The 144179-nt window shown below is 41.2% G+C and overlaps 3 protein-coding genes, 1 long non-coding RNA gene and 1 other non-coding gene across 23 annotated transcripts; 3 read left to right on the forward strand and 2 right to left on the reverse strand.

Annotated features, from left to right (window-relative positions):
• Positions 1-15057: 15057 nt before the first annotated feature.
• LOC103696646 lies at positions 15058-15820 on the reverse strand. The gene is made up of 3 exons (XR_602441.3): positions 15679-15820; positions 15492-15588; positions 15058-15386 (listed from the first exon to the last, which is right to left on the reverse strand). It is a non-coding gene; the product is annotated as an uncharacterized LOC103696646 (long non-coding RNA).
• A 10543-nt stretch (positions 15821-26363) lies between these two features.
• Positions 26364-47058, reverse strand: LOC103695552 (protein FAM98B-like). 2 transcript variants are annotated; one of them, XM_008776918.4, is made up of 8 exons: positions 46798-47058; positions 37650-37730; positions 37448-37536; positions 36818-36892; positions 36565-36668; positions 36277-36483; positions 36006-36074; positions 26364-26793 (listed from the first exon to the last, which is right to left on the reverse strand). In XM_008776918.4, exons 1-8 carry the CDS (start codon positions 46918-46920, stop codon positions 26690-26692), a joined length of 852 nt encoding a protein of 283 aa, XP_008775140.1. In that variant the 5' UTR covers positions 46921-47058; the 3' UTR covers positions 26364-26689. The 2 variants fall into 2 exon arrangements, with proteins under 2 accessions (XP_008775140.1, XP_008775139.1); XM_008776917.4 differs by having other exon boundaries at positions 36550-36668; positions 46798-47055.
• Positions 47059-65012: 17954 nt separating this feature from the next.
• On the forward strand, positions 65013-65121 carry LOC120104812. Its single transcript, XR_005507176.1, has one exon. It is a non-coding gene; the product is annotated as a small nucleolar RNA R71 (small nucleolar RNA).
• Positions 65122-81532: 16411 nt separating this feature from the next.
• Positions 81533-96277, forward strand: LOC103723243. Of its 15 annotated transcripts, none has more exons than XR_005507166.1 (5): positions 81533-82752; positions 82976-83049; positions 83989-84036; positions 84098-84165; positions 96021-96277. XR_005507166.1 is itself a non-coding variant. In XM_026800019.2 (2 exons), exons 1-2 carry the CDS (start codon positions 81612-81614, stop codon positions 96074-96076), a joined length of 1197 nt encoding a protein of 398 aa, XP_026655820.2. In that variant the 5' UTR covers positions 81533-81611; the 3' UTR covers positions 96077-96277. The 15 variants fall into 15 exon arrangements, 1 of the variants encoding a protein (XP_026655820.2); XR_003382871.2 differs by having other exon boundaries at positions 84117-84165; XR_003382872.2 differs by having other exon boundaries at positions 82976-83038; positions 84117-84165.
• Positions 96278-99052: 2775 nt separating this feature from the next.
• LOC103723242 (probable prolyl 4-hydroxylase 6) lies at positions 99053-114934 on the forward strand. 4 transcript variants are annotated; one of them, XR_005507169.1, is made up of 8 exons: positions 99053-99603; positions 99706-99763; positions 99857-99961; positions 110596-110653; positions 110765-110940; positions 111013-111073; positions 112103-112361; positions 114434-114934. XR_005507169.1 is itself a non-coding variant. In XM_039116607.1 (8 exons), exons 1-7 carry the CDS (start codon positions 99446-99448, stop codon positions 113775-113777), a joined length of 642 nt encoding a protein of 213 aa, XP_038972535.1. In that variant the 5' UTR covers positions 99056-99445; the 3' UTR covers positions 113778-113807; positions 114434-114491. The 4 variants fall into 4 exon arrangements, 3 of the variants coding, with proteins under 3 accessions (XP_038972535.1, XP_038972534.1, XP_008812319.2); XM_039116607.1 differs by lacking the exon at positions 112103-112361 and adding an exon at positions 113752-113807 and having other exon boundaries at positions 99056-99603; positions 114434-114491; XM_039116606.1 differs by lacking the exon at positions 112103-112361 and having other exon boundaries at positions 99062-99603; positions 110765-110770; positions 110846-110940.
• The last annotated feature ends 29245 nt before the right edge of the window (positions 114935-144179 follow it).

The raw sequence follows: 144179 nt of genomic DNA on the forward strand, positions 1-144179 counted from the left end.
CGACCCAACGACGGGACCCCACTTTTAAAAAGGGGACCCGTGAGCTATTCTAGGACACTGTTTCATCTTGTCCTCTTCCTAAAACCCTATTTTCCACTCTCCAATCTCTTCCAATCATCTCCAAACAGTAGAAGATTGCTTCCCCAAGCCATTGGATCAAGACCTAAGGAAGCATTTGGTGAAAATGGGACCCAAGCGAGCCGTTGCTAAGAGATCCGGGAGAGTTTCACGGCCAACCCTCGTAGATAGACATGCTAGAGATTCTTCTACAGTGCCCCCACAAGGTGAGACACGTGTAGAGCCTCCTCCTCCTCCCTCCCCTTCAGTTCAACTTGCAAAATATGCGGGGAGACCGGTTACCACGGGGAGAAGGATCCACTCCGAATTTTTGGATCAAGAAGGGTTCCGTTTGGGGGATTGAATCCGAAGGCAAGGATGGAAGTATCTTTGCTCCCTAGATTTGGTGACCTACCCGGGCTTGGTTCGTGAGTTCTACGCCTTCCTAAAAGTTGGACCGGAAGGGCTTATGTCTGAAGTCCGAGGAGTAAGGGTTAGGGTCTCGGAAGAAAGTTTGAGTGAGTTGCTTCATCTCCCCTGCGAAGGTGCAACTCCAGAAAGACCGGAAAGCAAGTTGAGAGCTCTACAGTTGATTTTTGAGAGAAATGATTTTGACTACTCCGAAAATGTGATAGATAACTCTCTATCAGCTGAGATGAGGTTGTTGCACAACTTCATAGGTCGGATTTTATTTCCGAAAAGTGAAAGATTTGATCACATATCTGAGCGAGATTTGGTCATTATGAAGCACGTCATTCAGGGCATTCCCCTGAACCTCCCAGCTATGATGATCGGGCAGATGAGAGAGGCTATATGCAAATCGAGAGTTTCCCTGCCCTATGGTATGATACTCATCCTGGTCTTCCGACAGCATGACATATCTGTGGAGGGAGAGATCTCCAGGCATCTATTATTCACTGACACTTACACTGCACGGTCCCTAGTTCGCATGGGTTATGAGAAGATGAACGGACAGTAGGTGCGTGGAGGAGCGGGGATACATGCACCGGAGGGTGATGCACCAGAGGTTGGAGACCCCATCCCTGAGGCTGAGGTACCTGAGGATCATCCTACGGCACCTTCAGAGGCTAGACCGTCGTCATCCGTACCCACGGGGTGCACAGAGGAGTTTTGGAGTAGGATGACTAAGCTTGTGTTAGCTCAGGTTAGGACTCTCTCTGACGGATTGACGAGCAGGATGGACATTATAACTGCTGAGATTAGAGATCTCAGAGAGCAGGTGGGAGCATTACAGAGAGAGAGAGAGGCTCATGGTCCATCTGTGCCCCGAGCAGCTGAGTCAGAGGTTTCGGCACAGAGTCATCCAGCTCAGCGAGGTCCACGCCAGACTCAGTCCCATCAGGCTCGACCTCCCCTCGCCACTTATGCTAGGAGGATGAGGACTAGATCACAGCCCTTAAATACCCCCTAGGCTGATGTTAGCATTATGATTAGTGCCTAGGATTTATCTAGCTCTCATATGTATTTTGCTTTGTTGATGTACTTTGCACTTTGATTGAAGAACATTGTATTTTTGGCATTAATGTACTACAATGTTCCATTTTGATCAATGAAATTTGAATGTTTATTATTTACTGCCTCTACTTATCTATTGCCATACACTTGTTTGATGATAACAAAAAGGGGAAGAAGTAAGGAAAGAAAGAAGTTGCAATATAAAGGAACAAATAAGTTGACAAATAAGTTTGAAAATTATAATAGGAGATAATATTTACTTAAGGGGGAGCAAGATGTAACAATGAAAAATTTAAATTCTAAATTTTTAATCAAAATTTCAGAATTTGGCACATACCTCTCATGCCTCGATACATAACCTGAAACTCTTGCTTTATCTCAAATTTTTGAAGTTTCATCCTTAACCAAATTCAAAAGAAAGGGGGAGAAAATCAAAAGTTCTAATTGGTAAATTTGGATGAAAGAGGGGGAGACTTCACTTTCAAATTTGAAAAGCTAAATTTAGCAACTTGAGCTCTTCTAAAACAAATTTTCTAATTTTAAGATAAGTATCAATCTGCTCATACTCAATATTTTGTAATCATCAAAAAGGGAGAGATTGAGGATGATAGTGTTATTTTGATGATTAACACAACCATTGAGGAAATATCTAATTAAGGACTATAAGTTAACATGATACATCATTACTGAGTTCGACACTCTCGATATATTAGAAAAATAAGATCAAGATGTCTTTCAATGATTAATAATGAGATAAAATTTGTAATAGAAAAGGGATAGTGAATTCTAAATTCTAATTCAGCAAAGTTTCAAGTGAAACATACTCTTAAGGGCAAAATAGTAATTTTCATTGTTAAGAGTATGTAGCACTACCATGGCATACATTCAAAATTGCTTGAAATATATTTCATTGATTGTATGGATGAGTCTAACCTTAAAATGCAGCAAAGTGTGGAATGAGTCGACCCCAACATAGGTGGAGTCGACCCTGGCACATCATGCAACCATCAGGCACACCTCTGCGAAAATGGCACGGATGAACAGTAGTGGAGTCGACCCCAAGTATGCTTGAGTCGACCCCAGCTTCAAGCCTCAAGAAAACAAGTCTCCGGAATTTACTGAGAGGGCCGACCCCAACTTTTCTTGAGCCGACCCCAACTTTTTTGAGCCGACCCTAGATGGAGCCGACCCCAGGAATGCTTGAGTCGACCCCAATGGAGTCGACCCCAACTGAACATGAGTCAACCCCAAGGCTATATCGTTCAAAACTGTGTCTCTGTAATTCCAGAGAGGATCGACCCCAATGGAACTTGAGTCGACCCCACTGTAGCTTGAGTCGACCCCAAAAAGAGTTGAGTCGACCCCAGTGAAAAACAGCTGAAATATAAGGTTCTGTGATTCCTGAGAGGACCGACCCCGCTGTAGCAGGAGTCGACCCCAGTAAAAGTTGGGTCGACCCCAGTGGAAGTTGAGTCGACCCCAAGTATGATGAACAGTGGTTTGAGTCGATCCCAGAAAAGTTTGGGTCGACCCCAGCACGGGCAGAAGCATAACGGCTAGTTCTGCAGAAGTACTTTTTGACCTCCCAACGGCTAGTAACGGATAGTTTTTCAAATCTAACCAATGGGGAGTAGCCTAAACATGTGAAAAAGTATTTATAATGACACTATTCATCAGAACAAGTTATCTTTTTGCATGAAAATCAAAGTTCACTCAAGAAAGACAAAGCCCTAGTATTCTTCATCAAGGTGCTTCATTCAAGAGTCAAAAGGAAGTGGTTGAGCAGATCAAAAGAGGCATTAAGAGCTCCACCAATCCTTAAAGAGTGAAGCATTCCTTGACAAAGAAGAGAAGAGCCATATCAAAGCGATAACTATATTCTAACTCTTCTTTGTATCTTATAATTGTTATATCTACTCATCTAGGAGTTTCAACCTTCTTCTTCTTCTTAACAACCTTGTAAGGTTTGTTGGGGAGCCCGTAAAACCAACGGTGTAGGTTTGTTGGTGAACCCGTAAAACCAACAGTGAAGGTTTGTTGGTGAGCCCGTAAAACCAACATAGGTTTTTGGTGATCCCGGAAAACAAGTGTAAAGATTTTTGGATTGTGAGCCCGAAAAACAATCCAAGTGTAATCCGCAGGATTATAGTGAATTTCCAAGGGGTCGCTTGGGGAGTGGACGTAGGTGCATAGGAGAGCACCGAACCACTATACTTCTTATTGTTTGTATTGTGTATTGTTCTAACTTCACTATTTGCACTTAATCTATATTAACTAAATCACTCACTCATTAATTAACATAATTAAGGAATCGAAAATTAAGAAAAACCAATTCCCCCCCCCTCTTGGCTTGTCACCTTGGGCAACAGTGCGGCTTCAAGCGAACCTTCATCAAATACCACGATCATCAGTTTGTGGTGATCATCTACCCGCACAAGGTGAAGATCTTATCTTCTTAAAGATGTAAAAAGAATTTAATCCTAATCTATCTACGAACATCGGTTTTAAAATCAGTTCATGCGATGAACGGAATCTCGCGCATGCCTTCCGCTGCGTTCAGAATTTTTCTGAAGCGTACGAGGGATCCCAACAGATGCAGGTAGTCTACGACGCGAGTGAGGAGGGCGAGCAACTGGTTGAGCTGACTCACAAGGTGGAGTTGATCCCTGTGGCCCAAAGGCAAGTTGATTCGGGGGCCGCACCGGCCGGAGTTTGTCCATGAACCTCCTAGCATGGAATTGGAAGGGGCAGCCAAGCCTTCCCTTATGCATCCATTAGGAGATTGTGGTAGGTCAACAGTCCCGAGATTTGCGCCCTATATGAAACATGACTGTCAGGAGATGGTATCGCCGTGCACGACGACGCCTAGAGGCTAACTGGGCATCCTTTGCAGTGGAGTTCTAGGGGTTATCTAGGGATATTTTGGTCTTGTGAAAGCGAGGGGTGGCAACTGTGGATGTATTCTGTAATTGCACCCAGCAGATAATTATGGTTATTTCTAAACCTAGTGTAGGCCCTTGGGTGCTATGTGGTGTTTATGCAAGTATGGACTACAGAACTCGAAGAGTGTTATGGGGTGAGATTACAATTTTGGTCTCCCAGGGCATTCCTACAGCCATAGTGCGCAATTTCAATTGTATCCTTAGCCCTATAAAAAGAGAGGGGGGGGAGGGGCATGGCTTTCACTGATTCAGTGGATTGGATAGAGTTTTGGGACTTCGTATCACAAAATAGGCTAGTGGACCTAGGCTTTTTGGGGCCGCACTTCACAAGGTGTAATAACCAGATGGGTTGAGCTAGGATATGGGAGCGGATCGATAGGGCCAGTGCGACCTCGAATTGGGTTCTCCACTTCTCTACCTACTAGGTGAGACACTTACCTCCGATTGCTTCGGACCATTGTCCGTTGCTAATCTCTATAGCCTCGGGCTCTAGCCACCATTTTCCTTTCCGTTTTTAGAAGATTTGGTTATCCTACCCTCAATCATGGGACATCGTTAGGGCAGCTGGGGCCTGCAGGTATGTGGCGTTGCTATGTAGAGGGCCTCGCACAAATTGGAGCTCACTAAGAGGCGGCTTCGTAGATGGAATCAGGAGGATGTGGATAACATCTTTCCTAAGTTGGAGGAGGTGGAAGCCTCGATAGCTGATTTGCAAGGAAGAGAGGACTAGGGGTGAGCTCTCGGGGCCTGATATGGTTGGCCTACGGGAGCTTCTCGCCACACACCACTCACTATTGCGACAGCATGAGGTCTTCTGGAGACAAAAATCCAGAATTCAATAGGTCAGTGAGGGGGATCGGAATACCCAATTCTTCCACCGGTCGACGGTCATCAGGAGGCAGAGGAGCATGATTCGGTCGTTGCAAGACGAGACGGGTCAGGCGGTGGAGGGAGAGTTGGTAGTTAGTAGGGTGCTACTTGACTTCTTTAGATCCAGATGGACGGAGGAGGACTCTGAGGACATTGGCCAGCTCCCAAGACCGAAAGTTGGGATAGATGATGTGGACAATGAGGTGTTAGTTCGGCCTATATCGGCAAGGGAGGTCCAGGATGCGATTTGGGCCCCCACAGAAGATAAGGCCCCGGGTCCAGATGGATTTCCATCGTTTTTCTTTCGGAGATACTGGAGCATTATTCGGGATACAGTGGTGGATGCAATCTAGTGCTTTATCAATCGAGAGTGCTGGCGGAGGACTGGAAGGCCACCTATGTCACCCTGATTTCGAAATGCTAGGACGCAGAGTTGTCTAGCCACTTTAGACCCATCAGCCTATGCGTAACCCTGTACAAAGTCGTGGCAAGAATCTTAGTGGGAAGGGTGAAACCCATGTTGCCGGCCATCATCTGCCAAGAGCAAGAGGCTTTTGTGGGGGGCAGGAACATCTCAGATGATATCATGTTAACTCAGAAAATGATATGGGATCTTCAGTGGGCCTCGAAGCGGCAGAGTCTGATGGCAGTGAAGCTGGACATGGAGCGAACATACGACAGAATCCGGTAGAGCTTCCTTAGGCGTGCACTGGAGAGTTATGGCTTCCATAACACTTAGATTGATTGGGTGATGGGCTGTGTTTGGGGGCCGAGCTTCTTAATTTTGGTCAACGGCACACCAACACCCTTCTTCCGTTCCACTATGAGGTTGCGATAGGGATGTCCCTTATCTCTATTTTTGTTTATTATGTGCTCTGATATAGTGTCGCGTGCCTTGCGGGCTGAGTGCTCTACTCGGGCCATGGAAGCTTATGTTCTAGCCCCGAGGGCCTGACCTATTTCTCATTTACTTTTCACCAATGATTGTCTGCTTATGGCCAGGGCGCAAACGACGGATGCACAGGTCCCCAAAGGAGTGCTGATGGAGTACTGTGCAGGTTCGGAGCAGAGAGTGAACTTTCTAAAGTCATCCATCTTATTCAGCCCGAGCACTAGCACAGAGCCAAGCGGGAGATTAGGAGGATTCTGGAGATGCTGGAGCAGGAGGAAGCTTGGAGCTATATAGGGGTACCTGTCACTGGTAGGAGGTTGCAGGTATCGGAGTGCTCTGGCTTGGTGCAACGGATTCGGAGTAGGCTAGAGGGCTGGCAGGCTTCATCTCTCTCCATGATGGGCAGACTGACCTTGGTCAGGTCTGTGCTGAGTTTGATGCTCGTGTACCTTATGGCCAACATGGTAGTACCGAGACAGTGTCGAGCGAGATCGAGCGACTTCTTCGGAGCTTCCTTTGGGATTCATATGGAGGGGGTCGTGGGGTGCACCTAGTGGCCTAGGATAGTGTTTGCTGGCCTCTCCAAGAGGGTGGCCTCGGGATGCAGTCTCTACAAGTGAGGCGTGAGGCGATCATCGCCCGACATACGGTGCGGTTTATTCTTGAGCCACATGGGTTTTGGAGTCATGTTATGGCAGCCAAATATGGTCGAGTGGGGTCTACGGGGGCGACACGGCGCAGACGGTCAGTCTCTTTTATGTGGCGTGAGATTGGGAGTACCTATCAATGGCTCTGGCAAATACCAGATGGCTGATCAGTGATAGGAGGATTATTGAAGTGGTGGGGGATATGTGGGTGGATGCCCTACCTTTGAGGCTATGGCCGACCATGGTGAGCATAGAGGTGGATGATGGTCTGCAGGTGTGTGACCTTCTCATCTCGAGAAGGGGGAGTGGGACGGTGATAGGTAGCGGCAGTTGTTTGGAGAGCTTCTTACTAAGCGTGTGCGGCTTCTCCAGTTGTCAGGGTTTGTGGGACCGAACATCCGAGTTTAGCGGTTGTCTTGTAGGACCAGAGTCAAGGTGGGGGATGTTGCCTGGGTCCTTCTGCAGGAGCGTTAGGCAGGCCCCGATTGTGCCCGAGTCTGGCAGTTCAATCTACACCCAAGATAGGAATTATTTTTTTAGAAGGTGGTCTAGGATTGCCTACCGATGAGATTGGTGTTGAGCAGACGAGGGGTGGGGTTAGCCCCCCAGTGTGCGTCATGTGGGGTCGACGAGATGATAAATCACGTCCTGTTTCAGTGTGCATAGGCGCGGAGGACCTGGCTGCTTTCAGGGCTCCCACCGGACGCTTAGAATCGGAGGGACCAGTTTGTGCAGGTTATCTGGCGTTGGTTAGGTTGCCCCCAGCAACACCTAGTGGCGATCATAGCCACCTACATTGCCCTCCAGATTTGGTTGGCCAAGAACGCTCGGACCTTTGGTGAGCGTAGCATGTCTCTAAGGTTTGCGGTGGAGCATGCCCAGGTATAGGCAGCAGAGCTCGATCATGTTACCTCTACAGGTAGGCCTTTGACAGTTCGAGACATCTGGAACTCCTCTTTTGCTCAGGTAGTGCCACGTACGGTGTTCCTCACTTAGGAGCTCCCACCTTCGAGCTTCCTCAAGGTCAATTTCGATGGATCGCTACTACATGGAGGAAGGAGAAGAGGCGCATGTTTTGTTATCAGGTATTTGGGTTCGAGAGTGGTGGCGGCTGGTGGTTGTCAGCTATCCGATACCTTGGTTCCCAATGCTGAGTTGCGAGCTGTCTGGGCGGATCTTCACTATGCACGGTGTGCCCTGCAGACCAGCTCGATCATAGTGGAGGATGACTCAACCACAGTGATCGGATAGATCTAGGGTGGCCCGAGCGATACGAGGGGGACTACCCCTTGACTAGAGACATTAGAGCGATGGGCAGAGATGAGGTGGCTTTTCAAACCAAGCATGTATTTAGGGAGGCCAACGAAGCTACGGATTGGGTGGCTACTTATGTGGCCTGCCATTCTGGTGGCACCGTATGGACCCGAAAGGAGGAGCTGCCTAGAGCACTTCATGATATTTTGTTTGCTGATTTTATTGTATGTGTCCGTACCATATAGTATGACTTACCCACTGTAGCAAAAAAAAAAAAAAAAAGTCCCTATGACTAGACCCTCACATTATGCTTCAAGCTCGAATCTTTCAAACTATCCACAAATTCCACTGTCCTTGAAAAGTTTGACTATTTTAATGCTTGCTAGATATGAGTATGTGATGCAGTACAATGCAGAGAAGAGAGAGAGAGGAGGAAGAAGAGAAGAAGAGGGAAGAGGGAAGAGGGAAGAGAGGAGAAGAACCAGGCTTCTCACCTAGCTCTGGCCATGGCTTCACACCAAGGCTTTAAGAGAAAAAGAAGATCAATTTTATTCATGCAATCATTCATCAACCCTCAACATGAACATGGATCTATATATATAGGATCACAAAATAATAAATAGACTCCTACAAAAAAATAATCCCAAAAAGGTCCTACAATGACAATATACAAATAAGCCCAATCAAACGAAATAAAATAATATAAAATCAATCTAGCCATAGCGAAATTGATTGGACCATCTTCCTGCGATAACCATAGCCCCGCGTAACAGGCAGTTCGGTACTGATGTCTGCACCAACTCTCCCCAGGTGAGAAGCATGGTTCTTTCTCTCCCTCCTCTTCTCGTCTTCTTCTTCTTCCCCCTCCTCTTCTTCCCTCTTCCTGCAGTTGGGGGGGGGGGGGGGGGGGGGGGGGGGGGGGGGATTTGAGGAGGGGGTGACCAGAGAAGATGGAGGATGGGGGGATGCGGTGCTGGGGAAGGCGGAAGCGGCGCGGTGCGGCGGAGTGGGGGATGGGCGGGGTGCGGCGGAGGATTGGGCGGCGCGGTGGAGCCGAGGCGGAAGGAGGCGATTGCGGAGGCAGACGTCGGCGATGGCGGAAGCGGACGGCTTGGCGGCGGCTCTTCGGAGCGAGGAGGCGACCGTGGGAGCGGCAATGGTCTAGGCGGGTGGGGCGAAGGAGCGATGAGGGAGGCGGAGCTCGGTCGCGGGAGGTCGCGGACGAAGACGATGAACGGCAAGTATTTTTTCTCTTCTCCTTTTTTTTTCCTCTTTTTTTTTCTTTTTTTTTTCTCTCTACCTGACCGGTTTCGGGTTCCTCCCTTGGCTTTGAAGGGGGGAGGGTTACCTGCTGGCGGCTGAGGGCGGAGCCGTAGGCGACAGCGAAGCAGCCGCGGACGGGGTACGCGGAGCGGCGACGCTCGGCGATGCGGGTGGTGGGGCGCTCGGCTCTTCTCCTCCCTGCCTTAGCCGCGGACGATGACGGGAGATGCGGCGGAGCGTCCGTGAAGGTAGGCAGATACCTACAAAAGTGGGGGCTTTGGCAACAGAGGCATAAGCGGGCTTGCTGATTGATGCAGGTCAATGAAGAGAAGAGAGGGAGAAGGAAAAAGAAAAGGATAAGAAAGAACGAAGGAGAAGAATCAGGCTTCTCACATAGCTCTGATCATGGCTTCACACCAGAGCTTCAAGAAAAAAATGAGATTAATTTTATTCATGCATGAACATAGACCCATATATATATAGGATCATAAAATAACAAATAGGCCCCTATAAAAAAAAATAATCTCAAAAAGGTCCTACAATGACAATATACAAATAAGCCAATCAAACGAAATAAAATAATATAAAACCAATCTAGCCATAGAAAAACTAGCTGGACCATCCTCCTACGACGACCGTGGCTCCGCGTAACAGACGGTCCGGTACTGGTGTCCGCACCAGTATGCTTTAGTGCAAGTCACTATTCCCTGTAGGCTATACACGAGCTGACATTCACTGTTTTGGACTCAAAAGTCTTTCCTGCTTGCTGGCCATGCCTGATCCAATAACAAGCTTCTCAACCCCTCGAGGCCTTCCTACAACAAGTGACAAGCATTGTGCAGGTCTCGTTGTTGTTGTTCTTGGCTTTTACATGCCGGACATTGATGTCATCCACCTGTTTTCCTTCTTGGATTGCTAAGGGCTCGTTTGGTTCGCGGAAAACATTTTCCCTCCTAGGAATATGATTCCTGGAAAACAAATTCCTAAAAAGTGGATGCCTAGGAAAGTACTTTTGGCATGTTTGGTTGACTATGGGAAAGTGACAAATTTTCAAAGTGCTTATGTTTGGTTGGTCATCCACTTTTCTGAAAAAGTTATGTATAATTTCTTTTATGCCCTTAATAAAAATTAGGTCTTTAATGCCTCTTTAATGCTTTTTTAATACTGAAGGGCCGTTTTGGAAAAAAAATAAAAATGGAGTGATTCCCACCTCATGGGAAAGTAAATTTTCCATATTTCTAATGGGAAAGTAATTTTCCCATATTTCTAATGGGAAAGACTTTTCCATGAAATATGGGAATCATATTCCCATGGGAAGACAACTTTTTCGTCTCTCCTTTGAAAACTCCAACCAAACAAGAGGCATCTTATTACTTTCCCGTTGACCCCCCCCCCCCCCCATCTCTTCTCGCAAACCAAACGAGCCCTAAATGTATTGGCATTTAGCACCTCTATGCCATTCTTCTTGGAGCACCAATGCACAGAGTTAGAGGGTTACCAATGGCTCCTGTGCCAAGTTTTGAGTGTAGATTTGAACCAAAGGACTCGTTCAAACCAAGAAGAAACTACCAAAATTTTTCAACTTGCCATTTGTTTTGAAGTTCCTTGCAGGAGCCACATGTACACGGTGGTACCTTCAAATACGAGGGCACTTCATCCTAGATTTTGTTCATCGTGGTAAGACGGACAGCTGTAGAAGATTGTCCTTACTGCATTTTCGCAAGCTGCTTCTTAAATGAATATAAATCCTTCATCCACCACCTTGGGAAAATCTCTGCTCATGGTCTAGACAAAGTCCATGAGCTGTTGCAGCAAGTACAACACAATCTGTCCAAGTTTCTGTCAAGAATATTCAGCAACCATGACACAACCATGAGGTTGAAGTGTTCCCCGGCCTTGACATGTTGATGGGTGTTTTTCACCCCAAGTGCCATGGTCATGGCTCTCTTCAAGGTCCTGTAGTCATCTCCCGGAAGTGGTCAAGGAATCGAGAATGGTGCAGGTAGTAGGGGCGAGTTGAAATCAAACGACCTTGTGTCGTCTGCTAGAAATTTTAACAGAAATTAAATGAATATAATCACTAGCATGCAGTTATATAAACATAAAACTAAAGGATTAGAGAAAAATTAAAGCTGGCATGGGATCAAGGTGTCATTGCCCTAAAACCATTAAAGCAATCTCCTCCATGTGCAAGTGGTGAGCATAGTCAACACCTCATGTTCATAACATTCCTCCTCGATACACATGATCACAGGGAGGAGTTCATTGGTATAATGAGACCATGAAGGTAGAATCTATCTATGATATTTGATACCTTATATTCCTCATCAAACACTAATCCACCAGTTTCGATTCCCATAAGGAGTTCTTGAAACTCATGAATCTGTTCTCTAATGGGTTTGCCATCTACCATCATGTACCTGTTGCCTTAGGAAACTCTAAATCCATCTAGGCTGCATATATAATCTACGCCATGCTTAGACTCCAAGGCACTTCGAAGAACATTTTGATGAGCAATAAAGATCATGCAGATGATCTGACAGCATACTAGGAATTTGATTCTTGCAATGGAAATCTATTTCATTAGGGCTTAATGGGTTTATGATGTCGTGAACAGGTCCTTAGGTCAAAGGCCGAATGTTATGAGCCAATACTAGTAGGTCAGTTGGAACCCATATGAGACTTGCTTCTACGTACAGCGTCCAATATAGCTAAGACTCTCCCTAAGGTGGTGATCGTTTATAACATCTCATTCTCTAACATAGGGTTAATTTAACTTCTCGTTTTGACACCATTAAGGTCATCTAAAGATGCCATAGATTAATAAGAAAAGTTATCAACTTGTGTAAAACAAAATGTCTAGAAAAAGGACTAATCTAGTTTCAACCTAGATAAGTTCTATCAAACACTACCTGTTCTCTATACAGTGTCACTTTGTGTGTCAGAAAAAATGTTAGAGCTGAGTTTTTTCTGGCTAAAAGAATACCTCTAAATCAGATAATGAAAGGTTTGAAAAATTAGTTTTGGTTCGAGTGTTGTTTGAACAATACAGAATAAAGGTTCTTAAAATTGAAGTACAGGTCTAGTTTTAAGATAATTTGACTTTCAGTTTACAGGGTATAATGCAGCTAAAGTAGATCCATTTGAATACAAAATCATGCATTTTTTCAGTTCAGCATACATAGATAGTAGAGATTAGCACTCATATATAATTTCAGCATATCAAAATTTCCGCAGAAAATTCTAGCATATATAAGTTTCAGATTTAAATTTCAGCCCTAATGTTATGAGCTCTAGCAACTTCTGCTTTCAGCAAACAGGAAAACTAAAAGAGATTTCTCTTTTTTCACCAAAGAGCCTTTGGAAACAAAAGGACTTATTTCAGTTTTGAAATTCCAGGTTTTTTCAGGTTGGGGGACACAAGCTTAAATTCTAGCAAACACGGTTACAAATTCAGAAAAGTAAAATTAGACTTTCTCTTTTAGCAAATAGGTGTTTTAAGAAACAGCAAACTGAAACTTGTGCAACAACTTATTTTGGTCTCAGAAAACACAAGTATGAATTAGGTTCATACTTTCAGCGATGTAAATTCACTAATTTCCGATTTTCAAAAGCTTTGAAAAAACAGTAGAAATGATGTCCAGCTAGAGTTGGGCAACGGGCCGTGCCGGGCCGGCCCGGCCCAGGCCCACCGGGCCTAAGGACTAAACGGGCCGTGCCTGGCACGGCCCGTCCAGCACGGAACACCAGCCCGGCCCGGCCCCAGGCCCCTCTATTGGTGGGCCGGGCCGGGCACGGCACGCCACAGGCCGTGCCAGGCACGGCCCGCAACGGCTTCAAACGGGCCGTGCCTGGCACGGCCCGTCTGGAGAGGGGAGAGGAAAATAGCCGTTTTCAACGGCTATTTTCGTGAAAATGACCCTTTTACCCCTCCCAACAGTCCAATAACGGCTGAATTGAGGGGTATTTTGGGAAAAAAATTTTGGGCTTCTATAAATAGCCCATTCCTCCCTCATTCTCACCACACCAAACCTCTCATTCTTTCCTTCTCTACTGCTATTATTTCTCTCTTCTAAAGTGCTCTTCTAGCAATTTAATTTTTAGTTTGTTCAAGTGCTACACAAGAGGAGGTTCCTGTTGAGAAGAGAAGGTCGCTTCTGTTGAGAGCACAAGAGGAAGCTCGGAATCTCGGCTCTGCCTCTGCCCTCCGACCCTCTACTCAATTCCTCCTTGCGGTTAGTTTTTATTTTTTGAATTAATCATAGATATGTCATCTTTTGAGGAAAGTCAGTTTGGCATTCCTCCTGTTTCTGAGGGAGAAGAAACTAATCCCCAACCCTATGTTCCTAGTTCCTCTAGAACTGGTGAACCGAGTGAAGGTCAAACCTCTTCTCGTAAGAGGACTAGTGCTGTATGGAATGAATTTGATAGAGTTATGGTTGAGGGAGTCTGGAAAGCTAAATGTAAAAAATGTGCCAAACTTTATAGTTGTAGTAGTAGTGGGGGAACAGGGTATTTAAAAAGACATCACTACAAGAATAATGGTCATTAGCGACGCTTTTTTTCGCCTTTAACGACGCTTTTAAGCGTCGCTAAAAACCATCCCGACGCTTTTATAAGCGTCGGCAAAGCGTCGCCTATGCTACAGTGGAGAAAATGTATTCCGACGCTTTGAAAAGCGTCGAGATTTACCGACGCTTTTTAGCGTCGGCAAATGCAAAATTAGCGACGCTTTAAAGCGTCACTAGATGTAATTTCTCGTCGAAATTTTAGCGACTAATTGACTTCTGGTCGAAATTTTAGCGACGCTTTAAAGCGTCGCTAATTGACTTCTGATCGAAATTTTCGCGACGCTTTAAAGCGTCACTAATTAATTTATCGTCGAAATTTTAGCGACTAATTGACTTCTGGTCGAAATGTTAGCGACGCTTTAAAGCGTCGCTAATTGACTTCTGGTCGAAATTTTAGCGACGCTTTAAAGCGTCGCTAATTGATTTCTGGTCGAAATTTTCTGGTCAAAATTTTAGCGACGCTTTAAAGCGTCGTTAGAATATTATTTTTTTTTAAAATAATTTTTAAAATTTCATGGAATTCCTGTTTATGGGTTTGTTCTTCCTTTTGCAAAAAGTAGTTCTTGTCTTCTGGGATGATGCATTTTGACAACTCCCCTGGACAAAAAGGTTCCTGGCTCCTCCCGGCCTTGGTATCATAACTATTCATTAGCACAAGGATTACATGCTTATTACAGCATAAGCATGTTAATGATTTCCTGATCAGCTCATGCAAACGAAGTCTAATAATAAAGGTCAAATACAACAAACTAGCCCAACAGGAAGAGAGTCAATCCAGCTAGAATGAAACTCAACAGTTCAGTACACATTTGATCAAAAAATTGCATCACCATTTACAGAAGGAAGTTGTGAACCTGACAAAAAATAAAAACTACTAGAATGTGCTTCAAGGGTTTAACGACAATGATAGCTCTAGTCAGCAATATAGCTCTAGTCAACTAACATTCCTTAGCTCCAACCCTAGCCTCACAACATTCAATTCTCTCTCTCGTACAGCCAAGTCTCACAACTTCACAATCTAAATGCATTCCTTAGCTCCAACCCTAGCCTGGGAAAAGGGCATCTCAGCAAAAAGGGAGGCTCTTGCAGTTGGCTAAAATTCTAAAAAAAACCAGAGAGAAACACAACAAATGGGATATATATATATATATTATTCTAACGGCTAGCTATCCCTCACGCTAATTCATTGTGCCAAGGGGCTCGAGTACTCTGGCCCGCTCTCTGATGAGGATATATTCGAAGATGCATCAGATGTTGAATTATTATATACGCCATTCCTGAAGCTTTTTGAATCAACTTCCGTGTTCCTCCGGGTTTCTGGAGCTGCAGGTCTTTGGCCCTCATCCGCTAGCCTCTTTAGGATGTTCATTAACGTCGGGATGAACTTTGTGGACAAGGATAGGAGACCAGGGAGCTGGCACGATAATGCAGGCAAATACACAAAATCAGAACTAGAAAGGTCTTTTCAGCTCGGCCAAAAAAAAAAAGAGTGCAATTAGATTTTTATTCAAACACTCACAGCGCCATTTCGGAATTCGCCTCAGATATCTAGCTGGACCCAGACGGCCTTGCCCACTAGAAAGGCAACGAATATCACAGCAAGATAAAAAGGATTTCTGCATCAGCAAAACAACAGAGATTTAATTCAAGTCAGAAGAGTAAGAGTTTTGCAAGATATATTCAACTCATAAGTTCAAGTAAATTACCTTAGAAGTGTCATAAATTCATTGAATCCCAAGACAAGAATGGCAACTATCGCCCATGGGGGAGGTAACCAGTTGTTGTTGCGCTTATTGGCCTCCTGAAATAAAGCGTCAACAAACAAGTTCCATGTAAAGGTCTTGTCGCATGATGAGACTATATTGCTGACTAGAGCTATCATTGGCATCTTAAAATTACCACTGTTTTTATTTTCACAGAACTTGTACAATAAGAGCCGGTGCCTCCACCAAAATAATTCCAAGATCAAAGATCATTCATTACACATGAAAAACACTGAGTCATAATATTCATACGCTACTAGTAGAAAAGTCAGTATCGGTAACATAGAAACAGACTAGTAAATTTTTCTTACCATTACGAAACTATACTCTTTCATTGTCCATCAGTCGGCATAATATTAAAAGGCATACACTGAGTATAAGTCTCATTATCCTCCTCTTCCAACCCTTTTTCTATATCATACAAGTCCCTAGGTTTAGTCTTAATGACAACAGACCAATCTTTATCTTTTGAGTCTTGTACAAAAAACACTTGTCGAGCTTGAGATGAAAAAATGAATGGTTCATCTTTCAATAGCACACCGGTATGTATCAACTTTGAAAAATTTACAAGTGTGAAACCATTTATGTCTTGTCTCAAACCTCTAGATGAGTTTATATCCACCCAATCACATCGAAATAGTACTACCTTAAAGTTTCCATAATAATCCAGCTCATAAATATCCTTCAGTGCACCGTAATAAGTTTTTCCCTCCGCATCAACCATAACACCACTGTTTTGGGTTTTTCTAAATTTCTCACGTTCTTTAGTATGAAATTTAAAACCATTTATAATGAACCCATCATATCTATTAACAATATTGTTCGGACCTCGAGCAATGACTATTATTTCATCGGAACAATTTTCCTCCATCATCGTGGGCACCTAAAAAATTATAGAAGCAATGATTAATTATTCAATGACAATGTATTAAAAAATTGTGAAAATACCTAATGTATTAAATGTCTAACCTGTTTGAATAGCCATTCAGGACATAACTCAACCAACCATCTTTGCTCAATCCTTGGGGTAGGACGAATGTTATTGTTGATGCTTCGCTGAGTTACTAAAAATTCTCTGCACGATCATAAACTCTTTAGCTAAGCATTTATATCTGATATGACAGATAAGAAGATTACAATCATACTAACCTGCGATACTCGGATATTATATCACTGTGAAGTAACACATAGCGATGTGCTTGTGCTAATGATTTTTGGTCAAGAACAACACTTTTAACTATCCCCAAAACTCTTCCCGCAGATGAGAACTTGTAAATTCCTGCATTCTCTACAATATCAAAATTTCTTGGAGGTCGATTGAGAGCAGTTTCAACACCTTCGAGATATCTCGAGCAAAATGTCAAACACTCCTCAGCAATATATCCTTCAGCAATCGAGCCCTCGGGATAGGCTCGATTGCGTACATAATCCTTTAAGCGCATCAGAAACCTTCAAAGAGAAATTTTTAAGATCAATATCAACACCGATATGATTTATAAATATAGACATTAGAGTTTAGCAAAATCACCTCTCAATAGGATACATCCATCGGTATTGAACCGGTCCACCAAGTTTAGCTTCCGCCGCTAAGTGAATAAGTAGATGAACCATAATAGTAAAAAATCCAGGAGGAAAGATCTTTTCCATATGGCATAATGTAAGGGCAACATTAGACTCCAATTGATCAAGCACCCTAGGATCAAGAACTTTTGAACACAATGCTTTAAAAAATGATGACAACTGAGAAACAATTACAAGAACTTGATTCGGCGTTGACGATCTTAAAGCCAATGGAAGTATATCTTGCATCAAAATATGACAATCGTGACTTTTAAGATTTGAAAGTCTTCGCTCTTTAAGATTTACGCACCGTGAAATATTCGATGCATACCCATCAGGAACCTTCATATTTTTCAGAACCATTAGGAAAAGATCCTTATTTTGAGTAGACATTGTGTAACATGCAGGAGGTATAAAAAATTTATCATTATCAAGCTCTTTCGGATGAAGCTCTTGTCGTATGCCCATATCTTTCAAATCAAGACGCGCTTTCAAGTTGTCTTTGGTCTTTCCATCAAGATTTAACAATGTTCCAATCAAGTTATCACAAACATTCTTTTCTATGTGCATGACATCAAGATTATGTCGAAGAAGATTATACTCCCAATAAGGTAAATCAAAAAAAATACTCCTTTTTTTCCATAACTGTTTCTGTGTAGAAGCAACCAATGTGTCATCATCATTTTCCTGTCCATATGCATTGTCATCATTCTCAAAAAAGTTAGCATCCTCTAAAATCTCTGATATTAACCCTTCATTTAATGAGCTACCAACATCCTCCCTTCCCCTCTTCTTTAGACATTTGGAGACCTTACCAGGTATGTAATTTGTGCCATGCATTTGTCTAAGAACTTCGGTACCAGTTGGTGGAATAGGGGCAGAACGCAACTCTGTGGTACTATCAAACAGATCATCTGAAATCGAAATGGATGGTTTGGTTCTAACCATCGACGATGGCCCATATAACAGAACTTTCCTCCATTTTTTAACCAATATGAATGGGTTGAATCTCCACAAGAAGGACATGCAATACGCCCCTTAGTGCTCCAACCGGATAAATTAGCATATGCAGAAAAATCATTAATAGTCCATATAAGAGCTGCACGCAATTTGAATGTTTGACCAGTAAAAGCATCAAATGCATCAATACCCTCCCATAACTGTTTCAATTCCTCTATTAAAGGCTGCAAAAAACATCAATATCATTACCTGGGCCCTTATCACCTGGAATAACCATTGACAAAATGAGTGAAGACTGTTTCATACACATCCATGGTGGTAAATTATATGGAACCAAAACAACCGGCCAAGTGCTGTATGTAGAACTCAAGCTTCGAAAGGGATTAAACCCATCAGTAGCCAAACCCAGTCTGACACTGCGAGCATCAGAAGAAAATTCGTGATGCCTATCATCAAATGCTTTCCATGCTAAACTATCTGCTGGGTGTCGTAACATTCCATCTTTTGTACGGCCTTCGTCATGCCATCTCATAGAGGAAGCCGTCTTCGATGATGCATACATTCTTTTCAATCTAGGTATGAGAGAAAAATATCTCAACACTTTAGCCGGTCTTTTCTTAGTCTGTGCAGCATCCACTTCATCCAAAAAATCATGCTCATCTTTAGATTTCTCCCATCGTGAAGATCCACATATTTGGCACGACTCTTCGTTAATATTTCCACCACGGAATAAAATACAGTCATTCGGACAACTGTGTATCTTCTCGTATCCAAGATCCAATTCTTTTACTAATTTTTTGGCTTCATAAGAAGATGATGGCAAAGTAACGCCTTCCGGAAATGCATCATTTAATAATTGGAGAAGCATAGTAAAAGACTTGCTAGACCACCCATTCAAATACTTCAAATGGAATAAATGCACAAGAAAAGAAATCTTTGTAAAATTCTTACAACCCGGATATAGTTCTTCATCACAAGATTTCAGCAAGTTATGATACCGAGCTGTGTCATCATCAGAGTGTATATGTTCTTCAACATGCATAAAATCAGTTGCTGTACGCTCATCACCTATTTCAGTTGCTTCTTGTCCTCCACTAATATCTGTTAAATTTCTAATACTATGTCCAAGAGCATCTCTGAGTAAGCCCCTTATATCATCTTCTCCTACAGGATTTTTTCTGTATTACTGGATGCAAAACTAGAGGTGTCTTCTATATACGAGGGTTGGTTACATGGAGATGACAATATCAACTCTCCATGAAATACCCATTCAGTATAACCTCTTGTAAAACCATTCCACACTAAATGTTCTTCAACAGTTTTTGGAGCAAGAGAAGAAGCATTTACACATTTTCGACATGGACATAAAATCTTCCCATTCATATTAGATTTCTGAAAAGCAAATTTAATGAAATTCTGAACTCCATTCAAATATTCGTCACTGTATCTCGGCTTATTCATCCAACTTTTGTCCATTCTAAGAAAAAACAAGGTAAATGATACAGTCAAAAATATACATGCGTACACTGACTCAAGCAAAATTAAGTTAAACAAACAGCCCTTAATCAATTAATTCAATGATTGCATAGCCTACATTAACTGACATTGTCTGGAGATTAAAAAAGTGACAGAGGAAAACGAGTTCTCAAGTACCTGATAAGAGAGCAAGTCTTCCTTTGATAACTTTCCCAAATTTAAACAGTCAGAAGAAATACATGTCCTGCCAAGTTTAAAATGACCAATTTGACAGTTGCATAATGCACTAAGAAAGCTCAAGAAGGTAAAACTGTAAGATGCAACTGTGTCTATGCATCATTACTTATTGAGCAAAACAGATATGGTTATTCACCTACAGCAACTCCTAAGAAACTGAATTTGCATTTGCAGACATTTTGGCTAGAAGTATCATAAAACTGAACCCTCAGTTTGAAACTCAAATAAAACTACATGAACAGGTTCATAATAAATTCAAACACCATATGCTTTTTAAAGATGTAAAGAAGTGATTTGTGTATTCAAAATCCAAATGTAAGCCTTCAAGATGGTTGTGGTTCATCTCTATTATCAAGTAGTGGCTTCCACATATGGAACTTCAAAATGACAAACTTGGCTTCTATAAATCATGCAAACATCCTCAACAACAAATACACAACCAGATAAAGCAGATTGCATTGATCTTTAGGCCATAAGAAGCCACTCCGATTGCATTCATCTTTAGACCATAAAGCAGATTGCATCAGAGGTTGATCAGACACTAGTGCTGAAGCACTATGCTGCATCAGAGGTTGATCAGTGTATATTGAGCGATTCATTGAAACTAAAAGTTGCAAATATAGTAGCATCATCATGCTTCTATCCTCGGTAACCTGCGCCACATCTACCAAATATGTCTGGACTGATGAAAGATTCATCTGCATGACTGACAGGCAACTTGCAGTCAGACGTGTGGTGACAAATGATTATGCATTATAGGCATACTTGGAGGTGGTAGCAACAGCATATGTACAAATAAATATTTCCTGCCTAAGCCCTTTCCTGGCTCCATCGGTGTTCCCCATGAGTGTCAAATAATTGCATCATACAATTTAATTGCTCAAGAGGCAGGTGCCAGATAATTATGTCTCTCGCTGAAAACTGCACTGTAAGTTGTGACAGAAACCACAAGAGAGTTCTGGATAATGTTAATAGCAAAACCATGAATATAAACATTTCGAATGTGGACAAGAGGATTGGACTACTAAGAATGGTTTTTGACACAGCGATAATTCAGCTTAAATAAATTGAGGTACCAAAATCAAATGAAGAACTTCCTATGTTAAAGTTCTCCTGTTCATATGGAGTCAGCATTCTAAATCAAGGAGTGATCTACTAAAGTTTGAAGACATTTTATGTCAATCTCCCAACTTGGCATTACATTTTAAGACGGGTTACTCATAAGTGACACAGCTTAAGCTCATGCAACTGAGGATTTATTTACACCGATTTATCTTCTGCGCATGCAAGGAGCCTTAAAGAAGGAAAACAAACTTTTATATTGCAAACAGCATCTATTTTCACAGAAGGAATTAAAGCGAAAGAGACAAATCAGAACATCATCCCCAGAAACACAACAAGACCCAGTAGACCCAATAAAAATATTACATATCAGATGATAAATTCCAAGGCTAATCAAGCAATATGCATCTACAAAGCTCAGAATCAAAAAGAATGAAATAAAAATAATCTACCTTAAAGAAAGAAACTTTGAACGGTAAAAAAAAAGAAAACATGATTAACTTAAACAAATGCACCAAAGATTCAGAACCTACGGGATCAAGCAATCAAGATGGTTTCACATACCATTTGCATAGCATTTGCATTTGCATACCTCTTAGCATTTGCAGAGGCTATTGCGAAAACACTGTTTAGTTATTACAAATTCAAGATTCCTCCAAGTCATAATACGTTCCATATAAAAGTATATAATCAGCTTATACTACTACATTAACTATCACTTCAATAGGCCCAGAAACTTGATCCAATTCAAATTAGTCATGTCTCCAAAAATGAGGCCACAAAAAAAACAAAGAACAAAAGATATCAGGCCTAGTTACTTGGGCCCCCATTCATGTCTGGACTGGGCATAGATCTATTAATAACCTGCAATATGTGTGCACTAAGTGAGCCAAAAGAACTGGACCCAAATTGAATACTCATGGATCTTAGGGCGTCCTCTTGTTGATGTTCAAAAGAACAAGTGAAGAGCACTCCCCAAATCCGGCGTGCATATGGCAATTAACATAAGTATTAGAAAACTTCTCTAATCAAATGGAAAATCACAGCTATCCTGTCATTCTTTCACATGCATCAAACAAGCTCAATTCTAGTTACTGAAATTAAAATGTCAAAACCCAAAACCGAAGCTATATATAACGGTTAACTTGATGCTGGATAATCCTGATCACCATCATAAGATGAAAAAGAATCCAACTAAGAAAAAGAAATCCAGCCCTCTCAGATCCATCTCAAATCCAGCCCTCTCAGATCACGGGCACTATGTATGTTGGACGTAGGCCAAGCCACACAAGGAGGAAGGGTTTGATAACAGGTCTCAAAGCCACACAAGGAGGAAGGGTTTGATTTTGTACATGGAAGTGCATCTAGAATTTAAAGATCGAAGCAAGAGAAGAAGATCCCAAACCTGGCCTTGTCCCCGTCCTTGCCGGCTCCAAACTTCAAACGCCGCGTGAGTGCTCTGCGGCGGAGGAGGTGGAAGATGTCCACGGAGAGGAGGCCAACGGAGAGGGGGAAGAGGGGAAGGAGATGCGGCGGAGGAACGCGATTTGGGGTCGCTCGGCGGAGGGAATGGCTGAGATCGGTGAAAAGGGTTGAGGAGGGAGCTGGGAGTCGGTCGGCTACGAATTTAGGGCTGCGGAGGGAGAAGGTCGATTGGGTTTTGTTGTGGGAGGGGTAAACTCCGACGACGCTTATAAGCGTCGTCGTATTTTTCCGTTAAGCCGACGCTTATAAGCGTCGGTAGATGGTTTTTTGCCGACGCTTCTAAAAGCGTCGTCGTATTTTCCGTTAAGCCGGCGCTTATAAGCGTCGGTAGATGTTTTTCTGCCGACACTTCCTAGAAGCGTCGGCGGTTACTGTGGGGAGAAAAATTTTAGCCGACGCTTTTATCTAGCGTCGGCAATATAGAGTCGGCAAAAACAATTTTTGTTGTAGTGCATCAAGAGAGTCATAGGATGCATGATTCTCATGCTCAAACTCAAAGTACCCTTAATATACAAGGGGGATTACTTGTAGGTAATTTTGCATATAATCATGAAAATCAAAGAAAAGCACTTGTAAAATGGATAGTTAAGGATGAATTACCTTTTAGTTTATGTGAATCTTTTAATTTTGAAGAATATGTTCAATTAAACCTACAACCTGCTTACAAAAGAACTAGTAGGCGTACATTTAGAAGAGTAGCTATGACCAACTTTTTAGCAATGAAACAAAATTTAATTGAAACACTTTCTACTTTAAATGTAAAAATTTCATTAACTTCTGATATTTGGTCGGCATCTGTAGGTAGTAATTGTTTTATTGCCATTACTGCTCATTATATTGATAATGATTGGCAATTAAATAAACGTATTCTTGCTTTTCGTGCTTTTGATTTTCCACATTCTGGGCAACAAATTTCAAATATAATTTATCAAACTGCATGTTCATATAATATTAATGATAAAATTATGTCTATTACTTTTGATAATGCATTTAATAATAATTCTGCTGTTGCATTATTAAAAGACTCATTGCATCCCATATTAGATGGAAATTTACTGCATATTAGATGTGCATGTCATATCTTAAATCTTTCTGTTCAAGCTGGCATGGGCATGATTCAAGATGTGATTTCAAAAATTAGAAATGCAGTTTCTTTTATTCATGCTTCAAGATCAAGACTTCAAGAATTTAAGGAATTATGCGTAAATCATGGTAAACGTTTTAAAAAATTTAAACTTGATGTAATTACTCGTTGGAACTCCACATATAGCATGATACATGATGCATACCCATATAAGAACTTATTAAGTGCATATATTAATGATCGTGGATTAGGCTTTACATTGTCTGAAACTGATTGGAATAAAGGAAAAATTTTGGAAGATTTTTTGCTTAGTTTTTATAATGCTACCAATGTTCTTTCTTGTATTTATTACCCTACTTCATATTCATTTTTACAACAAGCATATATAATTAGTCAAAAATTTGCAGAACATAGATATGATGATGTTTTAATGCCTATTATTGACCTAATGGAATCTAAATGGAATGAGTATTGGGACAAGATATGTCCTATGCATAACTTAGCTGATGTATTTGATCCTAGAGTTAAATTAAATGGCGTGCTAATTTTACTTGATGCATACTCTGAAAATATGAATCAAGATTCTGAATCTGCTAAAAATGAGGTAAAACAACTTCTTTATGATATTTATGCTATATATGATGAAAAAATTCGTGGATCTAGAACACAAATACAAACCTCTATTTCTCCTTCTAGTAGTTCTCGTTCGTCATCTATTTTTTCATTCATTGCACAGAGAAGACACACACATGCTTCAAGTTCCTCTTCATCTTCTTCATCTTTAAGTAGTGAACTAGAATTTTATTTACGAAATGATCTTCAGTCTGCATATGATGAAAATCAAATAGAGAATTTAGATGTATTATCTTGGTGGAAGAGTGTTAGAAATCAATATCCTGTTATGTCTGCAATTGCACGCGATATTTTAGCTGTGCCGATGTCCACGGTAGCATCGGAATCCGCTTTTAGTGCAGGTCGGCGTGTTCTTGACGAAAAGAGAAGTAGGATGACGGGCGAAACGGTGGAGATACTTCTCTGCTTCAAGGATTGGCTGGATGTTGAGGCAAGACTTCAAGATAAAGGTGGACATAATACAACATCCTCTGATGATGATGATACAAACACTACTGAAGACTGAAGACTGAAGAGTGAATACTGATTCACTGAATCACTGATGATTAGTAAGATTTCTTAATTTTTTTATAATTGTACATTTTTATTGTATTCTGGAGGTCAGACTAAGGTCCAAACCTCGGCCCTTTCTTATTGTATTCTGGAGGTCAGACCAAGGTCCAAACCTCCCTTCATGTACCATTTTGATTTAAATTAATAAACTAGTAGGGGTCTATGCCAAACCCCCCACCATTAAGGTGGCTTTATATTCATAAATCCTTAGTGTTCAATATTTATTAATTTATTAAAAAAATTTATGAAGCATTAATTTTTATCGGGCCGAGCCGGGCCCAGGCCCGGACCGTGCCAGGCCCGCGTGCCAGGCCGGCCCTATCAAATGGGCCGTGCCAGGCACGGCACGGCACTGTAGCTGCCGGGCCGTGCCAGGCACGGCCCGCTTCGTGCCGTGTCGTGCCGGGCCGTGGGCGGCCCGGCCCAGTGCCCATCTCTGTGTCCAGCCATAAACAAATGCCAGTTAACATTTAAGTTTCATGACTGGCAAGAAATTCCAGGAAAAATTTTAATAGAACACAAGAATTTGAATCAAATAATTAAAGAGGACCATTAGAGCTTTGGGCGGAAAATTTAGCAAGACAGATCAAATAAGATCTGAAATAGATCGCTAAAGTTTTGAACTATTAGAAACATATACCAGAAATGAGACGAAGATATTCTCTACCATGGAATTACGAACATAAAACTAAAAATACAAAAAAAACACTGAATTAATTATTTAAATATTGACAGTTCACAATACCACCACACCAATATCCCCCACCTGCAAGTTGTTGGTTCCTCGAGATAGAATCAATGGATCCAACCATACAGATCAATCATGGCCAAGCAAGCACATTGAGCAAGAAAGGATGGGCCATTCCATATAGCCTAATGAGATACCACGTGAAAAGGAGCTTGGAAGAGAGTAATTTAGTTTCCCCATTAAGACGGATTGCAGTATACACAAACATATACAATCTCATGCCGAGATTAGTGTACAATTCCACGAACTTTAGGCTTAGCATACAACAGACCGAATCTTTTATAAAAATATATGATAAGAAAATCATGCATGAAAGACCCAATATGGAAGAAGACTGGGTTGCAGAAGGGAAAGAAAAAGAATGAAATTGATAATTTATCAAAAAAAGAATAAAATTGATCAGCAATAGTGTCATTACATTGCAGAACAAAGTAATTTCCAGCATAGTCTTGCTGCATTGGAAATAAGGCCTGCAGAAATCCTCTTTAAATTGCATACTTCCACCAATCACGTGCAACTTTATGGCATCTTTGCCTTGGCAAACAGAAAGCTCATTCTAAATAAAGAGGCACCGTCACAAATTCTCTTCAGCATCAGGAGAGCAAGCCATCCAAGAGCAGTCTCAGATTTCGTCATAATAACAAAACTAACTTCCCAAATGTCCACAATAAACTTCCATGAGGTAAGAACATATAGATTTTGGACCAGAATTTCTGCAAGCAAGTCAAGCAAATGAGCTTGAATTGCTCCGAGAAATGCTCTTGGACGCTCAAAATATCTGCTCATTTTTAAAAGAAAGCCAAGGTAGAATGCTCAAAAAATCTGTCCAAATTTAATTTTAAAAGAAAGCCAAGATAGAACTTAAGCTTCAAGAAATGCACTATGAAAAATGTTTTAAATACATGGGGGGAAACTGGTGAGTGAATTACAGCATGCTCTAAGCACCTCAGCAACCATAGGAAACAAAGGAACAAACTTGGCCTGCCAACATTCACATGTAATAGAGCAACCACAGAACCACTTCGCTTATCATTAAACCCTATGCCAGATAACCACAATGTCATATTTGATGGCTCTAAACAAGTCCCTTGATAGATTTTTCTTTGTCCCTAAAAACCAAGCATGCACAAGAACCATACAAGCCCATCACCACTAAATCAGGCCTGATTCCCCCTCCCACGGCCACCCATTCTTCCCCGTCCATAGCCGTAACCTCTACCTCCAGCACCCCCACCACCTCTGTCTCGTTCATATCCCGCTCCTGTCACATATGACATCGGACATAGTGAGATCACATGCATCCACAATGTGAAGCAAAAGGATGAGTATAATATTAACAGCAGATTTTTAATGGATCAAAATTTTACTGAAAACCAAGCTACTCAAGGATGAACGGAATGGAAAAAATGTGGAAAGGCGATATGTGTTTTGTTATATACGTACTTTTGGGAGTGACTACTACATCAAATATAATATTTTTCCTGGGTGTTTTAGCCGCACATCAAACAGATAGTTGACTTGGGGCCTGCTTGGTTGCCCATAATTGGACGTCAGCTCAGTTTGCGCCCGGGAGAGCCCACTTGGGATGTTTGCTTGGCCCGAAGTAGAGCTAAACTGCGTTCCCGCTATACCCAATTCAAGGAAGATAATACCCACTATGGCTTTAGTCCTGGGGGAGCCGAGGCCACTTCAGTAAGTGGGCTCCCGCGCTGCCCACTTGCATCAAACCAAGAAGACTTTGTCGGAGCTGGTTAAGGCATGTGGCTGGCATGTACATTGTAAGGCCCCCATCCTGTGATATGAGCTGGTGGACCTCACCCTGCTCGATATAATACTGCTATCTTTCTCCATTTGACCCATCTGTTTTCATAAAAAATATCTAAACTGGTCCATGTCTAATAAATTAATCAGGAATAAACCTGAACTTCTCCAGCACTATATCATCATGATAGTTTCCCCCTTTCTTCCTCTTTCACTGCCGTCTTTTGTATTTCCTCCACTCTCTAATTTCCAAGATCATCTCCAGCTCTTGTGTGCCTCCTCCATTGCCCAGGTACTTGAAGAATAGGATTAGAATTCTTTTCATTACCCTTCGGGGAAAGTGATCCCACAAACAAAGGAATTGTACAATACGAAATAACATAAAACAGACTAATTCTAAAAATGTGGACCTTCCGCTCAAATTGTCCCATTTTGTTTGGACAAGGAGAGATATGAAATATTTGAATCAGATTGGATTTCATTACAATTTCGTAGTATACCAATGAACGGAACTATTACTATTTCATCTAAGATTTCATCTAAGTTGAATAACCAAGGACTTTCTTTTACTACGGATTTTGATAACTCTAGAAGTTTTGATTTGGTTATGATCCAAAGAGGAAAAAGAATAATTATTCCATGATAAAATAGAGTAGAGTAGCCAAAATCTGTTACGGTTGTTCATTCCATTCAAAGAGTCTCCATTCCATAATGGTATGTGAGGTTTTCATCTCATATGGCTCCCCCCTTCTGTGCACTGTACTAAGGGGAATAATCCATGGAATCAAAATTTAACAATTCTCATTATGATCTGACAAGAGTTGGTATTTCTACAATAAATCCCTTGCCAGCCTTCTTGCAAGAGTTTTTTTTTAACACCAATCGTATTAGTGCTAGATGGAAATGGTAAATCCAACAATATATTTATCCTCCTTACTCTCTCATCCCCTGTTGCTCAAATCAGCTATCATGGATGATTTTGATGCAAGACTGCCCCGAGCCGATCGAAGTCGGGGTGTTGGAGCTGAGCTGCCCACTAGCGTTTCTTCCCTATTTTGATTGGGTAGGAAGAGGAGAAGATGTAGAGAAGGAGATAAAGGTTAAGTTCGAGGATAACCGGCCTCCAAGATAACAAGGGATAAACTTGCTAAAAGGATAAATATTATTATTTTCCGCCCTTCAATGGCAGCACAACCTACGAATTTATAGAAGATGTATTGAAGCATAACCTACGAATTTATAGAAGATGTACAATAGCTACTTCCACCTTTCTCAACCCACCTTAACAACTTAAGATGACTCGTTGAAAAACAACCCCAACCTAATACAACTCCTAAGACTAAGGAAAGTTAAGTTAACAAAACAAACTTGTTTGACTAATCCCACTGGTTATGCAACAACTATTCAAACTAAGCCCACCAATTATGCATGGCTTGTATGACTTGGTCCAGCTCCATACAATAGACACGTATCATTCTCCCCCTCTTAAAGCATTCCTTGTCCTCAAGGAAGAAAACCTGAAAATTGGTTTTGGATCTCTTGCACATCTTCCCACGTAACATCTGATGGTTCTAACCCCCTCCATTGAATGCGTACTTGGTCCTTGTTTTTGTGCCTCCTACGATTGAGAACAGTTTGAGGTTGAGGGTGTAGCTGATCATCTTCTCCTTGCAAAGGTAATTCCCTTTGAGCTTCAGTGTGATCTCCTAACTTGGCCTTGAGCAAAGAAACATGAAAGACGGTGTATTTTGGAATCCTTTAGCAGATCAAGCTTATATGCTACGGGGCCCATCTTCTGCAGTATTTCATATGGTCCATACAATTTGGGTGCCAATTTGACATCCCATGTAAGAGATAGAGATGTCTGCCTATAAGGTTGCAGTCGCACAAATACCGAGTCTCCGACTTGAAATTCTCGATCTAACCTCTTCTTATCAGCTAATGTCTTCATCCGATTTTGAGCCGATTTCAAATTATCCTTGAGCTGTTTAATAATTTCCTCTCTTTTTAAGGACTTGATCCACCGTGTCTACTTTGGATGAGCCTGGAATATGAGAGAAGTGTAGGGACTGGTCGACCATAAACCATCTCAAATGGAGTACCCTTAACAGCACTATGCCAGCTGGTGTTGTCATTGTATTCACACCACGGAAGCCATCGACTCCAATCTTTAGGCCTGTGAAAGAGCGCAAGTACATCTCAACTGTCTGATTCACAACTTCTGATTGGCCATCAATTTGGGGGTGACAGGCTGAACTAAATCGAAAATTCATTCCTTGTAGCCGAAATAACTCCTTCCAAAAGGTGCTTATAAAAACCTTGTCTATCACAAACAATAGAGATCGACATTCCATGCAGACGAAAAATTTCTTCAAAAAAAACTTTAGCAATTTTCACCACTGTAAGAGGATGAGCCAAAGCAATAAAATGACTATATTTAGACAAACGATCAACCACTACCAATATGGTAGATTTGTGATGAGATAAAGGAAGTCTTTCAATAAAATCCATTGAAATTTCTTCCCAAATCCGTTGAGGAATAGGCAGTGGTTGGAGAAGCCATGCCAGATGTGTGTGCAAAGCTTTCTGACGCTGACAAGTATCACAATGCTGAACCAACTCTCTCACCCATCATTTCATATCTTTCTAATAAAAAGATTCCCCCACTCTCTGGAGAGTCTTTTGGAACCCTTCATGCCCAAAATTATGGAACTGATCAATAATTGGTTTCTTGAGTGCTGACTTTTCTCCTAAATATATCCTCTCTTTAAAGAAGAGAACCCCATCTTTATAGCTGAATGGGCCCACCACGTCATCAGATTGGCCTAAACCCACCAACCTATTCATATCTGGATGACTACGAACTTTCTCCTTGACAGAATCCAACCAACTTGGAATAACTTTAGATATTGCAAATAATTCCAAATCTTAACGTCGAGAAAGTGCGTCGGCCGCCTTGATTTTCCCTTCCATGTTTGTATTCAATAATAAAGTCATATCCTAGCAACTTAGATAACCAATTTTGTTGAGTCGGTGTAATAATCTGCTACTCCCAAAAATATTTAAGGCTCTTCTGGTCGGATCGTATGATGAAGTTAGATCCCAAAAGATATGGTCTCCATTTTTGAATGGTCAACAACAATGCCAATTCTTTATCATATGCAGACATGCAATTTGGTCCCCTTAAGAGCCTAAGAGAAATAAGCAATGGGTCGTCCCTCCTACATGAGCACGGCCCCTATACCATGATGGGATGCATCGCACTCCACCGTAAATTGTTTATTGAAGTTAGGTAAGACAAGAACTGGGGCCTTGGTTATTACTTCTTTAAGAAGTTCAAATGAATTTTCTGCCATTGGGCTCCACTTGAAGGCATCTTTCTTGAGCATATCTGTAAGTGGGCTTGCTATCTTCCCATAATTTCTGATGAATTTGCGATAATATCCCGTAAGCCCCAAAAAACCTCTTAATTCTTTTAAGGACTTTGGTTTGGGCCATTCCAAGATTGCAGCAATTTTTTCTTGGTCCACTGCCACCCCTTGCTCTCTAACAACGTGGCCAAGGTAACAGATTTGTTGCAGGCCAAATTGACACTTCTCCCATTTTGCATACAACCGATTTTCTCTTAATAGTAGCAATGTTGCCCGCATGTGCTTTAGGTGTGCTTCCCAAGTTGGACTGAACACTAAAATATCGTCAAAAAATACAAGCAGGAATTCTCAAATGCTTCTTAAAGACCGTGTTCATGAGAGCTTGGAAGGTAGAAGGAGCATTAGTTAGCTCGAAGGGCATAACTAGAAATTCATAGTGACCTTCGTGTGTTCGAAATGCCGTTTTATGTATATCGGAAGGATAAACAAGCATCTGATGATAACCAGAACGAAGATCCAATTTAGAAAATTACCGTGCTCCATGCAACTAGTCCAGAAGCTCATCAATGACAAGGATTGAAAACTTGTCTTTGATGGTGATTTGGTTGAGCGTTCGGTAATCCACACACATTCACCATGATCCGTTATGCTTCTTCACCTGTATAACAAGAGAAGAAAATGAACTTGTACTTGGCCGAATCACACCGGACTTGAGCAGGTTCGATACAATTTTCTCGATCTCAACTTTTTGGAAATGGGGATACCTGTATGGTCTGACAGAAACCGGTCCACTTCCAAGCTTAAGATCAATATGGTGGTCATGGTCTTTTGGGGGTGGCAACCCTTCTGGCTCTTTGAATATATCTGAGAACTCGAGCAAAAGATCTCTTATAGACTTCTTAGGGATATGTTCAATTTTTTTGAAGTTGTCTTGTGGATCTCCCAAGGAACATAAGGTGAGTAGCATACCCCTTTCTCCTTGTTTTAGTGCTCGACAAACACCATCTTTGTCTACGAGCTTATGTGTCTCCTTGAGCCCGCGAACATATACCTTTTAGTTCCCAACTTTGAAGGTCATCTGAAGTTGTTGGAAGTCCATCAAGATGGGACCCAACATTTCAAGCCACTGAGCCCCTAGAATTGCATCAATGCCTTCCAGATGGAGATAAAAATCCACTTGGATAGAAACTCCTTGAATTACCAAGGGCAAGCCTGAACATTTTCCTTTACTGGATAACTTTTCTCCATTGGCTACCATGACTTCAAGGTTGCCATTAGGAATGCCAGAGAGACCAGCCTTGCTAGCGACTTTTTCATTAAGAAATTTGTAGGTGCTGCTTGAATCTATCAAAACTATGATAGAAACCTTCCCAAATAGCCTTGGACCCGCAACATCTGAGTAGTAGATGTTCCAGATATAGCATGGAGATAAATAGCTCGTGTTACCTCGTCTTCTTCATCGACCAAATCCATGTCTTCTTCCGTCTAGGCTTCATCTTCCAGTGTCCATTATGTCTCGATCAAGAATAAATGCTTAAATTGATGATTTGGTCCATACTTGCCATTGCAGTGGAAGCAAAGACCCTTCTCCCTCTGCTCTTTCATCTGTTCCAGCATCATTCTTTTGGTAGTAGGAATAGGACTTGGTCTTATAGAAGACGACCGGTTAGAACGAACTAGGTTGGGACGTGGATTGTTGGGAGGTCAGCTTAGCTTCATAAAGTCTTGCTAAACCGACAGCCTCCGAAAGAGAAGTTGGCCTCATAGCTAGCACGTCCAACCAAATAGCCTCCTTCAACCCACTAGTGAAGCAACTCACTTGTTGGTTTGAGACATCCTCTTTGAACGGCTGAGATGCTCAAATTGTGTTTGATATTCACAAACAGTACCAGATTGCCTCAGTTTGGTTAGGTCGCCAAACGTCGGTCTGTAACGTGAGTGCAATCCCGCCATCAAGGTCTCCCACGTCACCTCCTGTTCTTGATATTTTAGCAACTGAAACCATAGTTGTGCATCCCCTTCAAGGTGATATGCAACTAATGGTACTTGTTCAACCATTGGAGTATGTTGAAAATGAAAAAATTGCTCCACCCGGCAAATCCAACTAGTTGGATCATCACTGCCATTATACTGGGGAAAGTCCAGCTTAGCGATCTTGGGAAGCGAAGAAAAAGAACCTCCGGATGGATTGGAATTAACAGGATCGACCGATCTACTCGACCTTGGTCGAGCATTGGATGATTCGCCATTATTGCTCTAAAGTTGCTTGATTTGTACGTGCAGATTCATCATCATCTCTTGAATGTCCGTCTTGAACTTTTCATTACTTTGAGTCATGGCCGAAAATGCAGCTTCTAGCTTCGCATAAAGTTGGTCGTCTGCCATGTCTGGCTCTGATACCAATTCATGCAAGCCCGCCCCGAGCGGATCAAAGTCGAGGTGTTGGAGCCGAGCTGCCCATTGGCGTTTCTTCCTTATTTTGATTGGGTAGGAAGAGGAGAAGATGTAGAGAAGGAGATAAAGGTTAAGTTCGAGGATAACCGACCTCCAAGATAACAAGAGATAAACTTGCTAAAAAGATTTTTTTATTATTTTTCGCCCTTCAATGGCAGCACAACCTATGAATTTATAGAAGATGTGCAACAGCTACTTCCACCTTTCTCGACCTACCTTAACAACTTAAGATGACCCGTTCAAAAACAACCCCAACCTAATACAACTCCTAAGACTAACGAAAGTTAAGTTAACAAAACAAATTTGTTTGACTAATCCCACTGGTTATGCAACAACTATTCAAACTAAGCCCACCAATTATGCATGGCTTGTATGACTTGGTCCAGCTCCATACAATAGACACGTATCAGATATCAAAAGTACTTATCAATAACCATTTTTGTCATGCTTTTCCCAAATGGAGAAAGCAGCTATCAAAAGAATTTCCCTAATCCTCTCTTCCTGAAAGGAAGAATGTGAAATTCTTTTTCCTTTCTGCAGGGCCAAGAGATTGAATATAGCCATAAGAAGAGTGCTTGGTATAAATTACTTAGTCTTCGGCCATCTCAGTCACTATGAGTGCATGATTTTAAGAGGTAATCCAAAGAAAACAGCAATCTTTTGTATTTCTTTTTCTTCTTTTTTCGAAAACATAATATAGTGGATTAGGAATAACAAAAGTATAAGAAATGGAACATAAATGAGAGTGGCAGGTCTGAGTTCTTTATCTGGGTGTTTGACACCCAGATAAAAGAGAGGGTGGTGCTCGGTGCAAGCTACGAAAGCCGGGTCTGTATTAAGGATAAAGGAAAATTTATACAAATTTTCTTAAACAAAATGATCCGTCCAACTATTAAGGATAAAGGAAAATTTATACAAATTTTCTTAAACAAAATGATCCATCCAACTCTTTTGAGCCCCACTTATTGTACAAAAAATGGCACAAAATACATGAAACCAAAAGCCATCTTATTCATCCCCAATCCCTTCTTTTGAAATAGAATCCTCCAAATGCTCTCCATCTTCTTCCTTTTCTCCCCAACTTTTAAAAGTCACACTACTCATCCTGAATCTCAGATCATCATTCTTATATTGGTTTCTTCCAAAAACTCCCTCCCCCTCTTTCCTTTTTTTTTTACATTTTTATCTTGTACTTTCTTGAATTACTTTGAAAGAAAAATAGAAAGTGTTTAGCATTGAGGAAGCCAAGATGGAAGATGAAGGAAGTAAACATGGTAAGAGCAAAGTCAGACAGGTTTACGATAACCAGGTGGTTCAAGCAGAAAAAGACCCATTGCTAACTTAATTAAGATCCAATCCAGATCGCTGCTTGGGATTTAGCACCCGAGGGTATGTGTGTCGCCCACATACTTGAACCCCAATCCAGAAAAAAATTAAATGGCCATCTATTTGTGGCATAGAAGTAATTCATGTCCTATTATGACCAGCTAGCAGCTTGGGATTTGGCACCCTAGGGTATGTGTCGCCCACATACTTGAACCCCAATCCAGCTAAAAATTAGATGACCATCTATCTGGGGCATAGAAGTAATTCATGTCCTATTATGACTAGGAAAATGCTAGCAAAATCATGAGTTACCTAGAGTCAATAGGGTTGTAATTTATAGTGATTTGGATGTCTATGTGGCTCCATAGAATCACAAAGATACAAATTACACATGTATATATGTTGATCATTTAAAAACAAGGTCTGAAATTCAGCATATGGGAGCACACCAATTATGTATTGGTACGGTATGCACCACAATACGCCCACCAATCAATTAATGGTTAGCCAATACAGGGCAATACAGGATTATATGCATCGTGGCATGGGTCAGTGTATATCATGATATGGTTGGTTTTTCAAACCTCAATAATAAATACAGAGTGCAAAGAGAGGACTCAACACCTATCACAATATTCATTGGTGCAGGTTGTAGTATAGAAATTCAAACCATCAAATGTGATTTACAATGCCAAAAATACCTATAAACAAAAACTCAAGTATTTTGGAGACTGCTTATGCATCAAGTCATGCCAAATTTATAATACACATGACTTTTAGGATGACTTTGATGCATAGAGAATATGTTTCAATACACATGATTTTTGTTTATAGGCCTCACAAATGACATATAATGGCTTAGATTTCCATTTTGTAAGCCCCAAAATTGATTGCAATGGATGAAAAGTGCTTTCTTCCCACCCTATGCCTACACATGTGCATGTGTGCTTGCCTATCTATTTAAGTAGGGACAAATGTACACATGCTCAAGTGCCTGCCTATCCACACCACAAAATTTATGTGTTTTGTACATATGTATGCAGACATCAAGCTCAGCCACGAGGAGGGAATCAAATATCCAACCCATATATTTCAGGACAAAATCTGCGACTAGCCTGACCCAAAGTTCAAATCAAATAAGCCTAAGCACAGACCAATCTAGGTACAGCCTGACATGCCTCAAGCCAGCCTGAGCTCATTACTATTCCGAGACAAAATCCAAGCTATTAGGGCAGTCCTTTATAACAAAGCAACATCGTAAAAATAAGGGATCATATGTCTAAAATTGAGAAAGCAGGATAAGAGTTCCTGAATTAATTTGGTATCAGAGACATTTACAAGTTATAACCAATGAGACATGAGATCAACATTGACTTCGAATTCATTAGGAGAGAATTTCTGTAAGGCAATGTAAATGCCGGACAGACTTATAACCAGAGATAATTTTAAGGATTTGTGTTATCACAAACTCATCTGATGAGCTTCTCCAAGTGCATAGGCAAGAACTTGAAATCATGTAAAATAGCAATGCAAGGTATAGAAATGATCATTGAAAGCTTACCACGGTAGCCCCAACCACCTCTACCTCGCCCACCACCTCGACCCCAATTCCAGTTCCATCCACCATTTTCTAACATGAGCAGAAGATTCAACAACCATTAAAAAAAAGTGAAAGAAAATAAAGGTGAACCTAGAACCAAGTAATGTCAGTTTAATGATGACAGAACTCTGCGCTATTCCGGATTAAACTCAGATGGGCCCTAGAGGCCAGCCAACGGATCCCTGATCAAGCATCTATTAAAAATGTGTGTATATAAAAACAGGTGGATTACCTTGATTGTTGCCATATCCGCCGTATCCACCATGGGTGTTGCCATATCCGTTGTATCCGCCTTGGTTGTTGCCATATCCACCGTATCCACCGTGGTTATTGCCATATCCACCTTGATTGTTTCCATATCCGCCATATCCACCGTATCCTCCTCTACCCCAACCCCTTCCTCTTCCCCTACCTCGACCACGTCCACGTCCATATGAATCTTTATCAAGTATGAAAATTATTAGCAGCTTCAATCATCCAATATCTTACCAATAACAAATTGTACCTTCATTAAGTTGACCTTGTGCTTGTCCGGGCTGACGCTGCTGCTGTTTTTGATATAGTTGTGGCTGATGGAATTTTTGTTGTTGTTTTGGCTGCTCTGAGTGCAATGGAGCTTGATACCTACCACATAAAGGGGGGAAACTCAAAATAGGATTGAAATAACATGGGCCACACCAACTAAGGAAATTGCCAACTGCATTTCAGCTCCATACAAAAATATTTCTGCCACATGTTTTAAGACACAGTGCACAAAACATCAAATGAATTACCCAGGGGAGTTCTTATTTAGCTCTCTGGTTGATAGAGATATTGATATCATGGAAACATGGCGCGTCATCTCCAATCTGTGAAAATGGTATATAATGTCAGTATCAGCGTATGCCGAACCGGCCCGTACCGGCCGGTACAGGCCGGTACAAATCGGTCCGGCCAGCTACCGGTACGCCGGAGCCATGGAAACCGGTACAGGCCAGTTCCTTGCCGGAGACGAAGAAGACGAGGAGAAAAAGAGAGAGCGCGGGGAAGAGAGGGAGGGAGCCCACCTTCGGCCGCCATTGAAGAGCCGCGGAGGGGCGTCGGAGGCCGGTGGGGGGCGGCGGGCTCCGCCGCTGCGGAGGCCTCCGACGCCCCTCTGCGGCTCTCCGATGGCGGCCGAAGGTGGGCTCCCTCCCTCTCTTCCCCGCGCTCTCTCTGGTTCTCTTCTTCTTCCCCGGTTCCGGCGGGGAAGAGCTTCCCGGTTCGTACCGCCCGGAGCACGATACGAACCGGCCCGTACCGGTCCGGTAGGCAACCGGTACGCCTATCGGACCCGGTACGGCGGATCTTGGTCAGTATATTACTAGCATCTAATAAAAAAAATGTAATTAGTCATGACCAGTCAAAGCAATAAGAAACTTAACGGTACAAGGCCCTCCTCGATAGGTTCCCATATATCGGTGATACTGACTGAACTGATGGCCGTTTCTTGATGTAACCCAGGAATTTTGTTCTGCACTCAGAATAAATGATGAGGCAGCTTTAAAAGTTAAAACATAAAAAATAGCATATGGAGAAGTGAAAAAAAAAGGATCAAAAATAGCATAGGGAGAAGTGGAGACTAACCTTAATAATTTCTGCAACAGCCACAGCCTTGCTGATTGCCTGTCCCATTGCCTTTAAGACAATCTCTCTAACCCTCTTTTCCTGATCAAAGCATCATCCCGAAGACAATTAACATAAAATTAGTTTCTGAACACTGTCAAAGCCTGCATACATATGAGTCAGTACATATAGACATGTGCAAGGAAAATGATTACAAAATCATAGCCAGTGAAAACAAAAGAAATTAAAGGCAGGAAAAGAAAAGCAAAAACAGAATTACTGCATTATACTTTCTAGATAGTTAAAGCCCCTCTCCTTCAACAAGAATGAAATTTTTAGCATTCATGAGCATTGAGCAAGGTTTTCATATGATCAAAATTGCACTAAACAAGTTAACAAAAGTTCGCAACTAGTAAGTTCAGCAATGCAACAAGTGCTTGCTAAAAAGGAAGTAAAGTTTCATTAGTTAACCCTTCAATTTATTCTAGTGCATAACTCAAACTTATATAGGAAGTACAATGGCCTACCTTAGAAGCAATCCAGAATGAACTCAAATTGTATACATTAAAAAAAAAAGCTCAGAGAAAACTAAAAGTTAACGAAAGATTGATATGCACTAGCTACACAGCACGATTATTCGAGGCCCAATTACTCCACACAATAGAGTCCTTTGGCAGGTTCAAATATAGTTACTAAGAAACCTCTTTTGAAGGCCACTGAATGTCTCAGAGAAAACCCATTCTGGATATTATTTTAAAAAATAAGATAGTATTCTAAATGGAAACATAATCTTGATTCAAACATCAAGATGCTAATATAGATTTCATAGTACACGTCTCATTTTTTCTGTACAATTTTCTAATGGAAGAAGGCACCAATTGCCATTTCCAACATTTTGCACGTTAGAAATAATTTTTTCCAATTTTAATTTCATTTATATTTCTTGTGTTTCAGATTCAGTCAACTAGGAGTTCAGCACTCTAACAGACACCAGAATATCATCAATTGTAAGTTCAAACAGACTTACAGCTATGTAATTATAGCCCTTAAAGTTTAAGAATCATTGGATCTAATAATAGACTTTTAACAACTATCATATGAAGACTCTGGCCGTTATCAAAAAGAACCATCATGAATCAGGATAAATGCTACATAATTGGTTTCTTGTGAATGAATTAATCTCTACTTTTGTTGTCAAACATAACATTTTCATCTAAGACTTATGGTCTTGACAAGAAGATGGTGATGAATACCCAGTAAGAAATAGCACACAACCTTTACACATAATGCTAAAACCAGGTGCAACAGAGCTAGATATCAAAATCCCTACATTGGAACACCTTGTAACTCAGTTTGTATAACATAAGGCAATTTTATCTACATTTAAAAGAAAAAGGCAACTAGTAGTGCATTTACATGCATCCCATTTTCATATAAAAGGAAAGATTCCTGTTATCTGATGTATTGATCTGAAAAAGGATGGCAAACATGTTTTCAGCTTATTTGATGGGCCATTTGTTTATTTTGTCAAGATCCATTGATCCTGGCAATGACAAACATATAAGTAGCTTTCACCAAAATTGACTGAATTTGGCCACTTAGGCAATGTTTTATTGCAGGATAGCAAACCCTGGGTTAGCTATGCCTAACCTGCATGAAATGCTTCAGGATTCCTTTCTCCCTAGATTAATGAAAACCCCTATTTGGTTGAATTTCTGGGGCTTCTTGGGATACCTTAAGGAAAAAAGGTAATAAAAGTAAGAGAGAAAAGGGGGGGAGGGTGTAACGGACGGATAGGATGATTATTTAAACCCACCCCACAAAGGGGTGAAACAACATTAACCAGGTTAAGTGAGTTTTCAACCATTGACCAAGGAAAGAAGAGGCCTTTGTTTGGGGGTTACAGGCATAATCTGCTAACCTGCAACCAAACAGAGCCTTAACAATCATACATCTTCTTTTCGGGTTCGAGCCAAATTATTTTAGTTTTGACAGAAGATTAAGCATTGGCTATGATCTAAACTTATTCCCAAGCAAGATGCACTGAATTTGGTTCTAATCAAAATGTTAGTATCCATCAATTTTAGTATATACCGGGAACTTGACCAAAATCAGCCACTCGAGAGACAAGGTTCTTCATTATTTCAGTAAAAATGTTCCAATTTCACAAATGGTTTTAGTCCCTTAGATAGCTGAAGCATGCTCCAAAACAAGAACTCTAAATCATGCATATTCACAGAAGTTTCTGTCTGTTAACATAGACTTACTAACATCTCCAATTAGCAGAGGAAAAATTGTCCAAGGTCTTGAGTTCTTATATGTGCTAAATTCACAAAGGTTAAGTCGAATTGACTACGAAAAGCAACTCCAGGGAAATGATGATGTAGAGAAAAGCAGTCAAAAATCAAAATTGCAGACAAATATGAGGCCCTTTCTCTTCTGTGCTGTGTGGGAAGCAGGAGATGCCAGGCTATAGTCAATGAAATCCTCTTCTGCCGAGATACCTGGGAAAATATAACTGCTTTCATAACTCTTTGTCAAGTTTTGAAATATCAAGTAGCACACCTATATCGACCAAAGGTAAAGGAACACATTGCATTGCATGCTGTATCAACAACAGGTATTGACCAGAATGTTTTGACACGACCCATATGCCTCTGGTACTACATAGTTTGGTCTCCAACTTTTTCACACATTCTTTCTTATGTTTTATTTTCCTAATAATGGTAGAAGCATCAATTTCACTGCCTTAGTCATCCAATTTAATGTAATCTGAAGTTTTCATAATGGTATGTGAAGTTGGCAACAACAACAATCATATTCTATCCTGAATTCTGCTAATAGCTTCTTACATTTACTAGAAATCAATTTGACCAGTTTGTGTCAAGCAAAAGCTAATATCAGCAAATTTTCTAATTCTCAATTGTACATGATAAAAGAAAAACAAACTACATGTTAAAGGATGGCATCCAACAGAAGCATAATGTCTTAAGTTTTATATTATAATTTATTTCTATATACTTACCAATAGTAAAATACAAGAGTTCATGGATTTAAGTAAAAGGATATTTATTTAAATATCTAACCAATAATTTAAGCCCTGCTGGGATGGCATGGTGTCCCAACATCCAAAGTGTTGGGATTGGGCACCATCCCGAGTGTCAAGACAAGGGGATGGGATGGGGATTGGGACAATACAAGACCTCTTTGCCTTAAGTGTTGGGATGTGGCACATCCCTTTTCACCAAAAAACTAGGACAGTCCCATCCCATAGGATTTGAATCCTTGTATCTTACATTTCATTAATCTTATAAAAATATGTTACCCAAAATAAACATCATTTAAGTTTTCTACACCATGTAGTTAATAATTATCAAAACAAGTTCTGCTATGTTATATTATATATAATCTAATATATTTTCTTTAAATAAGTTCCTGTCTTTTTACAACCTAGACAATCATACAATGATTTCTATGTTAATTTTGACGATTAAGTTTTTAATATCCTATTATTAGCCTAATTAGTTAAAAACTAAACTAATCTTAAAATTCAGCATTTTTGTTCAAATTTCAGTAGCATCAAATCGATATAGCAGTTTGTACATTTCTTAGATATTTTCCATGCTAAAACAAATTAGCATCCATCCCAAGTAACCCTGGGTGGAACCGCTTGATTTGGTGAAATTAAAACTTGATTTAGGCATAATCTGCCTGATACAAGCCAATATGGCTGGTACTAGCCTGGTTCTAGCCCAGAGCATTCCAGCCCCTAGCTTACTGGCTCCCTTTTATTGACTCAAGGCCAGTGAAGTACATACTGGCCAGTAAGGGGCCAGTATACTCAACTTTTCAAAACTTGCTCTCTATTAGGCCATATGTGTAATGAAATCCATGTACAAGAGAGAGAAAAGGGTGAAGTACAAAATAGCAGCAGCTATTGTAGGATAAAACATTTTTCTAAGTTACCAGCCACAGTAAAAAGTTGCAGAAAATGGCAACAACAAATGTTAATATATTAACCAATTCTGTTGTCTTATGTTGATAATGGAATTTGTCCTGTTGCTTATAAAATTAGTGGAAAGATATAAAGAACTGATAAAAGGTATGTACATAATCTTTATCAACTTGGAGATAACATACGACAACATACAAACAAACATGACAGAAATAAAAATCTCGAGATAAATCCTGATAAATGTAAGCAGATTAAGTTGAAGAATCTCATGAGGTGTAGGAGTTGCATCAATTGAGATTTGAGAACAAACTGATTGAGTTGGCATGTGTATATACAGCAAATATTTCAAGAGGCATCAGTAAGGAGAGGCACTCAAACCTGTTTCAAGGGTCTATAAACAGGGTAAGACCTAAGCTATCATCTAAGAATGTTAGGAAGGAAAGCCCTATAGATAATACAAAGGCAACCCTAGATGGGAATAACTAACAGTTCATGGTTTATAGAGTCAACCCCACGTAGTTTGGCAAGCCTTGATGGTCATTAGAGCTTACGTATACAAGCAAGCCTCTTGAAAGAATTTAAGACCAAAATTTACCAATTAAAATATATTAGGGATCATCTGACTTGAAATATAAATTGCTGCCCATGATCTATTTTTTAAAAAAAGTTTAAAATCCAAAAGTCAAGTGTTTTGGGTGTTCATACCTATGAACAATCTGGGACAATATCATGGACTAAATGTGAAAAATGCTTGATTAACTACATAAGTTGAGAACCCATAGCAAAGATCAAAATCCGTGCTTCTAAAATCATGCGTAAACTAAAAGTTTATCAGGTTTGGGTACTTCTAAACCATAATTTAATTATTATACCTTGCTGCTGGAAAAAAGGAGAGGTACTTCATCACATGTACATCGAAGATCTATAGGGGCTCTAGTAAGAAAAGGTACTTTAATGCAAGCATTGCTGAACCGAGCTGTACCGTCCGGTTCAGCCCAAACCGAGCCAACCCGGTCTCCGACGGGTCGGTTCGCTATTGGAAAATAGTTCCGGCCCCTACGGGGCCAAAACCTCAATAAGACTGGCTGGAATGGACTAGTTCCATCCGGTTCGACTCGGACTCGGACTCGGACTCGATGCAAACCGGTTGGTTCGCACCGAGTTAGGTGCTACTACCACAGGCCCATAGCGGGCGTTGTGGCAATAATTGTAAAATCAGAAACATATTTAGGGGCATGCACAGGTCCTCGATGCGTCTGAGGCATCTTCCGATGGTTACTATCCTACGCAACCCGAAGCATCTCACGGGTCAGATTTTGCTGCCGACATGTTCGGATGGATCCCTCCACAACCGTATTATCAGCCAGAAGACACCTCTTAGAGCCAAAGCTTCAACGAGAAATCTGGGAGTGCTTATAACCAAGTGCACGTTCCTTATGGAATGATCATACAATACTATAATGCCGCTTGGATGGAGAAATAGGTTGATGTGTCTCCTGATTATGCTGATGATCTAAATATCTACAAGAGACATCACCACTCGATCCGATTTTAGATATCATTATGTATGTTTGTTGGACTTCAAAAGTTTATAATTGATTGTATCTTCATTTGAAGATATTTTATTTTGTTCATTTTATGATTTGTATCATTTTAAAGCAATAAAATACATCATCTAGCAATAAGATACACTCGGTACCGGTTCGACGATCCTTGTGGAGAACATAAAAAAAAACATCAAGAAAACATTAAAAAATCACATGAGACTTAAATCATAGAAAAAAATCGAAAAATGAGAGAACTCCAACAAATGGAAGTTATTTAGGGCCAACCGGTTCATACCGATTCAGTTCGGTCCAAACTCGTACTGAACCGTATCGAGCGCCGACCGGTACAGCACCCAGTACCGGTTCGCCAATCCTTGCTTTAATGTGCTAAGCTTGCAGGAAAATGAAGGAAAGACCTAAGGTAAAATGGGTAGAGATTGAGAGGACAGACATAGAGAAGCTTGGAGTAAAATCTAACATGGCCTAAGTAGGAATGCTTGGTTAATGATGATTCATAATGCTGACCCCAAATAGCAGAGAAAAGGCTGGATGGTTATGGTTGTGGTTGTGGTTATACCTTACTGCTGAAACTGTACTTTTAATGCACATGTAAGAAATCTCCAAAATATACTATTTTGGGCTTCTATGCATTTTAGACATTGTAAATCATGATCAATGGCGTAATCTAAATTCTAAAAATGCATGCATTTTCAATATATTGGATTCAAGCTTAAAATTAGATGTGAGCCCAAATATTGAACAACACAAAGACATGAGGGTTATTTATATTGCCCTTGCTGTTAATTACAACCCAAAACACCTATAATCATTAAAATGCATTTTAGACATTGTAAATCATGATCAATGGCGTAATCTAAATTCTAAAAATGCATGCATTTTCAATATATTGGATTCAAGCTTAAAATTAGATGTGAGCCCAAATATTGAACAACACAAAGACACGAGGGTTATTTATATTGCCCTTGCTGTTAATTACAACCCAAAACACCTATAATCATTAAAAAAAACAAAAGATCCATTCAACAGCACAAATAGTGAAAGGTGAAAAAGAAATGGATGACTAGCAGCATCCAAAATGCCTAAAACCAGCAACAATAAGGGTGATTGATATCACACGTGATGCTAATTACAACCCACAACACCTATAATCATTAAAAAACGAAAAACCATTCATCATCTATGCTTCAAGCACTCACAAATTGAATGACCTTTACTAACTAAATGAGTGGTTTGAGTTGGTTTATGATATAAGTATACAAATTTCCTAAATATTAGACTACATGAATCAACATGTACAATCATGATCAACATGTTACCTTTTTCGTTTCTCATAATTTAATGAATATTTTGGGGAAAAGTCATTTCTTGCCTAAAATCCTCTAGTCCTTAGTTGAATTTGTGCATAGATACAATTTCAGTCAAAAACTCATTGACTTGTATTGTTTGGAATAAATATGCATGGATGTAAAGATATGCATAATCCTTGATTTTGCCCTTTAATGGGCATGCCAAAAATGATGATTAAGGTCCAAATGGAAAAAGTACCATCCAGCTTGCCTTCAAAATAAATTAATTACTCTTCTAGCATTTGGTGGGTTGAAGTGCAACAAATGGGTAAAAAGGGGCTTTCATTCCATTCAGCCCTCCTCTGTCCTTGGACCAAATGCAGCTTTAAGATATACAAAAGTTATATTTGAGGGGGAAAATATCCATGAAGCACCTTACAAATATAATGGATATCCCTCTACTTTGAAAACTTATTCCATTTTATAGTACTTAAACTACTTTTCCCATTCCTCTCTTTCTTCCAAGCAGTTAATGACAGCAGCCTCTGAATTCAAATGTTGAGCACAGGAGATGTGCAATGTCCTTAGTGACTCATACAATGTAAATCTTAAATAAGATAAGCATAACAAATGTTAAACCTATTGCATGTTAGTCTAAGACTGTCAAAATCTTCAAAACATCTACACAATCCAAAGACAAAATCATTGAGTAATAGAGCTAATAACATCTTTAGAGAACTAGACAATGAGATTTTGTTGTCATTGAGTACTACCATAAGTTACACCCACAAACAAAAGCTTTTTAACATAGCCATCACATCAAGTAGAATCTTCGCCTTAGATTACAAAACTGATGGATTGTAAGAGCACTCTTCATCTATCAACTCCCCCAACCTAACTTATGTCACACAAGCTCTATTTTTGCAAGGGCTTGGTGCTGAAAAATCCCAAAGGACTACATATTTGCAATATATACCATTTCAAAAACATAGTAAGTGGAGAATTTCAGGATACAAGGTAGGATCCAAGAAATTCAATATATGTACCTGCAAATACAGAGCACAAGTAGAATAAAACAGTATAAAATGACATCATGATGGCACTAGATCCTAGATATTGGCATTGGCATTGCCATGCCAACAAAATGCTCCTAGTATTTACATATATCATCACAGGACCAGATCCTCGACAATGCTATACTTGTAAGATGCTTCTACTACCAATTATCAACATAGAACCTTTCATATAGACAAAGAAAGGCATCATAAAGCATGATTTAGATATTTCCATAGTCTTGATTTCACATGAAATCAAACTTTGCTAGCGCAGATGACAGAACATTTCTAGAAAATAAACATATTTCCTGTCAGGAAATGCTCCTAAAAGGTTGTTAAAACAATAAATGCAAAAGTTGTGAGAAAAGGCAGCAAGCAATCTTCTTGTGTCTGTACAAGCAAATGAAAACAGTAGATTCATCAATAAGAAACCATATGTCATGCATAAAAAGATAAATTTGTACCTTGATTTAAGGAATTTCATCATGGAAGACGTGGATAATTTTATGACCTACTTGTATAACTGGCATAAGTTATATTTAAAAAAAAAATCAAAACTTGACTAATCTTTCAAAAAAATTGAAAAGATTCACTAGCAATGATCTTGTAATTAATTGAAGTAGTTTATCCCTTGATAAACTCTAATGAACATCAAAAATCGCCATGTGGTGCAGCTAATTTTGAATTGACGCACCGCAAAGACAAAACCTCTCTATATTAACATTCATATAATTGCACATGCTTTCAAGCAAATGCAATCATACCTAAATCAAAGCAGTTGCACACTTTTAAGAAGACACCGCATCAAAAGAAATAGACAAATCCACTGGTCAAAAGAAAACGCCAAACAACAAATATCAACAAATTTAATGCTGGATAATTATTTATAATTAACATAGCCGTCTAGTTGATAGAAGTTAAGCGGCTCATACGAACTTTTTTTTAAAAGAAAAAAAGATAAAGCACCCTTAACAAAACACTGCACCACAAAACATATGTAGAACTGGTATGGAATGAAGGGAAAAAATATACGATACCACTGAAAATCCATTATACCCAAAAAAAATTGGGTGCAGACTGCATAGATATCCAAATAATTGCAATCTGACATCCCAAGAAAACAAAATCTGAAAAAAAAAATCAGAGGGAAAATCAAAAGAAAATGCCGACTAAACCACAGAGGAGATTTTCTCGCCAACATTCACAACCCGCAATTGAATTACAAAAAAAAAAAAAAAAAACAACGAGCTTAAAATAGATTCCACGGCTCTATACAAAGGAGACAGCTAGAGAAAGAGGATAGACCTGAAGGAGGCTAGAAGCATAGCTGACATAGTTCCGGATGAGGCCCTGGGTGGTGATTCTAATCTCGTTCTCGTTAATGGCAGTTTCGGGCCGCGGCTTTTCTACTCTCTGGTATCTATCCATGGCTGGAGCGGAGGAGAAGTTTCTTAGGGTTTGGGTTTTGAGATGAGGAGAGAAGAAACAGAGGGGCTGTAAAACCCTAGAAGGAAACCATAGGCGGGGGAGTATGCAAAGAAGCCAAAACCTCAGAATCAGAAGCTTTAAAGCGACCGACCCCCCGTATACGGATGGAAAAGGCAGCGTGGAGATTAGGGCACAAACACTATTTTCCTGTTTTGAGAAGTACTTGAAAAGATTACATAAAGAAAACTGCGAAATGTGACCCATCCAATCAGCTCAAGGCATCGCATCATGTGGGCCCTGGATACGGTTCCATTAGCCCGTTGTTCGTGGTAGTTACAAAGTTGGGTTAGAATGGCGGTGCAAAAACCATTTGGGCTTGAACTTCAAAACGATATCCTCAGATTCTTGAGAACGTTTTGCCCTCGTGCGTCGTTTTTATTGGTTGGAAGGCTGGAGGCAGATGATGCCAAGGTATCTGTGTGATTTTGGGTATACGGAAATCGGGATGATGCAGTCATCCAAAATTAGATAAGATCAGAATGGGTCTGAACGCGGCTGCATCTGGTGATTTTGCCCGATTTTGGTTGGTTCTAACCTGGTTCACCGGGCCGAATCAGGCTCTTTTTTGTGAATCTATGATAGCATACCTACTCAATACTTGGCTGGCATGGGCCACAATACTAATTTTGTGGATCTTGGATGATATATATACATGCCATCATATGTTTTGTGATATACTTTAGCATAAGTTACATTATGTGTTAAAAATAAATCTATTATAAAAGATTCGTATATTGTGGAATCAGCTCTCTCTTAATTGACCCTTCTTTAGGCTACATTCTGATAGAGCATGAGCTTTTTTTGGGGATATGCAAATGTTGTTCCAAAGGTATTAATTTGTATCATATAAATAGGTATAAACCTTAATTTCTGTTTAGACAACATGGTATTATACCAAGCAATAATTGTAGTTATTCCCTATGTATGTTTGGATGCTGAGAGGGATAAAAAACTATCATTTCGATGTAACTTGCAGATAAATGGATGAAAAAGGTGATTTTATATAAAATTGGATAAGTTCATCCTTGGTGCTTTCGAAAAATTGTTCTCCCAAGTGCAGGAGAATCGCACAAGTAGTATAACTCGGAAGTCCGAGGTCGATTCCTCAGGGAACGATCTATAGATTATTAGCTTAATTTTCAAATTAATTGATTCAATAAACTTGTGGATTAAGATGATGGTTTGCAAATATAAAATAAACCAGTAAATAGAGAATCGAAGTTTGGATAGATTAAGATGGTGTAGGGATCCAGAATCTCCTTTAATAATATCAAGTTCATGCAATAAATTCTATGATTCTTTTGTTTTCTTTTAAAAATTATAAGCAGATAAAATTTAATTATTGAGTATGTTCTTGATAACATGAATTCTCTTTTTAAGCATTCAACGTGCCTTAGAATATCTACGATGAATCAAATAATTGAGGAAAACATGTATCAATAAGCATAAATCATAAAAGAATTTTCAACATATAAGAATCATAACATAATCAAAAGATAGATCGTATAAAGCAAAGGATTAGAATTTACATCATGAACTTGGTACACCAAAGGATCTTCCTTCACCCATCACCAAGTACTTTAGCTCATCATCTTCCTCTCTCTTTCTCACTCTTTTTTTTTTTAATAACAGAAACAGGGCATCCCCTGTTTCTCTCTACACTTTTTTTTTTCTTTCCACTACAGCAGCCCGGCTCCACTCTTCTTCCTTCCCTGTTTTTGTGTGAACCCCGGACGAGAACTCCTTCTCCCTTTATATAGATCGCCCCCACCCCGACGATGGATTCCCTGATTCTGCGTGGAGAGGAGGAGGAATGGGTGCCTGGGATTGTGCGCGGGAGACTGAGAAGGCAGAAGAGGCGGACACGGAGGGGAGCTAAGAATGCATCGCGTGATCACTGGGATTGGATCTCCGAGAGCTGGCCGTGGGATTGCTGGGCGGATCACGGAGGAGGGGGTCGGTGGCTCCTTGATGGCGAGAAACGGGAGAGGATGATGCGGCGGGATCACTGGAGTTGGATCTCCGAACGGCCGCGTGCTGCTGGATGCGGGATGCTGAGAATCTGATCTGAAGGAGCTGGGATGCTGGAACGGAGGGGGTGAATGGCGCCGAGATGCTCACGATCGTTGGAACGGAGGAGAAAGCTGGGCACTGATCACGGGACCTGCGGGAGGAGCGGACGGATGAAGCCGCGGATGCTGGAGGAGGCTGATCGCGGGCTGCAATCACGGACTCATAAACTGGTTCTTTGCTGGGATGAGATGCGGAGGAGCTGGTAGAAGGGGGATCTTGGGAGGTTGCACGGACACGGGATTGCTGAAGAAGATTGCCGCGGGATGCTGGGATGTGAGAAATCAGTGGAGGAGGCAAATGGCGTTGATCGCGGGTGGATGAAGAGGAGGCAGACGGGTTGCTGGGAGGTGATGAAACACGTGGAATGTGAGGAAGACGCACGGATGGTGCTGAGATTCGGGATGAGTGAGATTTGGAAAATCCACACACGGGAGAAGAGAATGGGTTGCATGAGGGCTCTATCGGGATGAGATGCACAGGCTGCTGGCTGCTAGGTTTTGGTTGCAGTGAACTGGACGATTGAACCTAGCCTCTTTCTAGTGTGCAGCTGGGTTGACTCATACGGTTGGCTGGTCATCCGTGGTGATGCATCTTTTTGGACCTAATGCGTATTTTTTCTTTGATTTACGATCACCTGCACCCCACAAAAATATAATATTAATGTAACACTTTTATCATTATTTATTAGCAATAATATTAATTTAAGCTGCGTGTAGATCGCACTTTTGTGCTTTCATCACACCCCCCAACTAGCTTATTGCTAGTCTCTAGCAATTAACGAGCAAACGATAAAATGAGGGCACAAAAAAAATGTAGTCTAACCTATGACTTTGTTTATTATTATTATTATTATTATTTTATTGAAGCCGAAGATACAAAACTAAGATACGTACCCATTTTCGTAGGGCATGATGGTTGCACTTAGCACGTGCAACAAGCCGTTAAACCCCTAGGTTATCCTAGTGGACGAGTGTTGTCTCGTGAGGGTTTTCAGGGATGTTACCCACAAACATCATGAATGATATGACATGAGATCCTAAAAATATAACATAAAGCCTAAGCTAATACACATGTAATTAATTAATATATATTTTCAAGCACGGCAACTTTGAAAGCAAGGAAAATATGAAAGTATAGTGTGCATAAAATAGTATGACTTTCTCAGAGTCCTAATACCTCCACCACAACATGGTACCGCTTGAATTTTAGGTGTACTACTCAAGTTCACAAGTGTTTACTACAGTTTATTAGAGCCTGATCCATCAAATTTTCGGAATATCTCATGTTGTCTAAAATTGTCAAGAATAGTTTGCATAAAAAGAAGGAGCTATCAATCCCAACTAAATATCCAAAGTACACAAAGGTCCAATACAATGGAGTCAAACCAGCCATTACCGCATGTCACTGGGTTCAGCCTGACCAACCCTATTCATGCTTATTATTTTATTTTTTTTTTAAACACATATGGTGATTGCAATAGTCCAACCCCCTTAGGCTCTAGCAAGGTCCATGTAGCGAGTTTTCGACCAATGACTCCTGATCCAGTTGGCTCAAGGCATTAGGTGAAACACCCCTCGGGCTTAATTACTCGAACCAGACTACGCCACGAGGTTAGACTTGTCATCTCCTCATTTATTTATTTATTTATTTATTTATATTTTTTAAAATTTTTTTTCTTTTTTTTTCAAAATAGAGAAGGTAAACTGAACCATATAATGTGACTGCAACGTGACTATAGGTCAACCAAGGTCGGAACATAAGGCACTTAGATGATCTAGCCGGGGTATTCAACCTCTATCTTTATGTGAAAATCAAATCAAGAACCTTATAGTACGGACAAGGATACTTGTACTTCTTTTACAGATATGGCTTAATAAAAATGCATTAAACAAATGTGAACTCCTGAGGCCTTCTTATAATCATTAAATACATGTGCGGGGATCTAATAGTAGGTCTCTGATCAGTCATAGTATGCATGTATTCCTTGCCTTAATAGTTGCACAAACTCAATATGAAAATACATATGCATTTGCTTAGAAAAGAATGCAAAAACAATTTTTTTTTTTTAAATACTTCCCTCCCCCCAACTTAAACATTGCATTGTCCTCAATGTGATAGATACAAGAAAACTATAATGAAAGACAGTAGAGAAAATAATATTGGAGAGAAGAGGAATACCTTGAGCTGTTGATATCCAGAAAATAAAACCTACAAAACTAGAGAAATAATCCTAACTAATAGACACATACCTTTGCCTTCATGCTCAGTCATAAGAAGGCTCCCCCAAGGAAAAGGAGTCCTCTTCATCTGCAAAATTCTCAAAAAAAGGTTTTAACCTATGTCCATTTACCTTAAAAATTCTACCATCCCGTGGATTCTCAATCTCAACCGCCCCATGTGGAAAAATAGTTTTTATAATGTAAGGACCTGTCCATCTCGATCGCAACTTACCAGGAAACAGATGTAAGCGGGAATCATATAAAAAAACTTTTTGCAAAGGTTCAAAAGATTTTTTTAAAATTGATTTATCATATAAGATCTTCATTCGTTCTTTGCAAATTTTAGCATTGTCATAAGCATCTCTGCGAATCTCATTAAGCTCGTTCAATTGCAATTTTCTAGTTAGACCGGCATCTTGTAAATCAAAATTTAATTTTCTAATTGCCCAATACGATTTATGTTCTATTTCTACAGGCAGATGACACGCTTTTCCGTAGACTAACCGGTAGGAAGACATGCCAAGAATGGTTTTGTATGCAGTCCGATAGGCCCATAATGCATCTGATAGTTTCAAGGACCAATCTTTTCTTGATGGATTTACCGTTTTTTTCTAAAATACGCTTGATCTCCCTATTGGCTAATTCTACTTGGCCACTAGTTTGCGGGTGATATGGGGTAGCAACTCTGTGGGTGACACCATACTTTTTCAATAAGGTCTCGAAAGGCTTATTACAAAAGTGTTTTCCACCGTCACTAATTATAACCTTAGGCATCCCAAATCGTGAAAAAATATTTTCTTTTAAAAACTTCAGGACAGGTTTGTGATCATTGGTCCTACAAGCGACAGCTTCTACCCATTTGGACACATACTCGACACCAACTAAAATGTACTCATATCCAAAAGACGGTGGGAATGGGCCCATAAAATTGATGCCCCAACAATCGAAAATTTCGATAATAGTAATGGATTGAAGAGGCATCATTTGCCTACGAGTTAGACTTCCAATATGTTGAATGGATCACATGTCCTGCAGAACTCGTGGGCATCTTTGAACATAGTAGGCCAATAGAAACCATATTGCAAGACCTTTGCGGCGATTTTCTTAGAAGCAAAGTGTCCACCACAAGCATCAGTGTGACAGAAAGAAAGTACGCTTTGTATATCATGATCCGGTATGCATCGTCTAAAAATTTGGTCATTGCAATATTTAAATAAATAGGGTTCGTCATAGTAATAATTCTTTACTTCGCGTAAGAAAATTTTTCTATCTGTCGACCCCCAATGCTCCGGAATCCGGTTCGTGACAAGAAAGTTTACAATATCAGCATACCATGGCATAGTAGAAAGTGCAAACAACTGCTCTTTGGGGAATGAGTCCTTGATGGGAAATTGTGGTACCGAATCATTAAAAACTAATCGTGATAAATGGTCAGCAACCACATTCTCTACTCCCTTTTTATCTTTGATAGTGATATCAAATTCTTGAAGTAGAAGTATCCATCGTATTAAGCGTGGTTTGGCCTCTTTCTTATCCAACAAATATTTTAGTGCTGCATGGTCCGTGAAGATAACAATAGGAGCACCAAGGATATAAGAGCGAAATTTATCTAAGGCAAATACTACTGCAAGCAATTCCTTCTCGGTGGTAGTGTAATTCATTTGAGCATCGTTTAAGATTTTGCTTGCGTAGTAAATGACATATGGTTTATTATTCTTGCGTTGTCCTAAGACAGCTCCTATCGCATAGTCGCTAGCGTCGCACATAATCTCAAAAGGTAATGACCAATCAGGTGGTCGCACGATGGGTGCAGTGCTAAGCATAGACTTCAACTTTTCGAATGCCTCCTGACAGGTTTCAGTCCAATTGAACGGTGTATCAAGGGATAGGAGGTTATATAATGGTCGAGCTATGACACTAAAGTCCTTGATGAACCTCCTATAAAATCCGGCGTGACCCAAAAATGATCTAACATCTCTAACCATCTTGGGTGCAGGTAGATTAGCAATTAAATCAATTTTAGCTCTATCTACTTCCATGCCCTTCGATGAAACAATATGTCCTAAGACAATTCCCTTTGGCACCATGAAGTGGCATTTCTCCCAATTCAGTATCAAATTCTTTTTTATACATCGAGCTAAGACGGCTTGTAAATGTGACAGGCAATCATCAAATGTGTCGCCAAAAATGGAGAAGTCGTCCATGAACACTTCCAAAAATTTCTCGTTCATGTCTTCAAAGATGCTGAGCATGCATCTTTGGAATGTTGCAGGTGCATTACACAATCCAAATGGCATTCGTCGGAAAGCAAATGTGCCAAAAGGACAAGTGAAGGTAGTCTTCTCTTGATCTTCTGGTGAAATTTCAATCTGATAATATCCCGAATAGCCATCGAGAAAACAATAGAAATCATGCCCTTCAACCCTCTCCAATACTTGGTCTAGGAAGGGTAGAGGAAAGTGATCTTTTCGTGTGACCAAATTCAGTTTTCGGTAGTCAACACACATGCGCCAACTTGTCGGGACACGAGTTGGAACTAGTTCACCTTGTTCATTTTCTACTACTATCAAATCCGATTTTTTAGGAACGACTGAAAGTGAATCCTAGGTTCTTCGGTGTTTAGCATGCTGAATTTTTTTTTTTTTTGAAAACCATGGCTGAACCTGATCGGGTTGCCTACGTACCCTTCATAAGGGGGATCAAGCCATACGTAGTTCTTTTTAAGTTTTAAAACGCAGCGGAAAAACCGAATCAAACAATTTAATTCATGCATGCTTACAAGATCAAATCTAGAAATCAGCACCTTAAGAACACATAGGATTATGCCGGAATCGTTTAAACAATTATGCTAAAACTTTTATGCATGATTAACTATCAGATCTGAAACTTAAGAACTCTATTCCAATTAATCTCCGAATATCCATCGAATGGATTCTGGAGATATCTCCGTGAGGAGCCCCAAAAGAGGGTAAAACCTCGGAGAATTGGACCTAGACCTTGACACCATAATAAATGATTAATGCTAGATTAATACCTTTTATGATGGATGAAAGTTGTGAATCTGATTCTTGACTTTGCAGCCACGCACACGAATGGCCTCTACGAGAAATACACGCGAAGTCCTGAAGGATCTTCTTCCGCAACAGTGCTAGCAGCTGCAGAACACTTGAAAGCTGAAATCTGCCCGCCGGGATTCAATCAACTCTTGATCAATCGTCTTGAAGCAGATAGAGATGATGTTTGTAAGGGAAGTAGAGGACTCAGATCTGATCTTGAATCTTCTAGATATTCACCTTGAAAACCCTATCTAAAATGGAGAAGAAGAGGAGGAGGAGGCGGGTGAGGAAGAAGGCTGCAATTGATGTATTTTTGGTGTCCATGTTTGACCCCTTTTAATGGCCTCCGAATTTTCATTCAAAATTCGAAATTTATTTTTAGAAAACCTCTTTTAGTTGGCACATGCAAAGGATAGGAACAACCCAAATCAGATCTCAACCAAATCTGATTTAAATTCAAATTTTAAACACATGTGCAAGAGGGAAGGAATTTGAAATCCATGCGGCAAGGTAAAACACTTCATAATTTCGAAATCACCTCTTGAAATTCGAATTTAATCCATTCAAAAATTCAGACGCCACCTTGGCTGATGGTTTGAGTGATTAAAATCATTTAACACATTGCTTAATGTTTGAATTTAAATTCAAATAACAAACAATGTCGCCATATGTCAAGCAATGGGTCCATGTGCCATGCAATAATTTTGGTTTATTTAAAATTCATGAAATCCAATTCCATGTCACCAATAATTGCCACATCATCTGAGCCTAATCCCCTTGGGTTGCACCTAATCAAATTTGGTCAAACCCGAATTAAAACAAAGCAATTTGGTTGAACCCAATCTAATCAGGTCAGACCCTGATTGAGCTCAAATTGAATCCAATTCAATTTTGGCTCATGCAAACTCAATCAAATTGAATTATTACTTTGTGTTGGACCTAATTCAATTAGGTCAATCCCCAATTAAGAACAAATTAATTTAAAATTAATTTGATCAGCTTAAGTCCTTTTTGGTCCTAATCCAATCAGGTCAAAATCCTGATTGAGCCCAAACTTGAATCCAATTCAATTTGGCTCATCCTTAGCACAATTACTCAATCAAATTGAGTTTATTAGTAATTTAATTACTAATTAATCCTTCAATAATTACTTTAATTATTTTATAAGATAATTTGCCAATCAAATTGACCAAATTATCCCTGAATGATTCTTAATCATTCATCAGCTTTCTTGATCAATCAGGAATCTTCTATGCGTGTGACCTCATAGGTTCGAACCTAAGCCGGTAGTATAGGAACAATTTTCTACACTAATCGATGTGACCATCAAGCAATGGTACCCGACGTCCGGATAGGTCGAATATATGCGAAGCAAATATTCTGGAATCCTGAACTATGGTTACTGTATAATTCAATCCCTTTGACTCCTAATGCCAGGATGACTTAGAGCTCACTGTCAACCCTATAATTAGTACATCCATTATGTGATTAACTTTAGATATCCCGTGACTCCTCACTGGGATTACCCTGGCCAAGGTTTTGCTAAATTAATCACAAGACATTATCTCCTGTTTTCAGGAGGGGTCAATTCCATCTTGACTCACAACTGACTACGCAAGTACTTAACTGCACCCAGTGACCTTCCGTCACTGAATTAGAAATTCAGGTAGTCCGGTACCAAAGTACAGTGAGTTGCTTGCTAGTCACAGGTTGCGGTCTCAGGTCAGAGGGCCAAACTTATACCCATATCCACTCGGAACATCTCTCGACAGTAGAGCGTTCCGGAATTGGTCACGTTTAGTGAAATGTACTTCTACACTTCACTTGTGTGGCATACCAGTGTCTCCACACTCCTTGGTTAAGAGAACAATCAACGTATATGTCACACAACGACCTAATCTCGATAATGTTGTCGTCCTAGTAACAACATATCATTTCGTCGCAAACAAGTTTAAGGACTCAAAGATAAATCCTTCTTTATCATAACATAAGTCCTAAGGACTTCATCATATAAGAGTTCATTTGAAGATGAAATGATGAATAATGCCAAATAACACTTTATTAATTTGTCAATTCATTTACAAAATTCAATCATCAATATGCTGACGATTGACATTTAGGATACAAATTCCAACAACTCCCACTTAGCCTAATGCCAATCGGCACAGTATCTAATACCCATCTTCGACTTGTGTTCGTCGAACTCTTTGATGCCGAGGACTTTGGTAAATGGGTCAGCCAGATTTTCTTTTGTGTCAATCTTCTGAAGATCAATATCACCTCGATCGATGATCTCTCGAACCAGGTGGTAGCGACGTAGAATATGCTTGGTCCGCTGATGTGCTTTGGGTTCTCTTGCTTGAGCTATGGCCCCAGTATTGTCACAAAATACAGGCACTGGACCATCAATGGAGGGTGTCACTCCAAGCTCGGTGATGAACTTCCGCAACCATACAGCTTCCTTGGCAGCATCAGATGCTGCGATATATTCTACTTCACATGTAGAATCTGCCACTGTATGCTGCTTGGAACTCTTCCAGCAGATGGCCCCACCCTTAAGAGTGAAGATATATCCTGACACGCTCTTGCTATCATCTTGATCTGACTGAAAACTTGAATCAGTATATCCCTCAAGTTTTAAGTCAGAATCACCATAGACAAGCCACTGATCTTTAGTATTTCTCAAATACTTAAGGATGGTTTTTACAACCTTCCAGTGGTTGCTACCTGGATCAGACTGGTATCTGCTCACTACTCCTAGTGAGTATGCCACGTCTGGTCTAGTATATGTCATGGCATACATTATAGATCCCACTGCCGAAGCATATGGAATTCTATCCATACTTTCTCTTTCTTGAGGGGTTGTCGGACAATCCCTTTTAGAGAGGTTAATTCCATGGCCCATCGGAAGATAGCCTTTCTTGGAATTAATCATACTGAACCTCTTCAGTATAGTATCAATGTAAGTGGATTGGGATAATCCAAGCAATCTTCTAGATCTATCTCTATAGATCTTCATCCCTAGGATGTAAGATGCTTCTCCCAAATCCTTCATGGCAAATTGAGATGATAGCCAAACCTTTATTCCTTGTAATGCAGGAATGTCATTCCCGATTAAAAGAATGTCATCCACATACAAAATAAGGAATATAATAACTGAACCATTTGCCCATTTATAAATGCAAGGTTCCTCTTCATTCTTAATGAAGCCATATGTTTTGATTACCTTATCAAAACGTATATTCCAACTCCGTGAAGCTTGCTTTAATCCATAAATGGATTTTTGAAGCTTGCACACTTTAGACTCATCTGCAGATGTAAAACCTTCAGGTTGTATCATATACACTTCCTCTTCTAAATCTCCATTTAGAATTGCGGTCTTTACATCCATTTGCCAGATTTCATAGTCTAAATGTGCTGCTATCGCAAGCACAATCCGAATGGACTTGAGCATTGCCACAGGAGAAAACGTCTCGTCATAGTCAATACCATAACGTTGACGATAATCCTTGGCAACCAAACGGGCTTTATAGGTCTCTACCTTTCCGTCTGCGCCCCGTTTCCTTTTGAATATCCACTTACACCCTATGGATTTAATTTCTTCGGGTGGGTCAACTAATGTCCAAACATCATTGACCTTCATGGATTCCATTTCGGATTGCATCGCTCCAAGCCATTTATCAGAGTCATACCTCTGCATTGCATCCATATATGTGATCGGATCCTCATCGTTTTCATCAAGTTCGATAGGATCCCCATCCCGGACCAAGAAACCGTAGTATCTGTCCGGCTGACGTGGTACTCTACCCGATCGCCTTAATGGTGCATCTAATATGGGTTCTGGATCTGATCTAATTAAATCCGACTCAACTGGTTCAGTAGATGGTGTCGGATCTTCTACATGTTGAACTTCTCTAAGCTCAACATTAGAGCTATTTGTTCCTTCACCAAGGAATTCCTTTTCTAAGAAAATTGCTCTATTGCTTACGAACAACTTTTGTTCTTCAGCAAAGTAGAAGTAATATCCTTTAGTTTCTTTAGGGTAACCAACAAAGAAACATTTGTCAGACTTGGGTTCAAGTTGTCATTGTCCAGTCAACTTGTCATTGTCCAACAATGAGCGAAGTGATAAATTAGTGGCCATTTCTGCATAAAAAGAAAATTTGGCTATTAGTATATGAATTGACTAAACACAGTAGACTTGGACTTTAGTCTAAAGATATTCCCACTATTTTATACAAATTGGTAGCCTCTACCTCTAATTCGAAAAATTACTCCTAATTCTTTAGTGGGCACTAGAACCCAATAGATCCCATATAGGCCCGAGTGTGGCTCGGCCAACCCATATGCACCTATTGGTAGGTTCTTAACCAATTGCTTCACCAAGCAACTTCTAGTGATGATTTTGCCCTAGGTTTTCCGGCAGGCGTGTGGCGCCTCCACCGAATACCCTAGTCAGGTCCAACCATTAAATGATAGGGTTAAGTCTAATCAATTAATAGACGACCAAGCCCGAGTGTGGCTCGGCTCACCTGACCGACTATTGAAGGTACACTTAACTCATCATATATTGAATGACAATTCCAATGCTTGATAAGTACCAGGCGTGTGGCGCCTCCAATAATTATCAAAACATTGGACCCATTATCACCCAACTTAATGGGAGGCTATGACCTAGTTATCTCCATAACCATTTCATTTTAAGGACCTAATAATTTTAGAGGATTTCATAATTAGGATAGATGAGAAGATCCGATTAGTCTAATTTCTCCCACTGACTTCACCAAATCAGATTAGACTCAAACCGGTTAAGGAGACACCTAAATCAGTCATACTGATTTTCCTTAAGGCATGGACTAACTCGAATCATTAAGTGATCCAATCAAAATGTGATTGACCATGTCGGCCAGGTAAGTGAGATCGGCGGAAGGGATATGCCATTAACTCGACAAAGACGAATCAGTGCGAGTAGCTCCCAATTAAAAACCACCGGTCAAAACTGCCAAACTTACCTTAGACACCGACTGGTTAATCAATTTCGATTTGATTACTCAAATGACTCGGGCTACACCTCTGAGCCTAAATCAAGTTCCATCTTGGTCTAATCAAAGACATGGAATTGATCAATCTACAACTATTGTATTTAACCTAGAGTTTCCTTGACTTAATCTAGTTACTACTTAATTAGATTTGATCAATTAACTCTAATTAGACCATGTTTGATTCTAACCTTAGGTCTAACCCAATCCTAAGAACTTGATTCAAGCTAACCCATATGCCCAAAGAATTATGCAATGTCAATTAATTGAGTTACAATTCTATTTCATAACACTTAATTCTCAATTAAGTTTAGACTTATGAAAGTTTTGATCATTGCATATTTCTTTTTAATTACATATTAATTACAATCTTTCAGTTCTTAAAACACATTTTCAGATCTGAGTTTTTGTAATTAATCACATGTAATCAGATTTAATTCATGTTTAAGTCATTATGTTTTATGTTCATGCATCACATATACATAACAACATGAATTAATACAAACAACATACATCTTATGTATTTGTTTTTTCACTTTTATTTTAAGATCTGATTTGTTCATTAAAATCAGAGATCATATGAATCATAAACTTTATTTAGATCTAATCTAAACAATATTATGATTTCAGATTTATTCATGTTACTAATCCTAACACAAACATGCATCATATGCATCCAAAATTTCAGATCTACTTAATCATGCATAATCAGCAATTAAATCAATCATAAAAAGCACTTTAGATCTAATCTAAACATGTTAATAATTTCAGATTTAATTGCAAGAATTAAAACATAAAGTTTAAACATAAACCTGGCTCTGATACCACTGAAAGTTTATCCTAGGTTCTTCGGTGTTTAGCATGCTGAATTTTTTTTTTTTTTGAAAACCATGGCTGAACCTGATCAGGTTGCCTACGTACCCCTTCATAAGGGGGATCAAGCCATACGTAGTTCTTTTTAAGTTTTAAAACGCAGCGGAAAAACCGAATCAAACAATTTAATTCATGCATGCTTACAAGATCAAATCTAGAAATCAGCACCTTAAGAACACATGGGATTATGCCGGAATCGTTTAAACAATTATGCTAAAACTTTTATGCATGATTAACTATCAGATCTGAAACTTAAGAACTCTATTCCAATTAATCTCCGAATATCCATCGAATGGATTCTGGAGATATCTCCGTGAGGAGCCCCAAAAGAGGGTAAAACCTCGGAGAATTGGACCTAGACCTTGACACCATAATAAATGATTAATGCTAGATTAATACCTTTTATGATGGATGAAAGTTGTGAATCTGATTCTTGACTTTGCAGCCACGCACACGAATGGCCTCTACGAGAAGTACACGCGAAGTCCTGAAGGATCTTCTTCCGCAACAGTGCTAGCAGCTACAGAACACTTGAAAGCTGAAATCTGCCCGCCGGAATTCAATCAACTCTTGATCAATCGTCTTGAAGCAGATAGAGATGAGGTTTGTAAGAGAATTCACCTTGAAAACCCTATCTAAAATGGAGAAGAAGAGGAGGAGGAGGCGGGTGAGGAAGAAGGCTGCAATTGATGTATTTTTGGTGCCCATATTTGACCCCTTTTAATGGCCTCCGAATTTTCATTCAAAATTCGAAATTTATTTTTAGAAAACCTCTTTTAGTTGGCACATGCAAAGGATAGGAACAACCCAAATCAGATCTCAACCAAATCTGATTTAAATTCAAATTTTAAACACATGTGCAAGAGGGAAGGAATTTGAAATCCATGCGGCAAGGTAAAACACTTCATAATTTCGAAATCACCTCTTGAAATTCGAATTTAATCCATTCAAAAATTCAGACGCCACCTTGGCTGATGGTTTGAGTGATTAAAATCATTTAACACATTGCTTAATGTTTGAATTTAAATTCAAATAACAAACAATGTCGCCATGTGTCAAGCAATGGGTCCATGTGCCATGCAATAATTTTGGTTTATTTAAAATTCATGAAATCCAATTCCATGTCACCAATAATTGCCACATTATCTGAGCCTAATCCCCTTGGGTTGCACCTAATCAAATTTGGTCAAACCCGAATTAAAACAAAGCAATTTGGTTGAACCCAATCTAATCAGGTCAGACCCTGATTGAGCTCAAATTGAATCCAATTCAATTTTGGCTCATGCAAACTCAATCAAATTGAATTATTACTTTGTGTTGGACCTAATTCAATTAGATCAATCCCCAATTAAGAACAAATTAATTTAAAATTAATTTGATCAGCTTAAGTCCTTTTTGGTCCTAATCCAATCAGGTCAAAATCCTGATTGAGCCCAAACTTGAATCCAATTCAATTTGGCTCATCCTTAGCACAATTACTCAATCAAATTGAGTTTATTAATAATTTAATTACTAATTAATCCTTCAATAATTACTTTAATTATTTTATAAGATAATTTGCCAATCAAATTGACCAAATTACCCCTGAATGATTCTTAATCATTCATCAGTTTTCTTAATCAATCAGGAATCTTCTATGCGTGTGACCTCATAGGTTTGAACCTAAGCCGGTAGTATAGGAACAATTTTCTATACTAATCGATGTGACCATCTAGCAATGGTACCCGACGTCCGGATAGGTCGAATATATGCGAAGCAAATATTCTGGAACCCTGAACTATGGTTACTGTATAATTCAATCCCTTTGACTCCTAATGCCAGGATGACTTAGAGCTCACTGTCAACCCTATAATTAGTACATCCATTATGTGATTAACTTTAGATATCTCGTGACTCCTCACTGGGATTACCCTGGCCAAGGTTTTGCTAAATTAATCACAAGACATTATCTCCTGTTTTCAGGAGGGGTCAATTCCATCTTGACTCACAACTGACTACGCAAGTACTTGACTGCACCCAGTGACCTTCCGTCACTGAATTAGAAATTCAGGTAGTTCGGTACCAAAGTACAGTGAGTTGCTTGCTAGTCACAGGTTGCGGTCTCAGGTCAGAGGGCCAAACTTATACCCATATCCACTCGGAACATCTCTCGACAGTAGAGCGTTCCGGAATTGGTCACGTTTAGTGAAATGTACTTCTACACTTCACTTGTGTGGCATACCAGTGTTTCCACACTCCTTGGTTAAGAGGACAACCAATGTATATGTCACACAACGACCTAATCTCGATAATGTTGTCGTCCTAGTAACAACATATCATTTCGTCGCAAACAAGTTTAAGGACTCAAAGATAAATCCTCCTTTATCATAACATAAGTCCTAAGGACTTCATCATATAAGAGTTCATTTGAAGATGAAATGATGAATAATGCCAAATAACACTTTATTAATTTGTCAATTCATTTACAAAATTCAATCATCAATATGCTGACGATTGACATTTAGGATACAAATTCCAACAACGACTTGAGTAGGGCTTATCCACTTGCTGTCGGAAATTGGGTAAATAATACCTACGTCAAGCAACTTGAGGACTTCTGCCTTAACCACATCTCTCATCGTAGGATTTAACCTTCGTTGCATTTGCCTTGTGGTTTTGGTATTGTCCTCCAAATATATCCGGTGCGTGCAAATTAAGGGGCTAATTCTCTTCAAGTCGACAATAGACCACCCTAAGGCTCCTTTATGATTTTTTAGAACACCAAGTAATTTTCTTTCTTGGTCATGATTAAGATCAGACGAGATGATTATAGGGTAAGTATCCTCGGATCCAAGAAAGGCATACTTGAGTTCCTTCGGTAAAGGTTTTAACTCGAGCTTAGGTACTTGCTCATGGGATGGTACTATCTTTGCTTCTCGAGGTGGCAACTTCTCAAATTCTCCTACTTTTGGTCTCCACCCAGTGACCATCTTAATATCCAGATTATCCATAATAGGTGTGACTGACAAATCACCATCATTGGTTCCATTAGGACACCAATCAATTAAGCTATCATCAGATGGGTCGTTAATTGCTTTAGCTAACAAATATTCTTCTGCAGTAGTTTCAACCCAATCAACCTCCTTACTCTCTTCGGGATCATTAGGTTGTTTGCACACATTAAAAATGTTCAGTTCTAAGGTCATGTTACCAAAAGAAAGCTTCATGACGCCTTTCCTACAATTAATCAATGCATTAGAAGTTGCAAGGAATGGACGTCCTAAAATGACTGGAATCTGAGATTGTGAGTTCGAAGCCGGATGTGTGTCCAATACGATAAAATCGACAGAAAAGTGAACTTATCTACTTGGACTAATACATCCTCGATAATCCCCCTTGGAATTTTAACTGACCTGTCAGCTAATTGCAAAGTGACGGAGGTTGGCTTCAACTCACCTAAACCAAGTTGCTCATATACAAAATATGGCAACAAATTCACACTTGCCCCTAAATCTAACAATGCTTGTATCCTAAAGTTGCCTATGATGCATGAGATGGTTGGGCAACCTGGATCCTTAAATTTAGGGAGAATGTTGTGCTGCAAAATAGCACTCATATTTTCAGTTAAAAATGCCTTCTTCTTAACATTTAATCGGCGCTTGACAGTACACAAGTCCTTCAAAAATTTGGCATATGAGGGTACTTGTTTGATTGCATCAAGAAGAGGTATGTTGATCTTTACTTGCTTGAAAAGCTCAAGAATTTCAGAATTAGGTTCGAGCTTTTGCAACGGCTTTAACCGTTGTGGAAAAGGTGGGGGAAAAGGACATTCAACTTTCTCGGTAGAAGTTGGGACCTCAACTTCTTCTTTGTCCCTTTCATCGACTTTGGGAGCATTAGAATTAGAAGTGACCTGCGGTCTCAATGGGATGGTCTGATCAATGACTTTTCTATTACGCAAAGTCATGATGCTCTTTGCATGTTCTGTATGCGAACTAGAAGGAGCCGCATTATTACTACCGTGCACTTGTGGGTTAGGTTGGGGTTGAGCTGGAAACTTACCCTTCTCTTGGGTACTTAGGACGGTAGTCAACATTGACAATTGGTTCCTTATATCTTCAAAATTTCGAGTATTTTGAGCATTGATATTAGCTTGACCTTGTAGAAAAGTTTGTATAGATTGCAAGGTGTCCTCGATATTCGACTTTTGGGAGGGTGGTGCAAAAGTAGGATGTGCAGGTGGAGGAGCTGAATGGTGTGACTGTTAAGGATGATCGTTTCTCCACCTAAAATTTGGATGATTCTTCCAACCAGGGTTATAGGTATTCGAGTATGGATCGTTATAAGGCTTTTGGTAGGAGTTCATAGCATTTGCTTGATCGTGCAAGACTTCTTTGAATGCCGGTATGGTGGGGCAATCTGTAGTGGTATGACCCGACATATCGTAGATACCACAACACTCATTTCTAAGCTCTATAGTCTTGACAAGCTCAACCTTCCTGAGCTCAATTTCTTCTACTTTTCTAGTGAGGGCTGCTATTTTAGCATGAAGATCATCCTCAGTTCTGAGGTTGTAAAGGCCTCCCTGTACAGAGCTAGTAGGCTTAGGTAAAGACTTGGTGTTTCTATCCCCGTTATCCCAAAGTTGGGCAGTCTCAGCAAGGGAATCCAAATATTTCCATGCCTCATCAGGTTGTTTTTCTAAAAATCTACCATTGCACATGGTCTCTACAAACTGTTTCAACTGTGGAGATAAACCTTCATAAAAGAAGCTAATAGTTCTCCAGGTTTCGAACCCGTGATGAGGGCATGAGAGAAGAAGGTCTTTAAATCTTTCCCAACATTCATAAAATATTTCATTATCTTTTTATTGGAAATTGCTGATATGTCTTTTCAAAAAGTTGGTCCTTTGTGTGGGAAAGAACTTCTTTAAAAATTCTCTCTGCATATCTTGCCAAGTTCTTATTGATCTAGGTCGCAAGGAGTTTAGCCATGTTTTGGCCTTATCTTTTAGAGAGAAAGGGAACAATGTCAACTTGAGGACATCCTCGGTGACGTTTGGCCCTCTAAATGTAAGGCTCAATTCTTCAAAATCCTTTAAATGAAGATATGGACTTTCGGACTCTAACCCATGAAACTTGGGCAGCAATTGGATTACCCTTGGTTTGATATCAAAATGTCCTACATTATTAGGAAAAATTATGCATAAAGGCTGACTAGTCCTAGCCGGTTGTAGGTATTGTCTTAGAGTCATAACATGGGGTTCTCGTTCTCGATTCTGGTGACTCCCCGCATCTTCATTTAAATCAGCCATCTCACAACGTGTGAGATACTGCGAAAGAATTTCAGGGGTATGTCCTAAGGGATGATCTAAAGCTGTACGACTTAATCGACCGGTGTCGTCCCTATTCCACTTTAGCATGCAAAATATTTTTCTCTCTTGTTTTTTTTTTTTTTTTTTTAATATAAGTGCTACCTAAAGATATCTAAAAGGACAACCTAATACAGAAAAACAAAAATCTATTCACAATCAAGCATGCATCAAAACATTACACCTTAATTTCTAATGTTTTTCTTAAATTTCTAGATAGCTCCTAACTGGTTTGAAGAGGACACCTAAGCCTCCAATCCGATCTAGTAACCTAGTCGACCAGGTAAGCTCCCAGGTAAGTGGAGGGGTCACGATGCGTTTAGCAAGGGTCCCACTTAAAACCCACTTTCCTCGAACAGAGACTGTCTCCCTTAGAGGGACAAAGCTTGCCTAGACATCGACTGGGCCATAGAGCGAAATTGGTGCAACTTTTGATGGTCTTCGTCCTATTGAGCTCGAATGTCCTTAGGGGCCAACGTTTAGTTGATTTTAGTTAAGCTTAGGATATTTATGCATTGGGGTGATTTTTGGGCTAAGGACGAGTGATGAAATTCCGACCTTATCTTTTTTAATGGGTTCAGCCCTTAGAATATTTTATACTGATGCCTTATACTATATGCAACAATCAAGAGATTTTTTTTTTAATGTTTTATGACATGACATTAAATTTCATTGAATAGGTGATCAAGCAAATTATTTATTTCTTTTTTTAAAATTTTATGAGTTGAAATTTGAAATTTAAAATTTGAAATTTTAGGTTTTCCCTCTTTTTTTAAATTTCTAAATAATCACCCTTTATCTTTTCTTAAAGTTTTTTTTTCTTCAATTTTTAATTAGCAACAAGGGTTAATGAATTAGCAACAAGGGTTAATGAGATATAATAACAATGAAATTCTGATTCTAAAAAAAATAAATGCAAAAAATTCAAAACAGAAAGTAGCAAGGTTTCGTATTAATCTAATGGTCTTAAAAGTCTCAGAATATCAATCAGACCGTTCAGATTATTGAACAATGTGTCTTGCACTAGCTAACCAAATTTGAGTCAAATCAGACGGTTAATTTCTATGATATTAGAGTTTGATGCAGACTATGTAGGGAATTAAAAATAGTAGTAAAGTTTTTTTTTTCAAAAGATAAATACTAACTACTAAGGTAAAAATTAAATCTAAAATTATGCTAATAACTCAGCCGTTCTCCGGCAACGGCGCCAAAAACTTGGTGCTTTCGAAAAATTGTTCTCCCAAGTGCAGGAGAATCGTACAAGTAGTATAACTCGGAAGTCCGAGGTCGATTCCTCAGGGAACGATCTATAGATTATTAGCTTAATTTTCAGATTAATTGATTCAATAAACTTGTGGATTAAGATGATGGTTTGCAAATATAAAATAAACCAGTAAATAGACAATCGAAGTTTGGATAGATCAAGATGGTGTAGGGATCCAGAATCTCCTTTAATAATATCAAGTTCATGCAATAAATTCTATGATTCTTTTGTTTTCTTTTAAAAATTATAAGTAGATAAAATTTAATTATTGAGTATGTTCTTGATAACATGAATTCTCTTTTTAAGCATTCAACGTGCCTTAGAATGTCTACGATGAATCAAATAATTGAGGAAAACATGTATCAATAAGCATAAATCATAAAAGAATTTTCAACATATAAGAATTATAACATAATCAAAAGATAGATCGTATAAAGCAAAGGATTAGAATTTACATCATGAACTTGGTACACCAAAGGATCTTCCTTCACCCATCACCAAGTACTTTAGCTCATCATCTTCCTCTCTCTTTCTCACTCTTTTTTTTTTTAATAACAGAAACAGGGCATCCCCTGTTTCTCTCTACACTTTTTTTTTTCTTTCCACTACAGCAGCCCAGCTCCACTCTTCTTCCTTCCCTGTTTTTGTGTGAACCCCGGACGAGAACTCCTTCTCCCTTTATATAGATCGCCCCCACCCCGGCGATGGATTCCCTGATTCTGCGTGGAGAGGAGGAGGAATGGGTGCCTGGGATTGTGCGCGGGAGACTGAGAAGGCGGAAGAGGCGGACACGGAGGGGAGCTGAGAATGCATCGCCAGGGTGGGGGCGATCTAGGTGGAGGTTAGTCCCTTTTAAAAAGGACTAGGTGGTTTAGTCCCTTTTAAAAAGGACTAGGTGCACCCTTTCTTTCATTCCAAATCCTAATTCAATTAGGATTTAATTGAACCAAGATTCCATTGAACTCTTCAATCCTAATCCAATTAGAAGTCTTTTAATTAATTAGAACTTAAGAAAATCCTAATCTAATTAGAACTTATTAAATTTCAGCCCTAAGGCAATTAGGACTTTAGAAATCCTACTCCAAGTATGACTCTAATTTAATTTGAAATCCTAATCCAATTTGGACTCCAAGGATCCTACTCCAAGTAGGACTCGTGATCAAGTCCAATTAATTAAATCCAATTAATTAAATTAAATTGCAATCCGATTGCAATTGTTTCTTCTTCTAACCACTAACTCTTAGCGGGTTATCCATTTATCAATCTAGTTGATCATATGTGATTCTTAATCACAATTCAACCATCGGATCGGTCAATACTTCTAATGTGTGTGACCCCATAGATTTTATTCTGACTGGTAGCGAGATATATTACGATCTCTATCACAATATCATTGAAAACTCCTTTCAATGGGTTAAAACAATTCCAACTCAACTCACCAGGGATTATCGACCATCGAGATGATCCCTGTGAGTCTCATCATCCACCAATGACACCTAGCAGTATATAGTGGCTACCCAGCAGAATAGAATGATGAACCTTTAGGTGCAGTTATCGTATGATACAATCCTTCTATCGTGGATCCCTACAGACCGGAGGTCATGAATAACTCGTCAAACCCCGTCGTCTGTCATATGTCTAGATTTATTTGACTTGAGTCCAATAGTGGAGAACTCTTTCTTCACTGTACATTACTGCCCTGGCCAAGATCTTAGAACTCAGTCTAATAAATTACATAGGATCACTCCTCTTCTATCAAGGTCGATAGATTCCATGTAAGTGCATACCCTACTCCTACAGTGAACCTACTGCAGCCAATCTACACTACAAGAACTCATATGACTAGAGACCATGTATATGTGTAGTCAAACTACAATAACCTCACTGTGAGTAGCCGAAGCACCGCAGGTCAAAGGACCAGTCACACTACTGCAACATCAAGCAAGTACTGACGAGTGGATAGACATCTAAGTGACTTCTTATTTTGGTCACGCGCAGTACCCTTGTTCTCTAACAAGCACCTGCACTATCATTTCAGTGTCCCTACACTGTGGACTCGAGTCTCGTCCATCCATAAGGAAAGCGATCTGTGCACTGATCGGATCGATCACCGTCCTCGTGATGATCCATTGATCAGGAGCATTTAGAAATTAATCACTAATGATACATGGCTCAAATTCTCAACTCTTGAGAATATGTATCATCATCTTATTAATTCTTGGACGATTCATAGACACATAAACAATATGAATGAAAAGATGCCCTTTTATTATTCAATAACAATAAAGTCAAGTACAAATTTATGTCCCAGAATTAATAATGTGTCCGCCAGATTGGCTTCTAGGGCATATATCTAATAATCTTCCACTTGTACTAAAGCCAATTAGACATATATCTAAGACCCATCTTCTCAAGATGGGCTTCAGTCTTCTACTGATTTAACTGCTTAGTGAGCGGGTCCGCCACATTGTCCGTGGAGTCTACTCTGCACCTCGACATATTTCTTCTCGAGGTAATCGCGTATGAGGTGAAAGCGCCGCTCTATATGCTTGGACTTCTGATGAGACCTTGGCTTCTTAACAAGAGCTATGGCTCCATTATTATCGCAGTAGAGTATGATGGCATCTGATGGCATTACATCTAACTTTGTAATGAATTTCTTGAACCAGAAGGCTTCCTTTGCAGCTTCAGAGGCGGCGATTTACTCAGCTTCCATGGTAGAATCAGCAATAATCGGTTGTTTGGAACTTTTCCAATTTACCGTACCACCATTGCACAAGAACACATATCTAGATGTAGACTTTCTATCATCAATATCAGTCATGAAGTCTGAATCTGTGTATCCTTCTACCTTTAACTCTGATGATCCTCCAAAAACCAAGAACAAATCTTTAGTTCTTCTTAAGTACATAAGAATGTTCTTCACAGCAGTCCAGTGCTCTTTGCCTGGATTCGACTAATATCTGCTAGTGACACTCACAGCAAGGGCTATATCAGGTCGTGTACACAGCATGACATACATGAGGCTTTCTATTGCCGAAGTATAAGGAATCTTGTTCATGCATTGAATCTCTTCAGATGTGTTGGGGCACATCTTCTTGGAGAGATGAATCCCATGCCTTAGGGGTAATAGACCCCTCTTGAAGTTTTCCATACTGAACCTCTTCAGTACCTCCTCAATGTACATCTTCTGTGATAGGCCAAGCATCCTTTTAGATCTATCTCTATAGACATTAATCCCCAAAATGTAGGATGCTTCCCCAAGATCTTTCATGAAGAACTCTTTTGATAACCAGACCTTGACCGAGGTTAGCATGAAAATATCATTCCCAATTAGGAGGATGTCGTCCACGTACAGTACGAGAAACACGACAGCACTCCCACTAACCTTCTTGTAAACACACGGTTCCTCTTCGTTTTTGATGAAATCAAACAATTTGATCGCATCATTGAAACGAGTGTTCCAACTCCGAGATGCTTGCTTCTGTCCATAGATGGACCTTTGCAGCTTGCAGACCTTGTGATCACCATCACTGGAAGTGAAACCCAAAGGCTACTCCATATAATTATCTTCATCAAAATATCCATTCAGGAAAGCAGTTTTCACATCCATCTGCCATATTTCTTAATCATGGAATGCTGCAATGGCAAGCAATGTTCGAATAGATTTCAGCATGGTTACAGGTGAAAAGGTCTCTTGATAGTCAATGCCTTCGCACTGACTATACCCTTTCGCCACTAGCCTTGCCTTATAGGTCTCTACCTTTCTATCCGAACCTATCTTCCTTTTGTAGATCAATTTGCATCCAATAGGTACTACACCTTCTGATGGATCTACCAAGGTCCAGACTTGGTTGGAATATATGGAGTCCATCTCTGACTTCATAGCTTCCAGCCATTTCTCGGAATCGATATCAGATATCGCCTCGTTGTAGGTATTAGGATCCTGTACATATTCCCTATCTCCCATGAGGAACATTTCCTCGGTATCCTCTACTAGTATACCTAAGTATCTATCAGGAGGATGGGAGACTCTACTTGATCTACGAGGTGGAGGAGGTACTACGTGTACTGGCTCTATGTGAATAGGTTCTATAGGATCCATTACTCGTTGCTTTTCAGAGACTTTCTCTTCAAGCTCAATTTTTCTCCCACTGTCTCTATCAAGGATAAACTGTTTTTCCAAAAAGATGGCATGTCGGCTCACAAACACATTGTGATCATCTGAGACGTAAAAATTGTATCCTAATGACTCTTTAGGATATCCTATGAAACGAGCACTTATGGTCCTAGACTCTAACTTGTCCGTCTGTTATCGTTTGACGTGGGCCGGATATCCCCAAATCTTAAGATGACCAAGACTCGACTTCTTGCCATGCCATATCTCATACGGTGTGGTAGGAACGGATTTAGAGAGAACTCTATTCAGTAAATAAATTGTGGATAATAAGGCATCTCCCCAAAGAAACATAGGCAGATTTGTGAAGCTCATCATGGATCGGACCATATCCAATAGAGTCCGATTCCTCCTTTCTGACACCCTGTTAAGTTGAGGTGTACTCGGAGGCATCCATTGTGAGACTATGCCATTCTTCTTGAGATAGTTCTGGAATTTTCCACTAAGGTATTCTCCTCCTCGATCTGATCGAAGAACCTTAAGGATTTTTCTAGTCTGTTTTTCTACTTCATTTCTGAATTCTTTGAACTTTTCAAAAGACTTAGATTTGTATCTCATAAGATACACATACCTATATCGTGAATAGTTATCAGTAAAGGTAATGAAGTACGAATAACGATCCCTGGCTGACACATCAAATGGGCCATACACATCAGTGTGTACCAGGGTAAGTATTTCCATGGTCCTCTCCCCATGTCCTACAAAGGGCAATCTAGCTATTTTTCCCTGAAGACAAGACTCACAAACTGGATATGACTCGGAAGTCAATGGGCCGAGAAGCCCATCTTTCTCCATTTTGTTCATTCTGTCCTCTCCAATATGGCCAAGCCTGAGGTGCCATAAATACTTCTAGTTTATCTCATCTCTGGATCTTTTAGATCCTATGGCATTCACTACTTGCTCAGACACATTCACAGACACATCAACATGCAAGTGATAGAGACTGTCAATCATGAAACCACGTGCAACTAATTTATTTCTGAAATAAATAGAACAGCAGCTTTGTCAAATGTCAAAATATGACCATCCTGTGCTAAACATGAAACAGAAATCAAATTTCTGCTAGCAGCAGGGACATAATAACAGTCTCTAAGCAATAAACTAAATCCAGACCGTAATCGCAGAGGATAGATGCGCACAGCTACAGCAGCAACTCTTGCCCCGTTGCCTACCGGAAGGGTCACTGCACCTTCCGCCAGCCTCCTAAATGAATCAGGTAGGGATTGCAGGATCAAATCTATCTGCAGTTCCTTATGCATGGTCATACCGAGCTTCTCAAGCTCCTCTAAGTCCTTGATCATAGTCAGACAGTGATCATGGACAGACTGCCCCTCGCGCATCTTTGCCTTGAAGAGCCTCTTGGATACTTCAAAGCGTGTAGTGCGGCTTTGCTCACCATACAACTCTTGCAGGTGTGCCAGTATTTCCCTAGCAGTCTTCATGTTCTCATGCTGGCATTGAAGTTCATTAGTCATGGATGCCATGATGTAGCACTTGACTCTAATGTCATCGTCCGTCCATTTTTCATGCATCTCATGCCGATCATCGGTCGGACGTGATGGTAACCTGGGGATGTCATTCTCGAGCACATACCCTAATTTCTCGCAACTCAAAACAATTTTCAAGTTTCTAAGCCAGTCTTTGTAATTGATTCCGGTCAGTCGGTTGGTCTCAAGGATACGGGTCAAAGGGTTCGAAGCTGACATTATGATCTGTAGAGAGTAAAGATTCTAGTTAGACTTTGTACTTGAACTCTATTTATTTTAGGATCTTTTAAAACAAATATGCTCTCACTATTTTCTCGAATCCCTCATACTTTTTTGATGGAGAAACGAAAACCCTACGCGACTAGGATTTCTAGTGGGTACTGCGGTCTCACCGATTTACATGCCGCCTCACCTAACAGTTATTGGTGACATATAAATGGACGAGTGTACAACTCTTGTACAATGCTTCTCAAGCATATTGCAGTGGTACTTGGTCTCTAAGTGATGAAGACCTCACCTAACAGTTATTGGCCCCATTACTTAATTAAGTCAAACCCACCGTATAACCGCAGAAATAAAGTCGTCATTGGGTCCTCACCTAACAGTTATTGGTGCCCAACCCCACCTTTACCCCGCAACATCTCATGTCTAATAGAGAGGTCCAGTCCCCCGATGCAACTTGCCCACTGTGTCCAACCAAGATAAATCAACACCGGAAAGACCTTAGCAGCTCTACTACGGTGGAAGACCTATGGACTTAATATTGCATAATCATGTCTTAGTATTTACAATTTGAGTTCTTCATAAGAGATAATCGAACAATTGGCCAGGTAAGCAGGTGGGAGGCTTCCCTTACTCGGAGAGTAAGGTCCTAATTAAGTAACCACCTTTTAGGCTTGCCTAGACACCAATTAGATCAATTAATCTAATATGACTAACTCATGTTGGTTCACTCTCGACTGATTAGGGAGGTTTATATTTAGGTCTCACTCGATCGCGTTTCACATCTCATGCAAATATAAATTTACCCGCATAGACATAAGCATTAAACATCCAGGCATTTATCAAAATAAAAATTAAATGGTGATGATCATGGATCCAGGATGGGGTCATTTTACAAGCACATGCACGTCAATTGGTTTGATCGTCTTCAACTCTTGACTTGATCTTGATCCTCTAGGTCCAATTGTGATCAACTCCTTGATCCATCTTCAATCAACCCTTGATCTCGATCCGCGCATATTGAGCTTGTTGATGTATATATCGATCAACCATCGATGTGCAACACACATCACAGATTACATCCCAGATTGCTTTAAAAATTAAATAAAAATAAAAATAAATTACAACCCTTTTCATGAGACACGCAGGTCTCTAATACATGAATTTAAGATGCACGCAGGCATCTAAAAATTAAAATTACATGCATCACAGAACATCGCAGAACATTTCAGCACATTCAAAGGATCCATCCATCATCATCACCATATGCATCACATGCATAAAAATTATTTTCAGATCTATAATTTAACTGATTACTTCATCTCATGACTTGCTGATCATGCAAGATTTGATTCTAAATATTTGTAATCATATTATTAAAGCATTAGAATCAATAATCTAAGCATCCAAAAATCAGCATGCAGAAAAATCAGCAAGCTGAAAATTCTGCATACATAAATTTTAGCAAGCATAATTCCTTAAATTTCAGATCTAAAATGCTTTTAAAAATTTAATCCTAATCTTAATCTACATAACCTGGCTCTGATACCACTGTTAGGGGGAGTCTCCACTCCTACATGGGTTCGGTTCTATTAAAAATAGGATGACACCCATGTATACCTATCAGAGCACGCATCTCTATACGCCTCCGGACGGAGAGCCACGCTTCGTCACACGATCACGCGTGAGAGTTTCCGAAGATCGGTCACAACCTTGGACCTTTGCTCTCTAACAAGCACCTGCACTATCACTTCAGTGTCCCTACACTGTAGACTCGAGTCTCGTCCATCCATAAGGAAAGCGATCTGTGCACTGATCGGATCGATCACCATCCTCGTGATGATCCATTGATTAGGAGCATTTAGAAATTAATCACCAATGATACATGGCTCAAATTCTCAACTCTTGAGAATATGTATCATCATCTTATTAATTTTTTGGACGATTCATAAACACATAAATAATATGAATGAAAAGATGCCCTTTTATTATTCACTAACAATAAAGTCAAGTACAAATTTATGTCCCAGAATTAATAATGTGTCCGCCAGATTGGCTTTTAGGGCATACATCTAACATCTCTTTCCTTCCCATGCTCTTTTTTCTGCGTGGTTATCCATTCCGTGATTTTTTGTGCTCTTTTTTTTTGATGGAATGTAATAGATTTAGATAAGGATCAACATGATTTTTCACATGTTCTGATTTTTTTCACATGTTCTTTTTTTACTGGAATGTAATAGATTTAGATAGGGATCAACATAATGTTTTGTATATTTTTTCATGGACTCCAAATGGCTTTCCTTCCTAAGTTTTTTTGCATATTTGTTTTGATGGACTCTAAATAGCCTTCCTTCCAATGTTTCTTTTATGAACTCTTAATGAGGAAGTCTAAAATAATGATCCTAACATCACTAGCACACGTAAACTAACACCTATGTGAACTCGTATTTCCCTAATAGAAAATAATTTTTAATACGAAAGTAATTAATATGTTAAGAAGAGTCCGATTAAATTGGAATTCATGATATAGTGTCTTTGATTTTTCTATGATTTTTAAAAAAAATTCCTGAATTTTGAGTCCACACTTTTCTAAAATAAAAATAATTTCTAATAAAAAACATAATATCTTAAGAATACTTTCTTAAAAGAAAATAATTTTTCCTTCCCATATTTGTTTTCTATATGGTGATTTAGTTATAATATATTTGGGTGGTTCGTAGATACAATACGTTTAGATAACTTTCTAGATATTTTAGACAAATTTTATACAATTTTTCTTCTAATTTTTTAAAATTTTGGAGAGATTGTGAGATTTGGGTGGTACATGAATTGGAATTGGGTTGATTGAATGTGGGCAAATGGCACTTGGTTTGGGACCCAAATCAGATTGGGTTGGACCTGGAAAAGGGTTTATGGCTGAGGATTAGGAGTCCTAATTAGATTAGGATCCTAATCAGGCTAGGTGTGGCAAGGGAAAGGATATAGGTAGCGTAGGAATTGGTTGGATGGGGATTGCACTAGATCAGACAGGGCAGATGGATTAGGCTTGAACCCAAAGTAGATTGGGCTATGGCATGTAAATGGATTAGAGTCCTAATGTGAAGGACTCTTGCTGATGTGGGTGATCAAGGGAGAGAATGGATAGCATGAAATAGGAAGGGATAAATATGGAAAATTAAGGAAGAGCCTCACCCCCTTAACTATACACAAATAGGCGGAAGAAAGGAGTCTCACCAACTGTCTCTCCTCTACTTGGCATCTCACCAAGGCTAAAGAAATCTCTCCTCACGTGAAGAGCTCACACTTTCTTTGCAAATAATTTCTGATCTCTTTTCATTCTTCATACCTCTCCTTATATATAGAGAGAGGTTGGATAAGAAAGAGAAGTTACAACTATATTTTATTTGGACTCCTAACCAACCTAGGACTCCTTTTAAATTTTAATCAAACATGTGACTTAGTCACCCCACAAGACCCCTTACCAAGCTTGGATCCACATGGGAATTTTATTTCAGCTTGCACGCCCAAAGGAAGGTCTTCAAAGCACTCCACCATAGGATGATATTCCTTCTCTTCACGTGAAGGACTCTTTGACCAAATCAAGGTGTTGCCTTAACCTTTCATGCGTGAAGAAGTTAGGATTATTTCATATTTTGGCACACCTCATGCACCCCACAAGGAGTGTTAATCAATTGTGTTTGATCTCCTATTTGATTTTGATGAGCCCAAAATACTTGAGTATATTTCTTATTGTACTAATATTTTTAAGTGAGTGTTTCAGAAGAAAATACATAAAAACTTAAGAAAAATTCATTAGAAAAAGGTTCAAAGGAATTAAGATAAGTTAAACACTTATAATGAACCTTAGTTACAATTGGACAGTCCACGAGACGTCTCACACTGTGGACAAGACGTCTCTGGCACTTAGAAAAAGAATTGATACATCTCGAGTCGACTCATGACTGAGACGAGTCGACTCCCGCTGTAAGAGAGAAGAATATCTCAAATGTGCCAGTGCGCGAGACATCTCCAACTGAGCACGAGTTGTCTCCAAAAACATCACTTTCTATGAAACAGAACGCGAGACGTCTTCCGATATACGTAAGCCGTCTCTTTTAGTAAAGACAGAAGACCGTTTTCAATAAAGCAGAACGTGAGACGTCTCCTGATATACATGAGCCGTCTCTCTCAAAAAAGATAGAAGGCCGTTTTCAAAGAGGCAGAATGCGAGCCGACTCCAGAGTGTCACGAGCCGACTACAGAGTGTCACGAGCCGACTGCCGCAAAAATGACAGAAAGCGATTATTGAAGAGCCCGATCATGAGCTGACTCCCAACAGGTGTGAGACGTTTCCTACCTTAGGCGAGCTGTCTCCTAGAATACCCGAGTCGACTCCAAAACTGTTGGCACTCCAACGATTAGTTTGTCAGAAATCCAGAAATGATAGAACGACTCTTTTCCTCCTCTAATGGCTAGTTTTATGGAAAATAGGCTATAAGAAGGCATTCTTAACCATTCTTCAGAAAAAAGGAATCAGCATTAAAGTGCATTAAAAGAGAAGAACAATCTTTGAGCTTTTGAGTGGGATTTCAAGTCAAAAGAGAAAAGAGCTTCAAAGAGAGATATTTGTGTTCTTCTCAACTTTCAAGCTATGTGATCCTCAAGCATTTCGAGCAATCTGAGGAGGATCAAGAGAGAAAGAAGCCAAACTCTTCAGCTGCCTTCGTTCCAGGCTTTTTCTCTCATTTCATAGTTTATATTTGCTATATCTGCTTAGTTTAAGAAGCTTGTACTTTGTTTAAATTTTTTTTCTCCATATCTTGTAACTTGAGTCATTCAGAGGATTGAATCAAGGGGTTAAGGCTTTATCCAAGCTCGTGACTTGGACTGTATTCAACCAAGGTTGGTTGAGGTTTGGTTTTAAGTTGGTGATCCAGGAAAAACCAACTGGGTTCGTTGTGATTCCGGTAAAACAACGAGTTGGGTTGGGAACTCGCAAAACAACCGAGCTATAATATGAGGATTATAGTGAAATCCCAAGTGAAGCTTGGGAAGTGGACGTAGGAGCAAAAGTTAGCTCCGAATCACTATAAAACTTTGTGTGTTTGTGTTGTAAATTATTTATCTTTCCTTCTTTACTGCATTTTCATTATTGCTTAAGCTTAAAATCAAGAAAGCTTTCACTAAGTAGAAAAAGAATAGCATAATTTTTAAAGACCCAATTCAACCTCCCCTCTTGGATTGTCTTCTGGGCAACAAGTGGTATCAGAGTAGGTGCTCTAGTTTTAATTGTTGACCTAACCATCAAGAGTAAAAGTTTAGATGGCAACCTCCTTTGGATCTTCTCTAGCTGAAGGCCAATCCACCAATAGGCCTCCTTTGTTCAATGGAACAAATTATACCTATTGAAAAGCAAGAATGAGAATTTTCATTCATGCACAAGATTATGACATTTGGAGCATAATTATTAATGGACCACACATCCCCACACATATAATAGATAATGTAGTTATTTCCAAATCTGAGAGAGATTGGAATGACAATGATAGAAAATTGGCCCAACTTAATGCTAAAGCTATGAATGTATTATATTGTGCTTGAGATGCAAATGAATTTAATAGGATCTCTACTTGTATTTCTGCCAAAGAAATATGAGATAGACTTGAGGTTACCCATTAGGGTATCAATCAAGTAAAAGAATCTAAAATAAACATGCTGGTACATAAATATGAATTATTTAAGATGGAACCCACTGCCATATTTATAAGATTCACTGACATAATCAATGGTTTGAAAAGTTTGAAAAAATCTTATACTAACAATGAACTTGTCAGGAAGATTCTTTGGTCTCTACCTCAGTTATGGGAAGCCAAAGTGACTGCAATTCAAGAAGCTAAAGATCTCAGTACGCTTCTACTCAAAGAGCTTCTTAGATCTCTAATGACGCACGAGCTGACCATGAAGCAGCACAATGAGGAAGAAGCATCAAGAAAAAAAGTGATAGCGCTAAAGGTCACTACTCAAAAGGAATATGAGGGCGACAATGAAGAAGAAGAAGACAATGATGTGGCACTCCTAGCAAGAAAATTTAATAAATTTATGAGGAGAAGGAAGTCACACTTCAAGAGAAATCCCATGGTTAGAGGGGAATCAGAAAAAGAAAAAAAAGAAGGAACCTATGATATGCTATGAGTGTAAGAAACCTAGACATTTCAAGCATGAGTATCCTCTACTAAAGAAAATATTTAAGAAGAAGAAGAAGACATTTATAGCAACGTGGAATGATAGTGATGAGACATCATTCGAAGATGAACCTCAAGAAATGGCTAACCTTTGTCTTATGGCACATGAAAATGAGGTAACATCTGAACCCTTCTTGAACTTTACGTTTGAAGAATTACAAAATATTTTTCATGAACTAATTGATGATTATAGAAAACTTGGAATGAAAAACAAAGAATTGAAAGCTGTAAATCAAACTCTTATTGATCATTCTGAAAAACTTGATAAAGAAAAAGAATGTTTAATCAATGAAACTCAAAAACTAAAACCTAAAAAACTGACCTTAGCAAAATAGAATAAAGACTTGAATAATGAAAATCAAAAGCTAAAGAAAGAAGTAGATAAATGCAAACCTATTGTAGAAAAGTTCACTTATAGCTTAGAAAAATTAGAAATAATTTTGAACAATCAAAGAACTGTTTTTAACAAAGCTGGTTTAGGTTATAAGCCAAATAAAAAATAAAAGCTTCTTAAAAACTTTGTTAAAGCAACTATAACTAAACCTAAAGAAGTAACATACTTTTGTTGTGGTAGATCTGGACATAAATTATATATTTGCAATCACAGAAAAATACCTAAAGATAATAATGAAAGAAAGTTTGGGTTCCAAAAGGAACCATCTATGTTGATAGGTATGTCTTGTGGCCAAAAAAACTAAAAGAAGCTGGTATCTTGATAGTGGCTGCTCAAGGCAATGACGGGTGACAAACATCAATTCTTCACCCTTGAAGCAAAGGAAGGAGGAGTAGTAACTTTTGGTGATAATGGCCAAGGTCGTATTATCAGTATTGGTAAAATTTAAATCACTCCCTCTACCTTTATAGATAATGTATTATATGTAAAGGGTTTAAAGCACAATCTCATTAGTATTAGTCAATTATGTGATAAAGGATCTAAGGTTTCTTTTGAAGCATCTCTATGCATTGTAACTAATCCCATTGATAGTGGCATCATCTTTATAGGACATTGATATGGTAATATATACATGATAAATCTAGATGATCTTGCTATGAGTAATCATTGTCTAGTTGCCACGGATGTTAAAGTTAATGAAGCTAGTTGGCTATGGCATCGAAGATTAAGTCATGCTAGTATAGATCTAATATCTAAGTTAATAAAAAAGAAATTAGTTAAAGGAATTCCTAAGTTAAATTTTGAAAAAGATAGAATATGTAAAGCATGTCAATTAGGTAAGCAAACAAAGAATTCTTTTAAATTTAAAAATATTGTTTCAACTTCTAGGCCACTAGAATTACTTCATATGGATCTTTTTGGACCTACTAGAACTACTAGTCTAGGAGGAAGAAATGTGGGCTTGTAATAGTAGATGATTTTTCTAGATTTACATCGGTACTATTTTTAGCACACAAAGATAAAACTTTTTTTATTATTTTAAAAATTCTATAAGAAAATTTTAAATGAGAAAGATACAACTATTATTTCAATTAGAAGTGATCATGACACCGAATTTGAAAATCATCAATTTGAAAATTTTTGCAATGAAAATGGAATAAATTACAATTTTTCAGCATTTAGGACACCTTAATAAAATGAAGTAGTAGAAAGAAAGAATATGACCTTAGAAAAAATGGTTCGTACTATACTATGTGAGGGCAATCTCTCAGGATATTTTTGGGTTGAAGCTGTAAACACAGCATGCTATATTTTAAATAGAGTTTCAATTAGATTAATCTTAAAAAAAATACCTTATGAACTTTGAAAATATAGAAATCCAAATATTAGTTATTTTCATGAATTTTACAGATTCATAGAACTAGCCTATCAGAGTTTTCAATATAGAAGAGCGACTAGAAAAACTGTGGTATAAGTTATTTTAGATTAGAGTTTATTTAAATTGATGCATTATCTTAGACTAATATTGAAATTGTGAGACATTGTAGTTGAGTTAGTTAAAAAAATAAAGTTTACATATTATTAGTCAAATTATTTAGCTTCATATTTGTGATATTATGTTAAGATACCTTGCATGCTTATGGAGAGAGTTCTCTATGAGTATGCGGCGGTTGCTGCAACCCTCGGATCGTGATCTCGGGTCGGGGGCGTGACAGTACTACACTACTCTACATTATGAAATAATGCAAAACTATATTATGTTATACAATACACTTATAATCAAGGAGCAGTAAGATAATGCTAAATTATATTATAATTTACAAGTTTGCAATATTGTAATACAATATTATATTATATTATACTATGTTGTATTCTACTCTAATATATAAATTATAATATATGATAAAATTATACGATATACATAATAATAAAAGAATCCTAATATATATTTTAATTATATTGATATAAGGAATCATCTTTTTCATCTGTTTAATCCCATATAAATTAATGTCTCTTGCATAATTTCTTTCTTCGTCTCGCATCGCAGAGTTGACCCAATCGCTGAAAGAGATCTATCACTAGAGCTCTATAATGTTGCCGGGTTTTAAAAAATAAATAAATAATAAAACGGAGAGAGGGAGAGAGAGATCTCACTGTACACGGCTGTCGGTACAAAATGCTTCCTGGGTGAAACCCACCGCCCATATCCCTTCAAGGCTCTCGCAAACGAAACCCATGGGTATCAGAGGAAAGCAGAGGCGGTCCGCCGCCAGCCCTAGCGGCGGCGCTGAGCCCGCGGCCCCTCGGGACTGGGCTGTGCTCAACGATGCCCTCATCCTCCTCATCCTCGATCGTCTGCATTCCCTCCGCGACGTCTTCGTCTTCGCCGCCGTCTGCCGCACCTGGCGCGCCGTCTTCCTGCCCACCTTCTCCGCCCTCCTCCCCTCCCGCCCCCCTCTCCTCCTCCGCCCCGTTGGCACCCCCTTCCCTTCCGGCGTTCCCCGGCGCCGCCGTCTTCGTCCCGACCGATGCGATCTTCTCACCCCCACCGACCCCTCCGCCTCCTATCTCTCTATCGTCTCCCGGAGAGCTCTGTCTCACCCCTTCCTCGGTTACTCCTACGGCTTCCTCATCTTTGGCGGCAATCGCCCTTTCCTTGCCAACCCTTTTACCGGCGATGAGTTCTTCCCTCCCTTGCTCCCCAGCGAGCAACGCGCCTCCTTCCGCTGCGCCGCCCTGACGGCTCCCCTGTCCTCTCCCGACTCCAATCTCCTCCTGTGTAGCTCCCACTTCATCCTTCGCTGGCGGGCTGGGGATGCCCGCTGGTCTAAACACTATCTGGAATTGCAATATACACCCATCCACCAGATAATCACCTTCAATGGGCAGGTACTCGCTTTTCTTATAGATGAGAGGCTGTTTGTCATCGAGTTCTCTCCACGGTTCAGTATGAGGCAATTGGCGGTGCGATGGGCAGATGAAAGCGTCAAATTTTGGCTATCCGTACCTCCACTGCTGGTTGAATGTGATGGCCAGCTCCTCATGGTTCGGTTTTCCGCTCTGGAAGAGCAGATGTTCTTGTCGACTATCCAAATTTATCGGCTGGACTGGCCGAGAATGGTGTGGACACGAGTGCATACTTTGGGTGATTGGGCTCTGTTTGTGGACATTAGGGGGAAAAGCACGGCGTCGTGCTCCAACCCGAGTAGGTGGGGAGGGAATGCCGACTGCATCTACTGCACAGGGCCTAACTGTGACAATTGGGTTGTGCTGCCCCTGGACGGTGGAGTGGTCTCTACAACTGACCGGCAGTCCCCTTTCTTTGATAACCAATTTTCTTCTGTGGATATGCCTTCACCTGTTTGGATATACCCGAGTACGCTTTTCTGACTCTGATCTTGGTGATGACTCCATCTTCTTGGTGACATGAGTGAATTGGCTTCTTCTACATCTGTAAGGATGAAGTCATCTTACATCAAGTTGTTTTTTCTTCTTCTGCTGCTGTTATTGTTCTTCTTCATGAATAGTTATTATACTCATCGGTATTTCTAATATGTTGTCTGCTTTCTTAACTGAAAAGTGTTTATGACTGCTTTCAGATGACTTAATAAATTGAATCAGCATAAATGCAGTTGTTATCCTCTCCTCTTTATGCATACTCGGTGAGACTGTGGTATGGATTCTACAAATCCAACTACATTGGTCCAATTTCCATGCTAGCTTGTTTTGTAAAATGAGTCATATCTCTAGGAATTTTTGCCATGCATATTCTTGTATTGCCTCTGCTCACCAAGAATACTCTCCAGCAATGTTCCTTCTGGATTACTTAGCATGAGCTTTTTATTGTTTAATCTAATGGTTGTATAGATTAAGGTGGTCTGATCAAGTTTAGTCCTAGTTGTAAGAAACTTCTGGATTTTGGAATGCATCCATTCATTCATGAGTTTTTATTATGCATTTTAAATTAGGTAGGAGTTGTCGGGTAACAAAGAAGGGCATTATCTTTTGTTTCTCATGACAATAATGATTGGAAAACAAGGTTTATAAAGTATGTTATGATTAGGGTCATGGTATGCCATACCGGCTCGAATCGGACAGTACGGCAGTATCCGGTACGGATGGCGTGCCGACATTCGGTTTGCTAAAAAAATGCTGTACCGTACCATAACGTACCAACATTGTGCTAGGTGACACCAGTATGGGGTCCTGTACCAAGACGGTGAACCTTGATTAGGATGGTTCATTTCTTTTAGAAAATTTTATCTACAGTACTTAAAAGAGAATATCAAAGACTATATACGCTCTAGTTTTTAAATACTATAATTGGACATTGTTGGAGTACAACTAGTGAAATGGGTGTAACTTTGCCAAACAATACTTTTATTGTGAGAGAAGCATGTCATATTCAAGCTTTGGGGCCAGTTTTAATGTTCTTCTTTCAAAACCCTTAGAGTTCATTATCCACTCTTTTGGGTCTTGTAAGACAATAAAATAAGTGGTTGAGTGCCAAACCATTTTTAAGAGAATAAATTTTGTTACTTTAGTTGTATTCAAACACTAATTATATTTTAGATGAAATGGTTTGTATTGACTATTTTTCTTGCTTTGGCAGTTCTACAAATTCTTGTCGCAGTTATAAATGGAGAATAAGCTTTATAAAGTGGGTGGTTTCCTTCCTAACTTTATACTACACATACACATGGCATCCCATAATTCCACAGAATTTTTTTGGTTGTGTAGATGCGATGAAATCTATTAGGAAGGGCACCAAGGATTTTGAATTCTGGAGGTACTTAATTTCTTTTGGGTTGCCATAATTTTAAGTTTTTTGTTTATATTAATTAGCAACGAGATGAGGGTGATTTGTGACCATACAAATATAATATAATTCAAGTGGTGGTTCATTTATGTTATAGATGCCCTAGAAAGATAAGAATAAAGTCGCTCTACAATGCATGTTATCAAATAGAATATAATTCACATGTGGATAGTATCTCAAATTTAGGGGTTTCTGGAGGCAACACAAGATGAAAATGGTTTAATGGATACTGCCAGAGATGGGTCAGATAGACTTAAATATGGATTGTTAAATGGATGATAAGATGGTTGGATGGATCTTATCCCATAGCATGCGCATGTAGAAAGATTAGCAATGGTTATTTACTACCAAATAGAAAAAAAGTCCATTGTGGTGTATTATGGCAGATGATCAAATGGTACATTGATCAGCTGATATGCCACACAATTCTAATTCACATCCAAGGCCAGCAAACTCAATGAGGAGAGATATCTCTGTTCTTGTTAATGTATTAGAAAAAGTGGATAAATAGCAGCTGCTTTAGCAGGTGCTATGTATCCAACATGGGCTACTAAAACATATCAATTCTTTTTCTTACCAAGTGTCACAGATCAATATTTTACATCAACATTATGCAAAAAGAAAATAAAAAAACCAATGGCAAATCTATAAAACATCATCCAACACCATAACATCATTGCAACATTCAGATATGTAAAAGTCCGCGATGCAATGACATAATATCATCATCCACGAAACATAATAACATCAATCATAAGATAAAGACATTCAAGATCACATAACATCAACCATAGAAGAAAAATATCCACAATCATATAAAGCAAACCACAGACAAAGTATCAACATGAATATATAATATACTTTTGCTAGAGTCTAAATAAAAAATCAAATGACGAATTGATAATTGACATCTCAACCTCCTTTAGAACATTAGAACTAGAGGTGTCTGAGTGATCCATCTGAACATATGGCTATTCCTCCTTTTTCTTCTCCTTCTTGTATGACTCCGATGTCTCAATTTCAATCACATCAATGTTGATGTTCTGATTCTTTGGTTTTTTTACTGTGAAGATGAAGCTGATCCAACATCTTCAGGTCTTGCTCTCTTTTTTGTGCACCTCTTAGGCTCACTCCAAGTCAAACCTCCACCATGAAAGACCTTCATCTCTAGGCTGATGTGCAAAAGAACCCTTCACCAACCATGCAACATCTTCATCATCATCATCATCAAAATCTTCCAGTACTATGGGATCTTTTTTCTTGTCCAAACTTTGTCTGCATGAGCCTTGCATTGATCTTGATAAAGACTAAGCCATTAGCAACCGCTATAGCAGGTTTGGCTTCTTGCCGGACATGTTGGCACCTTATATCCAAGTACCATATGGCGTGCATTGAATCTTACCATAGCTGGGTCCATTGGTGTCTTGGAGGATAGCTGGGTGTCTGAGTTGTTGCTCTGTAGGGTGCCGAACTTGTTTGATTCAGCAAAACTGGAGGGCTGCAGAGTCAGTGACTTGATCATCCCGGGGGAGAGCAGGTGGAATGAGGTGCAGATTAGGAAGGTCTTCGGGGAGCAGCTAGTGGAGAGGAGTATGTTCTAGACATTCTGCTGCCTATTCGGGGGATGCCAGATAGACTAGTATGGGCAGCCACAGGTAGGGCCAAGGTGCGGGCCACGGACCTACAAGCAGCAATTGGAGGGGGAGCTACCCGATAGCTAGATGGTGGATGGATTTGGAGGATGAATATTCACCCCCGAGTGGCCTTGTTTATATGAAAGGTGACTTGGGAGTGTTTGCCGACCAGGAGTGTTTTGGCTGGGAGACTCAAGATCGCCCTGTGCTGTGATTGGTGCCCTGATATGGAGGAGTCCATCAGCCATTTTCTGCTTGGGTGCCCGCGGGTAGTGCAGATATGGAGGAGGGCCTCCCCTCCCTTGCCCTAGTCCATCTGCTCTGCAGATGAGTTGCTGCACCAGATTTGGGATGCCATGAGGAGTCCTAGAACAATAGTGTGGGGTATCAGCTGGGCCTACTTGGCGTATTATATATTGCTCGACAGGAACTCCAGGGTCTTTGAAGATAAGTGGGTTCCTTCAAGGAGTATAGTGGAGAGAGTCTTTATCCAGGTCACTGAGCTCACGAAAGCTACTTTGGAGACTTTATCTGGGATGGCTGGGGACATCTGAGACTCTCACTTTGCTGTTACAGAGCCCAGATTCATTTTTGTTTTTTTGGCCCCCTCACCCTCTGGCTATATCAAAGTGAACTTCGACGGCAATGCTGATGGTAATGGTGGTAGAGCGGGTGTGAGATTTGTGATCAGGAGCTATGATACTATACTGATTTTTGCTAGAGGGCGAAGTACTGGTGGACTAACAGCCATAGGGTTGGAGCTCAGGGCAGCATGAGAACAGGAGCGGCCCAATGTATTTGGGGGCCTAAGGCCATTTTGTCTTTGAGGCCTTTTCTACAGTGGGCCGGCCTAAGGCGAATTCACAAGGGGCCTTTTTTTTCATTTTATCTTTGAGGCATTTTCTACGGTGGGCCTTCTTTGGGCTGGGGCCTTAGGCGACCGCCTCAGTTGCCTAAGGGTTGAGCCGCCCCTGCATGAGAAGGCATCATCTATTTTAAGCGAGTTTTGGGGGCGGAGCGCATTGTCCTCGAAGGGGACTCAGTCTTGGTGATTGAGAGGTTACGAGGCGGGGGGCGAGGGGAGGGTGAAAGCCCTTTGCTCTATGACTTACTTCTGATAGTGGAGGACTGCAGCATCTTCCAGGCGGTACATGTGTACCGAGAGACGAATAGGGCGGCTGATTGGTCGCCTTCTTTGTTGCCCAGCATTCAGGAGAGGTCCTCTAGTCTTATTAAGAGGCCATCCTTACACCACTTCTTCATCTTCTTTCTCTTGATTTTGTTGGCTACACTAATGCTATAATGGCATGGACAGTTGTTGTACCAAAAAAAAAAATTCTTACCATAGCAGTTTTAGGCTGAAACTACAATAATAGCTACTATAACAACCATGTGACCTTGTTTTAACTAGTTGCTTATAACAATATTAGATGTTGGAAGAAGTGTTATGATGTGAGATGATTGATGTTGGGAAGTACAAATAGGTTAGGTAGATTGTTATCCATTTGAGTGCAGACAATGTGGAAACTACAAAGCTGGTTGCTATCAGGGTCAACCTACTGCTAGTGATATGCGGAAGATAAGGTTGAGTCTTTTGCATTATCTATGGGAGATTAGTTGAATCATAAAGTTATATTTCCCACTGATTATTAGTTGACTGTTTGAAGGATTATTATTTTTCTCTTGTTGAGAGAGAGACACAGAGAAAGAGGGGTAAACTTAGATGTGGATTAGTTTGTAGGGTATGGTTGACATCCAGAAACTGAAGCATTCTTTGTTGCTTTTTGCTATTGAAGTTGGATTGCCTTGCCATTAGAGACGGTTGGCGAGGAGTCTCGGTGATTTGTAAATAATTTTTTGCTTATAGGCTCAATTATTTAGTGAAAAGAAACTTGCAGTAATTTTATACAAAACATGGGTTTCTAGTAGGCTTTAAAATGAATTTAAAATTATATTGTTAGAACTTTAAATTAATATGGATCTAGCTTTAGGGATGCAACTACGGTCTGTTGTGCTGATACCGGGCATCGTATGGGTTGCCTAGTAGCACGCATCGATACGGGCCTGCGCCATACTGTGCCGGGCGAATGCAGACCGTGGGAGTGAGAAAAAGAGAGAGGAGGCCGATGAAGGCTGTTGGAGGCCTCCCACCTGCCCGAGCGTCGGCATCCAGCGGCCTCCGCCACCCTCTGCCGGGCTCCCTCGCTCTCTCTCCCTCCCTCCTTCCCTTGGTCGCTCTCTCTTTTCTTCTCTTTCCTTCTCCTTCCCCCCCTCCGGCGATTGCGTCTCAGTATCATTGCCGGAACCGTCTCGGTCCGCCACCGGTACAGCTTGGGACGCCCCAAATCGGATGGTTCGGGACGGTTCTGCCGACCTTGGATGCAACTATATCAACATTGCTGACTTCAATAATTTTATAGTAGAATTCATAGGATATATAGTAATGTAGAAAACTTAAATGTATGGATTTTCTTTTCAAAAGTCCAATGATAAACATCATTAACTGTATTTGCACGCAAGCAAGATTAAGTAAAGTTCCAGCAATTTGTCCAAGCATGTCTGCAAGATTCATTAAACTAGAAAGAATATGAATTTTTTTAGTAATACACATAGGCTAGTTGAAGGGGCCAGATTGCATTCCTATGTAGGCATTCACATGCAAGGTTATAATGCAATCTGATAGTGAAACAAAAGTTGACTGTTCTTTTTTTTGGTATTTTCACAAAAAACATCCTAATTTTGGTAAATGTTGGGATGGATGTGTCACCAAGTTGTTAGGAATTTTTTTTTAGCTGTTTTAATATCTCTCATTCTATATATGGAACTGTGGGATTCTGAATTTTACATTCTGGGAATATTTTTTGAGATCGGTTACTTGGTTTTTTTCAGAGTCAGAGTTTATGTTTAAAACAAGTCATAAAATGGCACAAAATTGTCTGTTAGATCTGGCTCCAAAAAAAACATGATACATGAAATTATTGGATGAATGAGAGATTTGTGATTGGTTAGGTTCAGCCCCTTATATCCCTCTTTCTCTTTTCTATTTTTTGTTCTTTTGCTTCTTCTTTTTCCAAATGTAATTTCAATTCTTTCTTTGATTTTGTTTTTTAACGTTATCTTTCAAATAATCATCTTTTTTCTGTTAAGAAAATCTGCATGCACTGTTTGCTGAATTCCACTTATACGTCATTAGAATATTTTTCCTCTTATCCTTCCCTTATCATATCTCTAGGAAAGGTTTTTTTGAATCATGATTTGATCATAAAAGCCAAAATTTCCCTCTTCTATCTTATTCCGAAAAACTAGATAGGGGGCAAAATTTTTAATCTTAAACCTAGGTTAAACTCATCATAGGACTTTCATGCATATGTAGAAAATTCTTGATTTGTATGACATCAATTTGGTATCCAAGCTAAATGGTCCTGCTCATTTATTTTCTTTTCCTTGATCTTATTTCTATTCTATTCGTTTCTTTCCCCTTTCACTATGTTATCCACTGAGTTAAGTTTCAAGACGGATGTTCTCCATCAGCATGTTAAATATGAGAAAAGGATTTTGGCAGATGAATGATAATATGGCATTTAGCAAAAGTAAACTTGCATTGGCAAAGGCTATGTTGCAATCAATTGCCACAGCCTGAGGCATTGGACAATGCATCGATAGTTATATCACCTCCAACTTTCAATCATCAAGTTTCAGAAAATCTCTTTCGGCATAACCACAAATCCATCTATATAAATGAACATGAATCAAAAGTGTTATAGATCAAGACTCGTTTGACAAGAATCATGGGATCAAAGATTTGCACATCAAAAGTAAGGCAAGCGATCTTGCTTCACACCAAGAGACTACAGTTGATGTTGCCCCACATCTAGAGAGTCTAGACGAGAAGAGTGAAAGCCTTGAAGATGCAGCTACAGAGCACTTCCTAATTGATAAAGGCATGGACCACCATTGATCGAGGGTTGTAATTGTATCAAATGTTCTTTGTTGATCTATTCCTTTCTGATTTTGTTGATCAGCAATGAACATTTGAGTGATCAAAAGTTTCATTTTTGTTAATCAATGGGAACTAGAAGAACCAACTGATGGAGTGATTACAAGAAGGTCTCAACTTGGTCTCCATCAGCGAGCATGAGGAAATAAATCAGCAAGATGATCTCGAGGGTGAGATGCATGCAGTGGAAGGGAATGATAGAGAAGAAAAAAATAGTTGACTATGTTTTCTTGTATTTTTGTAACTTTTATTTAAGTAGTGTTAAGTAGGTTTTATAGAAGATTTTAGAATTCTATTTAAGTTTGATTGGTGTTAAGGGTCAAGAATTACGTATATGTTGGGTTGGATAAGTCATAAAGTTGTATAGTTCAATTGGAATTGTAGCATTTACTGGTATCCAATTACAAGGGATTGTGTTAGGGGAAAGGGGGAACGAGAGGGAGGGAGCAGGGGTTTGAAATAGTGGTAAGTTGAAGGTCTATTTGATAGGTAGGGTAGATTTGCCTTTCGACGTCCTCATGCGGCATTTCTTTAAAACATGGAGCTTGATGCAACTCTTGTAGGTAAATGGTGATGGTTTGGGGTGGCTGAAACGAGTCATAACTTGTGAAAGACGAATTTTGAAGTATTGGTCTTTTGGTGGGTTTGAGAGCCTGAATGTTGGCACCAAGTGGTCTTAAGCTAAAATTTAGTAAGGCCAGCATGATGGAGGATATGGTCCAAGTAGGGGTAGTGGGATATGGTTTTTGAGGAATTTTCTGCAAAACCTTTAAAAATTTTTGGTGTAAAATTGTTATGGAGTTGGATTTGGTTCTCACAGGCAATCTATAGTGGAGGTTTGGTATGGATGAGAAGAGCACATCTTGCCATGATATGAAATTCTAGATGGATATATGGGTGGGGATTTGAAGCTTTGTGGTTTATGAGGAGTTTTAAGTTTGGGTGACCTGGATGTGTGTTCAAGTCTTTGTGAACGTTCTTAGGTGTAAGGTGGAGGGTCAGTGGGATATATGGTTTGGGTGATTGTAGTGTGGTGGTTTGTTTCTATTGATTCTCTTGCTATGTTATGTAAGATTTCCTGTGGTAGAGTTTTTTTTTTTTGGACATGACAGGACCTTATGAGTTTGAGCAAGTAAAGTTGAGGAAGAAAATTCTTGGGCTTGTTCAGAATAAGGATAAAAATATGGTGTGCCACACTTGTGTCAGTCATGAGCTAGTATGGTATCGTATGTTACCATGCTATACTAGTTACATCACATCGCATGGTTCATATGAGAATGCAGCTGCAAATAAACCAATCTAGTCAGGAACAACTGAAGCTCTGCTCAATAATTGGCTTGGTTGAGATTGTTCAACTATGAAATAAGCCTGGCTCAAACATCATCTAAAGCTTGATTAACACGAGCCGAGCTTGGAAATTTTGGGCTCATAAAAGTAAAAAGAAGTTCAAGATCAACTTGATAAAAAGTTTGTTCGATTAACTATTGAACCAATCCTGAACATATATTCTTAAGGTCGTCTCGAGTTCGACTACTTTCAAATAACAAGATGAAATCAAGCTCAGATCATTTGCACCCTAAAGAAAAATTGTAAGGCCTGGTCTGTTGGTTGGTCTGGCCATGAACCAACCTAGAAGAGTTGGAGCCATGTTTGAACAGGGAATCCAAGTTGGAGGAGACCGACTCTTGCTCCTTCGTGAACTCTGTTGGAGGGTAGGAAAACCCTAGCCTCCTCTTCCATAGAAGCCTCCTCCCACTCCTAGGTTTGGCACCTCCCAAAACACTTGCATATCTTCCAAATTCTCTTGTGATGCCACTGCCTTTACTCGCAATGTCGCAACGCGATACCTTATTGGAGACGAGGTAATCGACACCTTCACCTCTTCTATTTTCTCTCTCTGCATCTACCTTGTCAAGAGCTTTAGCAGCTGGCTATAATTCATCGACGAGTTGCCAGATTCCACCCCTTTCTATACCCTTATTTTGCGGCACCTCCTCTATCTCGAAACAAGGTACCTGTTTCGAATCATTATATCTCTCTCTTCCCTCTCCCACTGTACGGGTCTCTATGGCGGATGCTGAAGCTCAGCTGCTAGAGAGCAAATTATGTGTTGACCTAACACCGAGCTCCTATCCATGGATTCTTCTGTTCTACGGCTGAACACCTTGTTTCTCCATCTCCTTTTTTTCTCTTGATTTCCACTATCACATGCTGCCAGGACCTCCAACCATTGCTCACCAACGCCGCCACGAAACCACCTCCACATCCTTCCTCTCCATCTTCTCAAAGAAGGCCATGAAGACCCCTCACTCTTTCTTCTCTCTTTTCCTTTAAAAGAAAAGAGAAAATCTCTTGTTTTCCTCTCATGACCTCTCTCTCCCTAATTCTCTCTCTATTTCTCACTCTCTTACCGGTTTTCTCTCTCCCTCATGTCTTCTCTCTCTCTCTCTATTTTTCTATCTCTAGCCCTAGTGGGACACCCACATACCCTGAATCCTCTCTGTCTTTCTCCTTTTTATTTTTCTCTCTCACGATTGAAGGCTGACAATATCCACTTCTATTATTAAAGCCTTCCACCTCGCTAGAGCGTTAGACTCAGGGTCAAGCCATATATCCGAGGTAACCACTATGAAATTTATTTTGTAGTTTTTTTTGGATTGAATCCCTAGATACGCTTAGGATCAGAGTATTGATAAATCCTAGAGGTAAAGCCATAGATGTGTAGATCTGGGGCTACGTGTTGCGAACCCCGCTTCGCCGAGTCAAATTTCAGCCAGAACAAGCGAGGCCAACCTTGCCCAAAGCCAAGAATCGGGCCAACTCCGTTGCTTGGAGGCTTGGCCGAGCCTTGGCCAAGCATGGCAGCAGCCGACCCGACCCCGCACAAGTCCTTCACAGCGCCCACGCGAGGTTCGGGGCCATCAGCCACGACTGCACCAGCGCGCGGCCAACCGCGCACCTACATGGCCACAACCAGCGCGCGGCCCTCCGCTCGCGCACCAGCCCGCGCGCGCCCAACCGCGCGCGCACCAGCCCGCGCGCGCCGCGCGGACCTCCGCGGGCGCGACCAGTAGCGCGTGGCCCGCCACGCGCACACTTGGCCATATCCAGGCGTCCGCACCCGACTGTAGCAGCATGCGCGTGCAAGGCAACCCGCCAGTGTGCACCAAACCTCGCCGAAGCACGCTTGGCACTCTGCGCCTGCACGCAACCGATGACCACAGCCTGAGTGCGCGGCCAACCGCACGCCCGAGCCACTGCAGCAGCAGTCCAATGTGTGCGAGCCAAGCCTAGCAATGCCCGCGCACGTCCAAGTAAGGGCGGACCCCCGCCCACTTGAGCAGACCCCGGCACACAATCGAGCGACCTCACCACGCATGGAAGGGGCTGGTGCACAGCCAAGGCGCCCACCTGAGTTGCGCCAACACTCGGCACACATGTAGCAGCCACAAGTTGCTGCAAGTACACCAAGGATGGGCACAACCACGAGAGGTGACAAAGGGCACCAACCCATGCGCGCACACCTGAGTACGCGTGCACGGGAGAGAGGTCTAGCAGCACCGAAAGGCAAGGCAAGGCATGCACCAGCATTCAATCACGCCCAATCAAGGCAGCCGAGCCAAAGGATAGCGCCCAGATTTAGCCACATCAAAACAGTCCTTAAAAGGCTAAGTCCAATTGCAGTAGCGTGCATCCAATCAAGTCCAATCCAAGAGGGCATGCCTCAGCCAAATGCCATCCAAGGGGCCACGCGCCAGCAAGCACAAACGCCCCCACATGCCGAACATAGCAACCATGCAACCTAGCAACATGCGCACGGGCGGAATCCATGCAAATCAGCCTATGTTCGGCCAAGCTCGATCACATTGGCACTTGGCAAATCAAGCACAAACCAAGGGGCAGCACATCAACCAGCACATGCGTCACATGTGCGCCCAACCAGCAAAGAAGGAAAGAAGACCCCCACAGGCAGCGCTCAGCCAAGATAGCAGGCCGAGCCACATGGCACAAATCCAAGCAAGGGGCCAAAGAAAGAAAGAGCACATGTAAAATGCGAGGAGTCCGCGGACTCTTCCATAGCGATCTGGCGAGCAAGAGCATGGGCGGCCAAGATGCAGCAGGCCGCCAAATGAAGGGAGCGCAAGGGGACAAGTCAGCGAGCTGCGGGAGGACAATTGCTAGATCCACATTCCGGCCAACCAGGATCCGCGTCCCGGCCAACCAGAACGCGTGTCCTAGTCAGCCCGGGAGCTCAATCCAGCAAGTTACCAAATCAGCCAACCGTGGACACATGGCAGCACCCGCACGGGACGCGCCTCGGCCTACCGAGCAATGCATCCCGGGCGTTCATCAAGCCTAGCGATTTCAGCACATGGCCGCAAGGAATCATATTCAAATGGATCCCCTTGTGGCTGATTAAGAATAGCTTTGAAATTTGAATTGCTTTCCGCCAATAAGCTGATTTCAGCACATGGGCATTAGGCCTATATAAAGGAGCCATTAGGGCCCTTCCAAGGCATTCTTTTGATCATCTATTTTCAGCATTGTAAAGGGTTTTCCCTTAGGTCCCTTAGGTGGAAATTTCGGCCGCAAGGCTTGGGCTAGTATAGGATACATCAATCCCTACTAGATTAGTGGCTAGTGAGGGATCCTTATGTTTCTTCATTTGATTGGGCTAGTAGAGATCCTTGAATGCTCTACTAGAATTTTCTTTTTTTTGTTTGTTCTTTGTTCTTTGTTCATCAATTTGAGAGTTGAATCCATTAAGTTTGCTTTATTGATTGCCTTTGTAATTGAGTGATTCAACGAACATTATCTATAAATCGGTCCAAACCATCCACCATCGCTAGGGCGGACGCCAAGGAGCGACGGCAAGGGCTTGGTGCGGGGCTTGGGACCGTGAGCCCCCATCACTACGACCCTAATTTAGGAACATCTTAGGATGTGGAATCCTAAAAGGGTGTCGCAATCATGTGGAATCTTTGGACTTTAGGGAGTGTAATTAGGGTTGAGAATGAAGGCCTTATTTTTGATGTATTTATTTTAGGCCTTAAGTAATCTTATCAGAAAGACTACTGGATCTTGTTAACTTAGATTTTTGTGAGTGCCTTTATCACCCTATTGTTTTTCATGCATTTATATAAATTTTTTAGAAAATTTATTTTGAAAACTTGTATCTTGATCAACATGCTTTATCCTAGTTGGAAGTATGTATCTATAATTTGAAATAATAGTAGTTTTGAAATTATACCTTATATAGAGTTATTTATAAAATGTTATGAAAATAAATATTATTATGCATGATTTACACTGCATAAGATTTGATTTCAAAATATAGATCAAGCATATAATGTATTATGTGAGCATGACCATCAGCATAATGATTGATTTGCACGATGGAAATGTTTGAAATGGCATATTAAACCCTATTTTGGAAACACATGGACATTTGGAAGAATTATGCTCACTATATGACTGAAAAAAACTGGTTTTGGAATGTATTTAGTGGTTACTCTCTAATCTGACGGTGATTTGGGCCTAGTCAATGGGGCTAATCATTGGCCACATGTGTTTCGAAACTAGTCTCTTTTGGGCCTAACTATTTGGAGTTGATCAAGGGTATGTTTAAAGCTAGTTTCTTTTAGGCTTAGTCAGTTAGTGCTGATCGTTGGCGTATGCTGATTGCTAGTGTTTTATGTTTTTAGGAGCTAGTCTTTTTTGGGCTTTGTTACGAGACTAGTCATGGACATGTGATTTAGAGCTAGTTCCTAATAGGCCTAGCCAGTCGGGGCTGATCACTAGCATATACCAATCACTACCGTATTATATTTTTAAGTGCTAGTCTCTTTCAGATCTTACTATGGGGTTGATCATGCCCATAGCGGCTAAGATTGAGAGAAGATAAAAAATTGTAATTGCTTTATTAAAAATTTCATAGAAGGGGTTTTGTCCATAAGATGCATCGAAAACTAGTTTTTATACCAGTATTTTGACAGGTTAAAAACATCTGCATGTTGGTTGTAGATTTTCTTGTTGAAAATTTACCAAGTTAGATTCTATTACAATTTATTATGATGTCTGGTACTATTTGAACATTTTTTTGTTTATGTATATACAAATGCTTGATCCAACTAGGGGTGTAGATTTAACTTAATGGAATATTAGCTCACTTTTTTTTTCTGTCCTTTTTCTAGATTTGGAGTATAGCATGGACTGGACTGGGCAGCATGCTGGAGAGAGTAGGGACTAGTTGCAGGTTCTGCTTAAGTAGATTTGAATCAAATTTATGTAGTGGTTTGGAACTATGTTATGAGAAATCTCTGCATTTTGTTCATATGGTTTTCAAATTGTCAAAGTTTGGTAATTTAAATTTTATGGTAGAATGTAGAAATGCTCTAAATGCTCCTACCTATTCATTATTATTCGGAGACATATATTTTGAAATTAGAAATTTATTTGGCAGGCCTTGCATGTCTTGTGAGGCCAAATATTATGGGGAGTGCGGCTGTTTGTCACATGCCGGCTCGTATCATTGGGTCAGGGATAAAAATATTCATACTGCCTCCTAATGGTCTATGCCAATTGGCGCTGACTGATATGTGCGACGGGTGATATGTAGAGTGGTGGAGCCAAAAGGTAATGGTGGGACCACAGCCCTTAGCCCTTCTTCTCCACCTTACCATCCACAAACCAATATTGCCTTTTTGGCACTAATTTGATTTATTTTTTTGCTTGTAAGGAAAAGAAGGGGAAAAAGCCCCTCTCCATCCTAATCGATTCTCAATCCTATCCTCTCATCTCCAATTTTCGCCATTTCAAATTTGTCCTTTCTCATAATTGTAAACTTATTCCAACTCGTCAAGTTAGAAAGCGAGTGGTCCGCTAGTTTCTCCACTAGAATGTGCCCCTCTAAATGATGAAACACTGCTCAGTCATTCTGGCCTCTATGTCTCTCGTAGGTGTGTATTTATGGGCATAGATGAAGGCTTGTGTTTCTTCACCATGGAGGTTTAATCTGCAGCACATATCATACGGTTGGATTTCCTCTTGCTTATTTGCTTTAGTTATTTTTTTTTTTGGTTTCTTCTGCTGAACTATATTCCTTAGACTTGGAGTTGTTATTACCTTGCCCAGTGGAAAGTCTATACTGTAGATCAGTGATCATGAGTCATATAAATACACTATATGCACTATTTATGTTGCCGATCTATATACATTTTACTCTAAGCGTATTATTATTTACATTCTATTTTACATTATATCTTTTGTTCAGATATGTGTAGTTATTACATTTATATTGTTTAGGATATATTATAAGATGCATTATTCTGAAATTTGATGTTCCAACTATGTAATTGCCTCATTCAGATCAAGTCAGATTCTTGGTTGAACTTGTTCAACGTATACTTTTGTTTAGTTTTCTTCTATATTTCTGATTATATTATTTTAATATTTAAATTTTTTATTTCATTTTTTATGGTTTGTGCTTACAAGTTTTAGTTATTAGAAATCGCGAGTCAATTCTAAAAATTTCAAGTACTAATGTATTTACTTTTTTATTTTTTGTCTTTTTAGTTCAAAATTATAATGGTTATTGCAAATCTTAATAGTATTGATTAATGATTTGATGTATCAGGAATATTACACCTCTAATCCTGCCACGATAACTATACTAGGTCTGTCCTTTGGGCATGTAACCTTTCTATCATGCTCATACTTGGCTAACTTGTTATTTACTATATAGTATGAAGCAGAACATGATGGCATCTAACTAATTATTGTAATAATTGTTTGAGAGGGGGTAGAGGAAAAGGAGTGTTTTGTCTCTTTTGATTGCCAAGCTGTTCATATTTTGCATCTGCAAAACCTTGTTTTCTTTTAACTTCATCTCATAAGAATAATGGGGCTTAAGGTGTGGGATGCTGTCTGCCCGCCAAAAATTATGTTGATCCTGCACTGCTAATTTTGAGTATCCATGGATGGTCATTGGTAGTGAGGGTGAACTTTGCTACAATTGTAAGCTTGCTTCGTTATGATCTGGAGGTCATAAGTTTGAAACACGGAATAACTTCTCTACATACGGGAGTAAGGCTAGTAAGGCTGCATATGTCTAACCCTCTTAAATCTTGCAATGATGGGAGCCTTGTGCATTGGTCCGCCATTTTATGCATGATCATTGCCCGTATGGGAAAACTTGGCTATCTTCTCGTTTATTGTCTCTAGGCTGCGCTGCTCTTTGCTAGTTTTTGGTTTACTTGCGTGTGTTGTCACCTGGTTTCCTTAAGTTCCATTGTCCTGTGTATCTTATAACTGATGGTTGCTTTGTATGTGTATTGTCTACTGATAATCAAGTTGTCACAATGAGAGTTTTGCTCTAATTTAATGGCCAGTTGGAGAGGGTTAATTCTGTTTACAGATTTCAAAGCAGCCTGCTAGAAAGATGGGGGATTTTTTTTTTTTTAATTACGGGCTTTTCTGGTATGTAGTTCACATTCTGTGTTGTTTGTGGTGAGGGCAGCTATTTGTTTTATCGTCTTCCGGATCCATGGTTTGTTTCTCTTGGCTTGGATGATTCCTCTCTTTTGTTCCTGTACAGTGCCGTGTTCATATTCAGTTATTTGCATGGATCACTTTCTCTTCTTGACTCACTAGTATATAACCTTTGTTGCACGGTGGAGAAATTTTTTTTTTTTCCGATACATTATCAATATATATTTTTTTTAAATAAAAAATACTATTTTTTCTTAGCAAATGAACTTACATTAATCTTAACGTTTACCATCTATAAATTGTTCGTTTAAACTAGCCAAAAGGGGCAGAAAAAATTCTATAAGAGTATTATTCAATTTTGAAGGTTCGGCAATCAAATATGATTAGAAATTATGAAAAAAAAAATAAATAGAAAAAGAATGCTTAAAGCTTCGTTGATTCAGGTACTAATAGTTTTCTATAATGGTCATACGGAGTTATATCAAATATTTTTTTTAGGAGGAGAAAAAAAATAATATTTAAAATATGTTATCAGCATGTAATTCAGTGCCCATGCGATAGATACCTTTTCTATTATGGGCAGCTACGCGAACGTATTGTAGGTTGATGTGATGGATATCTTTGCTGATTTTTTACATATTCTATTTTTTAATTTTCATATATATATATATTTATATTAAATTGGTATAATAAATTTGAATTACCAAAAAGAGAGAGGAGAAATTAGAATCAGTAATTAAAAAAAAAGCACGACGGATGGAGAGAGGCGCGCTTGCGGGTGTATGTCTCATGGTAATTTACAAGTGGTGTTTTTTTAATTACTCCAATAAACCGAAAGTACAGGTTTCCATTCGCCATTATCACGAAGAAGCATAGTGGAACTTCTTCGCGACCGTTTTAAAACTAGATGTCGGCCGTCTCGGTCAGCATGGACTCCCTACCAAATGCGGCCGATGGTCGGTTATTGAAGACCCGCTCCGGAAAGAAACGGGTCAATCGCCGGATCTTCTAGAACGTGACCCTCAAAAGTCTGGTCGCATGCTTGCTCCGTGAAAAAAGCGTGGAAGCTGGGGAAACCCCCAATCCATCGGCATTCTCCTTCCCATCTCTCCCGCTCTCCCCTCCGGCGATGGGCTTTACCCACCCTCTCCCACTTCTCTTTGTCCCCCTCCTCTTCGTAGCGGCGATTCCAAGCTTCTCCGATTCCGCTGTTCTGCCCTCGGTGGGCAAAGGGGATCCTGCATTCTTCGATCCCACGCGAGTCGTCCAACTCTCCTGGCGTCCCAGGTACCAGATCCGCGCTCCTTTTCTCCATTCTCTTCTTCTCGTTTCCTCTCGCTTTGATCGCTCCTTGATGTCCTTCAACTTCTCCATCTGTCTTTCTTGCAGGGCTTTCTTGTACAAGGGTTTTCTTTCCGATGAGGAATGCGAACACCTTATCTCACTGGTGGGAAATGTCTTTCTTCTTCTTCTTTTGTTTCTGGTTGTTTGGTTAACTGCGAAAGCTGTTGTTAAATTTGATATTGCATTATGAGACCAGGCGAGGGATAAGCTGGAGAAATCGATGGTGGCGGACAATGATTCGGGAAAAAGTGTGATGAGCGAGGTCCGGACGAGCTCGGGCATGTTCCTCGAGAAGCACCAGGTAAGATTTAGCCTTTCCTGCTCCCTGCTTTGGTGTGGGCTCTTTAGTTTGGTATGGCTTCCTTTGTTTAGATTGATCCATTTCAATCATAAGATTATTTCCTTCTCGTCGTTTGAAGTGATTTCTTTCAGATCTGTGATGTGGATAAATGCTTATTTGAGGTCTTCTTATGTACTGCAAATTGCAAAAAAGAGATGCTTGTTGCATTGAAAGTTATGAGATCTAAATTGCTGTCGATTTCTCTGTTTAACCGACTTAATTATTTGGCAAAGTAAGATATATTTTTGGTTCATGATGCCATACTACCGGAGGCATGCTATATGCAACGTTCTTTATTACAAAATGCACTCTTGGTGAGAACAGACTCCGAGAATTGTGCTTTATATGTCAAAAAGACAGTTTCCTTTAAGGCATTGTTTGGTTGGGGAATAAAGTGGCAATAAGCCATAAGCCAGCCAAACAGCTTACAAAGAACAAGCACGAGCAAAGAGTATTTACACTGGTCAAACTAGCTTGTATGCATAACTATTCCAATAGAAAGCTGTTATAAGCTGTTCCTAGCATAAAGCCGTCATTTTTACTCGCTTCCTTTGTCTTTAGGTAAAAACACTCAATCAAAAGTTATTCCAGAAATTGTAGTGAATGAAAAATAGGAATAGATTGTGGCAGAGCTACTCCAAAAGGTACCATGATTCCTATTCCACTTATGCTCGAAGCAAATGTGGCCTTAGTGTTTTAAACAACATTAAAACCTAGCTGCTGCTGGTGGTAGTAGCATGGTTGCATATCCTATTTCCACATATTATCACTATTTTCTAAGTAAGTGGGATTAGGGAATTTTGGTGTTTACCCTTGTTTTTCCCCTTAAGTTCATAGGGCTTCGAACCAAACCACCTAGACATGGACCTGATACAGATTTGACCAGGTCAGATTTTAGACTCCTAGCTTCCCCTTGCCCTAGGCCTACACCTGGGTCTTGACTTCGACTTGGGCCAAAATTAGGCAATCCCAGTCTATGCTTCAACTTAATTTGTACTTGAACACAAACAGGACCAATACCTACTTTCCTTATGGTCATGGAGAGTTTTTGGATTCTATAAGTGGGTTAGGGTGATGGCTTGTGACATTCCACATGCCCCACTAACAGATCTAATACTCTCTTAAGGGTTTCATGAAAAAAAATAGTGAAATGGGAAGCATTTTTCCTTGGTTTGAGTCATTACATGAGGGGATAAAAGTTAGTCTCCATCTCTACTCTTCTTGCCTTTCCTCTGAATTGAGAAAAGGTGCAGCAACATTTCTAATATGTTAGTAAAATTTTATAGAAATTAATTTCATTTTCTCTCTCTCAGGCAGAGAAACTTGAGCATGAGAAAGGAATCACGTCCTTCCATGTTTCCTATGTTTGATACAGATCTGATGTACCCAAACAAAGAGATGCTGCCCAATCCTCTCTCCCTCTCTTTCTTTGAGATGTTAAAAGACCCTCTTCTTTATTGGTTCCCATTTCTGTATATAAGGTTGTTGGAATTGAATGAAGGGGCGGAACATCTCTTTACCAGATTTACTGTTGGAACTTGTGAAAGGAGCGAGTAATTACTTTCTCATTCTTGCTTCTCAGGAGAAAACATGAGATGGAGAATCGAGATGTTGTTCCAAATGAACACATGTAATATAGAATTTGGGAGAAGTTTTTCTCTTTGCCTTTCCTTTCCTGTTTTAACCTCTTATTTGGAACTTAAATACATTTAGGCCTAGAAATTTTGGAAACTCTGTAGGAGGCTTTCTACAAAGGTGAAGTGAAGCATAGAAAGAGAGGAAGAAATATATCCAAAGAGAGATATTAGATTTATATTTGGAGTGTAAGATCTAGTGTTTGAGCTCTCCTAACAATGTTGTCAATATTGGGATCATACCATAAATCCTAAAGGGGGTCAGATCAGATGCGATCTTGAGAACAATTGCAGACTTAAGGTTCTGTCAGATTCCTTCTGAATATTGAAAGTGGGCAAAACAGTCTGAAAATAAACCATGATCAAATTGTATTTGATAGAGGGGTCAATAAGAAAACATCATATAGGGACATGGTAAGTTCACTTTCTGATAAGCTCACTTTATCATGCCCATAAAAACCATTCTAATGATTTAATATTAGCTATATACCACCCTATAAATCCCTAGGATATCTTACTTTGATGAAAAAATGTGGACATAGGCCTATAAAACAAATTAAAGATACAGACTACGTCATCAACAATGTTCTTTTTGATGTACAAGATTGACTTCTTTTTTTTTGCCTCTTGATAGATCAAAGAAAAATTTTTGTTATCCAATAGTTAAATGTTAGTCAACATCATGGTAATGAGTTTTCTCACCTTCCCAAATGGCCCAAGCGTTAATTTGTTTGAATATAACCAATAAGGTATGTTTTGGCCCTCCAAATATTTGGATAATACAAATTTATAAAAATGGTTGAAAATTCCTCTCCAGTTTTTAGCCCCAAATAGCAAAATTTCTTTTTCTTTATTCTTGAAGTTGAAATGCCTAAGAAGTTTGCTAGTTTTATGTTGTAGAGACTTAACAAATTTTATGTTTGGAATGCTTTTAATGATATATTTTTATTATATCTCAGAAAATAATTCCACTGGTTGTCCGACAGCATGGGTCGGTACGGCCCTGCGCAATGCTGTGTCGGCCCACTACCGACATAGTAGAGGCAGGGGAGAGGGAGAACGGGAGAGAGGAAAAGAGAGAGTGGGGGAGGGAGGGAGATTGAGAGGAAGTGAGGCTGGCTCTCTCTCTCTTCCACTCCCTCCCCTGCTCTCTTTTCCTCTTTTTTCTCCTCCCCAGCCTCTCTTCCTTCCTCTACCTCTTCCTCCCTCCGCTCTCTTTTTCTCTTTTTTCTTCTTCCCCTTTAGCGACGGGGTCTCGATTTCGATGACGGAACATCCCGGTCTGCCGCCGGTACGGCTTGGGACGCTCCAAACCGGATGGTTCAGGACGGTTCCTTCGACCATGTCGATGCCTAGGTTAGAACGGCCTTCGACCGGCCACTCAGAACTTGAGTGGCTACGGAAATTGATGCAATTGCACCTGAGCGGCTGCAAAAATTTAGGCATCTGCAAGTGCGACCGTCGGAACAAGCTCGGAGGCCCCAAATGGGATCGCTTCTTGGGAAGCCTCTGAAGCAGGTGGACGAACAGAAATAGAAAAAGCGGCGATCACCTCCACTTTTGGTGATCCTTTTCCGGTGGGCCTCTCCTCTGCCCTAGCAGCTTCTAACGAGCTCGAGGCGATAGGAAGCTCAGCCTCAGTGGCAGAAGAGCCAACCATTGTCTTCTTCCTCCCTGTTGATGGGCTGTCTCCATTAGGCCTCTTCTTTGAGGAGCCGAACAGCTTGTTAACCTTAAACTTTATCGCTGCAAAGATAAAGGCGAATAAGTCAGCCAACCAAACAGTTATGCCTTAGAAAAAAGCAAAGAAAATTAAGCCCGAAAGAAGTGGCACTAAGGTATGCTGAACCGACCGAAACTGGTCCGTACTTGTACCGAAATTAGTCCGATTGGTTTCGTACTTGTATCGGTGCGAACCGGGCCGGTTCGTAAGGCCCAAAAACATTTTTTTCATGCGCCCACGTGCAGGTTAGTGCGCGGGAAAAAACGCTCGCGCGGGCTCCATCCCGCGTGGGCCACTTAATGCCACTCTGTGGCATTTAACGCGTCCGGGGACGCACGCGGATACGTAGTGATTTTTTTTGGGAATCACGCGCGGACGCGCGAGCGGAGAATCGTGCGCCCGCGCATGATTCCCTACACAGAAACCGCGCCCACGACCGATTTCCTAGCAGGAAATCGCGCCCGTGCGCGGTTCTCCGCGCGGGCAGCACGCCCATGCGCAGTTCCCTGCGCGGGACCATTAAACGCCACAGAGTGGCATTAAATGCCACTCTTTGGCATTTAACGCGTCCGCGCACGTCCACAGACCACGCGAATGTGTTTTTTTTTTTTGCTTTTTTTTGACATTTGCGTGCGGTGGCATCCACGCGCGCGTCTCTGGTTTGGTGCCGGTGCTCACCGGTACGTCGCTTCGGTCGGTCCGGCGAATCTTGAGTGGTACTGAGATCGGCATTCGGTTGGGCTGCCTCATAGAGTAACTCGGCAAAAACTGGAGCCTTCATCTGACGAAGGGTGTTGATCGATTCCTGCTCCTCATCCGACAGCTTAGGGAAGACGCTCAATGCCTTCTTCCTTGGTGTCTTCCACTATATCGGAAAGCTTTATGAATCTGTCGAGGTTACGAAGAAGAATTGGCCCTTCCAACCGTGGATGGAAGAAGGGCCAGAAGGAACGATATTGTAACCCTTCCTATAGGGAAGGTACCACCACACTTTGTTTCAAAAATGTACCTTCATCTGGAAGAAGGCTTGGAACAACTCTATGGTCGTGACAATCCTACGGAGTCTCAGAAAGCAGAAAACCCAACTATCATCCTCCAAGCGTTGGAAACAAGTGGGGTTGGAATGAGCTAGTATCGAGCTAGCAGATAGATGATGATCAAAGGAATCGGGAGCCTCAGGTCCTCCCTCAAAGTTTTCTCGTAGAGGGTGAGCTAATTCTCCTATGGTGACGTCACCCGATCAGAAGGATTGGGCAACTCCAAGGAGAAGTTTTGAGGGATAAAGAAATTAGCTCGAATCTGGTCGAGGTTGAACTCTTCCAGGACACTCCTTTTAATATTTGGACCTGAGACTACCCCGGATTGGGTTTTGTCCGAAGCAACGAAAGCTTGGTCAGGAAAGCCCTGGCTTGATCTCTCATTGTCTGTGGACCATTTTTCCAAAGATGGATCGATTGTGGGAGCACAAAAGAAAAAGGAGGAAGGCCGTGTCAGATGACTGGGTCAGATTCGTTCGGTAGCTTTCACATTTAGGACAGATTCTTGTTTAGAGGATCATGCTTGTGCATATGTGGAGATAAATTGCGTGAGACTTTGATTCGGGAATTTCATGGAGGGTTAGCTGCTCATGATGGATAGAGCTGCACTTTAGGACTCCTAGTTGAGAGGTATTTCTGGCCTAAGATGAGAGACATCGTCATTAGATATGTGCGAAAATATCAACATTGTCAGCAGGAAAAGGAAAAGGTCCAGAATACAGGTTTGTACACTTCATTGCCTATCCCTAGTGGCCTTTGGGAGGATCACCATGGACTTCATTGTAGGACTATCCATGACTGCTAGAAAGGTTGATTCGATTTTTGTTGTGGTGGACCGGTTTTCAAAAATGGCACATTTCATTCCATGTAGGAAAACATCTAATGCATCTCATATAGCACATTTATTTTTAAAAAAATTGTTAGACTGCATGGTATTTAAAGATCATTCACATCTGATAGAGACACAAAATTCACTAGATTCACTAGTTATTTTTGAAAAACCTTTTGGAGCAAATTAGGAACAAAACTAAACTTCAACAGTGCTTATCATCTTCAAACAGATGGTCAGATAGAGGTAGTGATCTGTACACTCGGTAACATGCTTAGATGTTTGGTTAGTGAGCGTTCTACTCAGTGGGGTTTGATTTTAGCACAGGCTGAATTTGCATACAACAGTTCTATAAGTCGTACTACTGGTAAGTCTCCATTTAAAATCATTTATGGTTTTCCTATTCCATATGATTGTGCTTCCATTCCCTATCATGGTCGGATAAGTACTAAAGCAGAGAAGAATATTGAGCAGGTCCGTCACATCCAACGGAAAGTCCATCAGCACTTGCTTAACTCCAGTGCTAGGTATAAGGATGATGCTGACCATCATCGCAGGGAGGTTCACTTTGTAGAGGGCGATCTGGTGATGGCCTATTTTAGAAGAGAGATTTTTATTGGGTAGTTATAGCAAGCTTAGCTCGCGAAAGTATGGTCCATTCCGTATACATCAAAAGCTGTGGGACAATACCTATTTATTGGAGCTTTCAAACAACATCCGGACTTTTCTAATTTTCAACGTCACTGACCTGTACTAGTTCCATGGAGATCCACCAGAGGCGGTTGTAGTTTCAAATCTACCCAGCACCAGCTTAGAGTTTAGTTTTCATGAGGGTATTGAGGATATTTTTGATGTGCGAGCAGTAGACACTAGGCGGGGGCAGTACCGTAGATTTTTTTGTGCTTTGGCAAGGGAGACTTATGTCAGACAGTTCATGGATCAGCGAGGACGAGTTGAGGTGCCAGAGATCTGATTTGTTGCAGCGCATACAGGAGGCCTACTCGTCAGGAGTCGAGTTCTTCCCAGTTGGAGAGAACTGATGTTGTCTCGAGGCTCCATCTTGGACATAGTTTATGTTTTTTGTTGTTTCTATGTTTTCCATCCAAAGCTATGTTTAGGCTTGGATTTTCAGTTGAGTCATGTATTGGGATTGCCAAGCAAAAAGGGTCTAACTAGGTGTGATAGGAAGCCTAACCCAATCCTAAACCACCATAATTAATTGCTTGAGCCTTGGCCTTTCTTCAATGCCCATGGTCATCACTTATCTTTAGGAATGGAGGATGATGGATGATAGTCTTGGAGATAGAATTGTGCATGTTGAATGTATGGAAGGAGGAAAGAATGTTAGAAAAGAAAAAAAAAAAAGTAAATACTGTTCACATGAACAGTAACCCGGCCCGATTACTGTTCACGGAACAGTAACTCGGCCTATAAAAAGAGAGGACAACAACCAAAAAAAGAAAAGAAGAAGAAACCATAGAAAGGTGAGTGCCACCGTATGCGAAGCTCTGAGAGACCCTTTTTCTTCCACTTTCATCCTGCTTCTTGACCTATTTTTTTTTGGAGCCATCTTCTTGACTCCGTCATCCTTCATCTCGATATCTTGGTGGAGCGCGGCCTGAAGGTTTTCACAAACTCGCAGAGGTAATTATCTGACTAGTTCTATCACCATTTTTTGCCCAGCCCTCGTTTCTTCATCCATCAATCATTATCTCCATCCATCATCATTACCATCGTTGCCATCTATCACATCCTTGGAACTTGAGTTTACTTGCAATATTTTTTTTATTGTTTTGTTGTGGTTATTTTTAGTTTGCTGCACTAGTTATATTTTATTGATTAGGCTTCATTAATAAGATATTTACCATGTTCTGTCTTGCGTTCACATACCTCTATGATGTTCTTTTGGGATGATGAGTATTTGCTGAAGTGTCTAATCAACCGCACTATAATTGATTATTATGAAATCAATCTATACTTGTAGTAATCGATTATAGGTTGCACCTATTGCCAAAAAACCCTAGCGATTTCCTTGATCAAAATACCATGTTTCAATGGTTGTGAATGAATTTGAACCTGGATTCATGCAAAACCAAATTTCTGAAGGTTATCGGTGAAGTTGCCCATCCCCACCGGCTTGCTGGCCATTGAAGCTATGCTAAGAATCATGTTCTTCCAGAATTCAACGGGCAGCCTAAGCAAACGGATCCAAACTGTGGCTTCCTTCACCATGTTCACACCTGGAATGAGGTCTGGCACCTAGCGTTCCATGGCCAGTAATTGTCCGGCAACCATCTAGGGGCCATTAGCAAGAACCACCTCTCGATTGGTCTGACTTGAATCGGATGATGTGATGATCGTCCGCCAATGGAAAAGTTTCAATTCCCACTTGGATCTTGCCTTCTTCCCTTGATTTCGTGAGCAATCCATTCGTCTGGCACCCTCCACCCGAGGCTCCGAGTGACCATCGCTGTTGATTCCCACTCCTTCCTCGATTCTTGCAATTCATCCTCTAGTAGCTTGAGAACCTCCGTGAAGTGTTGCTAGAGGTTCTCAAGCCTAGGTGGGACCTAGAGGGCTTTTGAGGCTGCCCATGTGCTACCCTTGCTCGAGATCTCATCTTCTTTCTGGTCTTCTAAGGATTGCGACCCTCTCCATTAGAAGCGGCATCCGCTGCATCTCCCATGCTATCACTCATATTCATACTTGGAAGCTGTTCGACAAAAGTTCAAAGAGCAGCACAAACCTCAAGAAGCACTTATGAAAACATAGAAGCAGTGCTAGGCATGCTAGGAAGCATGAATATTTCAAGTGCCATATTATTGGCTATGCATCAGATGTTGATACTCATTAGGTACTTCTTTGATATGTACTTGATACTTATGTTAAGTATCATATATCCAAAATTTAAGAAAAAAGAATATGTTGAATACTTCATAGGGATAAATGGAATGTGTCTCGGTACCTCCAAAGATGAGAGAGGGCATATTCTTTCTTTTTTTAATGTTAAACTTCTAATAGTGAATGGTCTATTTGGAATCTTTGATGTTAATATTAAACTTTAAGCATAGATTGTGGTCTATGAATTTGATTGATGACTAACAACTATATCTTGAGCTTTTAAAAGTTGATGTCGCCACGTAAAGTATGGACTGCTTTATTTTGAAAGCCTACCATGCCTAATTGATGCTTTTTTACATGCCTATATATATGTGTATGTATGTATGTGTATATATATATATATTTATTTATATATATATATATTTGTGTGTGTAGTTACTGACATATATATGTATGAAATATATACATTGTTGGGATATTGGTCTACCTTGTCAAGTCATATCCGTATCCTGTATCCATATTCATGGTTAGGGAACATGCCCTTACATTTTTTTTCTTCTATTCATTTGTTAAGGATGATTTTGGTTTTGTCATCTGTTTTTTATTTTTTCTATTTTTTTCATTTGTTTTGAATGTGAAAACAGAAAGATGTTCGATACTCATTTTTTTATTTTTCAAATCATACAACAATAAAATGCTTTTGGTTATGGTGGAGGTGGATGGATTGTGGCGTCGTGGTGGTTGGTGATGGTGTCACAATGTGGTGGAGTAGTAGTGGTAGTCATGGTGCAATTATGCTGGAGGGATGGTGGTGACTGATAGTGGATGTGATGTTGGTGGCTGCAGTGGAGTGGCTGTGAGAGTCGTCAAGAATCGGTGCCAATTGCAATGGTGGGGGGAGGGGATGGATCATTGGTGGCAATGCAACAATAACCATGGTGGTGGCTATGCTGGCATGGGGGTGGTGGCTCTGGTGGTGGGTGTTGGTGGTAAGTCACAATTTGGTTCAGGAACGTTGGTAGTCATGGTGCAATGGTGGTGATGGAGGACTCTGGTGGGTAGTGGATGTCGTAGTGGTTACTTCAGCAGAGTGGTTCTGAGGGTTGTCAAGGAGGTGTCTTGATTGCAATGGTAATTGATGTGTGTGTTGGGGGGGGGGGGAGGGTGGGGTTTTGGGCTGATCATGGTCTCAGTGACAACAATCTTGGTGGTGGCATAAGGGGGGCAGCAGTGACGGTGGATGGTTGCAGCAGCAGCAATAGAATGGTGGCGGTGGAGTGCTGGTGGTAGCATAGTTGGTGGTATTGGATGTAGATGTGAATGGATGGCAATGGCCTATTATTTTATTTTTGCCTCTGGACTTTTTGAAAGAGAATTTTATTTTTCGCTTCCAAAATTTCAGAAATAAAAACACAAAACAAAAACGTGATATTACCAAGCCTTTTTGGCTCCTTAGGTTTTGTGTTCTTGTTTCTAACCACAAAAAGAAAGGAATCAATACCAAATATTGTCTAGGTTATTCATTATTCTCCTGTCCATTTAAGATTTTGATTTTCTCAAAAAGCATGAACCTTAGGAGGGTTGTGTAAGGTTGTGATTAATTACAATATCTGGAATTCCATAATCATTTGTTGTGGTTAAAAGCAAGTTTTTGGAAATCACTTCATTAACCTTGAACTCATAGTGGAAAGTTTTGATGTGGGATCTATTTGGTAAATTTCTCAATATCTCCAGTAACCATGCTTGCCCATTCACCTTGTATGCTGATATTTTCGGGGATCTTGTGATTTGCTAGTATTGCTGTTTTTGTGCCTGATTACATCTGTTCTGCGTGATCAAAATTGATTAGCTGTCTTTACACTGTATCTAGAAGTTAATTATAGGTTCACAATTTGAGTTTCAAATAACAGATATTATGCAAAGGTGATGCATTAGCAGAGGCCAAACATAAATCTTATTCCATGAACACATCCCTGGACCCTGCAAATTTGTTGAGTCTTTTATCATGTGGAGAATACTTTTCATCAGATTTATATTTTTCATTCTTACATATCTCCTGAACTGCTTTTGTCTTTCTTTCTTTCTTTTGCTGTTGGCTACGGGGCCTGGGAGGGGTGCGTGTGGGATTGTGCCTGTGCATGCATGCAAGTTAAACTTAAGAGGGTGACGTTTTACATATTTATGATTAAATTTCACGTTTTAGCTGCATGTCTAATGGCAAACCTTATTACACTAGTACTCTGCTTTTGTTGCTCATGACATCTTTGTTTCTTCTATCAATCAAAAGTCGATGTGGCTCTTAAGTGCCCAGTAATTTCAGTCCATCTTGTGAAGTAATTTTCGAGACTCTGACATAGTTCTTGGCCTAGATTATGCAGCCAAAGTGAACTTATCTCTTAGGTCGAAGATTTAATATCAGTTTGTTAGCCAAAATGTCCCCATTAAGAATATATCCTTTTGTTTGCGATGCTAAAAGGCACAGTTAATTGTTGTGGGCATGAATGCTAACAAATTGTTTTGTTGCCTTGAAGGATGAAATCGTGAGAACAATTGAGCAAAGGATTGCTATTTGGACCTTTCTTCCAGAAGGTAACTCAGTATCACCTCTTCTTCTTTTCTTCTGTCCAATAGTTATGTTGTTTCTTCTTATGGAATTTTTCAACTGTATAGTCTTCCCATTTAACGCTTATTATTGAACAGAAAATGGTGAGTCCATGCAAATACTACACTACGAGCATGGTGAAAAATATGAGCCGCATTTTGATTATTTTCATGACAAAGTTAATCAAGCACTTGGAGGTCATCGAATTGCCACAGTACTCATGTACCTATCTGATGTTCGGAAGGGTGGAGAGACAATTTTTCCAAATTCAGAGGTAAGCAATACCTAACTTACTCCATCTTGTGTAAGAACTTTTTTTTATACTAACATTCTGCAATATTTGCAGGGAAGATTTAATCAACAGAAGGGTGACAGCTGGTCTGATTGTGCAAAGAATGGTTATGCAGGTATCATTCTGTCTGGTGATTTTGATAAAATTGACTGTCTGAACAATCTTCATGTTAATGTGGGTATCCTGAAAACATTTTTTTTTCCCGGGGGAGGGGGTTTGGCAGGTAAATCTTTTAGAAACATGTTACCAACTATTTATAATCATCTTTTTTTTTTTACTTTTTTTCCTTTTTTGTGAGCGTGAAGGCATTAACACTTTTCCGCCTAATAAGTATAATCTAAGGGAAAATTATAGTGGCACCATCTCAACTTTGGACATTTCCTAGAGACACCCTCAACTTTAACAAGTTTCAAACCGACCCTTCAAGTTTCTAAATTGTTCCATAGTAGTCCTGCCGCTCATCTCCGTAACAGAGTGGTGTCACATGACCATCACATGGTAGCATAAAATTATATTATAACCAAAATATCCTCAGTTGTATTATTTTTTGTTTCTTTTTCTTTTTTTTGTTTTCTTCGATTCTTGTATTGAAACTTAAAATGATGGATAATTACAATCCCCTGCATCTAAAGAACAAAATATGCAGTTCAACTCCTCCGTTCTTTCATTGTTTTCTGTTGCCTCTTCTGTCTCCTCTTCACCCTTTATGGTATTTGGCATCGGAAATGATGGGCTAATTATCCCTTTTATTTCCAAGTTACTATTCAGCAACCTCTTGGCATAATCTGAGGCTGGAAATGATGGGGCAACTACTCAATTTTCCCCTTTTTTTTTATATACGGCATTTTTCTTCCTCCCTTCCTCAGTCCTTCCACTCCCCCCATTTTTGCTTGCCATTTCCCACATCAGCACCCATGCTTCATAAAAGCTTTCTTTTCCCCATGTACAACCATGTCCTTTTCTCTTTTCTTCTTGGCTCTCTCGCTTCAAAGGCTAATAGTATGGAAGACTCCATCTTCTAGACCTCCTCTCGAAAGTGATCCATTTGAGGAGAAAGGGAGAAGAAACCTTTAAATTTAACTCCAATGGGTGTCACCTAGAACTATGCTTCATCTAACCTCTTGTGTGCTGAGGATAATACCAGCATTCTGGAATTTGATGATGGGGAAGAGGACGGATTCAATGGAGAAACCAAGGGCCATGTGCCTGGCAGGATTCCGGAACAAAGGAGTGATTTTTACGGGAACTTCTTAAAGAGTTTTCCCCTACAATCTGACGAATACATCACTTTGCTGGTTGAGAAGGAATTAGAACATATTCTGGGAGGGGATTATGCCAAGAGGTTGCTGAATGGTGACTTGGACATTTCAGTCAGGAGAAATGCCACTGATTGCGTTAGAAAGGTCAGAGTTTTCTCTTTCCCTTATTCTTTTCACCTCATTCTTATGAATTTCTTATTGGACTTTGAGCTTCATGTATTTTCCGATGATTTCTATCCACGTGGTGTTTGATTTTTGAGACTATTGATTAATTCAGACAAATTTCATGTTTATGCTAAGAGGTAGTTCGACAATCTGAGATGGACCGGAGAAGGGGAGGAGTGGTTGATAGTGAGGGCATGGGTGTGGTCACCGACTTAGCAAAGCTTGCCATTGGGGAAATAGGGGAGGATCTTGCCGCCTAGGTGCAGAGAAACTTGATGGTTGGGGAGCTGGAGGAAGATGGAGAAGGCATTTTCATCATTTGAAATGGCCGGCAAATGCTATCTGCTGGTTGGGGAGCGAGAGAGGATCAGTTTGAAATGATTTGAAAGCTTGAAGGGTTGGTTTGAAGCTTTTTGAAGTTGAGGGGGTGTCTCTAGGACATGTCCTAAGTTGAGGGGTGTCACTATAATTTTCCCTATAATCTATCCTTGGCACATATTCTACGTATACCAGACTCGTGAACTCACCATGGACCAATTTCTGTCATTGAGGGTTTTCTACGCATTTGCATGAGATTGCAAGCCAGTTGGCCGTTGAGTTAGCATCCTATATTGGCTTAGAAGCAAATTCGTTTCGTTATGGATATATACTTTAAATCCAAAGGCTAGATTGCTTTACCAAAGGTATGATTTACATTACTGATGTTGTTTGGCTCCACTAAAAATTGTTCCACTCCCTGCGGAATGCACAAGCCACCTTGATGGCCAGTAGCCACACTTGGATTTCTTGGAACATTCCCAGACAAGCAATCCCTAACATACAATTCAAAATCAGCAATCTCCTTAACCTCACCTCTTGCTCCAACACTATTAAAGCAGCCTTGTTTCAGTAACCTTCATCTGGTTTAGATATGCTTTTATTTTTTGTCTCTATCATGGCCTTTGAGACAGATAGCTATGACTTGTCCTGCATTATGATAGAACGTTAGACCTTAATATTTCTGCTTTTCATTATGAATAAAATTTGGTGTCTTTCCTCAACCATCAAATGTATAGCATGATCACATTCGTTGTAATTTCAATCCCTTTTATTTCAACAACTGATGAATATTGTAATTTGGCTCTTGTATGACCCATCTCAGAAATAGAACTAATCTCATGCCACACCTTTTTGACCTTTTGAATCCTAAAAAAGGAGAAGTGCTGGTGTTTCCAATGCCAATAATTAGCATTTTAGGAACTACACCGAGTTGATTTCCACATGGATTGTCTCAGTAGTGGTTCAATTAGAAGCATGCAATTATTATAAAAAAACCAATCCCTTTTGCTTGTATGTTGCCAGTAATTTTGGATGAGTGAAATATATGCAGATTTAGTGGAGTGGGATTCACTATAGCAGTATTTGTGGATTACTTCAAATGGAATGGTAATCAGCTCCTCATTTTAATCATTTTCAGCACGTTGTAGATCTCTTACAAGCAAAACTAGTTTTGTAAATTCCAGTCTCTTTACATCTGTGGGTTCAAATTGAATGACCCTAATACCTTTATCAGTTCATTCCCAAATCTTCAAATGCTTATCCAGAACTGCATTCCCAAATCCTCAGGACCTCGTTTGAAATTATCCTTTTCCATTGATACTTTGAGATAAAAATATTAGTCCAATCAGTCAGTCTGCGGTCTCATCCATCTTGAATTGCGGCTAATCCTGAAAATTCTTAAAGAGCAGATCGTGTTACCTGACCATCAAGGGATCCTTTGTTCATATCATTCCGATAAAGTTCCATGATTGCCTTCCAGATCTTGTCTTAATCCTGCACTGCCTTGGGCATCTCTCCAGCAGCCTTTATATTAAGCATAAACTTTGACTGCCCTATATTGTCTGCAGGATTTTTTTTTCATAGTTGACATCTAACTGAAGAACTTGATCCAAATTTTTACCTGTTCATATTGGAAAGGTTGTTGAATTTGGGATCATTTAAACCTTTTGATGCATCTTATGATAGCAACTTAAAGGCATTTTCTCGTCCCTAAAAGTTGTTTTCTTATGCAGTGAAACCTCAGAAAGGTGATGCTTTGCTCTTCTTCAGCCTCCATCCTGATGCAAAAACCGATCCAGACAGTTTGCATGGAAGTTGCCCTGTCATAGAAGGTGAAAAGTGGTCTGCAACAAAATGGATTCATGTGAGTTCTTTTGACAAACCAGAAAAACAAAAGTCAAGTGAGGCATGCGAGGATGAGAATGTTCTTTGCCCGCAATGGGCTGCTCAAGGGGAGTGCGTAAATAATCCTCTTTATATGGTAGGATCCAAGGAGTCAGCTGGATTTTGTAGGAAGAGTTGCAATGTGTGTGCCATGTAGGTTTAGTTCCATGTGGTCAACTATAGGTGTCTCCCAGGGATTTACTCTTAGATCCTTTGATGTACATAAACACTCGCATAGTGAAAGTTCGATGTTTGTTTGTAGTTTAAATTCTGAATTTTCTTTTAGAAAGATTGCATTATGTGGAGGACATTATGCATCAAATATTCATTGAGATGTCTGTTATGAGTAATGCTGATATGGTTCCAGCTGGTCATACAAAAAATTCCCTATAATAATTTCTCATGATGAAAAATTATGAGGTGGATCAGGTTCGCTGTGGATCTAGGGTGAAACCACCCTAGATAGATTTATTTCACCTTATGGTAAAATTATTAGGTGGGACTCATTTCACATTAGATCTATGGTGGATTTGGTCTACCTAATACTGTCTCGGTGGTTAGGGGTTTGGTTGCCATGCCAGTTGCACGTGGCCAAGGATAACATTTTGCTACTGAGTGGCACCTTGTAGCACTTGTGCTCAGTTGTTGGTGTATGGTCTTCATGGTCTTTATGATAGATTGTGACGAGGGGTGGTGGATAAAAGCTTCGCCGTAAGCCTACTCTTTTCCAGGCCTGTCAAGAGTTAGCATGATCAATGACTGGATCTGGCACCATGTCTCCTAAAAGGTGCCTAAGAATTAAGCCCTCAAGTATTTGATCCATAGCCAAGCTGATAATTAAAGAGGGCTCCTAACAAAAGAACAACTTGCAGAGCTAAACTGACCATCGCAGAGGCTTTACTGGTTGAATGCCATTTAGATTCAGTGCTGGATCCATGCTGGCCTTTTTTTTTTTTTTTTCCCTTTTTTGTTGGTACAACGGCTGCTCATCCTACTCTAGTAGAGGTGCAACCGGCAAAGTCAAGACTACAATTTGGCTCAATTGCGAGGAAGAGCCTTGGTGTGGCCAGTAGACCTCTCCAGAGTGCTGTGCAATATAGGAAGTGATCCAGTTTGCAGCACTGTTCGCCTTTCAGTACGCATGCACTGTCTAAAAAGCGCTGCAATCTCTCAGTATCTGATGAATGTTGCAAGGTAGGGGACTCTCATCTCCCTCCACCCCTCCTCCCATATCTAGTCGATTATTATGGCCGAGTCTTCCTCAAGGATGATGCGCTCAGCCCCCAATCTCTGTGTTGCGTTGAAGATGCCCTCCTATGCTGTCTTGAGCTCCAACCCTATAGCTGTGAGCCCATCGGTGTTTCGCCCATCCGTAGCAATCATCTGTGAGTCATGAATTCTAATCATAAAACCCACACCTACCCTGCCACCATCTCCGGAAACATTACCATAGAAATTCATCTTGAGATAGCGGCGGGGGGGGGGGGGGGGGGGGGGGGGGGGGGGGGAGCTTCCAAGAAATAAGGACGAACCTAAGCGCTAAGGCAGCCGAGCGGGGTTCTCAAATGTCCCTGGCCATCCCAGATAAACTCGCTGTAGTAGCCTTGATGATCTCGGCAGCCTGAAGGCAGGTTCTCTCTACAACACTCCTCGAAAGCTCCTGTTTGTCTTCGAAGATCCGGGCATTCCTGTCTAACCATATATGATACACCAAATAGGCCAAACTGATCTCCCATGCCACCGTCCTCAGGCTTCGCATGGCCTCCCTCAACTAGTGTAGGAGGTCGTCTGCAGATCGAAGCAACACGATTTGTGTTACCCGCTAGTATCCAAGCAACACGACTGATGGATTGCTCCGCATTCAGACACCAGGCACAGCTTGAAGTGATCTAAACACCCCTCCCTACCAGCACGCTCCTAGTAGGTAGGCATCCCATGCCACTTCTCATAGAAATAAGGCTACACGGGGATGAACCCACATCCTCCAAATCTACCTGCCATCCATCTACCTAACGACGTCCCCTCCCATCGCCTCCTGTATGTCTGTGTTACGCACCCTGAATCTGCCTGTAGCCGCCCAAACCAATTGTCCAGCATCTCCCCTGCGGGTAGCAAAAAAGTCAGTACCCTCTTGGCCAACTGCTCCTCGAAGACCTCCCTAATCAGCAGCTCATCCCACCTGCTCCGACCCGGGACAATCAAATTGCTAACTCAACAACCCTCCAACCTCGCTGGATCGAATAGGGTAAGTACTCGACAGAGCGTCTACTCAAATATCCAACCATCCTTCAGGACATAAATGGATCGCCCACCACCCACCTGACCGCAGCCTGCACCATCGATGCATAGAACCAGATCTTCCTCCACATAGAGGAACATCGCCGCCCAGCTTGGAGATCCCTCGCCACTGTGTGAACTCCATAGTTGGCCCTCAGTAGAGCACTCCATAGACAAACGGGCTCCAATATAAATCTGACCGCGTGTCTCGCTACCAGTGCCTCCCGCCTCGCCACCAAGGGTTGAATCTGGGATTGGGATAAGAAGTCTCAATATCCACGTTCCCTGTATTAGTTTTAAATCATGCATCCTTGCTGTACTTTGGATCCTGTGGAGTGGATGGACTCATACAATTTATAAAAATAAGGACATATGTATATATATTTCTTGTAAAATGGAATATCCAAATGATGCAGTTGAGCTTTACATGATGATCCTTATGAAAGATGGTGCATCTCTTGCAGTTGGTTTCCTAGCTTCTGGCTTTCTTGGTTGGATTTAAATCATGAGGGAGCTTTCATCATAGATTCTTGAATTGTGTTAGGCTTTGTTGTATTTATCATTAATGAATAAAAAACTTAAAACAAAACTTTCTGACATAATTTTCTTTCATATAGCTAATGTGACAAAAATACAATAAAATGAATAATTGTTAAGCATGTTTCATCAAAAGAAGGTTATGCTAACATACTCCAATACCCATCTATGCATTAACATATCACATATATTGTCATGTACTTGAGCTATTAAACTATCATATTGCACCACAACATTTGATAGGGGCTTTTGTATGGTATCTTCATAGCTAATGTTGCCCACAACAAATGGACTATAGTCATCATCATTATTAGCCTTATCAAACTCTTCATCATGCATTGCATGCGTCCTAATATAGTTATGAATTACCAAGCTAGCAATAATAGTTCTTGTTTGGTCATCCAGCTTACATGCAGGCATTTGGCTCATTATAGCCCATCTATTTTTTCAAACCTCAAATACACACTCTAAAATATTTCAAAGTCACATATGAGCTTAGTTGAATACTTTCTTTGAACCTCGTATTAGTTGACTGCCATATCGAACTTGAAAAATATGAGATTTTTCTTCTTTCTATGGTGCCAAGTATCCTTTCATGTTTATCTTGCAACAATGACATAATATTTATCTATTCCAAAGCATAAATAATGCCATGTCAATTGGAAGAATTATTCGTGGCACTTATAAAGTTTGCAGTAGAATTTATTTGGTACACTCACCATCTCTTGGATATGGAAAATTTAATTCTGGTCTCTGCAAAGCCTTAATGAATATATGTACATCATGAGTGGGACATTTCCACTAGCCCGTATAGATATAAAACATATATCAAACCTAATACTGTCATAATATTCTATGTGCAATAAGATCTCCTCCCTATATATAGAATTTGTGGATCCATAGAAACCAATACATGAATATACGTTCCATCAGTTAGACCAATATAGTCCTGTGCATTATATAATAAGCAGAGACACTAATAAATATAGAGAAATGTACAATTCAAGTATACAAGAATACTTCCGTGTCATCCTCTTGATAAAATCAAGCTGTTCTGGAGTCATTGTAGTGGAGGGCTCCTCTTTGCTCACCATTTCAAAGATCCTTTCAAACTCCTCATTAGTGAACATGGGCACCTTTCTTCCCCAGCTTCAGCAGCTTGGTTTTATGTTCTTGCTGTGTTTGGTCTAGGTTAGCCTGCAGTCATCTATGCCTCAAATCCAGCTTCATTTGTAGCTTCTACTTCACCAACCTTACCTTGGGAAAACTCCTCATATGACATCCCTTCACTCCTTTCAAGAAACTTAGAAAACTCTTAAGGGAATGGAAGGTTCTAGGATAGCAGCTAGGCCTTCTTCTCTTCTCTCTTCCTCCTCCTCTTCTTCTTCTCCTTTTGCTTTTGTACTTTCCCTAACTTTTACCCATTGGCCATCAACCTTATTGTATCCCACCTTTGAGAGGGTCTTCTTGTTATATGTGTCAGTGTACTTCTTTATCTCCCCCTTGAAGTCGACCATAAACTTCTTGAATATTACCATTAACACCATTCTGTATGGGAGGGTAGTGTTAGTTTTGCCCACCACATCCCTCATGTGGTTCATTAACACCAATGGTAGGTTGATAGGGTTTCCATTGATAACATTAAATATAATAAGTAGGTCTCGGTCTGAGATATGGTCAAACTTTCCAACTTTAGGGAAGAGAAATTTTTTAGAAATGATATGATAAAGGAACCTCATCTCTATGTTTACTTGGTTGACAATCACTTTCTGATTTCTAGACAGGTTGCTCTTATTCAAAATTTGTTAAAGCTCTAGTTTTTGATTCTCAAGTCTCTTCAATCTATGTTCCTTCATAGGGCATTTTTAGAATGTCTCTTATCCTCTTGTAGTCAAAGCCTATCTTTGTTCCCTTTACTTTAGATATTAGACTAGCCTTCTCGAAATCATACTCAATAGTACTGTAAAATTCTTTTACTATGTAAGGATATGTGGGTTCATTAAGTCCGGCCATGTAATCACAACCTATTAACTTAATACTGTAACCTATGAGTAATCACCCAATATCAATGAATTCAACATCCTTGTTTCTTTCCATGGTTACTATCTTATAGAGCATAGAGGAATAACTCGATGAGGTTTCCTTTTCACTACACTTCTCCTGTTGTTCCTCCATCGAGATCCTTTTCTTTGCTTCCTTTAGGGTTTCAACATCAGTTCTCTTCCTCTTAGCTTGCAAATTAGGCGTCTCAAGCACCATGGAGTTCGAAGAGAGCAATATTTGGCTTCTAGAGATGTTGATTGGAGGAGAAGATAGTTTTTGTGAGAGAGAAAAGATGCCCTAGGATTGACTCCGAGAAAGTTTGTTTGAATGAAGTAGCTAAGGGGCGGGCAGACACTTAAGTACCCAAAGCATAGGAGTCATCTCATGTAAATCAGTAGTTGACTCTTTCTAGGATAGCTAAGCAATGGAGTTGTCCCGTAGACCTTAGGAGGCCACTCTAGCCTCTTAGATATTTTACTAGAGACACCTCCTACTCGCAAGGAGTCGTCTCCAGTCTTTATAACTTAGCTCTTCCTGATATTTCTGCTGCAGGATTCATCTTCAAAAGTCAGTTTCTTATAACAAAACCTCAAGATATTTGAGTCAGGAGACATCCCCTAGTTCTAAGGAGTCAGCTTCTGAGCCTTTAATCTCCTAGAACAAAGGTATTCAAAAGGTCTTCTCTAAGCAGATAAATCACAAAGGCCTAGATCTCTTTTGATAACACAAAATTATTCTTCACTTAATGGTTTTGTTAAAATATCAACAAGTTGATTTTTAGTGTTAACAAAATCAAGAATTATGTCTTCTTTTTGAACATGGTATCTTATGAATGATATCTTATTTCAATATGCTTAGTTCTTAAGCGCTAAATTAGATTTTTGGTTAAGAACACTAGTGTTATCACATCTTATTTAAATTTTATTATAGTTCAGTTCATAGTCTTTTAGTTGTGGGTTCATTAAGTCCGGCCATGTAATCACAACCTATTAACTTAATACTGTAATCTATGAGTAATCACCCAATATCAATGAATTCAACATCCATGTTTCTTTCCATGGTTACTATCTTATAGAGCATAGAGGAATAACTCAATGTGGTTTCCTTTTCACTACTCTTCTCCTGTTGTTCCTCCATCAAGATCCTTTTCTTTGCTTCCTTTAGGGTTTCAACATCAGTCTCTTTTTCTTAGCTTGCAAATTAGGCGTCTCGAGCACCATGGAGTTTGGAGAGAGCAATATTTGGCTTCTAGAGATGTTGATTGGAGGAGAAGATAGTTTTTGCGAGAGAGAAAAGATGCCCTAGAATTGACTCCGAGAAATTTTGTTTGAATGAAGTAGCTGAGGGTCGGGCCGACACTTAAGTACCCAAAGCATAGGAGTCATCTCATATAAATCAGTAGTTGACTCCTTCTAGGATAGCTAAGCAATGGAGTTGTCTCCTAGACCTTAGGAGGCCACCCTAGCCTCTTAGATATTTTACTAGAGACACCTCCTACTCTCAAGGAGTCGTCTCCAGTCTTTCTGACTTAGCTCTTCCTGACATTTCTTCTGCAGAATTCATCTTCAAAAGTCGGTTTCTTATAACAAAACCTCAAGATATTTGAGTCAGGAGACATCCCCTAGTTCTAAGGAGTCAGCTTCTGAGCCTTTAATCTCCTATAACAAAGGTATTCAAAAGGTCTTCTCTAAGCAGATAAATCACAAAGGCCTAGTTCTCTTTTGATAACACAAAATTATTCTTCACTTAATGGTTTTGTTAAAATGTCAACAAGTTGATTTTTAGTGTTAACAAAATCAAGAATTATGTCTTCTTTTTGAACATGGTATCTTATGAATGATATCTTATGTCAATATGCTTAGTTCTTAAGCACTAAATTAGATTTTTGGTTAAGAACACTAGCGTTATCACATCTTACTGAAATTTTATTATAGTTCAATCCATAATCTTTTAACTGTTGCTTAATCCATAAGATTTGAATATAGTAACTTTTAGTAATAATATATTCTGCTTTAGCAGTAGATAGTGTTGCTGAATTTTGCTTCTTACTAAACCAAAAAATTAACATATTACCTAAATATTGATAAGTGCCACTAGTGCTCTTTCTATATATTACATCATTATAACCTATTACAATAAGTGATGAGTCTCTAGAGTACTATAATCCTAGATTTTGTGTGCCAATTACGTATTTAAATATTCTTTTAATAGCAAGCAAATGAGATTCATTACGTTAGACTGATATTTTGCTCATAAATATACAATAAATAATATATCTGACTTACTAGCAGTCAAGTATGATAAAGAACCTATCATATCTCTATATAATTTTCAATAGGTTTACCTCCTTCATCTTTTTCGAGCTTGGTTAAGGGGCTCCTTGGTATGCTTACTACTTTTGCATTCTACATGCTAAACTTCTTTAGTATTTCCCTTATATATTTAGTTTGGCTAATAAAAAATTTCCTCTGTAGTTTGCTTGATTTGTAGCCTAAGAAGAAGTTTAGCTCCTCTATCATACTTATCTCAAATTCACCCCATAGTATCTTAGCAAATTCTTCACAAAAAGATTCATCAGTAGCACCAAAGATAATATCATTCATATAAATCTCAACAACAAGACTATCATTATCTTTTTCTTTTAACAAATAATGTGATGTTTACTTTCTTTAGAGAAACTATTTTTCATTAAGATTTTACTTAATCTCACATAGCAAGCTCTAAAAACTTATTTCAGTCCATACAGGGTTCTTAAGAGCTTGAAAACATGATTTGGAAACTTCAAATTTTCAAAACTCGGTGTCTATTTAACATAAACATCTTCTGAAATGAATCCATTGAGAAAAGTATTTTTAACATCCATTTGAAAAAGTTTAAAATTCATGTGGTAAGCAAATTCAAGTAACATCCTAATTTCTTCTAGTTTTGCAAAAGGGACATAAGTTTCCTAAAAATTAATTTCTTCCTGTTGACTATACCCTTGTGTTATAAGTTTAGCCTTATTTCTAACTATAATTTCAGATTCATCCATTTTATTTCTAAAGACCCATTTAGTACCTGTTGCTGGAAATTGGACCCGGGGGCCGCCGCGAAGCCGGAGAAGGAGGAGCTCCGCTGCTGCAGGGGGCAGACGGCGGTGCGCCGGCCGGCTGCGTCCTCCGCCGCGGGGGGTGTGCAAGTTCGAAGAGGGGTGGTGCGTCCAGTCCTGTCCTGTCCTGCAAAAAAGCCGGTGGCCGGGCTTCCCGGCGCCGGCCCTCCGATGCCTAAGTCAGAGGGGGCAAGTACGTGGAGAGAGCAGGGAAGAGAGTATGTGGAGAAGACAGAGAAAGCTTCGGGTTTTTCCTCCCGTTTTTCCGTCGTCTTTTCTCTTCCCCCCAGGTTCCCCTTTATAGGAGGATTCGGTTACCTGGGAGGTGACAGGAGGTTTGTCCCGTTATGTGATAATTGGGCACGATTTGGCCCATTAATGGCGTGGTGGAAAAAAAAGGCCGAATCAGACCGGAACCAGGGAGTTGTCACGGTCGATCGGACCTGTTGGAGTGGTTGATCCGTCGGCCGTAGCGGGCCTGGGGTCTGTGGATGGTAAGTGCATTTATTACCGAATGAACCGGCGGTCAGGTAGAGCCATGCGCTCTGATGGTTCAGTGATCCGGAGATCGTCTTGGGCCGTGTTCATTAAATGACTGAGTGCATCGGAGACTTGAGAGAGTCTCATGCATTAATGGCAGGTCGTGCCGAATACCTGCGAAGATCTTATGCCTTGATGGCTTGGAGATAGTGGCAGGTCGCAAGCCGTAGGAGTTGTCAGTCCCTTGGACTTTAGGCGGAGGTTAAACATTTGGTTAAGGCATCGGCTCGGCAAGAGTGCCGAGCTGAGCTGGTCGCCCAATGGGGCGCCCTGTGGCGGGGTTGCTTCAAGTGCTCCTGGTTGGCGCCCTTTAGGCGAGCACCTTCTAGCAGAGCGCCTCGGCGCTGTCTTTGGTCGGCACTTTCTAACCGAGCAGCTTATTTTAGTTGGGCACCTCTTGGCGCGCACTCTGGTCGGCGCCCTCTAGTCGAGCGCCTTCCTGGTCGGCATCCTTTGGCCGAGCAGCTTTCCGGTTGGCGCTCTTCGGCCGAGCGCCTCTGTGGATATATGACTTAGGGTTTTTCTCCTAACACTACCCCCCGACTTCCGAGCTCCAGTTGGCTATCAGCTGGAGCGCGGGAAGTAGCTTTAATTGGGTCGTCACGAATTCCGAAAATTTTGATTTACTGTGCGTTTTGAATTATCGAACGCTTCGAGGAGCCTTTAATAGGCGGCGTCTCTTCTTTCCCGAAGAGCCTCATTATTGGGACACCTTTTGCGAAGCGTCCTCGCGTCGTGGGCTCATGATGGGGCCGCACGATCTTCGATTGCGGATGCCTTTCCGCACGATCCGATGGGGCGCTTCGACATTCGAAGCGCCAGCCCTAATTAAATGCGTCGTTCTGTCTTTTAGGCCGACACGTGTTATCATCTAACCAGGACGCAGCGCTTTCTTCGCTGATCCGGGCCGTTGGGGAGGTCTATATAAACTCTCCCCCGGCCCCCTGTCCTCTTTCTATTGCCTTCTGCTTCCAGCTTCCTATTCTCCCAGCCTTCCTCGGACCGAAGTCCCTTTTCTCCGGCATCTTTTCCAGGTCCCCCTTCTTTTTGATTTCCCTCTCTTGTAATGGGTTCTTTGCCTAGCGAAGTAGTATCCACCATGAGTGTCCTGGAGGTCGAGATGACCGAAGAGTGGTTTTTCCCTCTTCACGGGTTCCATTTGGAACCCGCCAGGCGAAGGGATCGGGTAACCGATCCTCCGGTAGGCCGGATCGGAGTGCACTCGGAGTCACTCTGGGCCGGCCTCCGATTTTCTCTTCACAGCTTTGTGAATGAGTTGCTGGCGGTATGCCAGTTGGTCCCGGCGCAACTCACTCCAAACGCTTGGAGGGCAGTGATGGGTTTCCTATCACTGTGTTTACTACAGGGGATTCCTACCTCTGTCAACGTCTTCCGTCGACTCTTTATTTTTAAGTCGAATCCGGTAGACAAAGAGTGGCTCTACATCGCCCTTCGGGTGGGTCGGCCGCTCTTCCATGGTGCCCCCTCGTCCATTCATGGCTGGAAGGAGAAGTTCTTCTTCCTGGGCTCTGAACGGTCCTGGGGGTTTGACCCCAGGTGGAGGCCTGCTCAGCTTAAATCCATCAACAAGCTCCCTCGGCTTACTACACGTGAGGAGGGGATCTTTGACGCCATCCGCGGCCTTGGGGACGGGATCCTGCTGAACGGCCTCATCAGCGAGGACGCTCTGGTGAACGTGGGCCTCAGCTCGGCACGTCCTCAGGGTAAGGAGAGTTACAGTAATTTTTATTTCCTTAATTGTTCTAATGTCCTAATTTTGTCCGTCTATGCAGACATCGCGAAAATGGTGACAAAAAGCGAAGTCCTCTACGCCCGCTTCCAAAAGAGGGCGGCTGAACTCTCAGGAGAACCGACCGAGCCGAGGAAGAAAGCAAAGACCTCGGCGAAGACCTCGACGACCACAACCGTTGAGGCGCGCGCTTCTCGCCCCGTGCGCCCTGAGGCTGGTCGGGGAGAGGGCGTGGGCTCTGGCGGAGCCACAATGGCACCTCCGTGTCCGGTGCCGATTTCGCAAGTCCCTGGTCGGCGGGAAGCTCCAGATTCCGACCAGGGAGGGAGGACCTCAGCAGATCTGGCGCTCGCACGCCCCATCTCTACCACGCAGCGGTCCGGTCAGCCGTCTACTCGACCCCAATTCCCCAGCTCTGAGCCGGGGAATAGACAAGAAGCAACGGGGTCGGCCGCACCCCGGCCAGCTGAGGCCGGTCTGGCGGGTCCTTCGGGTCCTCAGGAGCGGGTGCCTTACGCTCCTGGATGGGCTGTTTTCGAGGGCGACTCGGCCCTCGATAATGTACAAGTGGCGCGCGAAGTTCTTCGGGTCGCGCTGCTCCCGGCCGACCAGGCCAAAATTCGGTCCATGAACTATGGCGAGTTCATGGACTCTGCTATTTGCTCTTCCATCCGAGTAAGTCAGCTTTTATCTCTGTGCAAATTGGTGTTTCGGCTTAAAACTGTTTCTTACATGTCCCTCTTGCAGCGCCTCCACGAGACCGAGACGATGATTCACATCATCCAGGACTATCGGGACCGGGCCCGAAGGCATCAAAGGGGGCGCGAGGAGGCCGAAACAAAGTTCCTCGCGTCTGAGGCCGAGCAGAAAGTGCTTCAAGCGAAGCTAGGGGCGGCCGAAGACGAGGTTCGGACTCTGGTCGCCGAACTTGAAGAGGAGAAGGGCGCGCACTCTTTGACTAGGTCCGAAGTGCGCGCCGCGGAGGCCCGCCGGACGGAGGCCGAATCGTCGCTCGCTATACGCGAGCAGGAGGTGGGGGAGGCTCGAATAAAGGTCCGAGATCTCGAGATCCGTCTACTTGACGTGCAATCTCTGCTCGCGGATCGCGAAAGAGAAATAAAGATTTTGGAGCGGAAGGCCGCCTATCATGAGGCTCGGGAGAAGGAGGCCCGGGAGCAGGCCCAGGACGCCGTCAAGCTCTTCCGTGAGTCGGAGGAGTTTCGCGACCTCTTAGCAGAGGAGGGCGTGAACGGGTTAATCCAAGGCTTCCGGGATTTCCGCAACTAGTTGCGGCATCTTCTCCCGGATTTCGATGTAAACCTGCTCAAACCGGGAGCAGGGAGGGCGGAGGCGGAGGCAGAAAGTCCGGGAGCTGAGGCGGCCGTAGCCGATCCTGAAGCGACCGAGGTCGCCCCCGAGGCCGCTCCTATTATTGCCGAGGCCATTGTAGAGGTCTCGGCTGCTGAGCCGACCACTCCCGGGACCGCCGAGGCTGAGGTGGTCGAACTCGAACCTTTAGTGTAATTTTTGTTCTTTCTTGTAAGGTTGGGATGGCCTCCCATTCTTGTAAGGGCCAAACCCGAATTTTGTACTTAGCCTACGGGCCTTTTTGAAATGAATATGCATTTCTTATTGGAAACTCGTTTACGTAGCGTAAGTTTTCCAGCTCGGATCCGTTTTGAGTTTCGAGGACATGGGCTCTATGGCCTCTAATCTCGCCCGCCACAGGGTTTGGGTTTAGGTTCGGCTCGTCGAGCTCCATTGTTTGGTCCTCCAACTAGTTGGAGTATCGTTCACCCAAAGGGTTCGGGCTCGGAAAGTCTTTTCGAGCCTAGTCCAATGCGACCAAGCCCTGGGGCGGTCATTAGGACTTAACTTTAGCGAAGTTAATTAACTTCGGGTCCGAGCCTTGAATTATCAGGGTCGGACCGAATTCTCTTCCCACAGATTGGTTGAATATTTGCCAACTCGTGACAGGGACTCACCAGCCTTGGCATGATAATGTGCCGGTGTCGTGAGCATTCTTTCGCTGAGGCGATTGCAAATGCTTTCTGCTCGGAGTCCATTCTTCAAGGACGTCGGCAGAGATCCGAAAACGAAAATAATGTAAAGACATTAAATAAATGGTACCTTGTACCGTATGCGTCCTGGCGCCGAGGCGACTGAAGACGCTTCTCTGCTCGGACTCCATTCTTCAAGGACGTCGGCAGAGATCCGAAAACGAAAATAATGTAAAGACATTAAATAAATGGTACCTTGTACCGTATGCGTCCTGGCGCCGAGGCGACTGAAGACGCTTCTCTGCTCGGACTCCATTCTTCAAGGACGTCGGCAGAGATCCGAAAACGAAAATAATGTAAAGACATTAAATAAATGGTACCTTGTACCGTATGCGTCCTGGCGCCGAGGCGACTGAAGACGCTTCTCTGCTCGGACTCCATTCTTCGAGGACGTCGGCAGAGAAATCCATAGATAGATAAAATAATGCCGACAATAAATAAAATGCGTCCGTGCGCCGAGGCGACTGGAGACGCTTCTCTGCTCGGACTCCGCTTCTTGTGGACGTCGGCAGAGAAATCCATAGATAGATAAAATAATGCCGACAATAAAAATAATGCCGACAATAAGTAAAATGCGTCCGTGCGCCGAGGCGACTGGAGACGCTTCTCTGCTCGGACTCCGCTTCTTGTGGACGTCGGCAGAGAAATCTATAGATAGATAAAATAATGCCGACAATAAATAAAATGCGTCCGTGCGCCGAGGCGACTGGAGACGCTTCTCTGCTCGGACTCCGCTTCTTGTGGACGTCGGCAGAGAAATCCATAGATAGATAAAATAATGCCGACAATAAATAAAATGCGTCCGTGCGCCGAGGCGACTGGAGACGCTTCTCTGCTCGGACTCCGCTTCTTGTGGACGTCGGCAGAGAAATCCATAGATAGATAAAATAATGCCGACAATAAATAAAATGCGTCCTTGCGCCGAGGCGACTGGAGACGCTTCTCTGCTCGGACTCCGCTTCTTGTGGACGTCGGCAGAGAAATCCATAGATAGATAAAATAATGCCGACAATAAATAAAATGCATCCGTGCGCCGAGGCGACTGGAGACGCTTCTCTGCTCGAACTCTGTTCTTCGAGGACGTCGGCAGGGAAATCCAGAAATGGAATAGCAGGCCGAGTTCGTTGGCTGAAGCCGGTAAAAAATGAGCCGAGCTTGCTTGGCCAATAAAGACATCCCCATGTATCGGGGCATCCCGGCCGAGGTCGGGGTAGGAGCACGAGCCGAGCTCGTCCGGTCAGAGGACCGCTACTCAATAGTCGATGGAGCACGAGGCGAGCTTGTCCGGTCAGAGAGGACCGCTACTCAATAGATGGAGCACGAGCCGAGCTCGCCCGGTCAGAGGACCGCTACTCATAGTCGATGGAGCACGAGCCGAGCTCGTCCGGTCAGAGAGGACCGCTACTCAATAGATGGAGCACGAGCCGAGCTCGTCCGGTCAGAGGACCGCTACTCATAGTCGATGGAGCACGAGCCGAGCTCGTCCGGTCAGAGAGGACCGCTACTCAATAGATGGAGCACGAGCCGAGCTCGTCCGGTCAGAGGACCGCTACTCATAGTCGATGGAGCACGAGCCGAGCTCGTCCGGTCAGAGAGGACCGCTACTCAATAGATGGAGCACGAGCCGAGCTCGTCCAGTCAGAGGACCGCTACTCATAGTCGATGGAGCACGAGGCCGAGCTCGTCCGGTCAGAGAGGACCGCTACTCATAGTCGATGGAGCACGAGCCGAGCTCGTCCGGTCAGAGAGGACCGCTACTCATATCTCGACGTCTCGAGCTTTCCGGTAACCGGGGCATCCCGACGTCTCGGGGCATCCTGACCGTGGCCAGGGTAGGAGAACGAGCCGAGCTCGTTGGTTGATGGAGAGCGCACCACGAACTCACGGACATCTTCAGGGAGTCCACGCAGGTACTCCATCATCCCGAGGCATCGGGGCATCCCAACCGTGGTCAGGGAAGAAGAATAAACCTGATGCCATGAGATAATCAGAAAAATTGGTGAGCTCGGAATAAGTTCGCAAACCATCAGTTTATTGTGAAATGAAATTCACAGAATGAAATTCAATGGTTGAATAATGGGGAACCCCTTAGGGTTCTACTGGTGGTACACGCGGAGATTTTCAGAGCTCCAGCTCCGCGGAATGGGAGTCCCATCTAGAGACTCCAATTGATAAGTTCCGGGTCGGCGAATGCGCGTGACTCGGTATGGTCCTTCCTAATTCGGGGCCAGCTTCCCTCGCTCAGTTGGTCGGGAGGTTTCAGCTCTTCTTAGGACAAGATCCCCTGGTCTGAAAGATTTGACTTTGACCCTGGCGTTGTAGTACTGAGCTGTCTTTTGTTGGTACCTCGCCATACGCACTCGGGCGACCTCCCTTATTTCCTCGATCAAGTCGAGGTTGCCTCTGAGCTGCGAAGAGTTAGAGCTAGCATCGTGGTGCTCGACTCTTGGAGAGGGGAGCCCAATCTCTAGTGGAATGATGGCCTCCGTCCCATATGTCAGGTTGAAGGGAGTCTCGCCGGTGGGGACGCGGAACGTAGTCCGGTAAGCCCACAGGACATTGTATAGGTCTTCGACCCACTGTCCTTTGGATTTGTCGAGCCTGGTTTTGAGACCTTGCAAAATAGTACGATTTGTTACCTCGGTTTCTCCGTTTGTCTGAGGATGCGCGACCGAGGTGAAGCGGTGGTCAATGCCAAGCTCGGAGCAGAATTCTCTGAAATGGATGTTGTCGAACTGGCGACCGTTGTCAGAGATAAGGATGCGGGGAAGCCCGAATCTGCAAATGATGGACTTCCAAACGAAATCCCGCATCTTCTGCTCGGTTATCCGGGCGAGGGGCTCAGCTTCCACCCACTTAGTGAAGTAGTCGATGGAGACGACCAGGAACTTCCTTTGCCCGGTGGCCAGAGGAAATGGCCCGAGGATGTCAATTCCCCACTGGGCAAAAGGCCAAGGGGAGCTGATAGAAGTCAAAAGAGCCGAGGGCCGGCGCTGAACGTTGGCGTTCCTTTGGCACCGGTCGCATCTCTTGACGAAATCCATAGCATCCTTCTGGAGTGTCGGCCAATAATACCCTTGGCGCAGAATTTTATGGGCCAAGGCTCGTCCTCCCAGATGGTTTCCACAAATTCCTTCGTGGACTTCGCGCAGGGCATAATTAGCTTCCGTTGGGCGAAGGCATCTAAGAAGGGGAGAGGTGAAGGATTTCCGATAGAGCTTTCCCTCGTATAGTATGTATCGGGTGGCGAGGCGCTTGATTCGGCGAGTCTCTCGTACATTAGCAGGGAGAGTTTCGTCTTGCAGATAGCTGATGAGTCCATCCATCCAGCTCGGCTCGAGCTCGGTGCAGAGGGTCCGCTCGGTCTCGTCCGTGCTGGGCTTTTGGAGATATTCCAGGACTGCCCCTTTGGGAAGCTCGCTCATGCGAGAGGACGCCAGCTTTGATAGCCGGTCGGCCCTGAGATTCTCCGACCTGGCAATATGTTGGACGTAGAAAGAGTCCAAGGTCGAGGCGAGATCCCGTACCTTCTGGAGATACTTCTGCATGGTCGGGTCTCTAGCTTCGAAGTCGCCCACAATTTGGTTGACGACGAGCTGGGAATCACTGAAGGCCTTCAAGTCCTTCACTCCTAGCTCTTTGGCTAGCTTAAGCCCGGCGACGAGCGCTTCATACTCCGCCATATTATTGGAAGCAGGAAACTCGAGGCGCAGGGCCTGCTCGGCGACCACCCCCTCCGGGCTGGTGAGAATAAATCCTGCTCCACTACCCCCCGAGTTTGAAGAGCCATCGACATGCAGAGCCCATGTAAAACTCGGGGTCTGCTCCAGCGGTGGCTCAGGTTCAGGCTTGACCTCATCTGGTATAGTGCACTCGGCCATAAAGTCTGCGAGTGCTTGTGCTTTGATCGCCTGTCTGGGCCGGTACTCAATGTCGAATTCCCCGAGCTCAATGGCCCATTTAGTGATCCGACCCGCACGATCCGATCTTTGCAGGATCTGCTTGATCGGCTAGTCAGTCAGCACGGCCACTGTGTGAGCTTGGAAGTAGGGTCGGAGCCTCCGAGCTAAGATGACCAAAGCATAGGCGGTCTTCTCAAGCTTGGAGTATCGGGTCTCAGCATCCCTTAAGACCCGGCTGGTGTAATACACCGGTTTCTGAAGTTTTCCCTCCTCTCGGACCAGGACCGAGCTTACTGCTACAGGGGAGACAGCTAAATACAAGTAGAGGAGCTCACCCTGTTGAGGCTTCGTGAGTAGGGGAGGGGAAGCCAGCAGGTGCTTGAGCTCTTCAAAAGATTGCTGGCACTCGTCCGACCACAAAAAGTTCTTAGGCTTCTTGAGGGCTGCAAAGAATGGAAGGCAGTGCTCGGCCGAGCGGGAGATAAACCTCCCGAGGGCTGCCACTCGGCCCGTGAGCCGTTGTACCTCCTTGACCGTCCTGGGAGGCGTCATCCTTTGGAGGGCTCGGATCTTCTCTGGATTGGCCTCGATTCCTCGTTGTGTAATGATGAAGCCGAGGAATTTGCCGGAGGTGACCCCGAATGCACATTTAGCTGGGTTGAGCTTCATCTGGTACTTTCGGAGTGTGGAGAATGCTTCATTGAGGTCGGCTATGTGGTCTTGCGCCGCCTTACTTTTCACCAGCATGTCATCCACGTAGACCTCCATGTTTCGGCCTATTTGGTCTTTGAAGATCCGGCTGACCAGCCTTTGATAAGTCGCCCCGGCATTTTTTAGACCGAATGGCATCACTTTGTAGCAGTAGGTTCCCCCGTCGGTGATGAAGGCTGTCTTTTCCTCGTCTTCTGGCGCCATGCGGATCTGGTTATATCCGGAAAAGGCGTCCATGAATGCCAGCAGTTCGTGACCCGAGGTGGAGTCCACGAGCTGGTCTATGCTAGGAAGTGGAAAGCTGTCCTTCGGGCAGGCTTTATTCAGGTCAGTGTAGTCCACGCACATACGCCACTTTCCGTTGGCCTTCTTGACGAGGACCACATTGGCGAGCCACTCCGGGTAAGCTATCTCCCGGATGAATCCAGCTTCAAGGAGTTTGCTGACCTCCTCGGCTGCTGCTTGCTGTCGTTCAGGGGCGGCGCCTCGCTTCTTCTGCCTCACGGGCTTGCTGGTTGGCTTTACTTGGAGCCGGTGGACCATGATCTCTGGATCTATCCCCGGCATGTCTGCAGGCGACCATGCGAAAACATCCATGTTGTCTCGCAGGAAGTTGACGAGGCGACCCCTCTCGTGCTCGCCAAGGCCGGAGCCGACCTGCACGGTTAGCTCGGGAGAGTTCTCACGTAGAGGAACCTGAATTAATAACTCACCGGGCTCTACCCGCTCTTTTTGGGGGTTGGCCCGTGCCTCCATAACCTCGGTTGAGGGCTGGTCAGTCGCTGGGGCAGGCACCTCGGCGGGTCGCTTTGCCTCGTGGGTCGCCAGGTAGCATCGCCTTGCCACCATTTGGTCTCCTCGGACTTCGCCGACCCCCTGGCTGGTGGGGAATCGCATCAGCAGGTGGTGAGTTGAGACCGCTGCTCGGAGGGCGTTGAGTCCTGGCCTTCCAAGGATGGCGTTGTAAACCGAGGGCAGGCGTATCACAAGGAAGCTCATACCCACGGTACTTTCACGAGGGGCGAGCCCGGCTGTGACCAGAAGGTCGATCTCGCCCTCTACTGGGACTGAATCCCCAGTGAATCCAACTAGCGGAGCATTCATCCTCTGTAGCTGTTCCTTTGTCATCCCCATTTTACAATAAGCATCAAAATACAAAACATTTGCCGAGCTTCCATTATCAACCAGGATGCGTTTTACATCAAATTTATTTATGATCATGGAGATGACCATGGCATCATCATGGGGAGTTTCGACTCCTTCTAGATCGTCGTCTGAGAAGGAGATAGCTTCAAATGTGCGTGGGCGCTTCGAGGAGGTTCCTTCCCCCGAGGCTTCTCCAGCTGAGGTCCCTCCTCGGATAGTGTTGATGACGCCGGCGATGGGCCTGTTGGCATTGGAACCTTCAGGCTGTGCTGCTCCTTCGGCTGGCTTCTTCCCTTCGCGCCGGCCTTGCACAAACCGATCGAGCACCCCTCGGCGAATGAGTGCTTCGATCTCATTTCGGAGCTGATAACAATCCTCGGTATCATGGCCGTGATCCCGGTGAAAACGGCAATACTTCCGGAGATCACGCCGGATTCTGGTGTCTGGCTTTGGAGGGGGGAGCCGGATGCAATCCCGATTCTTTATCTCCATGAGGATTTCAGCCCGAGGAGCATTGAGGGGAGTATACTTTTCATACCTCCCTTCAGGTGTACGGGCCTGCAGCGGGAACCTCGGGCGGAGTGACCTCTGCTGCGGTGGTCCTCTCAACCGGGGTGGACTCTTCGGGCGGGGCGGATTCTTAGCTCGTCGTGGAGACGAGCTTCTGGGTCGGCCGCGTTCCTCGCGGCGCCTCTTCTTGGGATTCTGCTCGGTTCCACCCCGCCTAACTGCCACGGCCTCTTCCGCCTTGGCATACTTCCGTGCCCGAGCGAACATTTCGGTGAGGTCCGCTGGGAAATTCTTCTCAATCGAGAAGAGGAATCTGTAGGACCGGGCTCCAGTCTTCAGCGCCGACATGGCGATTGACTGGTCAAGCTCCCGGACTTCCCATGTTGCGGCGGTGAACCGGTCCAGATATTCCTTGAAGGACTCTCCCTCCTTTTGTTTGATGTCGAGGAGGGAGTCGGATGTCCGCCGCTGGGGCTGGCTGGCGGCGAAGTTGCCGGCAAACTGTCTGCCGAGCTGCTCAAAGGAGGAGACAGTACTTGGCTTCAGCCCGGTGAACCAAAGCCGGGCTGGTCCTCGAAGTGTCGCCGGGAAAGCCTTGCACATCATGGCTTCCGAGGCTCCTTGTAGGGCCATCAAGACCCGGTAACTCTCCAGGTGGTCAAAGGGATCAGCCTTGCCGTTGTAAGGCTCCACCTGGGGCATTTTGAACCGGAGGGGAACCGGTTCATCTTCAATCTCCTGGGAGAAGGGCGACTTCGTATTGAACTCGAAGTCGCCGTTATGTCCCGATTTTCTCCCATGGAGTGCTTGGATTTGGCGCTCCAGCTTTTCGACCTTCTTGTCGAGTTCATCATTCTGGAGGATCGCTACAGCGGTTCCTCTGGGTGCAGGTTGCCCTGGAACCGACTCGGCTTCTGAAGGCTGTGGCCAGCCTCCGTGATCTCTGACTGGGTGCTCTCTCCAGAGGGAGGCCTGGACTTGAGAGTCCTGACCTCGAGGAGGAAGCCCGCTAGTAGGGGGTCCCAGTTGAACTGGAGCCGGGGGAGACGGCGCTGCTGGGATGCCCCTGGGTTGCAAGTTTTGAACGGCGGTAGCCAACGCCTGCACTTGCTGCACCAGGGCATCAAATTGTTCCGGTCGAACTTGAGGTGCTGGCTCAACCGGGGGTGATGAGTTCCGAACGGAACATTCTGGGCTTGGTGGAGGACGTCGAGAGGCGTTGGAAGCCCCTTTGCTTCTTAGCTTCATGGTGGCGAACTCGGGCCCTTCCTCTAGCGCCAACTGTTGCTGGAAATTGGACCCGGGGGCCGCCGCGAAGCCGGAGAAGGAGGAGCTCCGCTGCTGCAGGGGGCAGACGGCGGTGCGCCGGCCGGCTGCGTCCTCCGCCGCGGGGGGTGTGCAAGTTCGAAGAGGGGTGGTGCGTCCAGTCCTGTCCTGTCCTGCAAAAAAGCCGGTGGCCGGGCTCCCCGGCGCCGACCCTCCGATGCCTAAGTCAGAGGGGGCAAGTACGTGGAGAGAGCAGGGAAGAGAGTATGTGGAGAAGACAGAGAAAGCTTCGGGTTTTTCCTCCCGTTTTTCCGTCGTCTTTTCTCTTCCCCCCAGGTTCCCTTTTATAGGAGGATTCGGTTACCTGGGAGGTGACAGGAGGTTTGTCCCGTTATGTGATAATTGGGCACGATTTGGCCCATTAATGGCGTGGTGGAAAAAAAAGGCCGAATCAGACCGGAACCAGGGAGTTGTCACGGTCGATCGGACCTGTTGGAGTGGTTGATCCGTCGGCCGTAGCGGGCCTGGGGTCTGTGGATGGTAAGTGCATTTATTACCGAATGAACCGGCGGTCAGGTAGAGCCATGCGCTCTGATGGTTCAGTGATCCGGAGATCGTCTTGGGCCGTGTTCATTAAATGACTGAGTGCATCGGAGACTTGAGAGAGTCTCATGCATTAATGGCAGGTCGTGCCGAATACCTGCGAAGATCTTATGCCTTGATGGCTTGGAGATAGTGGCAGGTCGCAAGCCGTAGGAGTTGTCAGTCCCTTGGACTTTAGGCGGAGGTTGAACATTTGGTTAAGGCATCGGCTCGGCAAGAGTGCCGAGCCGAGCTGGTCGCCCAATGGGGCGCCCTGTGGCGGGGTTGCTTCAAGTGCTCCTGGTTGGCGCCCTTTAGGCGAGCACCTTCTAGCAGAGCGCCTCGACGCTGTCTTTGGTCGGCACTTTCTAACCGAGCAGCTTATTTTGGTTGGGCACCTCTTGGCGCGCACTCTGGTCGGCGCCCTCTAGTCGAGCGCCTTCCTGGTCGGCATCCTTTGGCCGAGCAGCTTTCCGGTCGGCGCTCTTCGGCCGAGCGCCTCTGTGGATATATGACTTAGGGTTTTTCCCCTAACAGTACCTATGACAGGATGATCCTTTGGTCTAGGTACTAAGGTCTAAACTTGATTCTTTTATATTGATTTAGTTCTTCTTTTGTAGCAATTAACCAAGTTTCATCTTTTTCAGTTTCTTCAATTCTCCTAGGTTCTATTTGTGAAATGAATACAAGATGATTACATATATTTCTTTAAGAAGTCCTAGTTTTTTCCTCATGAGATGGAGCAAAAAAATTATGTTATTTTCAAACTATTTTTTCTCTCTCAACAACATCATTTTGTTGAGGGGTTCTAAAAGTAGAAAAATTATAGGGTCTAGGAGTAGAAAAATTATGTTGAAAACCATTTTTTGTACATAAATTTTCAAACTCATGATTTTCAAATTCTTTTCCATGGTTGTTCTAAATAGAAACGATTGAAAAACCTTTCTCATTTTGAACTCTTGCAAAACATAGAAAAAACATGAAAAGCTTCATCCTCATGTGCCGAACATAAAACCCAAGTAAATCTTGAGAATCCATCAACAATTACTAAACTATACCGTTTACTACCTAAACTAATTATCCTAGTTGGACCTGATGAGAGCACAAAAGTGCGATCTACATGCTGCTTAAATTAGTATTACTGCTAACATATAACGATAAAATTACTAAGTTAATATTATATTTTTGTTTGGCACAGATTAGTATAAATTAAAGTTTAAATGCGCATTTGGTAGGGTTTAGAGGGATGCATCATGGCCCCAAACTGTGCAGGCCCAATCCTACCATGATATGATCAAACACATTTGCACCCAAACATCCGAGCCCGTGTGCGATCTTCCAGTGATCCTCGCGTTCCCTCCTTTCCGGATAAGCACCCGCACTCTTCCGGAATAGAGATTCCCAAAGAAAAAGAACTTTTTAACCTCCAATCCCATGAAGAATAGCTGAAAATACTTTTCATTCCTGAAGTTACTATTCATGCTGAAATCACTGTTCATATGAACAGTGTTCCGTGAAAATACTATTCATATGAACAGTATTACAAAAAATTTAATATTTTCACATCTATCCTCCTCCCAACAGCCACTCCCACGTTACAACTTTCCAGCCACCAAGTCTTCATCTTCCCACCGCTACGTCTGCAGCAAACTATTGCCACAACAACCTTCCATCATCCTACCATCTCCTCATCCCAAACAACACATCACGGCCTCCGGTTTCCTTTGTTCGTTTCCACGCTGCCTTCTTCAAACTCGGCAGCACGTCATCTTCTTCGCGTGCATCCTCCCGCTGCCCAATCCCGGCCGAGCCAACGCCCGAACTCGCAGCCAGCACCTCCCCTACGTCCTCCGACTCAGCATGCCTTCATCCCTGCCATCTTTCTGGAACAGCGGATGTTCTCCACGGATTTCCCATCCTTAACGTCTTCAAAGCAAGCCATCTTCTTCAGCCATTTCCATACAGTTCTTCATCAACTCCCCGGGTTCTTCTCAGCAAGGTCCCAACCGAAGCACATGTCCCCGCATCAGCAGCCGTCCCCGCCTTCCACGCGATCGTCCATCGCGTTCGCTGGCGAAGCCGCGTCCCAGCTGCAAGGCGTCTCCAAACCTCCACAATCATCGTGCTTCCCAGCTGCCGTTCCGAGTAAATGCAGTATCTCCAGCTCCTCTTCCGTGATCCAGCCTCCCATGCCCGTTCGACTGCAAGCGTGATCCAAGCATCGCGTCCAGCCGTTCGTGATCAACGTTCCCAGCGTCTTCCCACCGGATCCACCTCCCAGCGATCCCGCAGCATCCAGCCATCCGCATCACGGCCATTTCCTCCTCCATTTCAGCATCCCGGATGACACGCCTTCCTCCCATCGATCACGCACCCCGGACGTTCCCTCTTCCGCATCTCATCCCAAGCGTCTGCAATCGGCCGCCCGTGATTCCTCCCCAAATTTCAGCACCCCGCGACTATAAGAGGAGGGGAGGAGAGGCCATCGAAAAGAGAGGAGGTGGAGGTGCTCCGCTGGTTCAAAAGAGGAGAGTGCTCTCGGCTGGGCACGGGGAGGAAGTTGGGAGAGTTGCTCTATTTTCAAAGCTTTTTGAAAACAGAGTATACTCTGTTTTAAAGTTTGAGGAGAGTTTCATAATTTATTTTATTTTCTGTGAGAGTTTATTTGGGTAGAGAGTTTTATTTATGCTAAAGTTCTAATTTCTGTTGTTTTCTTAATTTCCATTCTTCAAATTCTGTAATCTTTTTTTTTTATGCAATATATTAAATTTTCTTTCATGCAATTTATGTTCGAGGCTTCAATCTTCTTAGCACTGTCTTCATCCTTTTTTTTATGCCAGAGCTTTCTTTTTCATCAAATTTATAAATGCTCTTCGATTTCTAAGTACCTATCTTTTCATTATTTTCAAATAGAAAAGATTCTCTGGCAGACCAGAGAATCAGTCAACATCCCCGACGTAATATTTTTCTTTTATTATTCAAAAATCGGCTTTGAATCCGAGTGAACGTTCTAATTTTTATGTAACTCCAATCGCCTTCCTGTAGATCGACCTCTTACGACCACTATTCTTCGAGTAGAAAAGGTAAGAGTATAATTAAATTAAACTTTATTTGTCGGTTCTAACAACGATCTGTTTAGCGTATTTTTAAGGAAACAGGAACGGACAATAGAATTTTGGCGCCGTTGCCGGGGAGACAAATCGAGAAGCAAGAATGATCATGAAGATCAAATCAAATTTTGGATGCTCGGAGTGAATGCACTTCGGTAGTAAGTTTTTTTTTTATTTTTATTAATTTTTCTTGTTTTGATTATTTTTAGTTAATAATTTCGTAGTTATTAAATTCTAAAATTTGAAATTAGGAATTTAAAGTTTAAAAAAAAGTGAAAAAATTAAATTAAAATTAAAAAAAAGATAATTAAAAATTGAAAATTTTTTTCCAAAATTCTAAAATTTAAAAATTTAAATTCAAAATTTGAATTCTAAAATTCAAAATTTGAAATTTAAACAAAAGGTTAAAAAAATTAATTAAATTAAAAAATTAAAAAAAAATTACTATTATTTTTGCTAGTAATTGATAGGGTGCAATCTCCCGAGGTTATCATACCTCTATTGGGGCTCCTCACGGAGTAATCTCCAGAGCTTATTCAACGGGCATTCGGAGATTGACTGACGCATAAGGATTAGTTTTAGTTTATATTCAAGTTATTCCTTTATAAAAATTTAAAAATATAAAATTAAAAAAATAAATTAAATTTTTTTTTGCTTGCTCATTTCATCAGTACAACCTAATGACATTCCATAAACTTTTTAAAAAAAAATTCATTGAATATTTGCTGCATTTAGTATTAAGCAATTGCCTAAAATAATTTAAGGGTAAAACCCATTAAAAAGATAAGGTCGGAAAGTCATTACCTGTTCTTAGCCCAAAAATCACCACCTTGCATACATATCCTAAGCCAAATTAAATTAAAATCAATTAGATGTTGGCCTTAGGGTTTTCGAGCTCAATTAGGCTCTTGGAAAGAAGCGGCTGAAAGCCACTCCAGTGAGAATTCAGTAATTGGTGATGTCTAGGAAAGTTTTACAACAGTGAGAACTATTACGGATATTGTGGTATCGGTGTATTCCCTCTGGCACCACCACACACCCCGGGACTTTCCTAGTCACTGGTTACTGGATCACTTAACTGGTAAGCTCAAGCTTAATATGAAAGGAAGATTAGGAGCTGTTTAATCTAGGAGAGAATTTCAGAAACTTTTTAACCTGATAAATCTCTGTGCAACTAGATTAAAAGCTACTAAACCTTCTTTAATCTCAAGATTATAGAGCCAATCTGTTGTGTGGTGTTGATTGTGGTCATCTTGGTCTAGCCCTTCTTCTTCTCTTTTAGGATTTCATTTAAAAGTCGAGTCTAATTAAGTTGTGGATAATGTATGCATGGTAGAAGATCATTAAGGGGTAAGTTAATACCATTTAACCCAGAGGATGGAAAAAATTATCGTCACATCCGACGAATTATTGATCAACCACCAATCTCTACAATGGGTGATCATATTAGAACCCTGAATGAATTATTCGCTCCTGCATCCGCTAGTCCACCTACATGTATAGTGTTGCCAATAAATAACGCAGCCCAATTTAAAATTCGGGCTGCGACAATAAATATGCTACCCAAATTCCATGGGTTTGAAAGTGAACAACCCTACATTCATCTAAATAAATTCATGACAATTTGTCAAACTTTCAAAAAATCAAAATTTAGATGAAGAAAGTGTAAAATTGAGATTGTTCCCAATGACCTTAGAGGATCGAGCCGCGGCATGGCTATATTCTCTGGCCCCAAATTCCATCACAACATCGGAACAATTATCTAGGAAGTTCATGGCAAAATTTTACCCCATGATTAAAACAGAAAAAATTAAGGATGCCATAAGAACTTTCAGAGGAAAATTTGAAGAGGAATTCTTCCAAACTTGGGAACGATTCCATGACTTGTTGGTCAAATGCCCATACCATGGGCTTGATAAGGCTGATCTGGTCCACTTCTTTTATAAAGTGTTGCCCAAGGTGACAATCCAAGAGGGGGGGGGGGGGTGAATTGGTTTCTTCTAAATTTTGGTGTTTTAAAAGTTTTCTTAATTAAGTGCGGTGGATGCTTTCTTAAATTATTTGAATGAGTTAAACTAGAACAAAGATGGAAGATATTGCAAGAATAAACGTAAGCACATGCACAACACAAACACAACAATATATAGTGGTCCGGTGCTCTCCTTAGCACCTACGTCCACTCCCCAAGCGACCCCTTGGGAATTCACTATAATCCCGCGGATTACAGTTGGATTGTTTTCCGGGCTCACAATCCAAAAACCTTTGTTGGTTTTACGGGCTCACCAACGAACCTATACACTTTGGTTTTCCGGGTTCACCAAAAACCTTTGTTGGTTTTGCGGGCTCACCAACGAACCTTTACCCTTTGGTTTTCCGGGTTCACCAAAAATCTTTGTTGGTTTTACGGGCTCACCAACGAACCTTTACACTTTGGTTTTCCGGGTTCACCAAAAACCTTTGTTGCTTTACACTTTGGTTTTACGGGTTCACCAACGAACCTTTACAAATAGTTTGACAAACAAAAAGAAAGATTCAAACTCCTAAATGAGCAAATGTAACAATATTAACTACAAAGAAGAGTTAGAAAATATTTATCGCTTTGAAGTGGCTTCTCTCTTCTTTGTCAAGGATGCTTCACTCTTCAAGGGAGGATGGAGCTCTTGATGACTCTTTGAATCTGCTCAACCTCTTTCTTTGATTCTTGAATGAAGCTCTTGAATGAAGAAGATTAGGGCACTTTTGTTTTCTTGTGTACTCTTTGATATTCCTTACAAAAGTTATTCTATCTGATGAATAGTGCCCTTTAAATAGCTTTCCACATCCTTTGGTCAAGCCCCAATGGTTAGAATTCAAAAACTAGCCGTTACTGACCTTGGGAAGGACAAAAAGTACATCTGCAGAACTAGCCGTTACTGTTCAGCCCGTGTTTGGGTCGGCTCAACCTGTCCTTGGGTCGACCCAACTTTGCCTTGGGTCGACTCAAACATTCCTTGGGTCGACCCTCTCAGAGAACACAGAAACTTGAATTTCAGACTTCCTTCACTTGGGTCGACCCAACCATTCTTTGGGTCGACTCAAAGTTCACTTGGGTCGACTCAACTTCTTCTTGGGTCGACCCTCTCAGTAATTCCAGAGAACCATTTTCTGTCTGCCTTTCTGTCTTGCCTTTGGGTCGACTCTCTCAGGGTTTGGGTCGACTCAAGCTTGGGTCGACTCAACCACTGTTTGGGTCGACCCTCTCAGTAAATCTAGAGAACATATTTCTTTCATGTTTTGAGGTTCTTGAAGTTTGGGTCGACTCATGCTTACCTTGGGTCGACCCAACTCACTGTTCATCTGTGCCAATTTTGCAGAAGTGTGCCAAATGACTTCTTGATGTGCCGAGGTCGACCCAATCAACCTTTGGGTCGACTCAATCTACACTTTGTTGCATCTCAAGGTTAGATTCATTCAAATGAACAAAGACATGTATCTATATTAATTCATACAAATATACTGAGAGTAATGAACTTATAAATGAAGTATCAATTTAACTTATAATATACTCTAGATAATTGCTTGTTAATCATCAAAATAACACTATCATCTTCAATCTCCCCCTTTTTGATGATTACAAAATAAAGAGTATAAGCCTATTGATACTTGTCTTTAAAAACAGTTTATAAAAGGGTTTAAATTGCTGAATTTCAGCTTTTCATATATAAGAGTGAAATCTCCCCCTATATTATTTAAATGTTGCCAATTTGACTCTTTGAATTGCTCCCCCTTTCATTTATAATTCATTAGCGATGAAACTTCAAAAATTTGAGATAAACTATGAGTTTCAGGTTATGTATCGGGGTGCGAGAGGTGCGTGCCAAATTCTGAAATTATATGTGCCAAATTATGAAATTTGATAGAAATTTTTGATTTGATGATTTTCATTGTTACAAATTGCTCCCCCTTAGATGTATAAGCTATCTTATATGATTTTCAATTTGTTTGACAAATTATTTCTCTTTCTTACTTTACTTCTCCTCTTATTACTCTTTCTTTACTTCTCCCCCTTTTTGTTACTCTATTTACTCTAAAGATATCTTTACTTCTCCCCTATTACTCTTTCTTTACTTCTCCCCCTTTTTGTTATCATCAAATAGGTACATGGGAAAAGATGCAATAAATACCAAACTTCAAACTTCATTGATCAAAATAGGAATATTTTAGTATATCAAAAGCAAAAGCAAATACAATATTCCTCAATCAAAGTTTGAAGATGCATGATAACCACCAAATACATATGAGAACTAGATACATATCCTAGTCTCTAAACAAGATCGTGAGACTCTCCCGGATCGCTTGGCTACGGCTCTCTCGGGTCCCATTTCTCCAAGATCTTGAAGTAATCTACTGTTTGGAGATGATTGGAGAAGATTTGAGAGTGGAAAATAAGGTTTTCGGAAGAGGACAAAGGGTAAACAGTGCCCTAGATAGCTCACGGGTCCTCTTTTTAACAGTGGGATCCCGACGTTGGGTCGACTCAAGAAACTTCTTGGGTCGACTCAACGTTGGGTCGACCCTATTCTGGGTTGGGTTGACCCAAGTGCAGAATTTTTCTTTTCTCTTCCTTTTTGCTTCTAAAAATTTTTCTTGCTTCCAATCCTTATAAATTCTTTCTGGGACAATGATACATGAGTAAGGAATCTATAGATAACAAGTTTGACTCATGTTTCATGGATTTTTAGAAATTGGAGGAATGTATCATGAGACTACTTGCTCCCTTTTATATTTCTTCAATAAAAAGGATCACATATACCTAATTCTCTCCTTAGCGTGCAGAATCTATCTTCACTCAAGGGTTTTGTGAATATGTCGGCTAATTGTTTTTCAGTGCATATATGCTCAATACATATGTTTCCATTTTGCACATGATCCCTAATAAAATCATATCTTATTTCTATGTGTTTGGCTTTAGGAATAAGATATTTAGGATATAAGCCAGAAGTGATCTCTAAATGTAGATTCCAAAGATAGTTTTGAAATCAAGTGTAGATGGAATCTTTTTCAAGTTATTTCAAGGAGTATCAAGAATAATATTTAAAGAAAGCACGAATGAAACTTCAATACCCTTTTTTTTTAATATATTAAGTATATAGCAACATGAGAGCAATCTAATTAATTTTTAGAGTATAGTATAAGAGCAGATAAAGATCAAAACTTATATACTCGAAAAACATAAGATTATGTTGAATCCTTAATTCTTAATGACTTCAAAGTTCTTTCATGATATAAAAGTATTGGAGCATAGATACCAAAATATGAATTTATGCAATGTAGGATACATAAAATTCAGGGCTTTGAAAGTTCTTTGAAAGCTCTCTTAAAGACTTTCTTTTACTCCTTTAAAGATCATATCATCAAAATCAATTAAAATGAATTGGCTCATGATTGAAACACTAAAGTGCAAGCCAATAAGAGCTCATTAGTAGATTCCAAAGTAAATTTCCAATACTAAGACAAATGGAATCCTTTTCACTTAGTTTTCAAAACAAGTGATTTACCAATTAAGTACAGATGAAAATCCAACTTTCAAAAGATATTCAATGAGGCACAAAGTTTAATACCACTTTACATTTAGTATTCTTTCTCTCATCTTTAGTTGTGAATTTACATGATTAAGTTCTATATGATCTCTCCCTCTGAAATTTTCTTTCTCCCCCTTAATTAATCATTCCATTTGAGAGTTTTAGAATTTGTTCAATAAAATTGTCAATCTCGAAAATATATTTTATTTTCATAAGACTCAAGGTTTGAGATAAGACAACCTTTATAGAACTCATCTCAAGGTATAAACTTATTATATAATTAAAGCAAGTCTTGCAATATAAGGAGGTTCATCAAAATCAATCCATAAAATTCAAGGTATGCATCAAATTAAAGTAACTTTAGGATAAGATACTGAATATCTAAAGCTCCCCCTTAAAAGATGCATTCTTCTTTAATTATTCTTATCTTTTGTTGAATTTCAGATTTTAATGATAAACGTGAATAAAACTGAAACTTTATGATATCAAGAATGTAGAGTGATCTAGAATTA

The sequence above is a fragment of the Phoenix dactylifera genome, unplaced genomic scaffold, assembly GCF_009389715.1.
Source record: "Phoenix dactylifera cultivar Barhee BC4 unplaced genomic scaffold, palm_55x_up_171113_PBpolish2nd_filt_p 000113F, whole genome shotgun sequence".
NCBI lineage: Eukaryota > Viridiplantae > Streptophyta > Magnoliopsida > Arecales > Arecaceae > Phoenix > Phoenix dactylifera.

Excerpts from the sequence above, each read along its gene's own strand:
- LOC103723242 (XM_008814097.4), top strand. The coding sequence starts at position 99,446 with ATGGGCTTTACCCACCCTCTCCCACTTCTCTTTGTCCCCCTCCTCTTC. Across the intron at positions 99,604-99,705 it reads CAACTCTCCTGGCGTCCCAG|GGCTTTCTTGTACAAGGGTT; the intron begins GTACCAGATCCG and ends TCTTTCTTGCAG. Across the intron at positions 99,962-110,595 it reads TGTTCCTCGAGAAGCACCAG|GATGAAATCGTGAGAACAAT; the intron begins GTAAGATTTAGC and ends GTTGCCTTGAAG.
- LOC103695552 (XM_008776917.4), bottom strand. The coding sequence starts at position 46,920 with ATGGATAGATACCAGAGAGTAGAAAAGCCGCGGCCCGAAACTGCCATT. Across the intron at positions 37,537-37,649 it reads CTGTTGCAGAAATTATTAAG|AACAAAATTCCTGGGTTACA; the intron begins GTTAGTCTCCAC and ends TTCTGAGTGCAG. Across the intron at positions 36,893-37,447 it reads ATCGAGGAGGGCCTTGTACC|ATTGGAGATGACGCGCCATG; the intron begins GTTAAGTTTCTT and ends CCATTTTCACAG.
- LOC103723243 (XM_026800019.2), top strand. The coding sequence starts at position 81,612 with ATGGGTATCAGAGGAAAGCAGAGGCGGTCCGCCGCCAGCCCTAGCGGC. Across the intron at positions 82,753-96,020 it reads ACCTGTTTGGATATACCCGA|ATTTGGAGTATAGCATGGAC; the intron begins GTACGCTTTTCT and ends TCCTTTTTCTAG.